At 52.1% G+C, this 111,802-nt stretch overlaps 3 protein-coding genes across 7 annotated transcripts; 2 read left to right on the top strand and 1 right to left on the bottom strand.

Moving 5' to 3' along the window:
• Window positions 1–386: 386 nt before the first annotated feature.
• On the bottom strand, window positions 387–27,547 carry FIGNL2 (fidgetin like 2). Of its 2 annotated transcripts, none has more exons than XM_081248602.1 (2): window positions 27,329–27,547; window positions 387–4,489 (listed from the first exon to the last, which is right to left on the bottom strand). In XM_081248602.1, exon 2 carries the CDS (start codon window positions 4,476–4,478, stop codon window positions 2,508–2,510), a length of 1,971 nt encoding a protein of 656 aa, XP_081104728.1. In that variant the 5' UTR covers window positions 4,479–4,489; window positions 27,329–27,547; the 3' UTR covers window positions 387–2,507. The 2 variants fall into 2 exon arrangements, with proteins under 2 accessions (XP_081104728.1, XP_081104729.1); XM_081248603.1 differs by having other exon boundaries at window positions 27,445–27,537.
• On the top strand, window positions 27,309–64,233 carry ANKRD33 (ankyrin repeat domain 33). 2 transcript variants are annotated; one of them, XM_081248621.1, is made up of 5 exons: window positions 27,309–27,352; window positions 61,336–61,587; window positions 61,833–61,962; window positions 62,145–62,285; window positions 63,414–64,233. In XM_081248621.1, the coding sequence occupies exons 2-5, from the start codon at window positions 61,381–61,383 to the stop codon at window positions 64,133–64,135; spliced, it is 1,200 nt and encodes a 399-aa protein (XP_081104747.1). In that variant the 5' UTR covers window positions 27,309–27,352; window positions 61,336–61,380; the 3' UTR covers window positions 64,136–64,233. The 2 variants fall into 2 exon arrangements, with proteins under 2 accessions (XP_081104747.1, XP_081104746.1); XM_081248620.1 differs by lacking the exon at window positions 27,309–27,352 and adding an exon at window positions 60,932–61,079.
• Window positions 64,234–77,265: 13,032 nt separating this feature from the next.
• On the top strand, window positions 77,266–91,452 carry ACVRL1 (activin A receptor like type 1). 3 transcript variants are annotated; one of them, XM_081248607.1, is made up of 11 exons: window positions 77,266–77,364; window positions 78,034–78,225; window positions 82,916–82,984; window positions 83,560–83,811; window positions 83,998–84,209; window positions 84,460–84,559; window positions 84,935–85,081; window positions 85,374–85,649; window positions 86,219–86,416; window positions 88,962–89,092; window positions 90,319–91,452. In XM_081248607.1, exons 3-11 carry the CDS (start codon window positions 82,921–82,923, stop codon window positions 90,451–90,453), a joined length of 1,515 nt encoding a protein of 504 aa, XP_081104733.1. In that variant the 5' UTR covers window positions 77,266–77,364; window positions 78,034–78,225; window positions 82,916–82,920; the 3' UTR covers window positions 90,454–91,452. The 3 variants fall into 3 exon arrangements, with proteins under 3 accessions (XP_081104733.1, XP_081104735.1, XP_081104734.1); XM_081248609.1 differs by lacking the exon at window positions 77,266–77,364 and having other exon boundaries at window positions 77,940–78,225; XM_081248608.1 differs by lacking the exons at window positions 77,266–77,364; window positions 78,034–78,225 and adding an exon at window positions 80,356–80,698.
• The last annotated feature ends 20,350 nt before the right edge of the window (window positions 91,453–111,802 follow it).

The following is a 111,802-nucleotide window of genomic DNA, read 5'->3' as shown; positions in this document are numbered from 1 at the left end:
AAATACGTCCATGTACAACACGCATCAAAATGAGGTAGAAATGGTTACAGCTGGAGGAGAGGACCCCAACCCCAATCTGGGCAGAGGAAGGAGAGGGCCAGCTTGCCCTCCCCCCATCCCTGCCCCTGGATTCTTTGGTATGCCTCCCCCAAACATTGCCAGAGTTGGACCTGCCCTTCCCCACCCACCGCAGTGCCCATGAGGTAGGTGCTATAGACTGGAGGCTGTCTCCTTGTGCAAAGCTCTCCGAGGCCAGGAGAGGAGGCAGTGGGGGCCCTGGGTCCTGGTCAGTGAGCTCTTCCCCCAACCCCCAGAGCTGCCTGCCTCTTGAAGGGAAGGCTGGGATCCCAACCCCACCTCCCCAATGCCCTCCACCCCTCCCCATACACATATACACACCTGAGAGGACCTGCTCACTCCCTGCTCCCCACAAGGGCCTTTCAGAGCCAAGACCCTGCACCCACTGCTTCTGAGGCACCAAAGCCCTGCAATCAGCCAGCTCCAAGGAGTGGAAGGCCAGGGACCAAGGGGGGAAAGGGGGGAAAACAGAGCAGCTTTCCTGTTAGCACTCCTAAGCCAGCACAGGCCCTTAGCACCTTGGCACCTGAAATGTCCCCCACGGACTTCCTTCCAGCTAGTAGTGGGAGGTGGTACAGAGACTGCAGGAGCTGTAAGGGTGGCAAGGAACAGGAAAGGCGGCTGGGGTGGGAGAAAGAAGAGCTGGGGTGACAGCTTGTCCCCCCCAGCTTTGGACCAAAGGTCAGAGTTGTGAAATGGGCTCCCTGAGGGGGAGGGGCAAACTGCCAAAGCCCCATCAAAGGACAGTTGGTGGGAAGAAGAAGAATACGGTTCTCACGTGGAAGGGCGCCCAAGCCTGGGCTTCTGGGGGGAAAGTCTGGGTGGGACTGAGAATAAACTCCCAATGTTTGTTCAGGGGAAGACAGCCTGCCCATCTCTTTCACCCTCTCATAGCCCCTGGAGCTCTAGACCTAGGACCCTACGAGAATGGGAGAGGTACAAGTCCCCACAGAATCTTCTCCTGTAACAGATGCTCATTCACCCCTCCTCAGGGCCTCCCAGCAAGCCCGGGAGGCGGAGTCTGTAGTCAGTTTTGTGCCCAACCACTTGTGGCCAGACTATCTTCCCTCCCAAGGAAATCTCCTTAGCCTAAGTTACAGGAGACCTCTGCCTAGACAAGGGCCAGGTGGGATGACCTCTCTGGGGACTTTCTGCCTGGGTCATCTTCCCATTTGGGCCCTCGCAGCCTACTTTCTGGGTCTGGGGCAGACAGCAGACAAGGGCATCCCAACTCTGGATAACCAACCCGCCACAGAAAACACCCCACTAAGCTGAGGGGTGGGCCCAGCAGGAAGGGAACAAGACCTACCTCCTCCCAAATTCCGCAACCCAATCCCCCTCACCCCCACCTACAACCTTGGGCCTGAGCAGGAAGCCCTAGCAATACATTCTGCTTCTGTCCCAAGAAGCACAGGGGTTTAAGTGTGGCCTCTGGGTCTTCCTCTCCCCTTCCCCACTCAGAAAGGTCTCACTTTCTGAGTCTTCTGGGAGAACTTGCTTCCCTGGGGGTGAAGGGGTGGGTGGGGACACACACAGGAGAGCAGCCAAAATCTAACATTCTTTCTGAGGTCAGTTTCTTCCTGAGTTGTCAAAAGAAAAAGAAAAACAGCAAATTCTACACATCTTACAAAAATAAGAGGCCTAAAATATTAAACAAGCTACATTTCTGGGATTTCCCCCCTCAAAAACAAACAACAAAAAACCCTTCTTTGGGTGTTTTTTTCTTTTTTTCTTTTTTTTTTTTTTTTTCTTGACTCCCACAGACCCAAGGTTTCAGCTGGGTGATGGATACGGGGTGGGAAGGGACTCCCTACCCCTCCTCTTCAGCCCCTAGACCTCCAGATCTCCTGAAAGGGACACTGCAGTCTTTGAATGTGAGGGACAGAAGGCAGGGAGAGGGACCAAGAGACGAGAGAGGCTGGAGAGCAAGGGATGGAGACAGAAGCACAGAGAGTGATAGATGGAGAGACAGGGGAGGGAGGAGCAAAAGAGAAACAGGGCCAGGGAGGCGGGGGGGGGGGGGGGTATGGTCAGTGACAAAGCGACGGGGAAAGAAAACTACGCGAACGTAGAGAAAGGGGGAAGTGAAGGAGGGGGAGGGAGCCATTCAGAAAGCAAGGAGACAAAAGGATTGTGGCGAGAAAGCAGGAGTTCCTTCGGCCCCGGGCCGGCCGTCCGCGGGGCGGAGATGGCGAGCTTCCCGTCCACAATAAATAGGAAAAACCTGAGTACACAGCGCATACGGCATCTATCTGCCTAGCAGAAGCATTTTCCTTCCCACGAAAAAAACATATCCACCGGCAGCCCCCTTCTCTCTCCCACCCCATATCCCTCACTCCGCACCCCGCAGCACGGTGGGGTTAAAGACGTCCCTCCCGAACGGAGGGGCGGGGAGGGGGCGGCGGCTCCCGCGGCCTCACGGAGCGCCTTCAGTGTCCGAAGCCGTACATTTTGTCCCACTCCACGAACGAGTCCAGCTCCTTGGGCGAGGCCCTAGGACCCACCTTGGCCAGCGCCGCCTCCAAGTCCTTGTAGGAAAGGGGGCGCTGCAGCCCCGGGAGGCCCGCCCCGGCCGCCACCTGCTGGCACAGCTGCCCCAACTCGCCCCCGGAGAAGCCCTGGGTGCCCTGCACCAGGGCCGCCAGCTCCCGCTCGCTCAGCGCGCAGCCCTGCTGGGCCAGCGCCCGCTGCAGGATCTGCCCGCGGGCCGGGCCGTCGGGAAGCGTCACGTAGAAGCGGAGAGCGAAGCGCCGGCGAGTCGCCTCGTCCAGGGCCGTGGGCCGCGAGGTGGTGCCCACGACCAGCACGCCGTCGGCTACCGCCCCGCAGCTGCCGTCCAGGCAGGCCAGGAGCGGCGCCTGCAGCGCGCCCGCGGCGGTCGCGCCGTCCTCCCGAGCCGACAGCAGCGCGTCCAGCTCGCTGATAAGGAGCACCGCGGGCGGGCGGCAGCGCGCAGCCGCGAAGGCGGCCTGGAGGAGGCGCGTGCCCTCCGCAGAGCCCGGCGCGGCCAGCGTGGCTCCGCGCAGGCGCAGCAACGTGGCGCCCAGCTGCGTGGCGAGGCAGCGGCCCAGCAGTGCTTTGCCGGCGCCCCGCGGCCCAAAGAGCAGCACGGTCCGCGGCGGGCGCGGGCTGCCGGGGTAGGCGGGCGGCCTCAGCAGGGGCCACACCAGCTCCTCCTCCAGCGCCGCCTTGAGCGCGCCCTGGCCCGCCACGTCCGCCCACTGCACCGGCGGCCCGCAGTCCACCATTTTGCTGGTCACCAGCTCCAGGGCCCCCGGGTCCACACCTTTGGGAGGCTCCCCCGACGGCACCGCGAAGCCCCCGCGGGGAACCGGCGCCGGGGATCGCTCCGGAAACTTCTCAAAGGGCTCGAGTTGCGGGCCGTAGACGGGGGAGCCCAGGACCTTGAGGGGGACGCCGCCACCGTACTTGCCTGATGCCTCCTCCGCCGCTCCCGGCGGCTTCGCCCGGAACCCGTTGCCCCGACACTCGCCGTTGTCCGCGGCGGGGTAGGAGGCGCCGTCGGCCGCCGGGGCCTTGGCGGGCTCGAAGGCGTACTTGCGGTAGCGGCCCTCGGCGCCTTCGTCGGCCGCCTTGCGCTTCAGCGACACCCCGGCCTCCGAGGCCCCCTGGAAGCCGTAGGAGGAGGGCTGTGGCCGGGAAGGGGCGGGCGTGGGCAAGGGCGTGGGCGCCGCCAAGCCCGAGGTTAGGTAGGGGGCCGGGGGCGGGGCGGGCGGCGGTGGGAGGGTCCCATAGCCCGGCTGCGCGGCGTAGCCCCCCGCTGGGTAGTTGTACAGAGGCCCAGAGGGGCCATAGCCCGGCGGGGGCGGGGGCTGCAGGAGCGCGGCCGGGGGCGGCGGGGGCAGCGCGGCGCCGGTCTGCGTACAGTAACCGGGCGCCAGGTATCCCCCGCCGTAGCCCGCCGCGTACTCGGGCGCCGCCGACGGGCCCCCGCACGCGTTGCCGGCGTAGAGGGGTTCAGGTAGGTTACCGGCTAAAACCGGGGAACCCCCGAGGCCCCCGGAGCCGCCCCCAGTGCCCGACTTGGTTCCCGGGAGGCCCTCGTGGAGCGAGGCCAAGGGGTAGGGGGTCTCCGGCCCCGGCCAGGACTCGGGGTCCCCCTTGGCGCCGTTGAGAAAGGCGGCGTCGCCGTAGCCGCCCAGGGTGGGGCGCTCGTAAGGCGAGTCCAGGACCCCCGAGTACTTCTCTGCGTAGCGCTTGAGGAGGTTGGAGGCAGTGAGGGCAGAGATGTCGTCGTGTGCCCAAGCATAGTGGCAGCGCTGGCGACCCCCGGGGGGCAACTCCAACTTGTGGGCCGGCGACGGGGTGGTGGAGGAGACGTCCAGGTGCTGCTCTGGCCACTGGTTGAGGGGCTGGGCGTGTTCTGGTGTCCAGTGCATCTTCGACAGAGCTTCAGGCAAGAGAGAGAAGAGTCTAGTGAGACCCTGCAGAGCCTCTGAGAACCCGTCAACTGCCAGCCACAGGCCGACCTTCTTAAACCTTAGCTTGGGACAGGCTGGTTTTCTGGCATCCACCCACACCGTTCCACCCTCCCCAGGCCGTCTTCTGGCACCAAAAATACCATATTTGACTTGCCCCTCACGTCCCACAATTAAGTTATCTGAAAATACTTTCCGCAGATCCAAGATGGATCTGAAAATGACATGTTTGGCCCTAACTTCACCTTCTAGGTAACGACTATTGTTTTGTCCTGGCCCCTCCAGCCCTGCCCTCTAGGACACATGGTCCTTACTTTTAGACCTGTTGTAGTGAAGGGTCAGGCAATGGGTAGTCCCCCTTCCCCCGCCCCCAGCCCTGGGCGTAGTCAAAGCCAGGTGGGGCTCATTCAGTAACAGATATTTGCGGCACACCCACCATGTGCTAGGCACTACAGAGGCGCTGGGGTTGTGTAAAGGCCCCCGGCCTAGCGGTGGCCCAGCAGTGTGACAGTCCTAAGTGCTCTGTTCACCTTAGCCTTCCCTGAGGCTCCAGGGCTCCCTTTGGGCCTGAAGTGAGGGATGCCAGTGTCAGTGGCAGCACCATATCATCCCTGGGAAACCCCAGAGGCTGACCCAGAAGCATTCACTTCCTTTCTACTTGGTTTCTTTTAGTCTCTACCTGATGAAGTTAAAGCACCTGGGTTCCAGACCCAATTCTCCCCATGACGACTGCGTGCAAAGAGCAGGTGCTGCCACCTGCCTCGTTCACAGAATGTTACACCACAGTACAAAAAGTTTGTTTAGAAAAGACATATATGTCTTCTAGAGAAGATGGGACAAAGTTAGTTCACAGCAGTGCGAAGTTAGTGCACATCATAGAAAGTGGGTCACACATTTGTCTCTGAGCTTCCCAGGAATCAAATAACTCATCTTGCAAAGTAAAAAAAAAAAAAACCATCATACTCAAAAGAAGCAAAAATGTTCCTGGCATAGAGATCATGGAACTTTTTTTCATGGACCTCAGTAAGCCGACCTGTGAGATATAATAAAAGTGGCCTCTTCAGTGGCCGTGCCGTAAACACGGCAGAAGTGTTAACACGGCTGTGTTGTACACTGTCCCTCAGCACCAGTCCAGGCGTGGGCCACACTGGTAAAAGGGATTCAAGGCCTGGGGAACAGCACTCTCCAGGCATATGGCTCCAATTGGTTGGCCTGATCTGAGGATAACATCTCAAAGACTAAATGGGCCCATGACATGCCAGAGAAGATTTTTGCTGATGATTATTTTTCAAACCTAAGCTTTTGATAAGACAAGTTAACCTTACAGGTTCAACATTCTTTCTTCAACAAAATTTTATCGAGGGACTTCCCTGGTGGCACAGTGGTTAAGAATCTGCCTGCCAACGCAGGGGACACGGGTTCGAGCCCTGGTCCAGGAAGATCCCACATGCCGCGGAGCAACTAAGCCTGTGCGCCACAACTACTGAGCCTGCGTGCCACAGCTACTGAAGCCCGCGCGCCCTAGAGGCCATGCTCCACAACAAGAGAAGCCACCGCAATGAGAAGCCCACGCACTGCAACAAAGTAGCCCCCACTCGCTGTAACTAGAGAAAGCCTGTGCACAGCAACAAAGACCCAATGCAGCTATTAATTAATTAATTAATTAATTAAAAAAATTCTATTGAGCACATATTAAGAGCTGCTCTGCGCATGGGGGCAGGTTGAAAGGTGAATATGATAGTTCAACCAGGTGGAGGAGACAGACAACATCATTTATGAGGCGGGAAAAAAGAGGTGTGTGCCCAGAGCTCTAGGGCTCGGGGGAATGTGCCATGCCTGGTTGAGAAGGCCTCACCAGGGAGGGGTATCTTTGCTGGACCTTGAAGGGTGAGAGACCAAAACTGACCAGACCGGCTAGAGGGTTCCAGCCCCTTCAAAGATGCAGAGCGCAGTGCGTTGAGAAAGCCAGGGCTGGAATAGTTCATATGCCCTCTTCCCTCCTTCAAGATGCCTTACTGCCACCTTCTGGAAAATCATCATAATAAATCTACAAATCTACCGCGTCTATGATGTGAACTGTGCCCCTTTAGAAGCAGGGCTCCTGTGCAGTGCACAACCTACATAACCATACGCCGTAAGCCTAGAGGGAGCACCAAGAACTGTTGGGTCCCTGGAGCCTTGCAAGTGGGTATATGGGGGGAGTGGTAGAAGAAGAGGCTGAAAGTAATCAGACCGCTTCTCAGGCTCTCCACAGTTGCCCTTACTTGCAGCAGCCTGACTGTATCACCTCTTATGGCTGTAACCTGATGTCAGTGGGTGAGGACAGTCTTTGAAAATAAAACTACTCTCATGCCCGCTGCCCTAGGGAAGGTATGAGCCACGGATACTGAATCTTTAAAGGAGGAGTTCTCAGGTTGGTTTCGCCTCCATCTGAGAGGTGATCCTGGCCACCAATGGCAAGAGAGCAGAGCAGAGGCAGCAGAACTGCGGGTGAGGTCTGCGGGGGGCAGGTACGCAGCTCCTACTGAGGGGTCTCCGAAGAACAGGGGCTTTCCCTATTGTCAAAGGGGTAATGTCCTGGGATATCAGAAATCCCCAGTGGTTCTGCTTGCAGGGTCGTATGTGGTAACGTCAGAGTCATACAAATGCAAAAATTGTGTTATGACGTAGCCCCCCAAACCTGTCTTTTTTTAATTCACTATTATCTGTGAATATAGATAAGGAGCTTTTGTTCCTTAATATAGGGAAAAGAGATTTGAACTTGATGAGAGCACTTTCCCTGAACTTATTAAACTGGGCATGCTGGGGGAAAAGGGTGGCCCCTCCCAGAAGGACATACATAGACACAGCGAGGAAGGCTCTGGGTGTGGACTTGTTCACACACATTTCCCGCGCCCACTGCCAGATCCGCTGCTCCTCCCTGTGGCTGCCCTGCAGCGTCCTCCCTGCCCCTCAGCCGGCTCCTGCCCTGGCCTGCAGCAGTCTTCACTCAGGCCCCCACTCTCCAGACCGAGCGCTCAGGCCCTGGCCCGCATTGAACCCCTCCACTTCAGCCATTGTGGACTCCAGGAACCCACTACCTCTGACCCTCCAAGCCTGTCCTCCCAGCTCCACACCCGTCTATCTCATCTGCTCCGGGCTTAGCCCCTTCCAGGCTCTCCTAGCCCCTGCCCAAAGGGGCCCTTGTCCACCACAGCTCATCCCACCCACTGTGAGATTGTCTCTACCCTCAATCCCCTCAGACACTGGCCTTCTGCTCCAGGCCGTTCTCTTCCATTTTCGCCAGGGGCACGTCTCCCTCACCTCTGGCCTTCTGTTTTCACCTTTATCTCCATCTGCATCCATTTTGCAGGCCAGGAGGCCTGAGGGTCCCTCCACCCCAACCCATGGCCCCATCCGGCCCAGGCTGGGACCTTGCCCCATGAATGAACTATTCTTCCCCACTACCATGGCCTGGCTTCATCCCCACAGCAAGCTTAATTCTTTCCCATCTTCAAAAAGACTTCCTTCACCCTAAGTCCCCCACTAACTACCAGCCCATCTCTCTTGCCCTTCTCCTTCATTCTTCCCTCAGGCATCACTCTCTGCCCGCAGTGACAGCAGGGTAGAGCATGCTGTGTCCCTGCCCTCACTCTCAGGCCGGTTACAGCCCTCTCCTCTCCCATGGGGAGGTGGGGCCTGCTAGCCAGGAGCTGGAGGGATCTCCCCTGGAGAGAGAGCCCACCTCCTTCCCAGGTTCATAGGGCACACTGCAGTCCCTACATCAGCCGAGCTACACATGATGGAAGGCCTGGGGGACTCGGGAAGGTATGGGTTTTGAATCAGAGAGGCCTGGGTTTGAATCCAGGCTCAAACACTTACGGCGTGAGCCTGAGCAGGCTGCCTAACCCCACTGAAGCTCAATTTCTCCATCTGTTAAAGGGCATAACATATGCCTTGCAGAATGGCCATGAGGATTTAAAAAGATAACATAAGTACACAGTCCAGCGTCGGATATAAAGTAGAATGATAAATCATACAATTAGAAACCTGAGCAGTGGCCCAACCTTGCTGAGTGAATCCGAACAAGTCACTTCCCCTTGGGGTTGGGGGAGTGTGAAGAATGTTCCAGCTCTGATATGACAGACTGGTCCTTATGCCATTTCCTCTCTGTCCCCACTGGGGGCAAAGGCAGCTCCTTCTCTGTGCTTTATGCACTGTCTTGTGTAGCCCTCACAACAGCCCAATGAGAAATACTGTTGTCATCATCCCCATTTGGCAGATGAAGAGACTGAGGTACAGAGAGATTAATACATCCCTACGGTCACACAGCTGTTACCCAGGGGAGCAGGATTCAGACCCCAGCAGTCTAACTACAGGGCCCAGGCCCTGACCTCTTGGCTGCACTATCTCCCTGGTCTAGCCCTTGGTACTCACAACGAGAGAAGAGCCTGAGGCCATGACACAGCCTCCACGAAGGCTTGTTTCCTTGGCCCTAAGGAAACGTGTTTCGGTGTTTACCTGGGAATGTGGCTGTGCTTCAAGTGCTGTATGCTGACCCTTCAAACCTGCAGTTGGAAGCACCTCCCCATGGGGGATGCCAAGTTAACTGTGTCCCACACGCAGAAGAATATGTGCCCTCTCACTGCAAAACAGCCCAAGTAGAGCTGTCCCTTTCACCCGCAACCTTGCCATCTGATAAGCACTCACACCCCTAGGCTGGGCAGACAGTTCCTTATTTGGGTGTGTGGCCTTCGCTGGGGGTGGCTGGGACTCTGAAGAAAACGCCACTCTTTGAAACTGCACCCTTTGGGGAGCAAAGGAGGTCAGGCTCCTGCAGCAGCTCATTCTCTGCAGACCCTTGGAGGCTGGAACTCCACTTGACCCCACACACAGAGTGCAGTCCTTCAAACTCATAGGTGGTCAATAAATAGTAACAGAAAGAATTGCTGGATGGAGGGGGAGGAAAGAATTCTATAAAACCCTCCCCTCATTTGTAGGAAGTCTTCCAGGATCAAAGAGGGAAGTGATTGGGCCTTTACAAATGGCCAAGGCACTCAATGCACTGATTTCAGTCCTCGTGGGCCTCTCCGATCCCCGTGGACCAGGCCCAGGACGCTCCGTGCATCAGGTCTGACACAGGCTGTGATAGTGTGATTTACGATAAGAAAGAGATATGGGTTGGCCCGAACGAACTTTTTGGCCAGCCCAATATTTAGGCTTCATCCACTGTTCCTGACTCGCAGCTCACCAGACCCTTGGAATTTCCTAAGCATAAGAGTGACGGGAGCATCTTTCATTATAATATTTGGTCTCTTGTCCGAGTTCCTGAAATAGCTTCAGAGCAATAAAGATGAAATTGGTGTCCTGTGATTCCTAACAAGTCCCTTTCAACCACACCTGAGTTTATGTTAATGAGGTGATTTTTGGAAAGCTCCTAGGAAACCTAAGGATGAAGGCTGGTCGCAAGGGGAAGCAGCCACGATTAGAGGGTTGGAACTCTCAGCGCCCCCCACCCCACCTTCCAGGGAAAGGAGAGGGGCTGGAGATTGAGCTCCATCGCCAGTGGCCAACGGCTTAATCGCTGTTGGCTGCGTAAGAGGCCTCCACAAAAACCCCAGAGGACGGGGTTGGGAGAGCTTCTGGGTTGGTGAACACGTGGAGGTGCTGGGAGGGTGGCTGCTGGGAAAGGGCAAGGAAGCTCTATGCATCTTCCTATATACCTGCCTCATGCATCTCTTCCATCCCGCTGTTCCTGACTTAAATCGTTTTATAATAAACCAGTAATCTAGTAAGTAAACTGGTTTCTTGAGCTCCGTGAGCAACTCTAGCAAATTAATCGAACTGGAGGAGGGGGTCGTGGGAACCTCTGATTTACACCCCACTGGTCAGAAGCACAGGTAACAGCCCAGACTCGTGACTGGCCTCTGAAGGGGGCAGTCTTGTAGGACTGGGCCCTTAACCCGTGGGAGCTGACGCTACCTCCAGTAGATTGTGTCAGAATTGAGTTAAATGTGTAGGACACCCAGCTGGTGTCCCAGAACTGGCTGGTGTGTGGAAAACCCACAGGTCTGGTGTTGGAAGTGAAGCAGTGTGAGAGAAAGGGGGACACGCAGGAGGAGTGTGTTTCTCCCTCACACAGGCCTCCACCCTCACTCTGGCATCAAGAGGCAGCAGACACCCCGAGCTGTCCCCGCGTGACCACGGGCAAGACACCTCACCTCCCCAAGCCTCACTTCCTTCAGCTGTCAAATGAGATGGTGTAGATGATGGACAGCAAACTTGCTCTCACTAGGAACCCTTTAAATGAGTTTTATACAGGCTGAGGTGGGAAGGGACCCCAACCACGCAGTGTCAACACCCCCCTCCGACTCCCTAAGGGGGCCCCTAACACGCCCTCCCCATCTCACAGAGGTTCTCTGGTTCAGAATTCCCTGACCCACAGGGCTGGGGGTGGGGCAGGAAGGAGGGGCAGCTGTGTGGTGGCTCCCGGCCTGGGTGGAGAAGGGCCGATGTCACCCTCCTGGGCCAGCTCCTCGGGCTCCATTATCTCAGCCTGGGACAAAGGGGCTGGAGTGGAGAATCCTATTGTTGGGCCTTGTATGGAAATCTCATTAATCTATTCACCACGGCTCCCACAGGCCTTTTGTCCCAGGCTTTTTGTCTCTCGCTCACAACTGATGCCCCGGGGGTCTCTGGCTGCCTGGCAGAGCTTGAAGGGGACAGTTCCCCCATCCACTGGGCCCTGTCCCCTCGTGCCAACCCCCAGTTACTCCAAGAGAGGAGGAGAGGGAGGGCACTTGGGAGCCTCTGGAGGACAGGACAGGTCACCTGCCTCAGGCCTTGCACCCACCATCTAGGAAGCTGTTCCCCCAGCACAGCTGGACCCCCAGCACCCCACCCTAGACACAGGGCCTAGCATGGGTAGGGCTCAATAAGTGTTTAGGGGATGAACCAGAAGAGGCCAGAGAGGCAGCTACAAAACTCTGCGCCACAAGGGCCGCAGCCCATTTCCTTCAGGTTCACTGTCTTGTTTCCGTCCAGCCAGCAAACACTTTCATATACCTTCAGAGTGCCAGCCACTGAGCAGCAGCTGTCACAGGGGCAAAACTGGATCAAACCCTTCCTTGCAACTCTACCGTCTCACAGGGAAGATGAGGTGAAAGTGGTTATGGCCATAGGAAAGAAGAGAAGAGAAAAGAAAGGAAAGGAAGAGGGATGGAGAGAAAGAGAAAGAGAAGGGAAGGAAGAGAAGGAAAGAGGAGGAAAGAATGAAAGAGCAGGAAAGAAAAGAAAAGAATTAATACTGGCAGGTGGGAGGCTTTGGAGCCTATTTTCGGTGGGGAATCAGAGCGGCACCTAAAATGGGTCTCTGCAGACGGAAAGCACTGGGGTGTGTTCGCAGCTGAGCTGAGCAGGGAGTGCTGGTACGTCCATGTCATCACTCACCACCCAACACCCCACCTAAGTAGACAGTATTTACAGATGATAAAACTGAGTCCCAGGGAGGAGGTCCTGCTTGCCCAAGGTCAGAAAGAGGGCCTCCTCCTTCTGGCCAGTGTTTTCGCACCTCCACAGGCTCTGGTAAGGCAAGGATACAAATGGGGGAGCAGACCCTGGAGGGGAGCAGGAGTCCACCCAGCAGATCTCAACACTCTCCTCCATGTCCCTAAACTTACTCCTTGGCTGGAAAAATGGTAGAGAACTGGAGCTGCGGAAGGGGGAAGGGAGAGCCATAGGGAGATGAGGAAGGGGTCACATGCCAGGAGGTGGGAATGGTCGGAGCCAAAAGAAACCTGGAAGACAGCCCTGCTCATTCCAGCCTACAGGGCTTTGCTCACCCAGGTCCACTCACTGGAAAGCTCTCCCTCTGCCAACTAGCTCTTTCCCATCTTTCAAGGCTCACGGCAGGTCCTTCCTCCTTCATGCATCCTCCCTGGCCACTCCAGCCCGAACTGACCCCTTGCCTTTTGGGGAGAGCTGGAGAAAGTCCCTCCTGGCAATAAGAACACAGGCTGTTCTTCCTCTTGCGCCTGGATCCCATCCCCTTTCAATGCCCGGGGACTGTGTTCCCTCAAGTCTCCCCTCTCCTGCAGGATCAGTTTCCCCCTCTACTGGGTCATCCTCATCAGCCCACAAACAGGCTGCTCCTTTTCCCATCTTGGGGTCGGAGGAGCTCAAGAGAATCTCTTGATCTCCTTCCAACTACATCCTATTGCACTCTGCTTGCTTTTTACCAAAATCAAAAACAAAACAAAAACAAGAAAGAGTTTAAAAGATGCCTGTACTACAAGTTCTGATTCCTCCCCTCCCATTCTCTCTTGAACGCCCTCCATCCAGGCTTTCACACCCAGCGTTCCAGCTGTCTGCGTGCGCGTTGTTAAGTCTGACAGTCAGTCAGATGGCCAGTCCTCAGCTCAGCGGCATTGGACTCAGCCGATCCCCCCTCCTTCCTGAAGCTTCTTCACTGGGTGCCCCGCCCCCTCTCCTTCTCCACCTCTTTCAGACCCTCCTTTCACCCCTCCCCTCTGAGCCTTGCTGAGCCCAGGGCTCAGTCCTTGGAGCCTTGTCTCCACATTCATTCCTTGGAGACCCCATCCAGGCTCACGGCCTTGACCATCAGCTGTACACTGAGGATTCTCCAGCCTAGTCCCCCCCCATGCACACCCCACTGGCATAGTCAACCTTCTTCCTGACCCCTCCCCGCTTAAATGTTTAATGGACACAATTGACATGTCCAAAAATCAAACTTCTGCCTTTCTCACCCACCCCCGACCTGCCCACCACCCACTACTCCCACCCTGGGTCTTCCCCACCTCAGGAAATGGCAGCCTCATCCCTTCTGGGTGCTCAGGCCAGAAACCTTGGGGTCACTTCTAACTTCTCTCTTTCACACCTCGGACCAGCAAATCAGACTGGCCCCGGCTTCCAAATCTATCCAAACTACCGCCACCTCTCACCACTCCGGCGACATCTCTTACCCAGAGGACGGCAGCAGCCTCCCATTCTCCCCTCCCCATGTCCACTCTTGTCCCCCACTCTCTAGTCACAACGCAGTAGCCACAGGACCTTTGAAAACATGTCTGAGCATGTCATTCTTCTGCCCAGAAGCTTCCAGAGGCTCCTATCTCACTGGGAATAAAAGCCAGAGTCCTCCTAGTAGCCGACCTCATCCCACCGATCTGCTTCCCCTCACCTCCAGGCCTCCCCTCCCGTCACACTGGCTTCCTCACTGCTCCCCGCACACTGGCTTTGCTCCCACCTCAGAGGCCCTGGCCTTGCTGCACTCTGTGCCTGAGACACTCTTTCCCCAGATCTCCGCATGGCTCACACCTTCACTCACTCCAGGCCTCTGCTCACCTGTCACCTCCTCAGACCCTGACCCCCCAACCTGATGTCCTCTGTAGCACTCCTCATAATCTGACCTACTTGTTGCTTTATCTTCTTGTACCCCCTGGAAAGTTCCATGAAAGCAGGTACTTGGTTTTGTTCACTGTCATATCCCAAGCACCTAGGACAGTACCTAGCGCACAGTAAGTTCTTAATAGACTCTGTAGAGTGGATGGATGGATGGATGGACGGATGGATGAGCAAAGAGGCTTGAAAGTGCTTCTGTGTCCAAATAAAGAAAAAAATCCAGGTGACTAAATTTGAGCCCACATGAGCTGTTGAGGGTGGCAAGAGGCAAAGCCAGGGAATTACTTCAGGAGTGGAGGCGGGGAGGGGGGGGGGAGAGATTGCCTGGAAGGGGAATCCGTGTCTGTGAACACCAGAGGAAATACCCAGCCCTGATCTGGCTGGAGCTGAAGGACACCCAGCCTCCCAGGGACCCCACCTGGCCTTCTTTTTTTTTTTTTTTTTGCGGTAGGCGGGCCTCTCACTGTTGTGGCGTCTCCCCTTGCAGAGCACAGGCTCCGGATGCGCAGGCTCAGCAGCCATGGCTCACGGGCCTAGCCGCTCTGCGGCATGTGGGATCTTCCCAGACCAGGGCACGAACCCGTGTCCCCTGCATCGGCAGGCGGACTCTCAACCACTGCGCCACCAGGGAAGCCCCTGGCCTTCTTTTTTTTTTTTTTCTTTTTCCCCCCAAAATCTTCCTCCTCCTCTCTTCCCCCAGCCAGGCCTCTGGGAGAGGACAAAAGGGGCAATGGAATTCCCATCAAAGGCCACCGGACACATGGTAAAGAGATCAGGGCCCTTGGGATCCTGCTTCCTCAAGGTAGTAAGGCCTCCCCGCCAGTCTGGCTCCTCTCTGGGATGGGGGTGGCAGGGGGCGTGGGGTATGCTCTGGCCCTGGACTCCTCATATGTCAAATGCCAAACAGCAGGAGGCTGGCCAAGCAGCCCCCGTCTGGGCTGTGTGTGTGCACACGCGCTGGGGGGAGGGGAGAGTGCAGAAATCCCTGCTTGTGTTGGCGGTCAGGGCCACAGACAAGCTGTGACCATCTGTTGTCGTCTTGAGAGGCCAGGCCAGGGGCCGAGCACCCTTGAGGATAAAACTTCCCTTTCTCCCAGCCTTCTAGTGTTTGCAGAGAACTTGAATAATTACCATTCAGTTTCATCCTCATGACTTCCCTGATAGATAAACATATTCTCCCCATTTTACAGAAGAGGAAATGGAGGCACAGAGAAGGGGGAGTGATCCTCCCAAGGTCACAACAGCTAGTAAGAGGGGAAGCTGATATTCTCAGCCCATGCTGCCAGCCCCTCCCTATCTCAGCCTTGACCAAGGTGCCTGGGTGCCAAACACAGGGCCCCCTCAGGGCTAGGCTCTCAGGCACAGCTCCAGCCCAAGCCTGCTCCCCATCCCCTCTTCCAGGAAGCCTTCTAGGACTGACACCCCCAAGGACGTTCTAGGATGCTTCAAAGTCTAGAGCTCTATACAGCCACACCTTTCCCACCCTGGGCTGTTGGTCTGTCCCTGGGTATTGGGTGGGCCCCCTCACTGGCCAGGACCTCTTAAGGGCCACTCGGTCACCCACCCGCACTGGGGCTGGGGGGCTCTGACAGACTGGGGAGGGGGCACCGCACGCTGCGAAGAACCCCGCCTAAGGTCACACAGGCAGGAAGGGATCTGCACCCAAGAGCCTGGCTTCCACCTCTGAACACAGCCTCTAATCCTGTGCTGCCCACATCGCAGCTGCTAGCCACAGGGAGCTATTTAAATTCATTAAAATGTACTAATTATTTAAAATTAAATCACTTATAATTACTTATTAATTATTTAAAAATAAAAAATGCATTATTAAAGTGAAATTCAATTAAAGGAATTTCCTTGACAGCACTAGCCACACTCCAAGCTCTCACTAGTCACATGCGGTAGTGGCACCTGCATGGTCGGCGCGGACACAGAGCATCCCCATCGCTGCAGAAAGTTCCATGGGACAGTGCTGCTCTCATCCCAGCCAGGACTTGCTTCTGCAGCCAGGGTGCTTCCCACTACAGCTGGAGCCTCCGCCGCTTTCTCTTGAACTTGAATGGAGTCTCACTTCTTAGGGTCTCCTGGTAAGACATCCCTAGGACTCGGATTCCGTTCCTCAGGACTCCAGCTTCCCCAGGAGCCAGGGAGGGAGGGCAGATGAGCCGAACCCACCACTCCCCGCCAGCCCAGCCTGTCCCGCCTGCCACCAGCAGAGGAGGGGCAGGCTGAAGAGGAGAGGACAGTAGGACAGGGCAGTTTGTCATCTGGCCCTTCAGGCTGTGCCTCCTTCCCTCCCCCATCAGCTGCTCAACACCCATCCCCCCCTCGCCTACCATCCTCATCCTCATCAAATCCCATGGACAGATGGGGGCCAGCAGGGAAAAACGTGATCACTGTGAAAGCACTCTCCAGTGCAACAGAGTCTGGGGGTCACAGCTGTGTCCCCTGAGGCCTGGCCAGTCCTTCATGCCCGCCCTTGTGTCAGCAGTGAGAGAAGGGGGGGGGGTACTTAGGAATCTTAGGGGGAGATTTAGGAATCTGTAGATGCTGGATTATTCTGGCAGACACAACCCCAGTTAAAAATGCAGTCAGTCATGTGGTCACTCATCCATCCATCCATTCAGCGCACGTTGAGTAAGTCCCACCACGTCAAGAGGTAATAAGAGGATGTAAAGATGGACAGGTGGGCTCCCTAACCAGCTTGACCAGGTAGGGACGTGGCTTACTCTGGACTTAATCCTCGTTGCAGGCTAGATGAAGATCCTTTGTCTCTGCCCAGTGGTCTGAGCAGGGTGGACAGCCACCCCCCCAAACAGGCGCACAGCGCGTGTGCGCGCTCGCGCGTGCGCACACACACACACACACACACACACACACACTCCCAGCTGCCGCCATGAACTCCCTCCCACGGTCTTTCTAGCCAATCACAGCACTGAAGGGTAAGTCCCACTGCCCAGCGGGCCCCCAGGGAGTGTATTAGCACATTTGAACCGCTCAACCTGCAATGACAAAGCCTGGGGCCTTGGGAGGAGACACAGCAGGAGGGGAGGGGGGGCCTGTGGGGAGTTGTCCTCCCTCCTCTCCCAGGGGAAAGCTCAGGACTAAATTAAGCATTCTGGGGCACAGAGGAATTTGGGGGCCCCAGCTCCAGCAGTGAATAAGCGATCCATAAAATCCCAATTTACACACTCACTGATCAAACGGCCCAGCTACTCCCCTAGGAACTTGGGCATGGCTCCTGGGCTTTCCCCTCTCTTGCAGAAGGTCCTGGGGTGCCAGACCCAGGACACAGGCAGCCAACGCTTTATCTGAAGACTCAGTCCCATCCCCAACCCCCATGAGGCACATCCATTCCCAGGGCTTGGGGACCTGCCTGCACCCACTGTGATCTGGCTGCCTTTGGTGGGGCTCATCAGGTCTGCCCTCTATGAATGACAGCTCTTTTTCTCTCCCGTGCTCCCCCGGGGCTGCCGGGGCTGACTTCAGCCTCATCAGAGCTGCTAATCACTTTTCCAGCTCTGAAGCCCTACTCTCCTGCCCACTCCCTTCTTTCCGACAGCCCCTCCATGTTTTCTCTTGACCCTCATCCTGGTGGCTGTAGCTGCTGGGAGATGCTCTAAGCCCTCTCCTTCCAGCCACACAATCTCACCCCTTCCGCAGGCTGGGAAGATATCCAGAAACACAGGGCAAGGAATACGGGTTTCCTATCCCCAACTCATCTATCTCCCTGGAGAGAGCAGGTAGAGAGAACTGGCCTAGTTATCACCCTTCCCCCTTCCCCCAAAGAAAACTCAATTTGTCTCCACCTACCTCGATTTTGTTTGCTTTATTTAGGCTGCCTGCAATTTCAGTAACAGAAAACCATTCTGGTTAACAGGCATCCCCTTTTAAACTACCTACAGCTCTGGGAGGTTCTGGGCTATCAGCCACTCGGCCCTCAATAAAGGTTAGCAAAGCTGATTGGCTTCTCTCCGTGCCTGCTTGAGAGTGGCCCTACTGAGCAAGTAGAATTTTCATCAAGGCCAAGTAAAGCGAGTCTTCGGGGCTGGTAACTGCGTTAAGGGCAGCACAGCCCACCCTACTACGCCCTCTTCTCACTACCTGAGCTGTGTTGGAGCAGGTGAGTGGGGGCTTTAACTGCTGGGCCCTGGGACAGGACAGAAAGGGAGGGAGGGAGGGCTCACCCTATGTCCATGCTTTCTGGAGGGCTTGGTGGGTCAGGCTGCTATCTCCCAGAGGCCATTGCCTCCTGGGCCCGGAGCTCGATCTCCATGACGTCACTGAGTCCCCCCAACAGACTGCTAGGAGGGGTTTATGGTGCGAACCCATTGGACAGCAGGACACTCTCCTTCCCTTCTTCCTTCTTTCCTCACTTTCACTGGCTGCTCCCAGGGACCCTCAAATGCAGCCTGGACTCACTGGTGACTTCAGTTAGGCAGGTGTCTGAAGACTGACATGGGGCTGGGGGTCTCTGAGCCCACCCTGGCAAGCCCAGGGGTCCATCTGGAGGTCACAGTCCCACCTCCTTCCTAGGGCTCAGATGATGCAGGGAGTGGGTCAGCCTCTGAGATGTGGGGCGAGTGTCTCTCAACCTCTCTGTTTCCTCCTGTGTGAAATGGGGGAACCAGCATGTCCCAGCATGCCCCCAGGCTGGCATGAGGGCAGTGAAGGAAGAGTGGCTGGAGGGAGCCAGGGGCTGGGGCAAGACACCAGGCCTGGCTCTGACTTGGCTCCCAAGAGGGCTGGCCAGGCACTTCAGCCTGAAAAAGGCGGGGTCGGGGAGACTCTCTGGCACCAAAAGGATCCAATGCGCTTGAGAGACCCCTAGGAGAGAAGGGCAGTTTCCAAGCTGGGCCCCAGAATGGAGGCATCACCCAGCAGTGTAAGGCCCCTGTCCTGCCCCTCTCGACTGCTGGGTGGGACTGTGGGGGGAACTGAGCCCCAGACCACGGCTTCCCTGGACGTCCCGCCTGACCCCTGGCCCTGCTGCCCTGTGTCCTAGAGCACCTCTCACCCACTCCTCCTCTGCCAATAGAAGGAGGAGCCCCAGGGCCCTGCCCCCTCTCTGCCCTCTATCCAACTTAGAAAATGCCCAGATAATGTCACATGCCCCTTCAGGCCCCTCTTGAGAACCCGCCGGGCCAGACCCAACTTCATCCCGAGCCACACTTTTCCTGTCCCTGGAAATCTTGGGGAGCGCTCGGCTTCTCAACACAGAGTGGGGACAGCAGCGGGCACTGGTGGAGGAGGCTGTGGTCACTGGGGTTACTGGCCAGCTCGGGCAGCCCTGCTCCCCGGGGCTGGGTGAGACCCTCCTAGAGCCTGTCTCCTCGTGGATCTGCATCTGGAGCCCTTCGTCCCTTGGGACTTGGCCCTGCATGGCTGTGGGAGGGGGGAGGAGGCCAGGGCTCTTGACCAGTGTTCAGTCGTAGGCCCCTTGTGCAATCTAGTAAACCTGTGGCCTGTTCTCAAAAGTATTTGTCAGTGTATAAGATAAAAATACACAAGAGAAAAAAAAGGTGTAACTATATATCGTGACAGATGTTAGCTAGACTTATTGTGGGTGACCATTTCATACTATATACAAAAATCAAATCATTATGTTGTACACCTGAAACTAATGTTATATGTCAATTATACCTCAATTAAGAAACAAATAATACATGGGACTACTTTGTCATTTATACCTTAATAAACCTGGGCAGGGGTTAGAATTTTTAAAATATTCAATACACGGGGCTACAAAGGGAATTAATGACATTGGAATACAACTCTATTCATGAGCTCCTCCGGGATCACGGATCACGGGTGTTTAGCCCAAGAGACAAAGGCCCCCTCTCAGACCCCACCCCCTTCCCCCCAGCCAAGCTTAGGATCCAAGGTTGACTTGAGTTAGTTTGGGTGGCATGTGACCTCCAAAAGGCTTAAGCTTTAAAGTCTGTGTGATCCTATGTTCCCGGGCCCCAAATATACCCCCCTCCCCGTGCATAGGGGTGTGTGAGAGACACCCCGCACAGGGCCAGAGCAGAGCAGAGGTAAGGGAGCAGGCCCAGGCAGCCGACCCAGGCTTCCCCAGTGGCTGCCTCTGCCCCCGCCTACTCCCTTCCCAGCCCTGGGGGAGCCGAGCTGAGTAACTCCAGCTATGCAGCCTGGCCGGTCTACCTGGGCGTCAGTGGGCAGGGCTGTCCTCGAGGGGGTGGCCCCCTACACCTGTGGGGCCACAGGAACAGAAAGAGAAATGGGGGGTGATGGTGCTAGGCAAAACCCAAACAACCACAGCAACTCCTGTCTGCTCCGGTCTGGGACCCAAGCACATGTGCCAAGCACTGCTGTAAGCACATGAGTTCATGTAATCCTCACAATAACCCCAGGAAGGAAGTATGACTGGTACTCCCATGCTACAGAGGAGGAAACTGAGGCATAGTTAACTTGTCGAAGTCACCAAGCTAGGACATGGTGCTGGGTGGCAGCTCTGTGCAGGCCCTCGGCTCCCCCCACCCCATCCTCGAATGAGGCGAATCTGCCATGAAAGATCTTTGGCTTAATGTTAGCTGTCTGAGAACATGTAGGTTGTCTCTGGAAGTGATAAGCTCCCCATCAGTAGAGGCATTCAACATGAGAGGCTGTCTACAGGGAGGGGCACTCTTGGGCAAGTTGATGGGCTCTTCCTCTCCTCTCTGCAATTTTTCTGGGTCATCCCCACTTACATGTCTAATAGGCACTGCAAACTCAACAAGTCTAAAAACTGAACTCCTGACCAACCCCACCCCAATGAGGCAGCTCCATCTTTCCCAATGAGGGGCTCAAACCCCAAAACTCTGACCCGAGAGGGCTACAGTATGGAAGATGGTGACAGGAGAATGGCCATCCCACACAGAACACAGGCCACCTGGAAAAGGAGCCCCTTCCTAGAGGGGTGAGCGTCTGGCCACCAAAGACCGCTGTCTCTCTGAGGAGCTGGGTGGGAGGGGCAATCCCCCCTGGTGGCCAAAGTCCCCCTGGAGCCCCTCTGCCCCAACAGAAACCTCCAGGTAGACCGGGTAGATGTGAAAGAACATGAGGCAGGGGGAGGTGTCCTTTTGCAGTATAACCCGAATCTCGCCAGTTTTCTTTTCCCACTGGCCTGGAAAGAAGAAAAAACATCCCAGACTCTCAAGCATCCAAGGGCCCAACAGGCCAGTCAGCAGCAGGTGACTAATTCCCAGTTTCCTAATTCCCACTGTCAAAAAGACGGAGCTGCCTCATCGGGGTGGGGTGGTCAGGAGTTCAGTTTTTAGACTTGTTGGGTTTGCAGCGCCTATTAGACATGTAAGTGGGGATGACCCAGAAAAATTGCAGAGAGGAGAGGAAGAGCCCGAATTAGGGCCTCTGTCAGCTATGAACAGCCTCCCTCGGGAAAAAGAAGTCTCCTCAGGACTCTGCCAAAGAAGCAAGGCCTTGCTGTGAAGGAAGTGGTCTTTTCCCAAGTCTCTCCTCTCCATCCCATCCTGGGTCCTGTCCACCGCTCCCCAGCTCAAGCGCCTTCAGAGGCTCCCTCCTACGCAGGGAAAACAAGGAGAGCGGTTCTGAAAGCTTAGCCTGTCCTTTTGCTTATTCGCTGGTCCTTGACTGTCTTGTAAGCTCCTGGAAAGTGGGACCACATCAGAAATAATGCTTGTTGGATGAAAGCCTGCCCAGATAAAGTATCTGGGCCTGGCTCAGGGCCCTGCTGAGTGTGAGGGGAGTGTAGCGGTGCTTCACGTGGGTGCCTGCAGCAAAGCAAACAGCGCCAGGGCTAAGGATGGGATCTGCTCCTTCCAGGCCACATGGGAAGCCGAGGGTGGTTTTGGAAGATCCGAGGCAGGAAAGCCCCACTCAGGGGCTGGTATGTAGGTGCCCGGGGTGTGTGTGGGGAGTCTCAGGGGCCCAGGAATCCCGGCCCTGGGCACCATCTGGAACCTGGCTGAGATACACCCAGGACCTGGCACAGTGCCAGGACCCAGCAGGTGCTCCACCCAGGTTTGTTAGAATAAAATGCAGCCTCTTTGCCACATCTTCCCATCCATCCCCGATTGATTAATTCCAGCACTGGGCAGGGGATCAGGTGGCTTGAATCTGCCAGGCAGTGAGGGGAGGCAGGGGGGAGGCAGCTTCCACCTCCCGGATTCCAGAGGTAGCCAAGCTGGCTCCCCTCTCACCTACCTCCTGAGCACCCCCTACTGCCCTGACTCTACTTTGAGAGAGCTTCAAAGATGGCCTGGGCAAGCCCTGCCCTGGGCCAGAACTTTCACACATGTGTCCCCTTTTTCTCCTTGCTCCTACGCTGGGAGTTGGTTCTCTGCAGTGGGTACTGAATCACCAAGTGGGTCACCAGAGGTAGGCATGTACTTCAGAGACAAAGGACACACTATGTGAAACCAACACCTCTATCACCTATGAACTCACTCACTAGTGTCCTTGCCCCCATTTTGCAGATGAAGACATAGAGACACAAACAGAGTATGTGACTTGTCCAGGGCAATTAGACCTGATTAGTGGCAGGGTCATTGCAGCCCAGGGCTTGGCCCCTCGGGTGGGGGGCATGATTGGTCATCATAAATTGGGATCGGGGCCTACGGAGGTTGGTCCGAGGCCACTGCCTAACGCTACCATTCACTGAGAACACCCCACCCCACCACCAGCCCCCAAGGTGAATTGCAAAGGCTGACTGTCCACGCCTCTGTACTAAAGGAAAAGAGAGCCAGGCACCTGGATGGCTCCCACTGCAATCCCTTCTCCTTGGCTGGCCCAAGCAGGAAAATGTCAACATCAACAGCGGTCACAGACGTCCCAACTCACAATGGTTTGACTTACAACTTTCTGACTTTACAATGGTGCGATACGCATTCAGTAGAAACCGTACTTTGAATTGTGAATGTTGATCTTTTCCCAGGCTAACGATCAATATGCAGTACGATCCTCTCTCGTGATGCTGGGCAGTGGCAGTGAGCTGCAGCTCCCAGTCGGCTAGCCATGCCATCACAAGGGTAAACAACTGATACAAAACAACCATTTTGCACCCATTAAACCATTCTGTTTTGCACTTTTGGTACAGTCTTCAATAACTTACATGAGATATTGAACACTTTATTATAAAATACGCTTTGTGTTTGATGATTTTGCCCAACTGTGAGCTAACGGAAGTTTTCCGGTCACCTGTAAGGTAGGCTGGGCTAAGCTATGATGATCATTAGGCTAGGTGTATTAAATGTGTTTTTGACTTACAATAATTTTAACTTACGATGGTTTTATCAGGACATAACCCCATCGTAAGTCAAGGAAGATCTGTATAGCCCTGAGCACTGTCCCCTGCATTTCTGACCAGGCCCTCCCAGGCCCACAGTCCTTCAAGACTGGGACTCAGGGCTTCTGGCTCCTGCCTCATTTAATCCTCACGGTAATGCTTATGAGGAGGGCACCATGATTAGTCCCATTTCTCAGATGAGATATAGAATATTTAATAAGCACTATGTAAGTAAATATTAGCTATAGTTCATCAAGTCGCTTAAGAGAGTGCTCAGAGAAGAGCTAGACTCTCTTGCCACTCACCCTTGTTCCTGGGGATGCGTGGGTCCTAAAACAAAACAACCCCTGGACCTCCTCTCTCCAGGTGACACAATCAGAGGTGACTAGCCCATACCCCGACCCAGGCAGTGTGAACCTTTCCCACTCAAAGGCTGGCCCAGCAGCTCCGTCCGATACCCCTGGTCTCTTGGCTCATCCTGTCCACCTTCCATGGACACAGCACCAAGTGGAGGGCAGGAGTGCTGGGCTGCAGGCCCCACTCTGCTCTCAGCACTTCAGGGGGGTCTGGATTGGGGTGAGGGTTTCTTGATGTAGGGTTCCCATGGGTGTCACGGGGTCCAAGAACCCTCTAAAGCAGAAGGCAAAGTCTACTATCGAGTGATGGACATGCATTTTTCTGGGGATGGCTTTTGAGGGGTCTGTAAATCAAAAAAAAAGTTATGGACCCAGGACTGGGTAATCTTGAAGACCCCTCCCATTCCTAGTATTCTTGGGCTACATGCATTTAAACATAAACTCCACTCCTCATCCTTCAAGGCCAACCTCAGCAGCCACTCTGGAAAACTCTAAGATTTCTTGCTTCTTTGACTGCAGCATAAGGCTTGGGACCCACATAGCCTTGTAGGGTCTCTCCTGCCTTGCTCTTCCTCACTAGCCTGCCAGCTCCAAAAAGGGAGCAGGGCCAGCCCAGGGCTGAGATGGCAGAAGGCACCAGTATACCCCACGGTCGGCCTAGTGGGGCTTACCCCAGCCCACAGCCTCTGTCCACGGGAAGGCAGAGGTTCTCGGTGTTGTGGACCACAGGTGTACCCGGCTTCAGGTCCACCTCTCTCCACGGCAGCCCTGGAACCTCACTGAGCCATGCTCCCACAAAGAACCTGGTTTTCATTAAATTGGGTAGAGGAGTCATTAGCCGCCAGCCAAGTCAAGAAGAAGCAAACTTCTGCTAGAAGGCATAGGGAGAGCAAGGGAGACCAGCCTGTCCCCTGCGATCCCTGGCTGACAGAGGTGGGGGGAGGGGGAGGCGGGAAGGCTGGGCTCCTAAGGGTCCAGCAACTGCAGCAGTAGGAGCTGGGGGTGGAGAGTGGGGGCAGTCTTGGCCCAGATAATAAGCAATTGTTAATGTGATCCATATGGATCCTGACTGGCCTCTCTGTTTAACAGGATGATAATGGCAGGGAAAGAATGCTGGTCTGTGGGGAAAGGAAGGGGCAAAGTCCTCCCCGGACTTGGGGATGGGGGAGGGTCAGCAAATGAGGAGGAGGAAGAGACCCACCCAGGGGTCTCCCCCCACCCAGGAGCACAGAGTTATTTGCCTGGAAGTGTTCAGATGCCATGCTTTGTAGGCTGCCCTTACAAAAGCCCTTTTATTCAGCCAACAAATATTTATGGAGCACCCACAAGGTGCCAGGTGTCCCCAGTGGGGACGGGGCGCGGGGAAGTATATGCTCCACCCCTGTCCTCCAGGAGGAAAAGCTTAGTGTGGACTCAGCCTCAGAGGCTGACAGGAGGCACAGGTGCAGGGTTAGGAGAGCATGTAAGGAGGAGCAAGTGACAAGAGCTGCGGGCTCTGGAGACGGTATATGGAGGAAGCGTGGCATCCGAGTCGGGCCTTGAAGAATGAGGAGGTTGTGGAGAGACAGGGACAATGGGAAAGCATTTGGCTGAGGGAACAGCCAGAGCAAAGGCAGAGAGGCGTGAAATTGCGTGGAGAGAGTCTGAGGTCTCAGCAATAAAGCTGCAGCCCAGGCAGGGGAGGGGAGGGGAGGGGATTCTTGCTCCATAAAAAGCTGTGGCCATGGATGACCAGAAGGAAGGCAGGAAAGGGCTCTGAGGACAACACACTCCGGTCTGGTCCCTCTCCTGCCCCGTTCCAGTCGGCGCAGTGGAATTGTCCACTCATGGGATCCTCAGCCCAGCCCAGCCCACCCTTACACCACAGCCCGAAAATCCCGCAGGCCCTCGGAAGTCAAACTCCTCCCTGTGTCTCTCAGCCCTCCTCTTCTTCTCCTGAGGAGACGGGGGTCCCCCTGAAAAGCGGGGGTTATTGGGCCTCCCCCGGAGCAACTCCGCTGCCCCACAGAGCTAATTCCCTTTGGCGCAAGAGGGCTTTCTCCCGAGAAGGTATTACAGGGAGGGCACGAGGGTCGCTCCTTACAGGGGTGGTTGCTGAGGACACCAGTGGAATCAAGTGGAAATAAATGGCGTTAAATACGGGAGAGGGGGATTTACGAGGCCTGTCACCCGGTGGAGCGAAGCTGGCCGGCAGGCCCCGCCCCTTTCTCGCCCACCCCAGTTAAGTCCCGTCCCGCCCCCTGCCCCGCCGCTCCGGCGGCCGCCGGGTACTGGCGTGCGGCTGGGTCCCCGCGGCGCTCAGCCACGAGCCGCGCAGCGCGTCCGTCCTCCGGGGTCACAGCGCAGCGGAGGACGGCGCTTGCTCCCGGCTAGGAGCTCCGGGATGCGGGCTCTGAGGAACCCCAGCCCGGCCGCTTCCAGGACGATGCACAGGGGTTCAGGTTGGACTCTGGAAGGGTCTGGGGCTCCCCTGTGCAGGGTCAGAGTTCTTTGGACCACTGCATCACCTGGCCCACTCCAGCGACTCCACAGGGAAGGCTCTGGGCCCCGAGAACCAAGAAGTTCTCCCGCCCCGCGGAAGCCCAGAGTGGGCTTCGAAACGGATCCCCATTCCTCGCTGCCTGGCCGAGGGCTGGAGTCCGCTCAGCCGCGGCAGCCCGCGCGGACGACAACACAAACATTCTTCCGTCCTCTATTCTCCTCCAAATTAGGTATCCATGGAGACAGGGCCTGGCAGCCTGACAGCCCCACGGCCTAATCCTGATTTAGTGACCGTCCCTTTAACAGCCCACCCACCCGTCCACCCACCGCTGCGCTCTGGGCTCCTGGCTGCCTCTGGACGCAGACTCCAGGCCACTTACACTCGCCCCCGCGCAGACCCCTTCCCAGGCCTCCTCCGCCCAGGGGCCGAGAAGGGGGCCTACATTTGCTGAGCACCTACTGTGTGCCCAACCCTAGCGGAGGACCCTCTATCGAGCGGGTTCCTTAGCAAGGGAATCTCTGTGTAGACAGACCAAGAGAGGGCTCTTGGAGTGGGGAAGTTTAAAGGGCTCTCGGAAGAGAGGGCCGGGAGCTCAGAGGGTCACCCTCGCAGCCTGTAGCGCACGGGTGAAGGTAAGTTGCTTCCTACAACACCCTGACTCTGAGATGGGGGCTATGCTCTCCCGGGCCAGAAGAGAAGAAAGGCAGGGGTTGGGCGTGAGGGACGCAGGACCCGCAGGGCCCGAAGTGGCCTCAGTCTCCTGTCACTGCCCCGTCACGATGCTGGGGAATCTCCAGGCCTGGAACCCAGTCCCCACCCCCCTCCCTCACACACAGGGGCCGCTGGACAAAGACCTGACGGAGTGGGAGGGGCCTCGGGCCAGCCCTCGGGCTCCGGACACTGGATCCTTCTGGGACCCGAACCCTCAAATTCTGGTTCCCCACCCCCAATCCCGCAGGCTCCCCCCAGAGCCTACTGCTCGCTACTGCTGCAGCCTCCGCACCAAAGGGGGCGGCGAAGAGGGTGCCCGTCGGCTGCGGAGAGGAGAGCCCCTTCCCTGCCCGCCTCCTCCCCCCCGGGAAGTGACCCTCGGCTCCCACGCACCCGCCGGGGTCTCTCGCTGGCCTTGCCCTTCGACCCCCGCCTCGTTGAACCCCGCGCCCCGCAGCCCCCGCCCTCTCCGGCCCTCGCACTGCCCCGCGCCCGCGGACAAAGCTCCGGACACCCCGACCGAACGAACGGTCACCACCCCCTGACCCCGGCCCGCCCGCGCGCTCCCGTGCCTGCCCCCGCCGGGCCCGCGGCCCCGTACCTCGGCATCCCGGCCGGGTCCTAGGTGAGTGTGCGCGGCCTGGGGGGGCGTCCGGCCCCGGGGCTGGGGCGCGGGCCGGGGGCGACAGGCCGGGGCTGGGGGTCAGCGGCGCTCACCATCCTGGAGCCGCTACTGCTGCGGCTGCTGCGGCCGCCGCGGGCGGGAGCGGGACTGGGCAGTGGGGGTGGCTGGACAAGGGGCCGCCCCGGCTCCCCCCGTAGGCAGGACCCCCACCCTCACCCCCGCCTCCCCTCGCCCGCCCCCAGCGCCCTCCCTCGCAGGCCTTTGCTCCCCTCCCCTTTCCCTGCTCCTCCCCTCCCCTCGTGCCCCTCCCTTCCCCCCAACTCCCGCCCCTTCCCCGGCCCTCTCCACCCCGGCTGCTTCCCCGCCCTCCCCTCCTCGCCCCCGCCCCGCCCCCACCTCCCCTGGGCTCGCCCGGCCCCTCCTCTCTACCCGCCCGGCCCGGCCCCGCCCCTCTCCTCCCCAGGCTCTAAAATAAATTAGCCACAGAGGGGGAAAAAGAGCAAATGACCCTTGGTGTGGAGTGTCATTGCGCCACTCTCAGGCCCGCTCCCGCCTCTCCCGGGCCGTTGGAGCGGGAAGTTGGGGTGGGGGTGGAGGCCGAGCAGGGTGAGGAGCAGTCCCCGAGGAGGGGGGGCCGGGACTGAGCAATAGGGCGGCCGAGCGTGTCCGCCGGGTGTGAGCGGCTTCCTGGGTCGAAGGGCAAAGGGGAAGACAGCCGGCCCGGCCCGCCCCGTCCGCTAGCCGCTTTCGACCCCCCACTCCCTGGACTGCCTCGGCCTCTCAGCCTAAGCCTGGTAGACTCACTCTTTCATTCTCCGCCGCCCCTCCGCCCCCAGGTGAACAGTTGGCTGCGCCTGCCCGGGATGCAGAGGGTGGGACACACACAGCCCAGCAAGTCCACCGCCCTGCACTAATGCCACTCCGAGTGGGGTGGGTTCGGGGGAGGACCGAGAGCCCTGGAGATGGGCAGTGGAGAATGCGATATGACGTCTAAACCGTGGGCTTCCCTGGAGGGCTTCCCCAAGAAGGCAGCATTCACACTGGGCCAACAGGATGAATCCCAGACCTGTGATCGGCTTGGAGGTGTCCAAAGGCATTCATTGATTGGTGCATTCATTCAGCAGATACATATCGAGCGTCTACTCTGTGCCTGGGCATTGGGCTAGGCGCTGGGGACACCCGAGAAAGTCCCAATGGCACATCCCTCTCCCGGTGGAGCTCCCGGTACAAGGGTAGACAGAGTTCTGTCAGACACACTGACGCAAGTCTTCAGCGGTGATCCAGGCGGGAAAGGAAATCTGCAGGGCGAGCAGCCCGCAGCAGAACCCACTTTGCCCCAGGAGGAGAGGGGTCTGAGCTTAGGTTGGAAGTTACAGATACATTTCCCAGAGGAGATGTTGAGCACCCAGAAGGTCCCAAGACCTTCTGTGTTCCCATGCAAGGGCAGTGTCTGAGGGTCCTCTCTTCTGAGGTGTGGCTTTTGTTTTTTGTTTTCTTTTGGGTGCTGCTCAGACTCTCTTGAGTACTAGTCAGACAAGGTTGCCCTTGTGCTCTCACCCCCAACTGCCCGGTAGTGCTCTCTTCTCAGTGTTTTGCAGAAACACTGCAAACTCTCCCCTTCCCTTCTCCTAGTGATGGTTCCTCTGGAGTCTCTGGGGTCTCACTGGCCCCCTCTGGAAGCTCTGGGTTCTGATCTCCCAGGGTACTCCTATAGGTGCCACTCAGGGAAAGGGGGAGGCTCCCATATTTTTCCCAACCCACATATGGAGACAAGACTAGCACCCAGGCAGGTTCTGGAATTCACCAAGGTCAGGATCTTCTCCAACCCCAGAACCCTCTCTTCCTCTCTATGCCACGGCCCTAGGACCACACCCTGGCATGGTAGGGCAACCCGTGGCTTCAAAATCAGAAAGGCAGGATAAAGGGAGCCACAGCTGCCACCCTAGGAGGGCTGAACCCCTAGCTGAAGGGACAATCCCGGGACAACAGAGGGGGAAGTAATTTGTTGAGTATTTCTTTACTGATGGGGTATCTGAGGACCAGAGAGAAGAGACGTGCTTGGGGTCACACAGCAAAGCTGGATCTAGAATCCACTGTACCCTTTCTACCCTATCTGTCAGGCTCCCCGAGGGTCAAGGGTAGGAGCTAAGGGAGAGGCCAGTGTCCGCATGAGCTGAGTGACGCCAACCAGCAGGACTAGTGCCTGGAGGCCAAGCCCAGCATTGCCAGGGCATTGTGGCTAGGTGTCACTGGGAGCCATGCTCCCCCAGGCTCCAGGGTGGGGTGGATGACAGGGGTGAGGGTGGAGAAAGGAGTTGATAAGGTGCTCCCCTGGAGTAGGGATCGGGTTCTCCTTCACCCACCAGGTCCCTCCACTATGAAAGACAAGATTAGACCTCAGGAAGGCCTTTCCAGTAAGATAGTAAGGCAGGTCAGCATGCTGAGAGGCCTTTGCTGGACTTCACGTGGGACGGTGCTGCATCTCGGAGGTGCTCAATTGTTTCTGATGGGCAAACAGGCATAGGTTGGCTTAAAGTGTTTAGTTAGCAAATGGGGGTGAGGTTGGTCTCTTCACCCCTCTGCCCACCAGGCTCAGGCAATGAAGTGTGGCTCCCCAACCCAAGCTCATTAAAGTCCTGTTAATACATCATCCAGCCTCCTGGGCTGACAAATACTCAGTCCTGGCAAATGGCCCTTCATCATGTCTGGGCGGGGCCTTGGGGGTCTGTTCTCTGAGGACTCCCTGCTGACTCCTCTCCTGGCTGTCCCCAGTCAACAGATCTGTGCCCTAAGAGCCCCCTGCTGAGGACAGGGTGCTGGCAGGTCTCGTGATCATCCCGGCCCAGGTCAAGTGCCTGGCAATGGATTGGATAATAATAGTGGTAGTGATGGCAGCAATGCTCTGCTCAGCTTCTGCTGAGGGCCCTCCATTCTTTCCCAGCCCTTTTGCTTGTATCACATCCAAGGTGGGGGCAGGTGCTGTGCTTGGGTGTGCTGCTGAGTGCCTGAGCATGGGGGGTGGGGAGGGGGGCATGGGTATGTGTGCAGGGGTGTGTGTGTGACCTTCCTGGTCCAGAGACTTGCAACAAGGCCTTTCCGAAAACATCAAGGAAAATAACCCAGCTGGCCCAGGGAGAATCAGCTTTGCGGGTTTTGAAGGGAGAGGGGAGAGTTAGGGAAGATGTGAAAGCCAGAGAGGGAGGGAGGGAGGAGCAGGTGGGGTGAGGAGGAAGGAAAGAAAAGGGCCTTGGGGAAGGATGGGGGTGGGGGGAGGAAGGGAGAAAGAAATGGAAGGGAGGAAGAGGAAAGGGTGGGGAGACCTCTCTTTGTAGTCCTCTGGATCAGCCACTCAGGAGTCATTAAGAAGCAGGAAAGGAAGGAAATGTGTCCAGGCTGGGCGACTGGGGTGCGTGCCCAGAGCACACCACACCCAGCTGGCTGACACACCTCCCACTCACCCTGGGCTCAGGCTGCTCCCCCTACAAGTGGAAGCCCTAACCCTTCTCTTTCTGGCTGTTTGGACTTGAAGACCCAGTTCCCAGTGCCTCCCCAACCCTGCTCATGCCCTTACTCTCTTACAGTTTGTGTGCTTATACCAGCTTTGCCTTCCCAGTGAGCTAAAGGATGTGTCTGGGTCCAATCCCCGCCCCACAGCCGGCCAGGGGCATGTAAGAGCCTCCGTGAGAATGAGAAAAAGCATCCCTCCCTCTGGGCAGACACAGCTCTGTGCCAGACCACCTAAGACTTGGGAGGAGGTGCTGGGGCTGGCTGTCAGTCCCCTCCTTTCCCCCAGGGGCTTGGGGACCCTGGGACCCACTTCCAAAATCCTCATACCTTCTCTGGCTCTGCCATTTGGTCTGTGAGCAGAAGCACACCCATCCTACCCCCGTCCTGCATCACAGCCTTTGGGCCAGCACCCCAAACTGAGCTGTCATCCCACCACACGCCTTTATAATACAGCACCACAGAACCTCTCACTAAGCACCCACACCATTTTCATACTGCAGAGTCTCTCTCCCTGGAGTATCATTTATCCTTCAGAACCCCAACTCAGATATGTCCTCTTCTGTAATGCTTCCCTAGCTATCCCCTACCCCCAGCAGAGCTGGTAGATCCTACCCCAGAGCTCTCCTAATCCTTTTTTCTAGGTTCCAGGGGTTGAGCCCAATACCCTGCTTCCTAGAAGAGCCCTTCCCATCCTACACCCTATCCAAAGGCGGAAGACTGCACTCGAGCCTGCCTGGCTTACTCTCTCACATGCCAGCTCCTCTGGAACCCCACTGAGCTTCTCCCGTCCCTAAAGCTTACAACCCAAGGAAGAACGAGGAACTGAAAATCCAAGTGGCTCAGAGATCTCCCCACCCCCACTGCCCTAACTGGGGCTGGGCCTGACAGGAGATTCCCAGCACATCTGGTTGTACTTAAATCATCCAGCGCCCAACTGCCCAGGCATGTTCCCTGCTTTTCTCCCCTCTGGCCTGGCCTCCTCCCCTTCTTAAACCAGCCTCCCAGGTCTCTCCTCCAGGAAGCCTTCCCTGATTGGCCCAGCCTCTGTAACCACAGCCCACTCTTGAACCTCCACCTCTCTGGGTCTGGGGTCTGGAAGGGTGTGCACTCAATATGTGGAGCCCCATCCTTTTCAAGCATTGGTCCTGGATAGAAACCCTTCCCCCAGGCAGGGAGAAGAGCTGACTAAGAGCTTCTCCTCTGTGCCCTTGGCCTCCAGGGTGGTTGCCTCCAGTTACCGGTGTGTAGTGGGTATTGGGAGCCTTTTTAAAGCTTTGGTTCAGATCCAGACAGAGAGCTGTTCCCACAACAACTCTCGCTGTCAGCTATTTTCCAAAAGACTTTGCAAGTATTAAAGGACAAAAGGGAAATAAATACAGACAATGCAGCAAATAGAAAAGGACACAGGCTACAAAGAACAGGTTTGGGAACTACCAAGACCTGCTTCACCAGGGCTCCAGGTTTGAATATTTGTTCATTCATTCATTCATTCATTCAATAGCATGTACTGATGCCTATGTATACTAGGTACTGGGAATAGAGACTTGAGTAAGACCCCAGTGCTCCATAGAGAAACTCACAGAGGAGGAGAGGGACAGGTGGATAATGTAAGATGCTGCAATGGACATGAGTGGGGAGGCAGTGGGGTGCAGTGGTTGAAGATGGGAGACCCTGGGTGCAATCAATCCAGCTACTTGCCTGCTGTCACTCCGGGCGGGCAGCGGAGGAGCACTTAGCTGCTGGAGCCTGGGTCCTCACCTGGAAAAGGTGAGTGATGTGTCCTGAGAGGGTTGTGGTGGAATTCAATAAGACTGTGTGTGTGGAAGCACTTTGTGAAATGCTAAGTGAGTCGTTGCTATTATTACCGGGCTCAGGCACGTTGCCTGTCTGATGGTCACCGCTCATTTTTCTGATGCCTGAACAGCTGTCCCTGCCTACCCTCTGAGAGTTGGAGAAACTTCTCCTGTGGGGGACACCCAGCCCAAGCAGCAGGCAGTTAGAGTCCACACACACGTAATACTTTTGTTACACAAGTAAAACACCTTTTTAAAGTAACTTTAAAAATTAGAAAATATAGAGAAGCACAAAGCAAAAAAAATTTTTTTAATCCAACACCCTTAATCCCACCACCCAGAGATAACCACCGGTGAGACTTTGGAGTAAGACAGGTATTTTTCTAGATGTTGAGATAGTGAGAGATTGCCACACTATCTTGTAATCTGCTTTTCTCAATAGGCAAGTATTTTGAGTATCTTTTCTTGTCTATAAATATACTTAAACCACATAATTTTTTTTATTAAAGTCTGGTTTATTTACGATATTCTTTGTACAGCAAAGTGATTCAGTTATGCGTATATATATATATTCCCTTTTTCTGATTCTCTTCCATTATAGTTTTTTAAAATATTTATTTATTTATTTATTTATTTTTGGCTGTGTTGGGTCTTCGTTGCTGTGCACCGGCTTTCTCTAGCTGCAGCAAGCGGGGGGCTTCCCTTCATTGCGGTGCGTGGGCTTCTCATTGCAGTGGCTTCTGTTGCGGAGCATGGGCTCTGGGCGAGCAAGTTTCAGTAGTTGTGGTGCATGGGCTCAGTAGTTGTGGCGCTCGAGTTTAGTTGCTCCATGGCGTGTGGGATCTTCCTGGACTAGGGATTGAACCCATGTCCCCTGCATTGGCAGGCGGATTCTTAACGACTGTGCCACCAGGGAAGCCCTATAGTTTATTACAAGATATTGAATATAGTTCCCTGTGTTATACAGTAAATCCTTGTTGTTTATCTATACCACACAACTTTTAATGACAGTTTAATGTTCCATCATATGGACATGCAAGAATAACAAATTTCCTTTGTTTTAGATTTTTTTTTTCCAGAAATAAAAGCTTGATGAACTGACTTGTAACACACACCTTTGTGCATATAAAAATACTAGTAATGAGAGGCTGGGAATGCATATTTTTAGCTTTGAGGAGCCACTACCCCAGGCCTCTGGGCGGTGCCCTCACATTTCCTCCAGGCAGCCCTCCCAGACTGGCGTTTCAGGGGCCAGTGCATCTCCCAAGGCCCACGCCTTTCCCAATAGCTTCCTCCTTAAGCGACCTGGCCTGGAAGCCCTGAAAAATGCTCGGAAGTCCTGGCTGGTGAAGGCCAGGAGGGGCCCTGGGTGGAGAGCACAAAGCACAAAGCTTGTCTGGGGCACGGAGAGAGGCCCCGCCCCCCTCGGGGCTGCTGGCCGAACATTCCTCCCGGGACAATGGCTGCCTCAGGGAATCCCGAGAATGAAGGAGGCCGGGTGGCTTCCCGAGGCCAGCCCCTGCCACCCCCGCACCAAGTTGAACCCGTTCCCAAATTGGAAAGAAGGGGCGCTTTGCACTGGGGACGGGGTGGGGAGGGGGCAGTGCTTCCTCGTGCCTACACCCCCCCTCCCCCGTTCCCTTCGTTCACCAACTGTTATGCGGGACGCCCCAGCCCGAGTCCCGCCCAGCCACCCCTTCCCTGTGGATCTTGGGCAAGTCCTGCTCTCTCTGTAAAATCCCTGCTTCCTCAACTGTAAAATCAGGGGCTTGGATTCAGCGACTGCTAAGTTCCCCACGCATCTAAAATGCCATAAGGTAGTGGCTAAGACAGGCACAGGCTCTGGAGCCAGACTGCCGGAATTCAACTCTTGGTTTGCCCTTTACCCTGTAAATTTAACATTCCCGCCTCAGCTTCCCCATCTGTAAAGTAGATTGATGATAGACGCCCAGCCCTCACGGGGCTTTCCTGAGGAAGGATGAGAAGATGCTCATGAAACAAATGGCTGAGTCATCAAAATCTATGAATAGTGATTCACACTTACCTCTAAAGCTAACTGGATCCCTAGCCCCAGTCCCCTCTCTTGCCTAGTTGAGATTTTGGCCCCTGAACATTTTCCCAACAACTGGCCACACCTCTGGGAGATGAGGGGCCATGGATGTCCCAGGAAAGCCTCTGTCCGGCATGTTTCCACTTGCCCTTGCCCTTGCCATAAAGCCATAAAGCTGTAAAACTGTAAAGGCTTTTGGGGGCAAATAAAATTTAAAATACAGGAAAACTCCTGTGTCAGGTCACATGTCTCCACTTTTGTTTGGGAACTGCAAGCATTTCCAATGCAGCCAGCAATTGCTACACACCATGGGTGACAGGATTCCAGGCCCTTAATAACGCATTGGAGGCTTAGGACTAACACACTTGAGCAGTGAGCAACATGGGTTTCCCATAAATATTTTTGAGCTGTTTGCCACAGACCCCTGCCCAACTTCCTCTACTCTCCCTCACACACTTGTTCTCTGCTTCTCCTTACTCACCTCCTCCTCAACCCTATCCAATACCCGTGAATTAAAATTCTCTGCTGTCATAAAAAGAAACAAAATTGAGTTATTTGTAGTGAGGTTGATGGACCTAGAGTCTGTCATACAGAGTGAAGTAAGTCAGGAAGAGAAAAACAAATACCGTATGCTAACACATATATATGGAATCTAAAAAAAAAAAAAAAAAGGTTAGGAAGAACCTAGGGACAGGGGACATAGAGAATGGACTTGAGGACACAGGGAGGGGGAAGGGTCAGCTGGGACAAAGTGAGAGAGTGGCATGGACATATATACACTACCAAATGTAAAATAGATAGCTAGTGGGAAGCAGCCACATAGCACAGGGAGATCAGCTCGGTGCTTTGTGACCACCTAGAGGGGTGGGATAGGGAGGGTGGGAGGGAGACACAAGAGGGAGGAGATATGGGGATATATGTTTACATATAGCTGATTCACTTTGTTATAAAGCAGAAACTAACACACCATTGTAAAACAATTATACTCCAAAAAAGATGTTAAAAAAAACACAAACAAACAAACAAAAATCCTCTGCTACAAGTACCAGAAAACTCGCCTCAAAACGGCTTGTACAATAAGGAGAACGTATGATCATATTTCATCCAATTTAGATGCCACTGATTTTTTAAAAAATAAATAAATTTATTTATTTATTTACTTTTGGCTGTGTTGGCTCTTTGCTGCTGTGCGCTGGCTTTCTCTGGTTGCGGTGAGCAGGGGCGACTCTTGCTGTGTGCGGGCTTCTCATTGTCGTGGCTTCTCTTGTTGTGGAGCACAGGCTCTAGGTGTGCAGGCTTCAATAGTTGTTGCACACGGGCTCAGTAGTTGTGGCTCGCAGGCTCTAGAGTGCAGGCTCAGTAGTTGTGGCGCACAGGCTTAGTTGCTCCGCAGCATGTGGGATCTTCCTGGCCCAGGGCTCAAACCCATGTCCCTTGCATTAGCAGGCAGATTCTTAACCACTGCACCACCAGGGAAGCCCTAGATGCCACTGATATTAAGAAGCACTGTTGGGCTTCCCTGGTGGCGCAGTGGTTAAGAATCCGCCTGCCAGTGCAGGGGATACAGGTTTGAGCCCTGGTCCGGGAAGATCCCACATGCCGCAGAGCAACGACGCCCGTGCATCACAACTACTGAGCCTGCGCCCTAGAGCCCGCGAGCCACAACTACTGAGCCCGCGTGCCACAGCTACTGAAGCCTGTGTGTCTAGAGCCCGTGCTCCACAACAAGAGAAGCCACCGCAATGAGAAGCCCGCACACCACAATGAAGCGTAGCCCCCGCTCACCACAACTAGAGAAAGCCTGTGCGCAGCAACGAGGACCCAATGCAGCCAAAAAAGTAAAATAAAATAAAGAAAGAAAATAAAGTTAAAAAAAAACAACAAAAAAAACGAAGCACTGTTACTTTATGTACTATTAGAAAGAAAAAGCACTGCCAATTAAACTGACATAATGATTTCTTATCACTTGGAATTTTTATGTTACGTTTATTAAAACGAGTCCTTTTGGACTTAGATGGAAATATACTTTTTAAAATATTTATTTATTTTATTATTTATTTACTTATTTACTTTGGCTGCGCCAGGTCTTATTTGCGGCATGCGGGATCTTTAGTTGTGGCATTCGGACTCCTTAGTTGCGGCATGCATGCGGGATCTAGTTCCCCAACCAGGGATCAAACCCGGACCCTCTGCATTGGGAGCATGGAGTTTTACGCACTGGACCACCAGGGAAGTCTGAAATATACATTAAAAAAAATAAATTTATTTATTTATTTTTGGTTGCATTGGGTCTTTGATGCTACACGTGGGCTTTCTTTAGTTGCAGCAAGTGGGGGCTTGCTCTTTGTTGCCTTGCGCGGGCTTCTCATTGCGGTGGCTTCTCTTGTTGCAGAGCATGGGCTGTAGACACGCAGTCTTCAGTAGTGGCGTGTGGGTTTAGTTGCTCCGCAGCACGTGGGATCTTCAGGGACCAGGGCTCAAACCCATGTCCCCTGCATTGGCAGGTGGATTCTTAACCACTGTGCCACCAGGGAAGCCCCTGAAATATACTTTTAAACATAAATTACTCTTGCACCTATATAGCAAGGAAAACATAGGTGAAATAAATTGCTTAAGAATTTCTTTAAGGTTATCATATTCAGAGTCTGATTCTTGGAATCAGTTTTCAGCTTTGAGCTGTCAATGTTTTTCCACATGGACTCATCATCGGGGCCAATTTAAGAATTGGTGAGACAGCATTTCTTAAAAGACTGCACTACTGAATTAATTATCTATTGCTCTGTAAAAAATTACCCCAAATCTTAGAAGCTTAAAGCAACAAACATTTATCATGTTATAGTTTCCATGGATCTGGAATCTGGGAGCGGTTTAGCTGGTGTTTCTGGGTCAGGGTCTCTCATGAGCTAGCACTCAAGCTGTGGGCAGCAGAATCCACTTCCCAGCTCAGGCATGTGGGTGTTGGCAGACCTCAGTTCTTAGGTGACTGTTGGCTGATACCTCAGTTCTCCACCACATGGGCCTCTCTATAGGCTGCCTGACTGTCTTCATGACATGGCAGCTGGCTTCCCCAATAAACAATCCAAGAGAGAGCACAGTCTTTCAAGACAGAAGCCACAGTCTTTTTATAACCTAATATTGGAAGTCACATAGTATCATGATTTCTTCTGTATGCTACTGGTCACAAAGACCAGCCCAGAACAATGTGGGAAGGGGCTACATAGGGTGTGACTAGCAGAAGGTGAGGACCATTGGGGACCATTTTGCTGGTTGCCAACCACATCCACTATTACCCTTGGGGTTTCCCTCTAAGCCACTGACATCCATTCTGGAAGTTTCGATGCTGGCAGATGATCTTGTCAGATAGTTGATAAAAATTTCTAGTTATCAGTCCGGACTCAGAGAATCCTTACATGGTTTGTGGAGTGAAGCATCATGGGGTTGCTGTTGTCCTGTCATGACACCAGGAAAGCCACCAAAATGTGTACATGTGCAACAAGGACAGCTAAGCACATCTGCTGTCTGGCTGACAGCAGGTTAAGGTGCTGTTGATGGTAAGATGTTTACTGATTTCAGAAATGTTATCATGTGACCAAATGTGCATTTCAGAATTCATCAAATACAATATCTTACATAAGAATGAGAAATGGTGGCTCCAGAGTTAACTCAGAGACTCAACACCTTCTTCAGGGACCCAGGTTCCTTCCACCTTCACATCTAACACCCTCAGCATATCTGCTGTGTCCCTGGATGGTTCCCCTCAAATCACAAAATGCCTGAATGCAATTCTAATCATCCCATGTGGGCCCAACTATTCCCCTCAAGTGCCTCCTTTTGAGAACAAAGAAACCTTTCCCAGAGACATCCAGAAGATTTTCCCTCTTGCCTCATTGACGGGAAATTGTTACTGCCTGTGTTTGTCAGTTGCATATGTTGGCAAAACTCAGAGTGATTTAAACTAGATTGAAGTTTATTCTTTCTCACATAAAAGAAGTCTGAAAATAGGTGGTGCTGGTGTGCCGGCTCCATAGTTTCAGTATCATTGGAGACCCACCACCTAGCTTACGTGATTTCACTCTCAAATTCACCTCATGTTCCAAAATAGCTGCTGGAATTCCAGCCATCAGATCCACGTTGTAGACCAGAAGTAGCAAAACAAAGGGCCAACGTTTGTTCCTCAGCAGAGTCAGCAACCTTCTCAGATGTTCCAGGAGCATTTCTGTTTACATCTTGTTGGTCAGAACTTGGTCACATGGCCATATCTAGCTGCAAGAAAATCTAGAAACATTTTTCAGCAGAGCACTTTGTCACCCTAAATAAAATGTGACTCTTTTTATTTTTTTTAATAGTTTTTTTTTTTTTAGATATTGGGGGTAAGAGTTTATTAATTAATTTATTTATTTTTGCTGTGTTGGGTCTTCGTTTCTTGTGCGAGGGCTTTCTCGAGTTGTGGCAAGTGGGGGCCACTCTTTATCGCGGTGCGTGGGCCTCTCATTATCGCAGCCTCTCTTGTTGCGGAGCACAGGCTCCAGACGCGCAGGCTCAGTAGTTGTGGCTCACAGGTCTAGTTGCTCCGCAGCATATGGGATCCTCCCAGACCAGGGCTCGAACCCGTGTCCCCTGCATTAGCAGGCAGATTCTCAACCACTGCACCACCAGGGAAGCTCGACTCTTTATTATTAAGGAAAAAGACAGGAGAATGGATGTTAGGTGCTGCAATCTGTCCACAGTCCTCATGCTTAAACCAAGCCCTGGTCAGGGGGCAGGATTACTAGAATTGATGTAGATGCATCAAGATTTACTCCCAGGTGGACACGGGTTACTTTCCTTGAGAGGTGGATCCCTGAACAAAACCCGAATTGTTTTGTTTTGTTTTCATTCATAGACATTTATTCCAGAAAAAGAAGACTTAACGGTCACACAAAAATATTTTTCTTTTTTACATGAATATTTTTTACATGAATATTTATGGCAGCTTTTTATTTGTAAAACCCCAAACTGGAAAAGACCCAGATGTTCCTCAAAGGTTAATGGTTAAACAGGCTGTAGTACATCCATTCCATGGAACAATACTCATCAATAAAAGCAAACAATTGATACATGCAACGTGGATGCATTTTTAAGAAAAATTCTATTGGAGTATAGTTGATTTACAATGTTGTGTTAGTTTCTGCTGTACAGCAAAGTGAATCAGTTATACATCTACATATATCCACTCTTTCTTAGATTATTTTCCCATATAGGCCATTACAGAGTACTGAGTAGAGTCCCGGTGCTATACAGTAGGTCCTTATTATCTATTTTTTATACAGTAGTGTGTATATGTCAATTTCAGTCTCCTAATTTATCCCTCCCCCCACTTACCCCCTGGTAACCATAAGTTTGTTTTCTACATCTGTAACTCTATTTCTATTTTGTAGATAAGTTCATTTGTACCCTTTTGTGAGATTCCACGTATAAGCGATATCATATAATATTTGTCTTTGTTTGACTTCACTCAGTATGACAATCTAATGTCGCTGCAAATGGAAAACCTGAATTGTTAACATTGAAGAAGCAGATAAAGCAGTCACTACTGGTTATTGACCAACAATCGTTGCCCCTCCCCACCTTTCTTGCTAACAGAACCTTGATTTTGTTCAGAGACCAGACTGCCAGTTCTTCAGGAGAGGCTGAGCCCCTCCCCCGTCCCAGGGGTGAATCTGGATTAGTCTGAGACACCTGTGGGAATTCCATACTCTCTACTAGTGTTTGGTTTAAGATTGGACGTGTAATATGATTTTGGCCTATGACACATGAGGGGATGTTCTTTGGGAGACTTCTGGAAAGACTTCTCAGAGGCCAAAGGAGAAACACCTTTTCTTAGCTTCTGAATGTTGTCTGCATGTGATACCTGGAACTGCGGAGCCATCTTGTGACTTTAGGAGAAGTTAGGGTACAAGGACAAAAACCAACATGATACAGATGGCAGAAAAAAGAGAATGCAATATGGTGGAATATTCATAGAATGGAATCCTACTCAGTAATCAAAATGAACTACCGATACATACAACTATTTGGATGAATCTCAAAAACACTGTCTGAAGCAAAAGGGTCAGGCACAAAAGAGTATATATAATATGATTCCATTCATAGAAAGGTCTAGAACATGCAAGACTGACCTATGGAGGTAGAAATCAGATCAGTGGTTACCAGTGGGGGTGAGGGAGGGACTGACCACATGTGGTCACAAGAGGACTTTCTGGCATGATGTCAATGTTCCCATATCTTGATTGGAATGGTGGCTACTAGGTATACATTTGTCCAAACTCATCACACTGTACTTTTAAAATCTGTGCATTCTACTGCATGTAAATTATATTTCAGTAAAGTTGACAAAAGAAATAAAGAAAAAAGAAACAAACAAGGAAGGGAGGAAGGAACACTGGGTCCTTCCTTGGTCCTTGACAACACTGTTGAGTCACTGAATTAACCAACACTCCCACCTATTATGTCTTGTTTTGCAACATGATAAGTAAACATCCTTGCTGTTTAGGGCATTTTTAAGTTGGGTCTTCTGTTAACTTGAAACCCAATTCCTCTTGTCAAAGTGGGGGGAGGCACCCAGAGATCAGGACACAGATCCAGCCTGGGAAACTGTGGGCTTCAAGGAACAGCTGAAAAGGGCAAGAGACTTGGGAGCTCCATCTGATCTGGTGGGGTCTGCTCCCCACCCCACCATCATAGTGAGCCCAGTACAACTGAGGGTTTCTTCCCGCCGTTTTCCTGACCTTCTCCACCCCATTTGTAACATAGTGACCTAGCAATCAAAGGACCTACTCTCAGACTTCTGGTGAGGATTAATTAAGAGAAAATGCAGGAAAGCTCTTAGGACAGTGCCTGGCACATAGTAAGGGCTCCATAAGGCTCTTGTGTTACCTCACCTGGCCCTCGTGAGGATTACCTGGGCCTGAACCAAGCGGGAGAGGTGGGAATAGAATTCAGAAATCTTTAGGAAGCAGATCCTGGAACTGTAAATGATTGATGACACCAAGGTCTCAGGCTTGGGTGACAATGTAAATGGGATTGTTTCTCAGGATTTTGGCAAAGATTACCTTCAGTATCTGTTTTTATCACTAGGTAGATGCTGGTAAAGGGAGATAAGAAACATGGGAGGAGGAGGAGATTTGGAAAGTAAAAAGAAGAGTATAAGTTGAATTTGAGATGACTGTGAGCAGTATGGAGGGGTGGACAAGAGCAAGGGCTCTGCCACCAAGTAGCTATGTGATCTTGGACAAGTTACCGCTTCTCTCAGTGTCCTCACCTGTAAAATGGGAATTCTAAGGATACTAGAATACTACCTCATTAGGTTGCTCTAAAGATTAGATGAAACTGTGTATTTAAAGTGCTCAGCATAGTGCCTAGCACATAGTAGGTGCTCATTAAATAGTGACACTAATTTTCGTCATCCCTTCACACCCTGCCTCATCTGCCTTGGCAGGCGGCCTCACACTGAGTTACTGCTGAAAGGGATGGAGAGTTTTGAGCTTACACTTCACCTTCTCCTGATTCAAACAGGGTGTTCCCTTGCAGAAGATTTCCTCTCCTTTTCTTTTTCTTTGACCCGTGCCTCCCTTCCTTCCAGGCTCTACTCTGCCCTCCCTCTTCCAGGAAGCCTTCCCTGACTAATGCCTCCCCCTTCCCTGCCAACCCCTCCACAAGCCTCCCTGTAGGGACTGGCTTCTCAGCCCAGAGTTTTATCCACTCCCTTCCATTGCCCCTCCCTCGGTAAAGACCACTCCAGCTCAGATAAGGCCTGGACCCATGGGGAAGGACGCTGGCTCTCCACCACATCTCCAGTGGTTGAAAGCTCAGACAGGGGTGGGGGGCTGGTAAGGAGGAGGCCACCTGCCAGAGTGGCAGCAGACAGGCCAGCTAAATCCTTGACCTATGATTTAAGGGGTCGGGCATAGTTCAATAGAGCACTCCAGGCTGAGTCCCAGCTCATTCACACAGGTCAGGGGGATGAGGAGTAGGGAGGGGAGGAGGGCCATCTCCTCCAAGGGCCCCTTGGATTCATTCCCAGGCCTCGGAGGCATAATCCAGCACCATGAAAACCCACAACCCTCATCCCCATCAGCGCAGAACCTCCATCTGAGAGGCGAAGTAGGGACTGGGAACCGGTAGGGGAGGTGGATCAGGGAGGTGGAAGCGCCATGGAACGCATGGAGTCCCAGAGCCTGGCACACAGTAAGGGCTCCTTAAGGCTCCTGTCTGTTTTAACCCAGAGTCCTTTGTTAGGTCCTGAGACCCAGCATCTTTGCCCAGAGTTCCCAGGTCCACCCTCCTCTCTGCTCCCCTCCTCCTCCTTTGGAATTTTCCCCCAGAACTGGGCCCTACCAAGATTTGGGGGCATGTCCTTTGAACAATGGGACTGTCCAATGGAATCCCACGTGCAAAACAGAGACATTTCCTTCGCCATAAATGCTAGTCAGGTCTCAGGATGAGGGCCAAACCTGGGTCCCGCTCTCAGCCCGTCGCCCCTACCCTTGGGTTTCCCCATCGCCCAGGTTTGCCCACGGGGAGAGCTATGCAAATGAGATGCAAAGCAAGCCAAGATAGCCGTAGGGATTGGCTGACGCCGGAGACTTTGTCCACCCAATCCCGGGCCTCCCGCCGCTTGGGCTCCAGCACTCCATCCCACCCCACCCCCACCCCCCGCCCCCGACAGGTCGGTCCCGCCCATAAATCAGCTCCGTCAGCGTTAATGGCTCCTGACTAATTGCCTGGACTCGGCTCCGGGCTCGGGTCGCCAGCATTAAAATTCAATCAGGCCCAGCGCTGAGCTATTAAATATTCATCGGGAGAGCTTCCCGAAACCAGGCTGGGGGATGGGGATGGATTGGGTTGGAGGGACCACCCGAATCTACCAGCTCCGGAGGAGGCTCCCTGTTCCTCCCCAGTACTCTCTCATATCCTACAACTGCTGCCTGATTTCCATCCTGTTGGACCTGATTTCTCTCTGGAAGTCCCTAAACCCTCTCTAGAGACTTCTGGGAGATTGAGCTGCCCTGCAGGAGTGTGGTGTTAAGTTATGCCAAGGGGCTACCCTATTCCTCTGCCCTGCATCCCCTCCATGCCTGGGCACCTCACCCCATGGACCTCTCACCCAGTCATTGCCTACTGTGGGTCATTATTAATGCTGGAACCTTAGGTCCCCTCAGGAGTAGAATAGCTCCAAGGCACAGATGACTTCATCCTTAGCAGAGACCAGGAGGGGCCCCTATGTGCCTGGTCCTGCTGCCTTTGCCAGGGGCTTTGCTGGCGCTACTCTGGCCATCTTCAGCAGGCTGGAGAGAGCTCCAGGCTGGGCAGCCTGGTCTGTGCCGGAACGGAGGAGGGGGCTCTGTGCAGTCCTCCTCTCTCCTCTGCCCTTCCCCCAGGAATGCAGCCTGTCCGAGTGCCTGGGCCCCTGGCCTGATGCTGAGCAGGCTGCCTGGAAGTTCTCAAGGAGGGTACCCAGGAGGAGGGGGCTGGGGCTGAGGGCCTGTAGGGGGTCATTGGGAGGGTCCTGGATTGAGCAGGAAGTGCATCCCTACTCACCCACCCACACATACAGACACAGTATAGTTGCAGGGTTATGAAGAGGGTTTAGCAGGTGTGATGACAGCCATGGCCCAAAGGCTGGAGTGAGCCACTCAAATAAGGACTGGGAATTTTCCTAGACCCTCCATGTTGTATTGAAATATCATGTGACACAGCTCCAGTCCCTGGGCCTGGAGGTGTTTGAGTTAGTGGGGAGAGAGAGCACCAGGAAATACGCTAGGAGAAACCTGTTCCCCTCCCCGGTTTTACAGAGAATCCTCAGCAGCAAACCACCTGTTCACAAGGCTCTTCTTCCCCTGCCCTTTGGACTGCTCCTTGATCCTGGCGCCTGAGGTCCTGCAGGAAATTAACCCTGTGGGGCATGGCAGAGGCTGTGACTGCCAGAGCCACAGAGCGCCTCATAGATGCTACAGGGGAGGGATGGAGGCCAAGGGCACCAGTTACTACAAGGCCAGAAGCAGCTCAGGGCACCAGGAGGTGTGTGAAGTTCAGGGCATGCTGTTTGGGGGGGACACTGGGAAGGACTTCTTTTTTTTTTTTTTTTTTTTTGCGGTATGCGGGCCTCTCACTGTTGTGGCCTCTCCTGTTGCGGAGCACAGGCTCCGGACGCGCAGGCTCAGTGGCCATGGCTCACGGGTCCAGCCACTCCGCGGCATGTGGGATCTTCCCGGACCGGGGCATGAACCCACATCCCCTGCATTGGCAGGCGGACTCTCAACCACTGCGCCACCAAGGAAGCCCTGGGAAGAACTTCTTGTTCTGCTACTCTGAGATCATCAACCCTTGGCCCAGCAGGAAGCCTAGGATTCTGGTCTGAGAACCCCTAGTCCCCCAGAACTTAGGTGTTCTCCTAGCAGGAAATGGGGGTGGGGGGAAGCTGAGAAGCACCTCCTCTTCAGGACCCAGGCAGGCCCCAGAGCTGGGGCAGAATATGTCTGGCAGCGATTACGAAGGGAGCTGGGGCTGGGAGGCCTCAGACTTCAGCAGGTCAGGAGTGACCCGAGCCAAGTGTCTGATTCCAAAGCCAGACGTCACAGGCAATCCAGGATTCCAGCTCACCCCACGTGTGGTTCCCATTAGGGCCGGCTGGGGTCTTCCTGAAGGCCAGGCGGATTCCTGAGCCCCTCCCCCAACACAGCCCCCTCCCTCTTGGGGCTGTTTGGAATATCTTACCCAGTTCTTCCAGGTGGCCTGCTAAAGTGCAACCTTGGGGATTTTCTGGGGCATCCCACTCCAAATAGGCCTCCCCACCCACTAGATGATGTTTTTGCAGTGTCAAAGGGGACAAAGGGATAGGCGACTTATAACACCCCAGGGAAGGCTAATCCCTGAAGACCCCTACACTGTGCCTGGGGCCTTCTCTCCTCTCCAGGTTAGCTGCTTTTGTTCAGGCCTCAGCCCCTCTGGTCCTGACACTTGCAACTGCCCTCACTGACCAGGCCTTTCCTCCATAATGCCCCTGAGTGGGCGTTCTAAAACCCAGGTCTGTTATTCAGATCATTTCTCTCTTACAAAACTTCCAACAGCCTTCTAGTATGTTTGCATCCTCAGATATATCTGTGCTATGTCTGTTTTAGACACACACACCATTTTAAAGATTTAAAAAATAGTTGTCAACATTTAAAAACCAGGAGGCAACACATAAAAATCTACACTTGTAATTTTTCTTGAAAGTAGCTGACAATACTAAGCTCACAGGCTGGCATGGCAACAACTGGCCAGAGCTGAGTAGCAACTGGTCTTCCAGAAGGGATCCCTGGGGCTGACGTGAGCACCGCAGTCCCCACCAGTCCCTATTGTCTCCCAGGTCTGAGGCCCAGATGAATGAATGGTCTTTTTAATCACTGGGCTGGCACTGACCTTTATATCTTACTTCCCGTCAGTTTCACTCCTTCCAGCACCTTATGTTCCTTTCTGTCCCTCCCTGTGCTGACACTTCAGTTTGCTACAACAAACCCAAGTCTAAGGTATGTGTCTCTTCAGCCTCCTTCACACACCTCTCTGCTCCTTATCCCAGTCAGCTCCTCCCCTCCAACACTCCTGCTCCAGACACATCACTACCTTCACAGTCCCAAGTCTTTGCACATGCTGTTCTTTTTTTTTAATTTCTAATTTTTTACATTTTTTGAAGTATAGTTGATTTACAATGTTGTGCCCATCTCTGCTGTACAGCAAAGTGACTCATATACACATACAGACATTCTTTTTTTTTTGGCCTACGGAATGTGGGATCTTAGTTCCCAGACTAGGGATGGAACCTGCGTCCCCTGCCGTGGAAGCTCAGAGTCTCAACCACCAGGGAAGTCCCTACATTCTTTTTTTTTGTGGGGGGGGTGCTGGGTCTTCGTTGCTGCACATGGGCTTTCTCTAGTTGCGGTGAGCAGGGGCTACTCTCCGTTGTGGTGCGCGGGCTTCTCATTGTTGCAGAGCACGGGCTCTAGGCGCGCGGGCTTCAGCAGTTGTGGCTCAGGGGCTCTAGAGTGCAGGCTCAGTAGTTGTCCTACGTGGGCTTAGCTGCCCCGAGGCATGTGGGGTCTTCCCGGACCAGGGATCAAACCCATGTCCCGTGCGTTGGCAGGCGGATTCTTAACCACTGGACCACTGGGGAAGTCCCCTACATTCTTTTTAAAAATTCTTTTCCATTTTGGTTTATCACAGAATATTGAATATACATGCTGTTCTTCCTGCCCCATGAACTTCTATTTCTCCTTCCAGCCCAAACCCAGAAGCCTCCTGACGCCTCTGGCAGGCAATACCTTCAGGTTGTCCAGTGGTCCCTAAGATTCCAGAACATCTCACACTGCATCCCCACCCTATAGTGACAGCCCCTCCAGGGCTGGGAGCAGGCCTGCTGAGCATCCCCAAGGCTCACCTGTGTTGAGGAATCAGGCCATCAGGTGGGTGATGGGGATGGTTGGGGGGAGGGGTTGTAGCTCCGCCCCTCTGGAACTGGCCTCAGTGGCAAACACAGGTTTGTTGGAGTTGGCAAGGTTGCAGGAGGGGAGGCAGCAGGCGTTCTGTGCTGCAAGGTCTGAGGATCTTGGCAGGAAGGACACCTGTGTCACCCAGGGACCTTGATATGAGAAGGTGGGTGAGGGCTTGATATATATGGGAACCTAATCTCACTCAGGATCACCTATGCTTCTGCTCCTGGGGGATTGTTTAGACCCCTGAGGGTGTGTGTGAAGATGTGTAAGCATTTGGGCAGTGGTTCCTTGTGCCAGGGCAGTGGGGTACTCTGCCCTGTGAGCACCCCCAATGCCCCCAGAGCTGCCATCAGTACAGGGATGGAGAGGACAACATCCTCACCGCTTGAAGCTGATGTTGCAGAGACCCCAGGAGATGGGCTTGAAACCAGTGAGGCTGCTCGCATCATCTGTTCCCTGGCCTCCTGTCCCTAGCCCACCCACCTCTTCCCCAGCGGAGTCTCTGCTTCCTCAGGGTCCCCAGCTGTCACAGCACCTTCCACAGGACCCAGTCAACCCCTGTCATCACTCCCCCTGCCCCGGGGGCTCCCCAAGACCAGGGGCGGGCCTGATGCTCCTGGTCTCCCCAAGACTAGCAACTAGCCCTCTGTGGAATCACCCAAGAAGTAGATACTGGGGTATCCCCGTTTTACAGAGGAGGAAACGGCTCTGAGCGGGGAAGGAACGTATTCAAGATGCCCCACCCTTGCGGAGTACCTGGAGGAGAATTTCAGCCCAGCCTGAGGGAGGCGTCTGAGAGCCAAGTTCTGTCTCCTCCACCCTGCCTCTTCCAGGGGGTTCCAGGCCCTCCCCTGGGTTCCTCACCCTCCCCTCCCACCCACACTAGTCACAGCCGTCCTGTTCGGAGATTGATGCGTTAATATCTCAAAGCAAGACTTGACCACGGACCAATGCGTGCGTCAGCGGGTTGAGGAGGGACAACCCCCAGGATGCTTCACAAGTCTCGACCCCACCAGGAGCAGAACCTGAACACTGGGATTCTGTGTCTTGTAAAGCTGTGTGACTCCAGCAGGGGAATCCCCGTCCGCAGCCAAAGAGAGGCGGGTCGGGGCGCTCTCGGTAGCCCCCAGCATTCGCCCCAAGGCGGGTTCGCGGGTCACCCCTGAGCTCCCGCCCTCCCCTCCCGCGCATAAGAGGGAGGCGTTCGGTACACCTCAGCCCCTCCCCCAGGCTTGGGGGAGGGGGAGGAGGAGGGAGCAGATGGCAGCAATTACCGCTCGGACCCTCCCCCGCCCTTAGCCTGAGGCCGGAAGATCGGCCTCGCAAGCTTTCGCGGGCGGGAGGGGCGGCGGCCTCTGCGGCCTGGAGCCGACTGGGCCGCGAGCGGGGTGAGGGGCGCAGGTCCGGGAGGGGACTTCCTTCCCCCGGGAGCGGGGCTGGGATATTCCCTTAGGAAAGGCCACGCCCTCCCTTCCCGCTCCCAGCCCGAGTCGGTTCAGGCCGGTTGTCCCTCCAAGCCCCGCGCCTGTAGGTCTCAGAGCTCCTAGGGTGTTCAGGTCCAGGCAGGGGTTCAGGCTGGGGAGAGGTAAGCTGTACGGTTGTGCAGGTTGTGATCTAAACAGGGGCCGGGAGTTTAGAATGGGGTCCGAAATCCAAGCTCGGGCCTTGGCAGGAGTTGACTCTGGAGGAAGGCAAGGGGCACCTTTTCTCACTGAGGGGTGGAAGGAGTAAGCCTGGGCTGCCCGTGCTTTAGGGCAGCGGACTGTGTGCGGGAGCGCAGATGGCTCGAGGTGGCCTGTGTGGGGCAGCGGCAGGGGCAGGGCCAGAGAGAACAAGAGGGCTCTGAAGACCCAGGACACAGCTCTACAAACTGTGCTTCCCTGGCCCTTTCTCTCTTCCCGAATTCCTCTCCCATCCTTCCCTTGTCCAGCGCATTAGCAAAATTCGGCCTTTCTGTCTCTAAGCTCTATTTTGGATCAGACTCCGCCCCCAACCTCTCCAGTGTGCAAGCCCCTATTACTCCTACTTCCTCGCACAGCTTCAGAGGCTTCTGTCTGCTCTCCTGGTTCCCCAACAGTCAACTCATACAGCTGCCAGGGGGGCGTTAAAAATACCAATCAGAACACAAATCAGAGCATGTCACTCCCTGCTAAACAACCTCCATGGCTTCCTCTGGAAGAGAGCCCCAACTTCTCACCCTGGCCCCTGCCTATGCCGATGTCTCCTCCAGCATTCCCCCCTCTGCCTAGGCACTGCTCACCCTGGCTACCTTTCTGTTCCTTGAACTAGACAAGCTTTTCCCCACCTCTGGCCTTGGCCTTGCAGGTCCCTTTGCCTGGAACGCTCTGCCCAGCTCCTTCACAGGTATGTCACCTCCCCATCAGCCCTGACCACAATACTGAAGCAGCCCCACACCCATCTGCCTGATGTACTGTGTCACTTAACCTCATCTGTGTCTTCCACAGGACTTACCACTTTCTGTAACTATCTTCTTCATTCACTTGGTTTGTGGTCTGTTTCACTTACTAGAATGTCAGCTTCATGAATTCAGGTGTCTTTCTCGTTCTCTGCTAGCATGATGCCCAGCACAAACCTAGAAGGTGCTCACTATTTCCATACATTTCAGGAATGAGGGAGTCCCTGGGAAATGAACTGGACACTAGTCCATCTGGTCACTCTAAGGAGGCTACTCCCTGGGGGGGCCAGCTGCAAACCGCTGTGTTCACCCAAATGCCTCATATACGTGGGCAGGCCTGTGGTTTCCAGTCACGGTAATCTTAGCAGCCAACACTTACCGAGCATTTACTATGTGCCAGGCATTAGGTGCTTTACATGGCTTAATTAATTTAATTTGTATGACAAAGTACATACTAACATCCTCAGTGTACAAGTAGAGACACACAGGACACACACGATGTGTGATCGTTCAGCAAACATACACACGCATCATCAGCATTGGATTCATTAATTTTCATCATACAATAGATGCGTGAGATGAGTAATATACGGTTGAAGCTGGGGCATTTAATAACTACCGCAGCAAGGTGGAACAGAACAGGAGAACAGAACACCAGGGAAGGGTCAGCATGGGGGCACAGGGCTAGCTTGGGCAAGTGAGTAGAAGAGGACGTTTAGGTCACAGCCTGTGCCCTTGCTCTGGGTCCCCACAGCATTCAGAGGTGCAGCTGTGATGCAGAGGCAAGGGCCTGGGTCCTGGTGTTCTGCCCTCCGCCAGAGGGCAACCACTTACCTTCTCAGGGCCATATTAACGAAGTGTGGGGGGAGGCATACACAATACCTAACTCCCAGAGCCCTGGGCAGGATTACATTAAAAAATGCCCTAGGGGCTTCCCTGGTGGCACAGTGGCTGAGGGTCCACCTGCCGATGCAGGGGACACGGTTCATGCCTCGGTCTGGGAAGATCCCACATGCCACGGAGCAGCTGGGCCCGTGAGCCATGGCCGCTGAGCCTGCGCATCCGGAGCCTGTGCTCCGCAACGGGAGAGGCCACAACAGTGAGAGGCCCACGTACCGCACACACAAAAAAAGCCCTAACCTATAAGGGAAAAGTATCTGGAAAGAAAAAGAAAAGATATATATGTATGTATAACTGAATCACTTTGCTGTATGCCTGAAACTAATACAACATTGTAAATCAACTATACTTCAATCCCCCCAAAAAAGAATTGCTTGTGGAAATACTTCATCAGCTGCAGAGGACTTGCTGAGGAAAGAGATCAGGGTACAGGTTGCCAGCCTGAAAAACTGGGGTTAGAGCTACACTTTTGGCCCCTCTAAGTCACAGCCCTCTGTTGTGTGCTCCTCCAGGGCGGGCCAGGGTCTGCCTCGGGTCCTCGGCCTGGCACAGTTAGTACTCAATGAGTGTTTGTTGAGTGAATACACATGTTTGTTGAGTGAATGCCTGGCTTGAGGGAATGACCAGGGGATGAGTAAGAGAGGGAAAAGAAATACCGTGATGTATTGACACCCAAACTCAAAGATAGAGTGAACGGAGCAGGGACTAGAGACACCCTCTGCCTCTGAGCCTGTTTCTTCATCTGTCAGAAGCAGTGGAAAGGCTTGGCCCACCATTCTCTCTGAGCTCCAGCGTGGATCAGATGAGATGCAGCAGGTCCATGGAGGCCCCCCTTTGCTATCTATGCTGAGCTGGTCTCCCCTCCCCCGACATCCCTGTCCCCCGGAATTTATAGATTCTTCATTGTCCTGCACAAAGGCCTTCTTGGGGAAGAGATGGGGTGGGGGAGGAGGCTGGGGAACTAAAAAGTCAGAGGCTGAGTAACAGCCGGCCACACCCGAGGCCCCATAAATCTGCCCCAGCTCCCTGTAAGATGGACTTCCTTTGCCTTCACCACGAGCAGCTGGCAGGGCTCTGGCTGCTGGGATCAGTTCATCCTCCCAGCAGCTCTGGAGCCTCACCAAGGTGGAGGTGTGAGGGGCGTGAAGACAAGACCCTGAGAGTGGTGGGGGACTCCTACTGTTTTATCCCTCTGACGTCAGAAAGTCCTTTCCCCCATTTTGTTCCACTCCCTTGCGCCCCTGTAATTCTAGTCCACTGCTGTTGGTTCTGAGCAGAAAAGTTAGCGTTCTGTGGGTATTCTGAGTCCAGACCCCAGAAAACAGCCTCTTCCCCAACTCCGGCCTCTCAGGGAGAGAGGGTCGGGGCTGAGAGTAGAATCGGCAGATGGTGCAAGTCTAACAGATGACATGGAAAACAGAATTACCCAGATGTTCTGGCCCTTCATCTTCCCCCCAGAAGGGATGGCCTTCAAACTGCACAGAGATAATGGTATCAATTGGGAGGGTTGAGGCGGAGAGGAAGGGAAGCCACAGGGTACAGGGGACCACAAACCAGCACGGAAAAGACCTGGCTTGGAAGCCCATCCCTGCCACTCACCAGCTGGGTGATCTCAAGCAGGTCCATTAACCTCTCAGAGTCTATGTTTCTTCATCTATAAAATGGGTCAATGAAAGAACCCTGCCTTACCTTCTCACTGGCTTTTATGAAGATGATGTGGATTTTCCTCTTTGTAAAATGGGCTTTACAACTTGTGAAGGTGTAAAAACGTAACAGGTTACTTATAAACTGTAAGTGTCAGCACCTTAGTTGTTTGTAAAATTATTTTAAAAACATCTTTTCTTACAACAAAATAAAATGGAGTAGAAAACATTAGAGCGTGCCACAACTACTGAAGCCCACGCACCTAAAGCCCGTGCTCTGCAGCAAGAGAAGCCACCACAATGAGAAGCCCTCGCACCGCAACAAAGAGTAGCCCCCACTCACGGCAACTAGAGAAAGCCTGTGCACAGCAATGAAGACCCAACACAGCCAAAAATAAATAAATTAATTAAAAAAAAGAAAACATCAGTGCATCATATAGAAAAAGAAAACATCACAGTGCATCATATAGTTTTATAAAATTTTGCTTTTAGTTATATGTATTTTCATGTATCCTGGGGCTGAAGGTAGATGTATTTACTGTGGGTGATGGTCAAAAAAGTTTGAAACAAACTTTTGGAGGAGACAAATGGAGGAGATTCTTTAGTGATATCTCCAGAAAGGAATAGTGGATGGATGGAAGTGAACAACAAGAAATGCACCAGGTGAAACATATATGTAATTGGTGGTGGACTGTGGAACCCCAGGCTGGGAAGATGAGCCCTGAGAAGCTCAGTATAACTGAGGTTGGTGGTGATGGGTGGAAGGGCTTACTTAGGACCTATCTGCTCTCTCGGTGCGTAAGGAGGCTCTCTTTGCTTTGTAAGATGTCTGGGGCCTGAATCCTGAGGATGCTGACCCTGAACACCTACTAAGCCATGGATGCTGCTCCTTCAGCATGGTCCTGAGCTGAGCCAGCAAGAATGGGCTGGTCAGTGAGAAACTTGAACTCCTGTGCCTGGACCCCTCCCCCAAAAAGTCCACTAAGAGTGCAACAGGTATGATGTAGTGGTGGGCAGGACCCCCCTGCCTGAACTTCACCCATGACCCTCATCCCCACCCCCACCCCCAGGGCCACAGTCTAGTGAGGGTGGACTGGTCAGAGGGGGCCCTAAATCAATCCCAGGCTTCCCTGGTTGGCATTGAGTTACGAGCTGTGGGTTTTGTGATGTAGATCATGGTTGGGGAGGAGGGGGCGTGACCTATGGCAGGTCACACAGGACCCCCAGAAGGGGCCAGAGCTGGGGTCAGAGGCCATCTCCTCCATTCTCCGCCCTACCCTGCTGGGTACCATTCCTAGTCCTTAAGCTGGGTTGGGCCATTTCCCTACTGACCTCTGGCCCCAGCTGTACCTGCTACCAGACCTGTAGGGTAGGAATAGGGGGGTTCATGCTGGAAAAAGATCCTGGAAGAAAGGAAGAGGATGAGATGAGAGGACACTTGGCTCCTGACAGGTGACTGGTCTGTGCTCCAAACTGGACCCAAGCGTTTTCTGAGCTCTTTATCTGCAGATTTGCCACTCTGCTCTCCCCCAAACTCCCCCTTTTTTTCTGATTGAATTCCACATGTCAAGACTCCTGCAAACCCCAGCCCAGAGGATTAGATGGCTGGAGATATGGCATGACAGTCAGAGAGCAAGATAGAGAATCAAGCTGGTGCTCCAAACAATGCATATTATCAGGGCTTAAGAGAGAGAGTTAGAGGGGTAAAAAGATGGAAAGATCCAAACAGTAAGATGAGAAAGATCAAAAACTGAAAAGATGGAGAAAAGGTGAAGCCAGACAGAAGGAAGACAGACAGAAGGCAGTGAAGAGCACTAAGCTGAAGAGAAACTGGAGTGGCAAGAAAAGGGCATTCTGGTAAACTCCTGTCAGACCCCAGCAGCTCAGAGATCAAAAGGAAGATAACCTGCACAATTCCTTCACTGTTAATCCTTAAGGCTGCCACACGGAGACTCCAGAAGGAAATGTACCTGACAGAAAGTTACCTGTATCCCCCATGATGTTATCCATTATTTGACACATTAACCAGCAACCTCCACTCCCCCACTGCCACAATCATCTCTATCAGCAAAGACATACACAGGAAGGGTCAAGACCCAGGCTGAGGAACTGAGCAGGGGTGGGGGAGGGACACAGAGGTCTCCCGAGGACCAAGGCCTGGACGGGGCACCTCCAAATGGGCATCGCTGCAGATGGAATGTCAAAGAAAACTCATGAAACTTCTGGGTACCCTGACAAGTTGACTAATGATGACCTACAGAAATAATTCTCCTGTCCTTTGTGGTTTGCGCCACAAATCTAACTCCACCACTCTCCCCCTGTGCACTAGTCCTGCCAAGACCCTGCACCTGCACCTGACCCCAGAACCCTCCGCTATAGCCGCTACTCTGTGGGGTGGGGATGCTCACCCAATCCCTGCACAGGGCTGCCACCTGCTGGCTGAGAGTGGCCTTGCAGAAACAGGACCCTTGCACAGGCTGGGGTGTGGTGTGTACTGAACTGGCAGATGCTTCTCAAGGCTTGCAGGAAGAGAATTTGAAAAGCAAAATGTGAAATCCCCTTTACCTAGCTAGATGCTCCGGGGGCCTCTCAGCACAAGTTAAAGGCTCCTATCCTTCTAGTACAGTCACTCCTCAATGGTGCTGAGGGGTTCTTCAGGTCAGAGGAGAGCCTCAGGAAATTCACATTTCCTGAGTGGCGGGCACTGTGTTAGATGCAGGAGACAGAGGGACCAAGGTGAGGGAAATAGCCAAGTATGAGATTAATGATAACTAGTGTGAAAAGCACCAGAGCCAAAATATATGCCTGACACAAAGTAGGTTTCAATTAATAGTTATTGAGTGAATGAATGAATTTCTGAGATAGCACTGAGCAATGATGAACTCTGTACAGCAGAGGTTGTGGAGGAAGAGGAGGAAATAGGGAAATCTTTCTGATTCTTTTCTTTCCCCCTTTTGTTATCAAGTAGTAATTATCCTGGTGGAAGATTCAAACATTAAAAAGCAGAATATGAAGGTCCCCTTTCATCTCATTCCTATCCCCCTCCTTAAGTGAATCACTGCCAACATTAAAAAAAATATTTACTTATTTATTTGGTTGCACCGGGTCTTAGTTGTGGCAGGTGGGCTGCTTAGTTGTGCCTCGCAGGCTCCTTAGTTGTCGCTCCAGGGCTCCTTAATTGTGGCATGCAAACTCTTAGTTGCAGCATGCATGTGGGATCTAGTTCCCTGACCAGGGATCAAACCAGGGCCCCCTGCATTGGGAGCACAGAGTCATAACCACTGTGTCACCAGGGAAGTCCCCACTGCCAACATTTTAATGAGCTTCATTCTTTTTTTTTTTTTCTTTTTTGCGGTACACAGCCCTCTCACCGTTGTGGCCTCTCCCATTGCGGAGCACAAGATCCGAAAGCGCAGGCTCAGCGGCCATGGCTCACGGGCCCAGCCGCTCCGCGGCATGTGGGATCTTCCCAGACCGGGGCACGAACCCATGTCCCCTGCATCGGCAGATGGACTCTCAACCACTGCGCCACCAGGGAAGCCCTGAGCTTCATTCTTTACAGTAGTCCTCAACTTTGGCTGCACACTAGAATCACATGAGATTTTTAAAATCCCCTTGCTCAAGTTGTGCCCCAGACCAATTTCCTCAGAATCTCTGGGGTGTGTTCCAGGCATCACTATTTTTTTAAAAATATTTATTTATTTATTTATTTAGGCTGTGCTTGGGTCTTAGTTGCAGCACTTGGATCTTTAGTTGTGGCATGCGAACTCTTAGTTGCGGCATGCCTGTAGGACCTGGTTCCCCGACCAGGGATCGAACTCAGTCCCCCTGTATTGGGAGCGTGGAGTCTTACCCACTGGACCACCAGGGAAGTCCCCAGGCATCACTATTTTTAAAAGTCCTCAAGTGATTACACTATGCAGCCAATGTTGAGAACTACTGTTTCAGGCCTTTCTATGCTTTTACATACATGTAAGCAGTCAACTATGCACGGGTGCACACACACATGTGATATATATATTACACTGAGTTTTTCTTCTCAATTAACAACGTTTCTCAGAGGTATTTTCAGAGCAATCCATATGGACCTATCCTTTTTCTTGGCCATGCTGCATGGTATGTGGGATCTTAGTTCCCCGACTAGGGATCGAACCCATGCCCCCTGCAGTGGAAGTGTGGAGCCCTAACCAGTGGACTGCCAGGGAATTCCCCTATCCTATTACTTTTTTTTTTTAATGAAGGCAAAATCTACACGTGCATATTTTTCCAAGCCCTTCCTCTACTGATGAACATTTAAGTGGTTTCTAAATTTTTTTACTAATACAAATAATGCTGCAAAGTTATACACAGTATATCTTTGTTCACATATGCAAGTGCTGTTTTGGGAAAGATTTCTAAAATCAGAATTTCTGGTTTAATGTGTATGTACATTTGTTATTTTGATAGACACTGTCAAAATGCTTTCCAAAAATACTTCACTAATTTACATTCTTCCAACAGTGTAAGCATTTATTACTAGTGTTTAATTTTTGCTAAGCTGATGGTCCAGAGTAATACTGATATTTCATTTTTTTTTAATTTATTTATTTATTTATTTATTTTTGGCTGCGTTGGGTCTTCGTTGCTGTGCGCGGGCTTTCTCTAGTTGTGGCGAGCGGGGGCTACTCTTCATTGCCGTGCGCGGGCTTCTCATTGCGGTGGCTTCTCTTGCTGCAGAGCATGGGTTCTAGGCATGCGAGCTTCAGTAGCTGTGGCACGTGGGCTCAGTAGTTGTGGCTCACGGGCTCTAGAGCACAGGCTCAGTAGTTGTGGCACACAGGCTTAGCTGCTCTGCGGCGTGTGGGATCTTCCCAGACCAGGGCTTGAACCTGTGTCCCCTGCATTGGGAGGCAGATTCTTGACCACTGCGCCACCAGGGAAGTCCTGCAATTTTATATGAAAGAATAAAAATCATTTTGAAAAAGAAAATGAAATATGGAGAACTCACCCTATCAGGTAGTCAGACATACTACAAAGCTGGAGTAATAAAATCAGTGTTGCATCAGCACTGGAACAGTCTAGTAAAATGATATAAGAACTCAAACACAACATAAAACATTAAAGAAAACTTGAAGTTTATATATGATAAAGATGATGCTACAAATCAGGGGAAAGAGAATTGTTTAATAGATGGGGTTATTTCGCTAGTTGGAGAAAAGGCTGGATCTTGTATTAGTCTGTTTGAACTGCCATTACAACATACCACAGACTGGGAAGCTTAAACCATAGAAATCTATTTTCTCACTGTTCTGGAGGCTGGAAGTCCAAGATCAAGATGCCAGCAGGGTTGGTTTCTGGTGAGAGCTCTCTCCTTGGCTTGTAGATGGCCTCTTCTCACTATATCCTCACATGGTCTTTCCACTGTGCTCACACAGGGGTGGGGGAAGGGAGGAGAGAAAAAGAGAAAGAGAGCGTGCTCTGGTGTCTCTCCCTTTTCTAAAAGGACAGCAGTCCTATTGGATTAGGGCCCCCTATGAACTCACTTAGTCTTAAGTACCTCCATAATATCCCTGTCTCCAAATACAGCCACATTGGGGGTTAAGCCTTCCACATGTGAATTTTAGGGGGCCATAATTCAGTTCATAACAACTCTCTTCCTCACACCATATATAAAAGTAAATTCCAGATGGATTAAAAACTAAATATTAAAAATAAAACTGCAAGATTAATAAGACAGATGAAGATCCTTGTGATCTTGGAGTGGGAAATCCTTCTTTTTTTTTTTTCGGTACGTGGGCCTCTCACTATTGTGGCCTCTCCCGTTGAGGAGCACAGGCTCCGGACGCGCAGGCTCAGCAGCCATGGCACACGGGCCCAGCCGCTCTGCGACATGTGGGATCTTCCCGGACCGGGGCACGAACCCGTGTCCCCTGCATCGGTAGGCGGACTCTCAACCACTGCGCCACCAGGGAAGCCCGGAAATTCTTCTTAAGCAAGACCCAAAAGCACAAAGTATAAGGAGATTTTTTTATGAATTTAACCGCATCAAAATTCAGAATTTCTTTCGATGAAGTTCACCACAGATAAAGGTAACAGAAAGGTTTATATTACAGTTGCCACATTTAAAACCCATCTGACAATGGGTTTATTATCTAGAATATTAAAAGGAATTTCCTGAAAACTCAATAAGAAAAAGACAGGAAATTCTTATAGAACATTGGACCCAGGCTATGAACAGGTGATTCACAGGAGGGGAAACAAGAATGACTATCAGGTATGTGGAGAGATGCTCACCTTGTTGATAACCAGAAAAATCCAATGTAAATTAGCAATATCCCTTTATAGTTCTGTACCATCAGATTGACAAATATTAGAAGGCCGAATAAGTACAAGGGTTTGTAATGATTTGGGAGACTTTTATGCACTGTTGGTGGGTGCACTGCAAAATAGGGAGCAATCTGACAGTACCTGGTCAATAAGTACGTATGTTCCCTGTGACCTAGCACTCTCAGAGATGCTCTTTTTCAGGTCTACAACTAGATATGTACAAGGATGCTCACTGCAGCATTACTTGCAGTGGCATGAAGTTGGAGGCAACATAGGTGTCCATCACTGGAAGAGTAGATAAGTAAAATGTGATGGATGCACACTATGGAATTCTATTCGGCAGGAATAAGAGGGAAGAAAGAAAGAGGTTAAAAGGTACACCTCACATATTTTATCAAGAGAGCAAAGATTTTTTTCAGGAGCCTCCCCCATCAGACTGCTGCTTGCATTTCATTGGCCAAAATTGTGTTACCTGGTCACACCAAACTATAATAAAAGGTGACTAGAGAGAAGGGAGGTTATGGATAGGGATTCTATCATCTAATCAGTGATTTCTGACACACAATCTGGTAGATTTCTTCTAACTGCTGCATAAAGTCCATAGTGTGCATTCACCACATTTTACTGTGATGGCTAGAGGTACAGCAGTCATCTTGTGACCATGAGGAAAAGTCAAGAGACTCCTAGAGAAGGCCCTGACAACATAAAGTTACTAAATCAACACCAACAGCTTCTTATGCCTGAACTTTTTATCCCGTATGTTTAAGCCACAGGTGTCAGTTAGGGTTCAATTGCAGACAACAGAAATAAATCTGGCTAGTTTAAATGGAGAAGCAGGCTCTAGGTCCTGGAACAACTCCCAGCTTTGAGAGGCATGTGACCTCTGCCTATGATGGGGAAAACAACAGTCACTACTACAGGAAGCTGATGAATCAGGAAGCTGCTCACCAGGACCCTCCTGCATCTGTCATGACCTGTGACAGCAAAACGGATGTCCCATGCTACTTAGTTCTATTCCAACTTTATGCCTCACACAAGAGTAGAACGTAAATCACAGATTCCTAGCTCACAAGAACCTGGGAGGTGTCATTTTAGCTTTCCAGCTTCTGTAGTTTTGGATGGATATTGAACTGCCAGAATGTGGCAGCCACCACACCACTGAGGTCAGCTTTCGGTTACTTACAACCAAAGGCACTCATGACTGGCACACTGCACAGAATGCAACAAGGCCGGATCCCAAAAACATAACGCTGAGTAAAAAGAACAAACATGATGAGCTCTGTAGCACAATCTAAGGTGTTACTTAAAACATACACAGGGCTTCCCTGGTGGTGCAGTGGTTGAGAGTCCACCTGCCGATGCAGGGGACGCAGATTCGTGCCCCGGTCCGGGAAGATCCCACATGCTGCAGAGCGGCTGGGCCCGTAAGCCATGGCCGCTGAGCCTGTGCGTCCGGAGCCTGTGCTCCGCAACGGGAGAGGCCACAACACTGAGAGGCCCATGTACTGCAAAAAAAAATAACAACAAAAAAACCCACAAATCAACATTTCCTTTTTCAATGAAATGTACATTTTCAAGGATATATGTGTCAATTGGTAAAGGAAAGGAGGAGAATGGGCTGTGGGGATCAGGGATGAAAGAGATAAACCAAATGAAGTAAAATAAAACAAGAGAGAGATCTTGTACAGTCTGATAGTGGGAGTGGTATAAGCAGAGCAGTGTGATTGGCTCCATTTTCTACACCTGAGGTCCAAAACCAATTCATTAAATTTGATATTTAATAGTAATTTAACTTAAAGAATAATTTAATAATAATTTATTAATTTAATAAATAATTGTAAATAAATGGTTTAATTTAAATGATTTATTTAAGTATTAACACAATTTAAATATTTCATATTTAATTTACCACACCAGATTAATCCATTAAACTTAATATATCATGATTTTTGTACCCCTAATTAAGCAATTCTTTATACTTTAATTTTCCCAGAACCTCAAAAAATAGATTCAGGTGACCCCTGGCACCCCACCTCCGTCCCAGCCCCTATTTAGTGAGATGTCTTCACCTGCACTCTCTCCCACACGCCCCACCCCCTCACCAAGCCCTGCTCCACCAAGGAGGAAGGGACTTCAGCTTTGGGTGCCGAGTTCGGAAACCTGGCAACGCTTCCATCGTCGAAGGGTCTGGTTCTAAGGCAGCTAGTCTCCCCAGAAGGCCGAAGGTAAGCGCATCGGCAGAGAGGCGGGTCTTACTCTCAGAGCCGCCTCCGCGGGGGAGGAGCCGTCCTGACTCGGGCCCCGCCCACTCCGGCCAGACTCTTGGGGCGGGTGTTGGTCGGCTTGGAGAGGAGAGCAGCGTCCCCGCCCGCCCCCTCATCCCTAACAAACCCGGCTTGATCCAGCTCAGCCCCGAGGTGTCTGAGGCAGCTTTTTCTGTTAAGTCGCGCCATCTGTTACCTGCGTTGCTTCTTGGGGCGGATAGTCCACCTTGAGACACTCCGGAGACCCGGTGTGTGTGCTCCCAGGAGTCTGGGGGGATGCTGTGGGCTCCAGGCTGGGCCTCAGCAATGACTGCCTCCTAGGGACCCTCCAAACCCCAGGTAAGGTCCCATGGGAGAGAGAAGACCGCCTCTCTTCCTTGATTCTCACTAGGATCTTCACTTGCAGTGAACGACTTTGGCCCTCTTAGGGTTCTTGCCCTTCGGCCTCCCTTCCAGGGGCTTGTCCTCTCTCCAAGGTGGATGGGACGGGAGATCCAACGGGAAAAAGCTCTCCCCAGGGCCAGTTGGGCGATTCGCAGCTGCTGGGACCCCTCCCGGAATCCAGGGACACTGTTCCCTTCATTCTGTGTTATAGATGCCAACTGCGTGAGGAGGGGAGACTCGCCTTCCTGCCCCCAGGATGGAAGAGGAGGAGCTGACACTGCAGAAGGGAGGGCTGGACGTCTCTGAGGCCCTGTCCTGCCCCGACAATGAGACCTTTACCCCAAGCTGCGTGCTGGGCGCCCTGTACTGGGCCTGTTTCCGCAATGACACTGCCCAGCTCCAAGCCATGCTGGATGATGGGGTCTCCCCAGAGGAGGCCACCCAGGTGGACAGCAATGGGAGGGTGAGCTACCCTGGGTGCTTCACAGGGCAGCAGGGGGCGCTCTGTGTCCTCACCACGCCACACTCATCCTTAGAGAGTCTCAGAATCAACACCCACAGCCTGGGTCCTCAGGAGGAAGGGGGTGGGTGAGAGTGGGTCTTCACAGGGGCTGGAACATCTCTGGTACAGTTGTGGGTTTAGAAGGCACAGGGCCCCCCAAGGAGCTCCTGGAGGAAAGCACTGGGGCTGAGCTGTCCCTCCCCCAGACAGGCCTCATGGTCGCATGCTACCACGGCTTCCAAAGTGTTGTGGCCCTGCTCAGCCGCTGTTCTTTCCTGGATGTGAATCAGCAGGACAAAGAAGGAGACACAGCCCTCATGCTGGCTGCCCAAGCAGGTGAGAGGCTGCTAACCCCACCCTTTACCAAACCCCATCACCCCCCCAGACCCAGCCACAGTCCCGCACTCTTTGCACCGACGTCCTCCCACCCCAGATGCTGCCTTGTTGGGTGGAGGGTGGGTTTGGGGCTTTGTCATCCCTTTCTTGGGTAGCTAAGCCCTGCCCTTGGTGCCCTGCAGGCCATGTACCTCTGGTGAGTCTCCTGATCAACTACTATGCTGGCCTTGACCTGGAGCGCCGGGACCAGCGGGGGCTAACTGCGCTGATGAAGGCCGCCATGCGGGACCGCTCCGAATGCGTGGCTGCCCTCCTCATGGCAGGTGCATGGGGCCTGAACCAGGATGTGTGGTCTCCAGTCCCTCCCCCACGCCTCCCCACCAGACACTAAATCAGCTGTCATAGTTGCAATGAGGAGAGAGGTGGAGATGGAAGATCAATCTAGGCTGACTTCCTGGAGGAGGGGGGTGTACTGGGGCTTCTCACAAGCAACAAAGTCCAGCTATTGATAGCTCTATTTGCATTGCAAATGGAGGTCCCAGAAAAGAAAGCTTGGGAGGATAACCTAGACCAGCTGGAGAACCTAATACAAAGAAGGCTGGTATCTGGAACCAGATTCCTAAGTTCTCATCCCAGCTCTGCCACCAGCTGAGTGACCGTGGGCAAACAGCTTCCCTCTCTGGGCCTCACCAGTGTAAGATGAGAGTGATGGCTTTCTCTGGGCTGATTTCCAGCTCTGATGAGCCAGGGTTCCAGGAATGCAGTGACGGGTAGTTGAGACGTGTGACCGTGTAGAGTTGTTCTGGGGTGAAGTCCACACTGTCTATGGAGTCTCGGACCCTCATTACTCCCTGAGGTGGGGCTGCCCTCTGTTGTTCACTCTGGGGGACCCCAGCCTCCAGCTTTTCCCTTTCCCATCCCATCACACTGGGTTTGGGGTGAGAAGGGAGGAAGCTCTACAGCCCCTCCTTTGTCTCAGAGTGACTGCCACTCCCCTCGCTCCCAGGATGAGGGGTGTGTGGTGGTGCAGAGAAGAACCAGTAGTGGGAACCCTCAGAATCCCCGCTCCACCTGCTCCAGAGGGTACAGCTCGCCCCCCACCCATCCTGGGCAAGCGTCACACCACCCCCTCTGGTCAGTGCCTTGGCTCAGGAGGTCTCTATTCTTTGCCAGGTTTGGAGATACCCCCCACCACCACCAAGTAGGTCTCTGTGAAGTCTTTTGCCCTCGCTGGACTCCAATTTCTCTATCAGTCCTACACCGGAAGTTGGGATCTGGGACTGGTACTGTCTCTGGGCTGCAGCCACAGCGGGGCCCCAGCTTCCAGCTGCAACAGGATGGGACTCTGTGGCTTTGCATGTAACCCCAATCAGTCCTGCTGCTAAAGAATCTGCTCTTCTGCAAGTCACCAATCCCTGTCCTAACCCATGTCACCCCGTAACTGTCTCCAGGTGCCGACCTAACTGCAGTGGATCCTGTCCGGGGCAAGACAGCCCTGGAGTGGGCATTTCTGACTGACAGCTTCGACACGGTGCAAAGGATCCAGCAGCTGCTGCGGCGGCCCCAGGTGGAGCAGCTCAGCCATCATTACCAGCCTGAGTGGCCAGCTTTGCCTGGGCTTGTGGCCCAGGCCCAGGCTCAGGCCGCCCCGTCTCTCCTAGAACGACTTCAGGCCACCTTGAGCTTCCCCTTTGCACAGTCTCCTCAGGAGGGGGGTGTCCTGGACCACCTTGTGACTGTCACGACCAGCCTGGCGAGTCCTTTCCTCACCACTGCCTGCCACACCCTGTGCCCTGACCACCCACCTGCACTGGGAACCCGAAGCAAGTCTGTGCCAGAGCTGCTAGGCACTGCCCCGCCCCCTCCCCCAGTACCCCAACTCCCCCAGGAAGTCCCTGGCCCCCGGGTCTTCATCCCCTACCAGAGCCCTCAGGGTGTATTGAGCATGTGCCATCAGTGGCTCCAGCCCAGAGGTAGTACCAGCCCCAGGCCCCAAGCCCCTAAGATCCTCCTCTCCAAGGCACCCTCATCTGGCATTCAGTGGAAGCCAGAGCCCAGGTCTGCAGGGAATCGAAGGCTGTCCCTTCCTGTCTGGAGATACCAGGAGCTCAGGATGGAGAGGAGGAGGCAGGAGGAGTCCAGGCTGGCGCAGAGCCAGGGGACAACGGGGTAGGCCGGGCTGGGAACAGGTAATCAGGCCCCTTCCTGAGGCTCCTTTGCCCTCTAGAGCCCCTTCTGCCTTCCCATCCACCTCTGTCTAAGTGACTGTACTCTCAGCCTGTGTACAAGGTTATCATACAGCATCGTTTGCAACAATTAAAGAGTGGAAACAACCTAGGTGTCCATCAAAAGGGGACTGGCTAAATTGATTCTGAGTGTAAATACTGCACACCCGTATGATGTATTCTATACAGTAGCAAAACAAGAGTAAGGAAGCTCTTTATGTTCTGATGTGAAACTATCTTCAAGATGTATTAAGTGAAAAAAACCCAAAAAACAAAAAAACAAGGGGTGGAACAGTGTGTATGGCATGCTACTATTTGTCAAAGTAAAATCTGCACCAAGATAAACTTGACTAATACAGATATGTAGTGAGTACCAAGATTTATTTAACTACTTAATGAGCAAACCAGCAGGATGGATCAAAGGAAGAAATGAAAAACTATTATTGACATTCAGGGGAAAAAAGAATGCTTGAATAAGATTGCAAAGTTAGATACAAACAAATCAATTCCTACCAAAGTTAGATACAAAAAAATAAAACCATAACTTTTTTTTTCCTACCAGACAAAAATAATTTGCTATTTATCAATCTTCTACAAGTTAACCTCTTAACTTTATAGTCTGCGCACTAATCAATAGTAAATCGTATAGCAAACTTAGTTACTTCCCCTGAATGACCCATAGGTGGGGTTATTAGCCAATGATCTAAAATATCTTTGAAAGGGCACTTAGTGATTTTTTTGGTGTGCCTTATTTACAAGTTTTGGGTATTTTTTTCTTAACATATTTGTTGCATAAATATATTTGCTTGCTTATTTGTGATACTGAAAGCAACCACTTGTAAGGTGCTTACTATATTCATTAATACATTTAACACTCCCAATAATCCTGAGGATTTTATCTTTGAGGACACAGGGTACAGAGAGGGTTAGGTATTGCCCAGGTTCACACAGCTAGAAACTGACAGAGATCAAGATTGAGAGCCAGCCATTCCAGTTGTAGGGGCCAGACTCTTTTTTTTTTTTTTTTCGGTATGTGGGCCTCGCGCTGTTGTGGCCTCTCCCGTTGCGGAGCACAGGCTCCGGACGCGCAGGCTCAACGGCCATGGCTCACGGGCCCAGCCGCTCCGCGGCATATGGGATCTTCCCGGACCGGGGCACGAACCCGTGTCCCCTGCATCAGCAGGCGGGCTCTCAACCACTGGCTACCAGGGAGGCCCGGGGCCAGACTCTGAACACCAAACCATGCTGCCTCACAGCACCTTTCTGGAAAGAGATAAGACAGTGTTTTAGGGAAGAAGACTAAGCAGCTGATCAAGGGTGGAAGGGAGACTTTTCACTAAGTATCTTTTTGAAACTTTAGGCCTTTTTAAAAAATAAACAATTTTTTCAGGGCCTCCCTGGTGGCGCAGTGGTTGAGAGTCCGCCTGCCGATGCAGGGGATACGGGTTCGTGCCCCGGTCTGGGAGGATCCCACCTGCCGCGGAGCGGCTGGGCCCGTGAGCCATGGCTGCTGAGCCTGCACGTCCGGAGCCTGTGCTCCGCAACGGGAGAGGCCACAACAGTGAGAGGCCCGCGTACCGCAAAAAAAAAAAAAGAAAAAAAACAATTTTTTCAAACAGTCGTAGATTTACAGAAAAGTTGTGAAGATCATGCAGAGAGTTTGCATGTACCCCATACCCAGTGTCCTCTTTTATTAATGTGAGTGTAGTACATTTGTTACAATTAATAAACAAATGTTAATACAGTACTATTAATAAAATCCATTCTTAATTCAGGTTTCCTTAGTTTTTTCCTAATATCCTTTTTCTGTCTAGAATTCCTTTCAGGACACCACATTACATTTAGTCATCATGTTTCCATAGATTCCTCTTGAATGTGACAGTTTTCTCAGATTTTCCTTGCTTCTGATGACCTTGACAGTTTTGAGGAGGATTGGTCAGATATTTTGTAGACTGTCCCTCAGTTGGGATTTGTCTGATGTTTTTCTGAAGAGATGAGGGTTATGGGTTTTCAGGAGGAAGATGTACCATTCTCCTCACATCATATTCAGGTTACCTCCTATGAACATGACTTGATCACCTGGCTGAGGTGGTGTTTGTCAGGTTTCTCCGCTGTTATGTTCCTCTTTTTACCCCCTTTCTATATTGTACTCTTCAAAAGTAAGTCATTATATGAAGCCCACACTTAAGGAGTGGGGAGTTATGCTCCATCTCCTTGGGGGTGGAGTATCTACATAAATTATTTGGGGGGCTTCCCTGGTGGCGCAGTGGTTGAGAGTCCACCTGCCGATGCAGGGGACACGGGTTCGCGCCCCGGTCTGGGAAGATCCCACATGCCACGGAGCGGCTGGGCCCTTGAGCCATGGCTGCTGAGCCTGCACGTCCGGAACCTGTGCTCCACAACGGGAGAGGCCCCGACAGTGAGAGACCCGCGTACTGCAGGAAAAAAAAAATTATTTGGAATTCTGTACAGAATGTTTCAACTTTTTAGTCAATTATTACCAAATTTTGAAAGACTTGAAAATAAATCTGCTCTTGTGTCTGCCAAAAGATGAATGCATAAAGAAGATGTGTTATATATTTATACATATACACACACACAATGGAATACTACTCAGCCATAAAAATAAAATTTTGCCATTTGCAACAACATGGACGGACTTGGAGGGCATTATGCTAAGTGAAATAAATCAGACAGAGAAAGACAAACACTGCATGATATCACTTACTTGTGGAATCTTAAAAAGTAAAACAAACTAGTGAATATAACAAAAAAGAAACAGACTCACAGATATAGAGAACAAACTAGTGGCTACCTGAGGGGAGAGGGAAGTGGGGAGGAGCAAGATAGGGTTAGGGGATTAAGAGCTACATACTACTATGTATAAAATAAATAAGCTACAAGGATGTATTGTACAACACAGGGAATAGAGCCAGTACTTTATAATAACTATAAATAGAATATAACCATGAAAATTGCGGATTACTATGTCCTACAACTGAAATTTATATAATATTGTAATCAACTATACCTCAGTTAAAAATAAATAAGTAGGGGCTTCCCTGGTGGCGCAATGGTTGAGAATCTGCCTGCTAATGCAGGGGACACGGGTTCGAGCCCTGGTATGGGAAGATCCCACATACCGTGGAATAACTAGGCCTGTGAGCCACAACTGCTGAGCCTGCGCGTCTGGAGCCTGTGCTCCGCAACAAGAGAGGCCGCAATAATGAGAGGTCCGCTCACCGCGATGAAAAGTGGCCCCCGCTTGCCACAACTAGAGAAAGCCCTTGCACAGAAACGAAGACCCAACACAGCCATAAATAAATAAATTAATTAATAAACTCCTACCCCCAACATCTAAAAAAAATAAAAATAAATAAATAAATAAAACACATCTGTTCTTTGAATAGAGGAAAAGACACACACACACACACACACACATACACACACACTGAGGTGACAATGATATTAGGGTTAGATAGTGTGTGATTTCCCCTAGAGGGTTCTGAAGGCAACTATGGTGAACCAGAATGGGTTCAAGGTTAACTTTGCCATTTCCTACCTGTGTGATCCTGAATAAGACATTTAAGTTTCTCTTTTCTCATCTGTTAATTGGGGGCAAACAGGGTTATTGAGATCCATTAACTAATATGGGTAAAAAGGCTCTGTAAACCGTAAAGTGTTGCCAAGAGTTGACGAGCTATGGAAGGGCCCTGGGGAACCGAGTTTGACCGAGTTGCTTCCGAACCGCTGGGATGGAGCTAGAGTTCTTTCCTCCCCACCCACTGCTGAAATCAAAGCACATGAAGCCAGCCCTGGCCCTGGGCATTGCAGCCAGGGAAAGAAACTACATCTACAGGCTTGGAACAGCATGGAAGTTACATGCTTCAGCTTGAGAGTTGGCCTGTGACCTTGGGCAAGTTATTGGACCTTTCTGAGTCTCAAGGCTCTTATATGTAGAGTGAAGGTTATAATGACTTGTCACCAAAGGGCTGTTGTGGGAATTAATTGAGCTAATGCAGCACTCCACACTGTGCCTGGCCTTAATGTCATCATTATCCTATGTAATCCTCACAACCTTCCTCGTTGACAGCTGAGGAAACTGAGGCTATGAAGGTGAAGGTACTTGCCCAAGGTCACCAGCTGGTAAGTGGCTAAGTGGTACTTGGAGTTCAAGTCTGTTGGACTCTGAAGCCCGTGTCTCTTCCGTTGCAGCACAGCCGGACTCCGCCCACAGCCTAGGCTCCCTGGTTCTCAGAGCCTCTCCCTCCCACTTCCAACCAGCTTGAGTTTTACAAGGGTGCAGGGGTGACCATGGCACCCTCAGGGCCAGAGAACTATCCCTCTGCGGCTCTCCCTCCAGGCTCGCTGGCTTGGGGTAGATCTGGGCTAGCAGGTGGTAAGGCCTTGTCCATGGGTCAGACAACAGTTTCCAGCAGAGGGAGCCTCTCCACCTTGAAGAAGACCCACCCCTCCGTCTCTGACCATCTCCAGGGCCACTAGAGTCCTAGGCCAAGCCATCTCTCTCTCCCTCTAACAGCTCCTGACAGCCTTTCAGGCCACCAGCAAGGAAAGAAGTCTAGTGGGCTGCCCTAAGTCCACGTCTCCACTAGCACCCCCAGACTGGCTCCTGCAGCTTCCAAACTGAGTCCCTGTCAGCAGAGGCCAAGGAACCCGGGACAAGGTCCCTGGTGGTGAAGAACACAGACCACGGGCTTCCCTGGTGGCACAGTGGTTGAGAGTCCGCCTGCCGATGCAGGGGACGCGGGTTCGTGCCCCGGTCTGGGAAGATCCCACATGCCGCGGAGCAGCTGGGCCCGTGAGCCATGGCCGCTGAGCCTGCGCGTCTGGAACCTGTGCTCTGCAACGGGAGAGTCCACAACAGTGAGAGGGCCACGTACCGCAAAAAAAAAAAAAAAAAAAAAGAAGAACACAGGCCACGTCAAAGCCGCTCTGCTACGGCCCACAGACGTGGGTTTGAATCCTGACCCTGCCTCTTATCTGTGTGACCAGGTCCCCTCCTGGCCTCAGTCTCCTCCTCTGTAACATCCAATGGTGATAATATTTAATCGCTACTTCCCAGAGTTGTTGTGCGGCCTAAACAGCGGGTGGCCTGCGAGGCATGGAGCACCGCCTGGCTCACGGTCAGCGCCCGGTAAACAGCAGCCTTTGTTACTGTGCTGGGCGGCAACGGGTAAGGAAACGGCCAAGGGGGCAGTTCCGTGGAGGAGGCCAGAGGACGTGTCCTTGGAACCCCATGGCCTCCCCTGTGATTCTAGGATATTATTCTGGTGGCCCCTGAAGTGAAAACACACACTTATCCCAGACAGCCTTCTCAGACCGGCTCCCACACAGCTCTGCAACCCAGCGCCCCCAAGCCCAGCCCACTCCCCATCACCATAGCGCTGATGGCCTGCCAACCTGGCAGACGGGGCTCCTACAGAGGGGACTGCAAGGTTGGCTGTCCTGACGCACACTGGGATGTCAGCCAGGCTGTGGGGACTCCTGGGGAACCCTTCCCTCACTCCTGCGAGGGCAGAAACCGTGTCTGTCTCCCTAACCCCTAGGTCTGTGCCCGACCCATACAGCCTCAATAAATGTGTATAGAAAAGAACTGAGTTCAGGTTCCACCAAGGTCTGGCATGCTTAGAGAGGCCATTATCATCTCCCTCTTCTTTTCAGGGGCTGCCCTGGTTCCAGGAGTGGCAGTGGCCCTGGCTATTCCAGGGCACAGCCTAGGAAACCCCTATTGGGTCAAGAGAAGGCAAGGGAGTACATATATGTGGGGAGGACAGAAAGACAAGTGGGGGCTCATTTGTTTGTGTCCCCTTTTCCCAAACTGGGGCATCTTGACAGGATTCCCTCCTCTCCGGCAGTCGTACTTTCCAAATGGTTGAAAACATCTGTGTACCTTCCATCACACCAGCCACCCGGCTTGCCGTCCCTCCTCCTCAGAGGGACCATGGCTTCTCATGGTTAAGGAAGGTAACTGCGTTTGAAGGGAGGACTTGAGGGCAAGGTTGGGGGTTGGATGGACTCTGCAACATCCCTCAGAGTCACACAGGCAATGTCACATGCGGACACAGGGTCAGCCAGGGGCCCTAGGGGCCTGCAGGCTCACAGGCACAGAAGTACACACAGGCCCACTGATCCACAAACTTCTAGTCCCATACAGAGAGGCCAGCCATACAAGCACGCATAAACACACCCCATCACACAGGTGCACAAACACATAGGTTCACTGACAAAGGAAAAAATAAAGACAGGGTCCCCCCACTCCCTGAGGTTCCTGGCCCCTCCCCTGCCCTTCCTATCCCCTGTGCCCCCAACACGTTGCAGTCCCCTGTCCAACCGGCTCCATACATAGCCTGTATGACGGTGGTCGAGGCTGCAGAGTCTGTCTAAACATTGGGAGCAGCAGTTAGGGGCTTGAGGGAGAGCCAAGCCTGACCCTCGAGTCCTCCCCACAGACCTAGGTACCATCCGTAACTATGAAACCCATGGTCCCTCTCAGGGAAAGGAGAGAGTTGGTGGGGACTTCCCTGGTGGTCCAGTGGTAAAGAATCCACCTTCCAATGCAGGGGACTCGGGTTCGATGTCTGGCCGGGGAACTAAGATCCTACATGCTGCAAGGCAATTAAGCCCATGTGCCACAACTATTGACCTCGCACACCTCAACTACAGAGCCCACATGCCCTGGAGCCTGCGTGCCACAACTAGAGAGAGAAAACCCACACGCCACAGCTAGAGAGAAGCCTGCAATCCACAAAGAAGAGCCCACGCGCCGCAGCAAAAAAGATCCCTCATGCCTCAGTGAGGATCCTGCATGCCTGAACAAGGATCCCGCATGCCACAGCCCCCAAAATAAATAAATAAATAAATAAAGATAGAAAGAAAGGAAAGAGAGAGGTGGGCAGCTAAAGCCTAAATCCTTCTTTGTGGTTGTTTCCTCCAGACCAGACTTGGCTACCCCCCATCCCCTACATCTTACATCTATGATTTGCCCTGGGGGACAAGGGGCAGAGGCCTGCAGATGAGGGAGGCTTGGAGACAAGAGCTCGCTGAGAGCCCTCAGTACCAGGCCCCCTGGCGCTGGGAAGGGCAGAGCCTAGGCACGGATGCTGGAGGGGTAGGAAAGGGGCAGGATTTGTGGCATTTCCCCTCCAGCTGGAAACAAAGGCACATTCCTGTGTCCAGATCCAGCAATCTGGTCCCACCCACCCGAGTGGCTGGAGCCGAAGGAAATCCCGCTGGCCTCTGGCCTCACCCGGCCACTCAGCCTCTCTTTCAAACAATGTCTGTCCCAGCTGGGGCCATTACCAGCTCTCAAATCCTGGGGACCCCATTCTTGTCCAAATAACAAGCCCTCTCCATTGGGGATGGTTCCTTTAACTCCTCAGACTCTCTCCTCAAGCAACAAGGGTCTTCGCAGTACCACCCAAGAGCCTGCCAGGCCCTGCTTGTGTTTGGAGTGGGCAAAAGTCTTGATGCCCCTGGGAACTCCTGTGACATCCAAAATGCTCAGCCAGACCCTCAGGACATCTTCAAGTCCTGAGATTCAGTGGAACATCCCCCGAAAACAAGATTATTCACCTCAGCTAGTGGACACATCTTCCTTTATTGAAGCAAAATTGCAACTCTAGGGAAGAGTGGAGGTACCACGCTTCTGACTTGGTGAAGAGTCAAGAGATACTGTGTGATACCAACAGAACAGGAACTAAAGGTATATTATTAAATTTACAAAAGAATAACATATGATCAATAATTAGAAGGGAGAGAACCTAAATGACCTAAATTCCAAAGCTTTTAAATCTAGAGATAGCAGAAAGACAAATACTGCATGGGATCCCTTACACGTGGAATCTAAAAACAAGACAAACTCATAGAAACTGAGAGTAGAAAAGTGCTTGCCAGAGGCTGACGGGTGAAGAAACAGGGAGAGGTTGGTAAAGGGTACAAACTTTCAGCTGTAAGGTGAATAAGGTCTGAGGATCTAACATATAACATGGTGACTATGAAACTCAGTCCCCCTAAAACCGAGTTCCCTTACAAGTCTATGATTAATCTCTTTATTTTTATTTATTTATTTTTTTGCGGTACGCGGGCCTCTCACTGTTGTGGCCTCTCCCATTGTGGAGCACAGGCTCCGGATGCGCAGGCTCAGTGGCCATGGCTCACGGGCCCAGCCGCTCCGTGGCATGTGGGATCTTCCCGGACCGGGGCACGAACCCATGTCCCCTGCATCGACAGGCGGACTCTCAACCACTGCACCACCAGGGAAGCCCTATGATTAATCTCTTTATCCAAAAAATTTATTCCCTTTCTGGTCCCCTCTGACCTCAATCCTGTGCTAACTGAACACTAATCAACCAGAGTCAAATGGCTAAAATTGCAGTTGTTGATAGCATTGTTCATGACTAAAATTGCTATTATAAATATCACCGTTAACGTACAAACTTTAGGTTGTTTCTCCAAGGCAAGATCAGCTAACAGACCCCTAATCCATGGACCAACTAGCCAGAGAATCATAAACCAGAAACATCCTGATTCTCGAAACTACGATTAAGAAATGTCACAGAAATGTCAGAAGACGATGATTAATCCCAGCCTCTTTGTTCTTCCCCTTAAAAAAATCCCTAACTCAAAGACCATGTGGGAGTGGATCTGAGGCTTGTCTCCTTCTCCTTTACTTGCTGCCCTGAAGTAAATCCTTATTTTGCTGCAAACTCCTGCTGGCAGAGTTGGACTTTCCCCGTGATGGGCCCACAAGCCCTTTGCTCAGTGACAACTATAGCTGATAACACTTTATTGTATAATTGAAATTAGCTGAGAGAGTAGCACTTAAATTTTACTCACCAGAAAACTTCTCATCAAAAAAAAAAGATAAATATGTGAGGTGATGGATGTGTTAATTAACTAGATGGGAAGAATCCTTTCACAATGGATACGTATATCAAATCATCACGATGTACATTTTAAATATCTTTTGGTAAAATCTTGCATCTGTTTAAAAACTGAAGTTTAGTTGATTTACAATGTTTATACTTTAAATACCTTACAATTGTGCTTGTCAGTTATACCTCAATAAAACTGAAAAAAATCTAGAGATAGAAGTGTAAACATATTATTTAGAGTTATAGAAGTAAATGTCAGAGAAATAAATAGCTTTGGGAAGGGGATGGCCCCAGCAAGAGGGTCTGGGGATGGACACAGTCACTGATCATTATAAACTCTTCTGCAGAAGTGTTTTTTTTTTTTTTTTTTTTTTGGGTGGTACGCGGGCCTCTCACTGTTGTGGCCTCTCCCGTTGCGGAGCACAGGCTCCGGACACGCAGGCTCAGCGGCCATGGCTCACGGGCCCAGCTGCTCCGTGGCATGTGGGATCTTCCCGGACTGGGGCACAAACCCGCGTCCCCTGCATCGGCAGGTGGACTCTCAACCACTGCGCCACCAGGGGAGCCCCAGAATTTTTAAAGTGTATTTACTCTGTGCTTATTTGGGATTTTCTGAGTTATTTTCAGAATGGCTGCCTCATGCCTCCAAGTCCTCTGCAGTGGCTCTGCATTCATCTATACAACAGCCCCTCAGAGAGCTATTCATAGAAGAGGCAGTATTTAGTGCTCCTCTCTGAACAGGTAAGGAAACTGAGGCCCCTGTCACACAGGCGAGCCTCCGCCCTCCTGGAGACTCTCAGTTCATGCCCTTCTCCTGCCTTACAGCTCAGTCTCCTTCTCTCAAAACCAGATGGCTTTGAGAGTTTCACAGCTAGAGGAGAATGTTCACAGGTATTTTGCTTTTATTTGGAGAATGTGGTAGAGATGGAATCCGCAGCCCCTTTTTACAGGTATGGAAGGTGAGCCTGGGTGTTCTCCTCCAGCGCTGGGGCCGGTTTGGAGGAGGAGAGTCAGGGCCTCGAGGAGGCCCGTGGGGAGGGGCAATCCACAGGTTGCTGGACTGCTGAGGAGGAGATGGGACTGGGGCAGTTTCTCAACAGAGCCCAGGCCCCCGAGGCATTGTGCGGGCACCGTCTCATCTCAGTCTCCTGCCCTGAAGTGCCATCCCTTTCTTAAGAGCTTCCCTCCTGAGATGAGTCATCCTCAGGCTGGGCAAGGAGTGGACAAACCCATCTAGGGGACATCCTGGAAGAGCTGAAGAGGAAGAGGAAGGTGACTCAGTGGCTCAAAATGTGGCCTCTGTCTGCCAGCCTCTTCCTGAGGTGCTGGACAGAGCTCTGGCTGCCCTACCCTCCCCAAACATTAGCAGTGGCCAAACTGTCTTTTCACCTGAGCTGTGGTATCAGGGCCCAGGACCAGGTGGTTTCCTGAATCTTACAGCCAAAGGAGATAACACAAGGCTGGGAAGAGCCTTTGGGAGGATCCGGTCTAAGCCAGGCCAGAACCAAGGCCCCACGCCCCCTGGTTTACTGCTCTTCTCAGGACTCCATGGTAATGGAGTAATGGTGTAAGGGTGCCTCTGGCCTGAGCGGAGGAGACCTAGGGAGGGCACGTCCTCTCCCTGCAGCACTCAGAGCTGACACTCTCTCCTCTGTGTTGAACAAATGGATAAATGGAATTCATAGGAATCTGCCCCACTTCTCTCCTTAAGGAGACCCACAGTTCTTCCTCCTTATGTATCCTGTTCTACTGTTTTCATTTGAAAAACTCCCTAGGTTGTCTGATCTAAATCTCCCACTCTGCAACTTAAATGGAGCAAAGCCCACCTCACCCTCTGCTAACCGCCCCACCCTCCTTGCTCTGCTTTTTTAAAAAAATATTTATTTATTTTCTTTATTTATTTGGGCTTTTTTGTTTGTTTTTTATTTTTGGCTGCAATGGGTCTTATTGCGGCGTGCCAGCTTCTCTCTAGTTGTGGCCTGCGGGTTTTCTCTCTCTAGTTGTGGCATGCAGGTTCCAGGGCGCGTGGGCTCTGTAGTTTGTGGCATGCGGACTCTCTTGTTGAGGTGCGCGAGCTCAGTAGTTGTGGTGCAAGGGCTTAGTTGCCCTGTGGCATGTGGGATCTTAGTTCCCAGACCAGGGATCAAACCCACATCCCCTGCCTTGGAAGGCTGATTCCTTACCACTGGACCACCAGAGAAGTCCCACTCCTTGCTCTTCCTTCCTACTCATGCCGGTGCAGAACTGGCTACATAATTTGTGGGGCCCAGTGCAAAATGCTGGGCCCTTTTTTCAAACATGATTAAGAATTCCAAGATGGTGCCAGCAGAGCATTAAACCAAGCGTGGTGTCTGTACAGGCTGGACACCCACGAAGTTGGCCCTGCCCTAGTATCAAGAGCAATGCTTGAACTCAATATTCATAGCTTGTCCTGAAAGGTCAAGTTGTCCAATCCCCTGCCTTCATGTCACCTGCCTTCCATAGGTGAGGATCTCCTTGAAGTTTCACCCCACATACCTTTCCTAGGATCTCCAGGCCTCTGCTTCACACACTGCTGGGAAATTCTTCTAAATGTCTAAATCTAACTAAGTCTTAGCCCTTTACGCCTGTTTCCTCTTATTCTGTCCTCCCTGAATATGGGGAACAGCTGGTCCTTTTGAGTAATTAATTTTTGTAGACTTGGACGCAGTCTGTAATTCCTTTTCCCTTTCCTCATTGGGCTGAGTCTCCAGTGCTTTCTCCAACTCTGCGTCCCTCCTCTGATGCCTTCCCCCGGTTCTCTGTGTTTTGTGGAAAGCATGGGGTCCACAAGAAGCCCCAAAGAGCACCCGTCAGGGTCCAGAGGGCTCCATGCTCTGGAGAGGTGGGGAGACTCCAGCACTGAGGAACAGCCACCCCGCATCGGGCCCCGTCTTCCTCCTCCAAACCCTGCTCTCCTTTTATCTGTTTCGTGAACCCTTCCCAGATAAAGTCCCCCATCCACACCGACTCTCCCCAGCGATGCTCAGTTCTTGTCCATCTCGATGTTTCTGTTCTCAGTGTGTGTTTCAGACTGAATGCTTCTCTTGGGGAAGCCCCCCCCCCCCGCCCTTCCACCTCTCAGGACACAGATCCGTGGGCTGGGACTGGGAAGGGTTTATCAGAAACCACAGCAAGGCATGGGGGAGAGTGGTTATGAAAGATGGACACCAGCCACACTCCCAGTTCTCCAGCTAATAGTGTGCTAAAGCGGCCACTATAATCTGAAAGAGCAGATACTGTAATCCCATAGTACTTCCTATTGGCTGCAGGACACAGTTCTGCCCTGACACTGAAATTTGGGTGTGCCTTGGTTCTGGAATTCACAAGGCTCCCAAGTTGTGAAGCAGCTGTGGGTGGGGGCTGGGAAGGGTTTCAGCAGAGGAAGTGAGGTCAGTCAACAATTGATGCTTGTCTGAGCCTTTAGTCATTGTCTCCCCCAGCCTCTATTCCTGTCGAAGAGGGTGGGGGGGGGCGCTGGGAGGGATGTCCTGGCCCATCTTACAGAATCCCCATATTAGAGCAAGACACCTTGGAAGTCTGCTTCTGCTTCTAACACCAACATCTTTCCACCTGGCTCTGAGGCCATCACCTCCCCAACCTTTTCATTTATTAATTTAATTAAACACTTTCATGGAGGTCCTGTGCCAGGCTCAGCCAGATAGCATCTTTGCTATGAACTGAGATAAGCATCATGTCCCTTCATTCTCTGGACAACCCTATGAGGCTGGCACTGTTTATTAGGCCCATTTAGCAGATGGGGGACTGAGGCATGGAGAGGTGTCACTTGTCTAGGGTTATACAACTAGTCTGGATTCTGACTTCAGAGTCTTTGTGGATAACCTGGAGGCTAGGGATAAAGTGGAGTCCTGCCTTCAGGGTGCTCACAGTGGTTGGAGCAAAGCAAGACAACATTGTCACTGTTCTGAGCCCAGGCAAGGGCATGAGGAGGAAGGGTTTGTTTATCTCTCCAGGAGAAGCCATTCTGCTCCCCTCCCCAAAGCATCTTGTCCACCTTGTCCCAGCAGTGTCCTGAGGGAGGCTCCCCTTCCCCAACTCTAAAGCTCCATTTGGTGGGGTGAGGGGCCGGCCTCCAAGGGGGCAGTCCAAGGCAGTTCCCAGCCTCTACCTCCATTCTGGCCGCCCATGGTGCAGAGAGGCATCCCTGTCACTGAGCTGTGCTACGGCCGGAGGGGCTCAGACCGTCACCACTGACTCAGAGCTGCCCCATCTGGGCCTGTTTACCCTGCGCTGAGCGCTGAGCCGTGAGAGGCTGCGGAAGGGGGTGAAGGGGCCGAGGGAGGAGGCTGAAGGATTTGGACAGACTGGGGAGTCCCCGAGGGAGGGGGGGGAGGGCGGAGCCAAAATATTTCGGACCCTGCCAGCCCCAAAGTCTGCCCTTGCTTCTGAGCCTCCTAGGCGGAGGACCTGGAGTTTTGGGTGGGAAGACAGGTAACTTCTCTCCATTCTGCCCTCCCCGCATGTCGTTCCCTCGGTGCCCCCCTACCCGTCCAGGATTCCAGGCCGCCCCTCAGCGGCTCTGAGCGGGGAGGGGCACCTCCACCTCCACCCCTCCCCCGGCCGGCCCTCCTACGGTGCCTAGCGTCCCAGCACTGGCCCCCACGGCTCTGGGCCTGAACCCCACGAGACCCCCGCGGCCCAAGGCCAAGGCCCGCCCCCTCGGGGAGGCGGATGTGGGAGGCTGGGGGCGGGAGCCGGCCTTGATCCCGGGCGGGGGCAGCCGAGGGGGATGCCGCCCTCGGGATCCGCAGCCGCGCAGGGGAGGGTCCGGCCCTGAGCCCTGGCGAGGGTCGAGCGGGCGGCCGTCGGCTAGCTGGGCAATAGGAAACGGTTTATTAGAAGGGAGTGGTGGAGCCGGGCCAGGCAGGAAGACGCTGGAATAAGAAACATTTTTGCTCCGGCCCCTTTCCCAGTCCCGGGAGGCCGCCGCGCCAGCCGCGCCGAGCCAGCCCCTCCCCGGCCCCAGCCCTGCCCGGGGCCGCGCCCGGACCCCAGACCCTGGCCCGCTGTCCAGCGCCCGTCGTGTGACCGCGGCCGCCGCCGGGGAGGGGAGGAGGCCGCCTGCTGCACGCTCGCGCCGCGCTGCCCGCAGGGCAGGCCCAGAGGTGAGTCGAGGTCCGCGGGCCGGGCCGTTGCGGGGGGGCGGCTGACCCCAACCCCAGTGGGCCCTTCCCCATGGCATATCCCAGAGAGACCCTCAGAGAGGTCGCCGTAGGGTCAGTCCCAGCTTCTCGTAGTGCAAGCCGCCCCTCGCCCCCCGCCAACATCTGCCCATCACCCCACCTAAGACTGGAGGGGGCTGGACCGAACCCGCACTGGGAATCAGAAAACTTTGCTCCTGGGGCCCGTCACTTAGCTTCTCTCTTCTCTCATCCTCATCCATAAAATGGGCAGAAGGATCCCTCCCCTCCTTCACTTACAGAGAAGGGGGTCACATGTCCTTCCAGGAACCTGGATTGACCTGGGGGTGGGTGTCTACTTCCAGCACTGTTGAGCCTCCCCTTAAAGCCCATCTTTCCCAGACCAGTCCTGGCCGCTCTTGCCAAAGGAATCTGACACTATAACTCCCTCCTCCAAACCTCAGTTCCAACCCTGTGTGGTCAGATAATCCCCAAAGCATGGACTTCCTTCAGGATCCAGGTCAGAGGGGATCCCAGTCTCCCTCCAGCCTGAGACCCCACGTTTTCAGTTTGCCCTGGAGGTCAGTCTGGAGACCGGGCTGTTATGACCATCTCAAGGCTGGCCACCCACCCCCTCTTTTCTTCTCTAAGGACAGGGGCAGAGTGGACAATAGCTCTCACCCTCTCTATATGGGCAGCTTCTGGCTGAGTCAGGGTCTGTCTGACATCTCTTACCCCTTACTGTTTGTTTGTCCTGGTACCTGTCCTCTCATCTTACCAGGTGGTTAAAAATAGCTACCATTTATTGAGTACTACTATGTAGACACTTAGATACATTTTTGTCATGTAATCCTGGCCACAACCTAGCAGAAGAGGTGTTATTATGTCCATCCTACAGAAGAGGAAAGAGATTCAGATTTGAATCACTTGTCCAAAGCTCCATGGATGGTTGGGTTTTTAGTAACATTTGTTAAGTGCTTACTGTGTACCACTTAGTACTCTGTTAAATAATTTTACTACTTTATACCTATTAAATGAGCACTATTATTATCCCCCATTTTTCATAGGGGAGCCGAAGCCTCAGAAAGTTCAAGTAACTTGCCCCAAATCTCATAGCCCTAAGTGGTAGAAGCGGGATTTGAATCCAGGTCTACGTGATCCAGAGACCACAACCTGACCTCTGTGCTATACTGTGCTGTGTTTGCATTCTGTCTGAGACCCTAAAATCCAGACTTGATGCTACATCCCAGTGCTGTGAAGTGATGCAGATAAAAGTGCTTTGTGACAGTAAGGGGCAACCCAGTCTGGTCCTCTGCTGATGCGCAGAGCAAGGCGCTTCCAGCCCCATGACAGTCACTGCTGTGCTGAGCCACTGCTGCTGATGGGAGCCGGTTATATCAATCCTTCAGGTGTGCTGGGGAGAAAGGGATTGACATCCATCTTCTGAGCACACCTATACTCTGCTTCTCCCCAACTAGGGCTAAGCCTACAGCAAACAGATGATTTCTAAACAAACCCTCATTTGGGCAGCAGGTGATGACAACTGCAGTCTGTTAATGCAATCCCCGCTTGCTCTTTTTCCTCTTTTTTTTTTTTTGCATTACACGGGCCTCTCACTGTTGTGGCCCCTCCCGTTGTGGAGCACGGGCTCCGGACGCGCAGGCTCAGCGGCCATGGCTCACGGGCCCAGCCGCTCCACGGCATGTGGGATCTTCCCGGACCGGGGCACGAACCCGTGTCCCCCGCATCGGCAGGCGGACTCGCAACCACTGCGCCACCAGGGAAGCCCGCTCTTTTTCCTCTTTTGAGGGACCTACCTAACACCAAACAACTGCAGAAATAAAATGACCAAGTGAGGATTTATTACCAGCAATTTAAGTTGATCAAGCCATACCTGGTGATTCTGGGCAAGAAACCTGACATCCCCGAGCTTCTGTTTCCCTATTGGATTGTCGTGAGGACTAGATGAGATCAGCCATCAAAGTTCGGTACTTAGCACATAAGTATTACTCAGAGGAGGTTAACTCTTATTACTAAGAATTTCACAGTGGTAAGTTAATATTTGAAATTAGTTTAGCATTTGTGATTTCTGGCTTAAAACTGTGATGCTTCAGTCAGCAGGAGATCTTTAAAGAAGTTTTGTTAGACATGAAAGGAGTCCACCAGTCCCCAGGAGTCTGTTTGTGCTAGAGTCAAGTCTCAGGGCGAATCAGGCAGGGTCAGCTCGGAGTTGGGACTGATCTGGACTCAGCACCCTCTTGTACTTAATCTTACGCCAGGCCCGGTTAAAACTTGGACAGTCGCAGTTTGCCTCCACTACATTCCCAGGATTAGACCAGAGGCGGATTCTGCAAATGCTGCCAAGCCCTCCCTGCACTGTTCCTGGGCCCCAGAGGCTGGACATGTCCTGAACAAAGCCCGCGCCCTGCCCTCCCTCTGCAGTGTCTCTGAGTCCCTGGTTTCAGTGTTTAGCCTTGTCTGTCCCTTCTCCGGTAGAAGTGGGGAGAGGTCCCAGGGTAGGAATTAGAGTGCCTGCCCCCTGCAGTCCACTCCCACTCACCCAGCGGGGTCCTGCCCAGTGAAATGAAAGCACGGGGACCAGTCAGCGTTGTGTAGGACCCAGTTCTCAAAGTGTGGTACCCACACAAACTGATCAGAATTACCTGGGGAAATTTTTTAAAATGCATGTTTCTTACTGGTCCCAATGGACTAAATCAGAATCTGGAGTGGGGGTGAGACCAAAGGATGTGCATTTCTAATGAAGCACTTCAGGTGATTCTGCTGCGTAATTGTGTAGGTGAGAGGGTGCACTGGAGCACAGAGAAGTGAAAGCATGGGTAGAGGATTCTAGAAGGCTGCCGGCTATTATCCTATTGTCACCCCCTTTTGCTTCTTGCTGCATACTCTCTCCCTAGCTGCTTTCTGGGCAAAGACTGCCAAGGATGGATTCTCGCCCTTACCCCAGTGGGCAAATTCAGCTTGTCTGGGGCTCCCTCTCCAGCCACCAGTCCCACTGTAGCATGCTTGCCAGAATCCCCACTGCCTTCTGGGAGGGGCAAGAGGCAGGAGGTCAGGCAGAGGCTGGGGACACAGCTGCAGCAGCCCAGGGCTCCATTTCCTCCCCCAGCCCTGGGCCTCTGGGGCAGAGGAAGCCCAGGCAGGAAGGCCAGAGCTGCCACCAGCCAGAGAGGCCCACGAAGCGCCCCCCTCGCCCCCCCCGAGTCATCCTGCCCTCAGAGCCTCAGCATCATGGATCTTCATTTGGCACCATTCTTAGACTAGGGGCCTTCTGCAGCCTATATGGCCATATGCCCAGCCCTACCAGCCTTCCCATGTCATGCCAGAAGACACTCCCCCTCCCTCGTGGCAGCTGCCCCTACCTGGGGCTCCAGTGCCCAGGCACACACCTGCATACTCTCCACCATTCAGAAAGTCCTTCTTGCTGTCTGACCTCAGTCCTTCTTGCTGCAGCCTCAGCCCTAACCTTCTCATTCTCAACCTTTGAGAAATGAAGAAGGGGGTGGCTTCTGAAGCACTAGATGGTTTGGGAGCTGAGATGGGGACTGTTATAGATCAGAATTACTCCCCTAATGCTCTCCACCAAACTTCTGGAAAAGTTCACCCAGCCACAGAAGGTCAAACATTCAACATCTAAGTATGTTTCACTTCCCTTCCACGTCACTGGCCCTACCCCCACTCTTTCCCAGGACGGCAAGGAGAGAGAAGGGGGCCGGGGAGTGGCTCAGTGAGGGCGACTTATACTCTGATGAGGGTGCAGAGAGGTTCCTTCACACCTGGCACAGCCCAGCACTGTCCAAGCTTTGTATGGTTGTTACAACCCTGAGGGCTCAGACATGGGCTGCCACCCTGGACTGGGATATGGAGTAGAAAAACACTGGACTGGGAGTCTGGACACCTGGGTTGTACTCCTGGTATTGCTACTGAATCCTGCCTGACCTTGCACAAGCCTCCTCTCCTGACTGAGCCTTAATCCCCATCTTCTCTACAATAAGAGCTGGGCTTTGTGATTCACAAGGTTTCCTCCTAGGACTCCATCATGGGGGCGCCCCAGCCCCGGGTGGCCCCTGCAGACCCTGTAGCCACTCCAGCCTCTGCCCTGACAATATGTCCTGCTCCCTGCTGTGCGTGTTCTATCCAGACCCCAATCTAAACAATCTAGATTCCTGTTCCCAGCTTGGCGGGACCCTGAATGGCAGGAAGTGAAGACAGGAGCCTGTTTATGTTTGAGGCAGGCAGGCCGGCGGGGCGGGGGCACTGGGAAGGGGTGGGCACGGGGGCAGCGGACAGAAGGGTGGTGGTACTGCTGAAGAGATGCCCCTTCTGCCCTAGTCCCGTGGTCTCCTTCTGCCCTCTGCACCCTCCAGTCTGAACTCAGCAGCAGGAGAGCTGGGAGTCCCCCAGGCTCTCAGTCACTTAAACATGGCTCCCCACCCTTTACCCCTAACAGGATGGTTTCCATGGGGAAGTGAACCAGGACTTCCCCTGCAGGCCCCTCCCCAAAGCCAGACACAGGGAGGAGGGAGGAGGCCTCCCTGCCCCCCCCAAAAAAAACTCCCAGTGATTTCCTCCGGGTGGGAGGGACCCACGGTCAGTGGCTGAAAACACTGAAGGGATCACATTTCATAGATGTTATTGCACCCCTTCTCCTCTCCAGGGACCATGACCTTGGACCCTCCCAGGAGAACCCTTCTGATGCTACTGACGGCCTTGGGCCTGACCCAGGGTGAGTACTGGGGAGAAAGTAGGGAACAGGGGCCTGGGTGGAGAAAGGGCTACCTGGGCTCAGCTCTTGTCGGGCTGAATTTGAGGAGCTGGGGAGGAGGGGGACTTAGGAGCTTGGCTGGAGGGCGGGAGACGGGCTCAGTGGGACTAAGCTCCCGGCTACCCCAACCCTCCTGTGCTGTCCTCCTGATCCAAACCCGCAGACTGCTGCTCTGTCAGACTCCAGGATGGGACCTCTATCTGGGGGTGCGGGCAGTGGGGATGTTGGCAGGGAGGGCCTGGGAGAGCCCTCAGAGTTGGGGCTGGGGGCTGGGCTGGGCCTGGAACTGCGAGGGGAGGTCTTAGGATCAGGGAAGGGACAGAAGCCTGGTTCTCCTGGTGGCAGCTGCCCCGGGCAGGGATAAGTCACTGGAGGGAAGGATAATCTGAGGATGGAACTGAAGGACCAAGGCCTCAAAGATTTGAGAGCTCAGAAGCTGCGGGGTGGGGGGAGTGGGGGCAGGGGGCAGACCTGGGTATTAGGCTCATCCTGGGGAGCTGGGCCCAGAGCCGCTGAGCTTCCAGTGTGTCTCCCAGGCGACCCCGTGAAGCCCTCTCGGGGCCCGCTGGTGACCTGCACGTGTGAGAACCCACACTGCAAGGGGCCTACCTGCCAGGGGGCCTGGTGCACAGTAGTGCTGGTGCGGGAGGAGGGCACACACCCCCAGGAACATCGGGGCTGCGGGAACCTGAACCAGGAGCTCTGCAAGGGGCGGCCCACCGAGTTCTTCAACCACTACTGCTGCTACAGCCCCTTCTGCAACCACAACGTGACCCTGGTGCTGGAGGGTACGTCCAGCTGCTCCAGCAACCCCTGCCCGTCTTCTCAGACTCTGCCCTCCCCGTCCTGCTTGCCTCTCGTGCTCTGGCCTGGAGGGCGGCGGAGGCGGGACCCTGGGATCTGACTGGCAGAGTGGCAAGGTGGGGGGCGTCTGGCCTGGTGGAAGCTGGGCCTTAGTGTCCCTTCTGTGCCAGCCACCCAGACTCCGCCAGAGCAGCCGCAAGAAGATGGCCAGCTGCCTCTGATCCTGGGCCCCGTGCTGGCCTTGCTGGTCCTAGTGGCTCTGGGTGCCCTGGGCCTGTGGCATGTCCGGCGGAGGCAGGAGAAGCAGCGGGGCCTGAACAGCGAGCTGGGCGAGTCCAGCCTCATCCTGAAGGCATCCGAGCAGGGGGACAGCATGCTGGGGGTATGGGACTGGGAGAACCTGGGACACAGGGTGGTGAGGGTAGACAGGAGACAGAACCAGAGGGGACCCAGAGTGGCAGGTAGCCGAGAAGGGCACAATGGCAGGCACTCAGAGATTTGATTGGGCGCTGGACAGGAGGGGTTGGTGAATGAGAAGCCTGAAGAGACACAGCAGTGGGGCCCAGGTCGAGGAGGGAGAAATGGGTTGGGTGGGTCGTGGCTGCCTCTCAGTGGCCTCTCGGTACTCCCAGGACCTCCTGGACAGTGACTGCACCACCGGCAGTGGCTCAGGACTCCCCTTCCTGGTGCAGAGGACAGTGGCGCGGCAGGTCGCTCTGGTGGAGTGTGTGGGTGAGCAGTGGGTGAGCCTGGGGGATGGGGACCAAGAGCTCCTGTGAGCTTGGAGGGGTGAGGGAGCTCTTGGCCTCCGGCATCACAGGTGGGGCCAGGCCTGGCTCCGAATGGGAATTCTGCTGGCCAGGGAGGGGGTTGGGGATGGATCAGTGCCAGACCCTTCTGCAGGAGCTGGGCTGGAGCAAGAGGCAAATGGGTGTGGCCTGCCGGCTGCCTTTGAGTCTGGATTAAGTTAAAACATAATCATCAGAGGTTCTGCAGATGAAGTCAGTGCAGCATAATGATGGGGGACCCTTCTGGGGATTACTGTGCCCAAGGGCTCTGTGTGTCCGGTATGTGACCCCCCTCCTTCCTCTCCGGCCGTCGGATCAGGAAAGGGCCGCTATGGCGAGGTATGGCGGGGCCTGTGGCACGGTGAGAGTGTGGCCGTCAAGATCTTCTCCTCGAGGGATGAACAATCCTGGTTCCGGGAGACAGAGATCTACAACACAGTGCTTCTCAGACACGACAACATCCTAGGCAAGCGGGAGGGTGCTGTGCCAGGCCCCCGGCTCTCAGCCCCCCGCACTCAGGGCTGGACCACCACCTCGCCTCTGGACACTGACCTAACCCTGAAGGACTCCCAGCCGGCCCTCAGCTTCCTCAGCCCTCTGATTCCAGTTTCCTCTCTGACCTAAGCCAGACGAGCCTCCACCCCAGCCCCAGCTTGGCCCTGACCTAGTCCATCCTCCGTCCCCAGCCCTGACCCGTGACCCATCGAGCCTCCTTCATCCCTAGACCCTTGGTGAGCCACCTGACCCTCCGCCCACAGGCTTTATCGCCTCGGACATGACTTCCCGCAACTCAAGCACGCAGCTGTGGCTTATCACGCACTACCACGAGCATGGCTCGCTCTACGACTTTCTGCAGAGGCAGACGCTGGAGCCCCAGCTGGCCCTGAGGCTAGCCGTGTCCGCGGCCTGCGGCCTGGCGCACCTGCATGTGGAGATCTTCGGCACACAGGGAAAGCCGGCCATCGCCCACCGCGACCTCAAGAGCCGCAACGTGCTGGTCAAGAGCAACCTGCAGTGCTGCATCGCAGACCTGGGTGAGCGGGGAGGGGCGGGCCCTCCGCGGGGGGCGGGGCCCGTGAGCTCTCTCTTTCCACGCGGTACTGCCTTTGCTGGTGATGACGCTGACTGGTGCTTTAAAACTTACAGACGTGTTTGGTCTCATCTCACCTCTACAAGAGCCCCACAAGTTGCCTTAACGTTCTTTTCAAGCCCACACCAGCTGAGCTCCAGGAGTTAGGAGAAAGGGGCAGGGAGCCAGCAACCTGGGTTCTCATCCTGGCTTCGCTGACTACATCACTCCCCGTCACCAGGCCTTGGGGTTCAGCTCTGGGAAATGGACATCACGATGCCTGCCTCCCCTACTCACATCTCGCTGGGTTCTTGCCCCTAGAGAGCACCACACAAGCACAGTGTAACTGGGACAGTTACTCTCCCCATGGCTGCTGTCTCCCAGCCCACCTCAGGGCGGGTTTCCATTTGCCGGCCCCTCTTATGTCCTACCGTCTCTCTCCATCCCACCTCACCCCTGGGCCCCAGCCTCCCGGGGGCCACCCCGTCTGTGGGCTGGGATGAGCGGCAGGAGTGACAGGCCCGGTACCCACAGGCCTGGCTGTAATGCACTCCCAGGGTAGTGACTACCTGGACATCGGCAACAACCCGCGAGTGGGCACCAAGCGGTACATGGCCCCCGAGGTGCTGGAAGAGCAGATCCGAACCGACTGCTTCGAGTCCTACAAGTGGACGGACATCTGGGCCTTTGGCCTGGTGCTGTGGGAAATCGCCCGGCGGACCATTGTCAATGGTGAGGATACCCCCTGCACGGGATAGGGAAAGGGGAATAGGGTGGGTGGATAGACAGGCAGGAGATGGGACTTCCTGCCATGGCTGGCGCCCGTGGCCTGAGGGGCTTGTGGTCAGACCTCCCATATTCCCTTTACTGCCACTCACCAGCTGGTCCAGCTGAGTGACCTTTTAAGGTTCATCTGGGTCTGATTCTGGCTGTAAAATCTTGGGTGAGTGACAATAACAAAAATGTTAAGAGCAGCTAACATTTATTGAGTTTAAATATGTGCCAGATGCCACGCTGTACACATGTATTATCTTATTGAATCGTTCTTTGTTGGCAGGGAGGTGGTATTGCTTAGTGGTTAAGAGCGTGGGTTGGGAATCAGACTGCCTAAGTTCAGTTCCTAATTTTGCCATGTGCAAGGTACTTAACCTCTCTGTGCCTCAGTTTCCTCATTTGTAAGATGAGAATAAAATAATTTCTAGTTGTTGAGATAATCCAAATAGGGTATTCAGGGCAGTATCTGGAGCTGTTCTGTAGCTCAGTAAATATTAGTGGCAATTATTGTTGTAATGGCGCATGCTTGACACAGTATCATCCCCATTTTACAGACGAAGGGATTGAGGCACAGAATTACAGCTGGCTAGAGGCAGCACTGGGGTCTGAAACCAGGCAATCTGACTCTGGGGGCTCAGTGCTCTTTATTACCGTGCTTTTTATACCTCTCTGGTCCTTGGTTTCCTTGACCACAAAAATGCGGGATATAACAGTGCTTGCAGTGCCTGCTTATTACTGCTTTATTATTATTATTAGCCAAGCTGTGCAGCATGCGGGATCTTAATTCCCTGACCAGGGATCGAACCCGTGTCCCCTGCATTGGGAGTGTAGAGTCTTAACCACTGGACTGCCAGGGAATTCCCTGCTGCCTCTTTATTACCATGGGTGCCACAGGGGACTCAGATGTGGAGGGGCTGAGAGCAGGCGGAGGGACCTCGTTCCTGATGGCCCCATATAGGGGGCCGCCCTGTGGCTGGTGCCCTCCCAGCCCTGGGGTGGATGGGTGTTGGGTGATGGTCTGGACCAGGTGGGGAGGTGATCAGTCTTTGTGGAGGCTGTCCATGGGGAGAGGCTGCTGGGAGTCCTGACAGGTTGGGGACCACCCTCTGGATGGGCTCAGGTCCCTGCCCCTTCAGACATGAGCTCTAGAGGCTGGGGCTGGGGAAGGGGGCACCTGGAAGGAGCCGAAGCCCCTTGGACCAGGCTTCAGGCAGGAAAGGAAGGCTGGACCAGCCTGGGCTGAGGGGGAGGATGACTGCCGACTCCTGGAGCAGAGGGAAGCTCTGTCAGCCCCACAGAGATTCGTGGCTCATTATAAACACTGTAATCTGGTGTCAGCCCCGGCGCTGATTAAAGGCCCATTAGACACGCTCAGGCCTCTGTGCAGCACTGATTAGGGCTCGAGCAGCACAGGGGCTGGCCTGGAAGCCCGCCACAGGGAGCACAGCTGGCGTGGGCTCTACCGAGGTTGCGGCTGTGCTGTGTGGCCGAGGCTCCCAGCCTGGGGCTGGAAGCAGGGTGTGGCCTGGGGCACTTTTCTGGGGTCTGGCCTCTCCTGCCCCAGCGCCTGCAGCTCCACAGGCATCAACTTCAGAAAGCTCCTGCTAAGGACCACGCACTTCAGATGACGAGGGGAGGGTGTGCTGCTGGCTGAAGGGGTCAGCAGAGGCCTGTGCCGTCCCTGAGAATGGATGGATGTGATCTGGACCTGGGTAAAAATCTCTTTCTCTTAGGAGATGTGTTTTCTCCCCCTTTCCCTCATTCCACATCCTCATCCAGCAGTCAGCCAGCCTCCCTTCGTGTAAGTGTAGCTTGGAGGTCAAGAGCATGGGCTTTGGTTAGACTTTCTGGGCTTAAATCCTAACTCTGTCACTTACTACCTGTGTGATTTTAGACAAGTTTCTTAACTTCTCTGGCCTGAATTCCATTGCTTATAAAGTGGAGCTAATAGTATCGCTTACCTCATAGAGTTGTTGTGAGGATTTAATGCCATGCAGTTAGGACAGTGCCTGGCACATAGTAAGTGCTCAGTGAACATTAGGTGTTTGGGGGCATCTGTGATAGTTGAGGCCTGGGAGCAGTACCCAGGCCCTGGGTGGGAGGCAGATGTGGAAAGACTGGAACAAGATCTGGCCTAGGAATACAATGAGTTTAAGTCTTGACTCTGCCATTACTAGCTGTGTAACCTTGGGCTCAACTTCTCTGAGCATCAGTTTCTTCATCTGTAAAATGGGTCTTTGGGTTGCTGTGAAGACTAACAAGATAATGCATGTAAAGTGTTTATAGCACAATGCATGGCATATACGGTAAATGTAAAATAAACGGCAGTAATTATTATTATTTATAAATATATTTATTATATTATGGTGTCTCTCTCAGGGGTAGCATGGCGAGGCAACTGGTTTCCTGGACCCTGGGACAGAGGGTGGGCAAGGCTCTCCTCTGGGTGGTATTGGGCCTCCTTGAGGTCCCAATTGACTGTCCCATTGCCCTCCATCCCTAGGCATCGTGGAGGACTACAGGCCACCCTTCTATGATGTGGTGCCTAATGATCCCAGCTTTGAGGACATGAAGAAGGTGGTGTGTGTTGACCAGCAGACCCCCACTATCCCCAACCGGCTGGCTGCAGACCCGGTAAGGCCTCTCTGGTGGGGCTGGGATGGCGTGGGGTGGTGGCTCACAGGTGGGATTCCTGAGCCCAGGAACTTGTGTCTGGCCTCTGCTTCACCTGGATAGATTCTGGGGGACAGATTCCAGGGTACTTCTCTGGGTACTCCCTCCCACGCCCCTGCCTGTGGACCTCCGGGACCCTCTGGTTATTCTGGTAACCAGAACCCTTCACCTCGCCTGAAAAGTCAGAGGCTCTCTGCTGCATTTCCTGCCATGAAGTTTTTGTTGTTCTTGCTCATTTTTGTTCTTTCTCAAAACACTCCATATACTTATACAGGACACATGCATATGTGTATATAGATACACAGGGGCATGCACGCGCTTCTACACAAACACACACTCACAGGTACACACACATGCACCCATTCACAGGTACACACACACATGCACATATATGCCAGACTGTTGACCCCATGAAGAGGAAAAGCATGTCTCCTTTGCTGACCCTTATCTCCCTGTTAACCTGTCACAGTGCCTGGCACACAGTAGGTACTCAATAAATGTTTATGGGAAGAATGAATACATGTACACATGTATATACATGTATGTATACATAGACACGTGTATACTTCTGCACAACATACAGAGCCACAAAAAGTCACTCATATGCACTCCTGTGCGCACACACATACACTCTGTCTCGGGAACCGGCTTGAGCTCTGAGGTGGAGTGAGGCTGGCTCACTCTGGGACTGCTGAGCTTCCTGGGATAGGTTCCTCCCTAGACACATGCATTTTGAGGATGCAGCCAGGGTTGGTGGAGGTGCTGGGAGCCACTGCCCTCTACACTGGGGTCCCGCTGCAGATGGGCATGTGGGAGCCCCGAGGCCTGCAGATCTCCCCTTTCCTGGATCTTGGTGGAGGTGAGGGTGGGGTGTACTCACCAAAGGGTGTCCCCGAAGATCTGAGTTACATCTCTCTTTCCGTCCTGCCTGCCTCTCTCCATCCCCTTCTCACTCCACCCCCTTCCTCTTCCATTTTTATCTTTCTTTTTCATCCTCACCTGGTTCCCGCCATTCCCCCTCTTACCACTTCTGTCCCTCCTCTCCCCCTCCTTTTCGACACTCTCGTTTCCGTCTTCTCATCCTTTGTGTCTCCCCACTACTGGGCATCCTCCTCGCCTCTTCCTTTCCACCTTCCCTGACCCGTGTCTCTGCTTTCTCTCCTCTGCTTCGCTCTCCCTCCCCCCAGGTCCTCTCAGGTCTGGCTCAGATGATGCGGGAGTGCTGGTACCCAAACCCCTCTGCCCGCCTCACTGCACTGCGGATCAAGAAGACACTACAGAAGCTCAGCAACGGTCTCCAGAGGCCCAAAGTGATTCACTAGCCACAGGCCTGAAGCCTGACTCCCCTCTGCCTGCAGTGTGTGTGTGGTGGTGGGCAGTGGATGGTGGCCTGTCTGGGTAGAGGTTCTGTGAGTGTGTGTGCTGGGGAGGGGAGTGCCCCTCCGTGGGCAGCTGTGCCTGCCCAACTCGGCCCCCAGCCCATCCAGCCAAAAATACAGCTGGGCTGAAACCTGATCCCCGCGCCCGCTGGGGCGAGCTGTCTGGCCTGCTCAAGGCAGCAGGCTCCCTGACGCCGGGCTCCCTCCCCACTCCCACGCCCTGGGTGCACCCCCTACCACCCCCAGGACCCGATGCAAAAGAGGCCTCAGAGCCAGGGTGGCCAAGCCAGGGAATCCCAGTCCTGGGCCCAGAGTCTGGGCCTGCACTTTACCCCCTGCCGTCAGTCAACCCCACTGCCCCACCAGAGCTGCCAGGGTGGCACAGGGCCCCGTCCAGCCTTCAGTAGACACCCTGCCCTGCTAGGCTTTAGCCTCTGTCCCAAGCACCAGACACCCAGGCCCATTGGTTTTTCTCCGTGGGTTTGTATCTCAGCTTCAGGCCACCTTGGGCCTCTATCTCCTAGACAAGACCCCCGCTAGCTGAATGCTGGCTGCCCAGGAGAGCGGGGGGCCTGATCCTGGGCCCCTCCTCCACTCCCCTCCTAGCTGACTTACTGTGGCATTAAACTCAAGGAGTCTTGCTGCGGGCGTGGCAGAGTCATAGGCCAGTGGAGAGATGGCAGGTCAGATGGGCAAGGCCCAGGACTTTCAGAATAAACTGAGAGGATATCGGAGCCAAGCATGGCCGCCGGGGAAGGGCTCAGCTGGGAGTCAGGAGACCCAGGGTCTGGTCCGGGTTCTTGCTCTACAGGACAAGAAGGAGGCCTTCGCTGGCCCAGGGCCTTTGTTTCTTTACCTACATATTGAAAGATTTGTAGATGAAGATTTGGTCCTGATGTCTTTTGAGATGTTTTTCAGCTCTAAAGTTCTTTGAAATGTTTAGCCTGTGTCAGAACTCAGTTCATCAGTCCCTTGTACTCCTTGTGCCCCGGCTGCTGGCAATTTGCCTCAAGATGGAGATTTGAAAATAACTTTAGCTGAGGCCAGGGGTGTCTGAAATGCCTCCTAGTTTAATTCTGCAAGCTCCAGTTCCTGCCTTAACCCATGTCTGTGGCCATCCTTGGGCTCACACAGCCCTGGGCCTTCTGGCAGGCAAGCCAGCCCCTCACCTGCTCTGTAGCTTCGCCTTCTCTGCCCAGGGCTGAGAGCGGCCAGGGGCCAGCTTCCTGCAGGGCCTCAAGGCTCAGAAGAAATCTGGCTCCAGCCAGCAAGCCTGCAGCACCCAGGTTCCTGCTCCCCACTGGGCCCTGGCCCGGGCCCACACCCTTGTCCGGGCCCCAGAGAGTGTGTGTCTAGGAAGAACATGGTGGCTGTAGAGAAGCACATGGGAAGTTCGGCGTTTGGAAATATCAAGGGTGTATGTCCATGCACTGAGGAGGTTACCCTGAATCCTAGGCGGGTGGCTGGGCTGGAGGGTGATGGGGCTGGAGGTGGGGCCTGAGTGTTGGTGAGAAGCAGGGCTCAGGCTAGGGACATGACAGCCCCAAACTTGGGAAGACCTGGCCTCGCAGCCCTCAGCCTGGGACAGGGTGGAGAAGGACCCTCAGTTGTCCACAGGAGATTAAGGAAACACAGCCTCCTTCCCCTCCCGCTGGAAACGCCCCAGCACAACCTCCCTGGCCGGCTTCTCGGCTTCTCAAGTGTTTCTTCCTTCCACCGTCAGAGAGGCACCTTCCCAGGCTGCCTCCCAGCATTGTGCAAGGCCCGGAGGAGAACCAGGAAGTGAAACTGGATGAAACAGAAAGCTACATGGACCTGCCTGTTTCCCACATCGTCATGGGGCACTCTGCTTCCCGGTAGTGTCACGTCTTCTGGTCACTGGAACCCACCTAGCCCAGGAGTCAGGACACTCCTCAAGGGTTTTATCTCCACTGGATTTGGGGGTCAAAAGTCTCCTGAGACTCCACAGCCAGAAACTGAAGGCAGCAGCTCCCCAAAGGCTGGAAAATCCCTAAGAGGAGAAGGTCTGAGGCAAGAGGCGGAGTGATGGGGGAGGGTTGAGGGAAGGGGCCAGAGTTGGGAGGACAGCTGTGGCCAGGGAGAGAAGGAGGCATTGGTGAGAGCGGTCTGCATAATGCTTCTGAGTGCAGGATGGTGTTCCAATGCCAAAGTTACAGTCGCTTAACCTGGAGATACTGTTTGTGGGAGCATTTAGCTCGTGCTTAGCACATAGTAGGTCCTCAATAAAGCACGGTTGTAGGTCCGGAGCTCCTGCTGAGTCTTCGCAGGCCGGTGCCTCTGCAGTGGCCCATCGCGGAGGGAATCAGAGGGGACGGGGAAGGAGAGGGTCCCAGGGTATCCTACCCGGGCTTTGCCCTTGAGAGACAAGTCACAGTTGGCGCAGGCCCCTGCTTGGACCCAAATCTCAGTTTCCACCGCCGGCTGGGAGTAGCCTGCTCGCGGCGCCTCCGCATCGCCCTCTGCTGGCCGAAGGGCTACCAGCGGCCGCCTCCCGCCCCGCCCCCACGCGGGGATCGCCTGCCTTTACCCGCCCAGGAGCTCCCCACCCGGCGCCAGCGTGGGTGAGCTTCCCCATGCTTCTGTTCTGTAGGGACTGTCCCCCGAAAACCACATCTAGAAAGGAGCTGCGTCCTCACTCAGAGGCAGCTTGGACCCGCCCGCCTTAATTCCCTGTTCTCAATCCCCTCCTCAAACGGGGCCCCCGCCTTGCCTGGAGTCAGTCTTCATCCCCAGAATGAGAAGGTGACCGCCATCCTCGGGAACCCACCTTGGCGTCCTGGGCGGGCTCAGACAGCACCTTTCCCTGTCCCCCCCGCCCCAGGAAATTGGGGGCGGGGACATACCATGGGGGAGGCAGGTACTGAAAGAAGCCAAGAGGTGACTTTTCCATTTGACCGCCCAGCCTAGAAAATCTGTGCCTTTGCAGTAGAGCCCCCCTTAGGGAGCCACAGAAAGGGGTACCCTTGGTAAAAGGGTATCCCAATTCGTTTTACCACGAGGACCTGCCCTCCTCCCAGCAGCCTCCAAGGCGGCCTCAGGCCTGGAGCCGGCTAGGACTCTGGATGCCTATGTCCATGGACCTCCACAAGAGACAGTACCCTCCTTCCCAAAGGACCTCTTACACCAGCTTTGGGGAAATTAGAGTGTTCCTGGCATCCTGCAAAGGCAGCTTGTCCCTTCCTCCTGTGCCTGCCAGTCCCTGGTCCTTAAACCCCCACCCTGATGTCCACATTATGGTTGGCGTGTGGGCAGAAGGTCCGTAGGAATATTACGGAAGAGAAATCACAAGACAGGCTGGGATCTGGGAAAGGAGAATTGGCTCGTTGCCCTCCAGGGTTAGAAGAGTCGGTGGGAGGTCGCGGCATCTAAGCCCCTGACTCCACGTAGAGCCTCGGGGAACCTGCCTGCCTTTGAAAGAAGAAAACCCATCAACTTCTTCGCAGCTTTGTTTTGCTTTCCTGGGGGACCCCAGGCTCCAATTTCCTTACCTATATAAAGAGGGAGAGGATCATTTGTGTGGTAAGGATTCTCTCTGAGGGGTGATGAGTGTCTGTGTAACATGCCCAAGTGAGAGTGAAGCTGGTTCCTGGAGCATGAGCTTTGATGCTGAGGACCACGCCCTCCCCTGCCAAGCCCTCGTGGTACCCAGTTCTCCCTATTCTCCCGGTCACCATTCTCCCTCAGTCCTGCCCCACATCTACCCTCAGAGGGTGGCTCTTCTCCCTCCAGAGCCTCACATCCAGATTAACAGACCAAGAAGTGGCAAATCCCCATGCCTAAAAGATCCAGCCCTAGGGATGGAGCGGAGGGGTGCATGTCCTGAGTCCAGTCTCCCAGGGCGGGGACCGATGCTGACTGTGCAGTCATCACTCCGGGTGGGCGACTCTTGGAACGAGCTGCTTCTACCAGGGCCACGTTCAGATTGCTAGAAATAGAGACAGAAGGCTTCTTGTCTTTGCATATGATCTGCATAATGTCATAGACACACAGTCTATTTTCAGGCAGCTTTCAGGTTAAAGTGTTGTCACTGCTGCCCTGCGGGTGTCACGTCTGGATGAGTCTCTTCTCTGTTCTTTCTCACCCACCCACTCTTACTGACCTAGATCCCCAACTGCAGGAGCAAGTGGTGAGGTGGGGGGCAGAGCAGGCTTGTCCAGGAAGCCAGAGGGGCAGGGCAAGAGGCACACTGGCATTTCCTTTACTACCACCAGCACCACCAAAAGCAGAGCGGGGCTGCTCAGGGGCAACTGATAGGCAGAGACAAGGAACGGGAAGCAAGTTCGCCCATATTCTGTTCTACAGAAAACTTTCCCGCCTCTTCTACCAGAACAGCCAGTTCCCATATGGTTGATTCAGTCTTCTGCCAGTTTGAAGGAAGACATCTAGATAAACCTGTTCTTCTCGGCCACCATAAAGCTGGCTTGGCCCAGCCATCCCTCTTGGACGTTTACTTTCAGCACTAAGACTTGCTCTTAGCCTCCTGTGAAATCTGACCCTCAGTCTGTCCCTCTCCCGGGAGCCCCATCTGGGAGACCGGTTTCCTAGTCTGATGATCAATGTTTTTAAACACCTGGCACATAGTAGGAGGTCAATCAATGCTAGAGTCCCCTCCTCTCCTTCAGAAGTCTGTGCCAAGCACCTAATTGTCCCAGGCCTGGATGCCCAGCATAGGCACCATGCTCTGAGGGCTCAAGGCAAACATGCTAGAAGGGCCAGTTAGGGTGACTTACTAAGACGTCTGTTGACCTTGGCAGGTCACTTGGCCTCTCAGCTAGAAAAGAGGGGGGCTGGTGGGTTTTAGGGGCAAGGACAATTCTCATGTCACAGCTTGAGCCATTTGGTGACCTGTCCTTTGTCACAGAAGGCTAGGGCTGGAGCCCCGGCAAGGGGATCATCAGGGCCTGTCTGCTGTAGTGTCTTACTGTGGAGACCTAAGGATTCACCAGATGCCAAGGTGAAGGGCCTGGGAGACTTGCTGGGTCCTGGGAATCATGAGGCCACTCAGTCAGGCTGGATAGCAGCACCATACCACCCAGAGCTCCTGGCCCCTGGCGTCCAGTCCCCCTGGACCTGCCTCATCCCCTTAGGCAGGCGTTTCCTGTTGATAAGAAGCTCAGTCAACAAACACTGATAAAGAGATGAAAAAAGGAAATTGACAGGGCTTGGGTATAATGGGCATTTTGTCTGCCTTTTCTACCCTTCTTCCTTCTCCCTGCACTCCTCCCCCACTGCTTCCCAGAACTGAGGCAAAAACATAGCCCCCACCTCCACTATGGGCCCTATTTTGCAGTTTCCAGGAATTTAGCCTTACAAAGCCCTTAGAAGCAAGGCCTGGTTTGACCTGGGGGCAGGAGGTGGGTAGGAGTTCAGAGGCAGGAAACTCTGGGTGCTGCGAGGCCCCCAAGTCCAAGGAAAAGGGCAGTGGCAGCAGGAAGGAAGGACTGTCAGGCACAGGTTGCATCTACGACCTTCCCTCTTCCCTTCTCTTCCCTCCCTGTCAGAGGCCTGGATCCAAGTCGTGGTTAGGTGACTGAATAGTCTATAATTAGTGGATTTTCCATCATTTTAGTCTCGGGCTCATTACTGGAAAATCTCATTAATTTTGACTCTACTAATTTGGAGTCTATGATCCTTTGGGACAAGAAGCTGGACTGATGTTTAGGGAAAGAAAACAAACAAGTTTGCAAAGCGTGTCCAACTGCCCTTCTTGGGTTTGGTTTTGTAAGCTCAGCTCAACAAAGGCCCTTTTCTCAAGCACTCGGCCTGCAGTTAAGATAACCTGCCACCAGGTGGGTGATGAGGCTTTGTCCTCACTAGTGCAAATAGTCATGGATCATGGACAGGGTTTTTTTTTTTTTTTTTTAGTTAATTAATTAATTTATTTTGGCTGCATTGGGTCTTCGTTGCTGTGCAGGCACTTTAGTTGCGGCGAGCCGGGGCTACTCTTCATTGCGGTGTGCAGGCTTCTCATTGCAGTGGCTTCTCTTGTTGCGGAGCACGAGCTCTAGGTACCCGGGCTTCAGTAGCTGTGGCACACGGGCGCAGTAGTTGTGGCTCACGGGCTTAGTTGCTCCTCAGCATGTGGGATCGATCTTCCCGGACCAGGGCTCAAACCCGTGTCCCCTGCGTTGGCAGGCGGATTCTTAACCACTGCATCACCAGGGAAGTTCAGACAGGGTTGTTTTAAAGATTTATACCAGGTACTTCTTTTCCCCTCTTCCCTGGAGAGATCATTCCTTAATAAAACAGTTAGGCAAACATAAAGGAGCAGAACAGATGGTTCTAAATGGCCAGGGTTTAAAAGAAAACCAACAGCCATCTACAACTTGAGGTCTTTCTCCTGAATTCGGAACTGTTTCCAGTCCTGGTTACCACCTGACCAGGGCCTTCTCTTGGCTTCAGGCCCTCAAAGCTGTCAGTGTACTTCTGACCCTTGAGGGGAGAAGCAGAGGGTTTTATCCTAGTCAAGACTTGGATTTTTTTTTTTTTTTAGTAATTCAATAGATGTATTCTAAATTTTATATGGAAGAATATAAATTCATGAAGAGCTAAGTCAATATTCCCTTATTTTAGGTTAATTTCTTGCATAGGTCATATAGTCGCATGATTCAAAAACAGAAGTGTCAAAAGGCAGACAGTGAAATCTCTCCCTCCCATCCTTGTCTCCCATCTGCCAAGGTTCCCTGACCCCCACATAAATTACTGGTCTTAGTTTCTTATGCTTCTGTCTCTTCAAAGTTTCTTTGTATGGATATAAGTGAATTTGAATATGCATCCTTGTCCCTCCCCATCTTTATACAAAAGTAACATATACACTATTCAACACCTTACTTTTTTCAGTTAATAATATGTCTTGGAGATCTTTCCGTATCAGCAGATAGAGAGGTTTAAGATTCTTTCTTCATTTTTCTCCCTCTTCCTCTTCCTCTTCTTCTCTTTCTTTTTCTTCTTCTAATTCTTATTTTAAACAACATCATGGTATTCTGCTGTTTGAATGTACTATAATTAAACCAGTCCCCCATTTTGGAAGTTTTGATTGTTTCCAATTTTTGGCTATAGCAAATAATGCTGCATTGACTAAATATGTATGTATATCATTTTGCTTCATTCAAGTATATCCATAGGATAAATTCTAAAAAGTGGAAATCCTAGGTCAAAGGATATGTGAATTTGGCTAAGCCAATTTCAAAAAAGTGTGAAAAGGGGAGACTTGCCATAGCAGATAATAAGACATAAGACAAGCCATAGTAATAGAAATAGAATAGTACTAGACAAGTGGACACATAGACAAATGGACAAGTAGAACATATTAAGGGCTCAGAAACAGATCCATATAGACCTGAGAACTGATATGTGATAAAGGTGTCATCAAAAATTAGTGAAGGTGATGGCTAAAGGGTATAGTGGGTTTTCTCCAGGGGGAGTGATGAAAATATTCTAAATTAATTGTGATAATTGTTGTACAAGTCTGTGAATATGCTAAAAGCCACTTTAAATGGGTGAATTGTATGGTATATGAATTATATCTCAATAAAACTGTTTAAATATTAGTGAAGAAAGGCTAGGTTGTTCAGATAGTGTTGGTTTCCTCAAACCATTTTTGAGGAAAAATGGTTAGGTCTCTACATTACCTCATATACGAAGATGGACTCCAAATGGATTAAGGACCAAAATGTGAAAGACAAAACTGTAAGGGTAATAAGAGAAAATGTAGGGCTTCCCTGGTGGCTCAGTGGTTAAGAATCCACCTGCCAAACCAGGGGACACAGGTTCAAGCCCTGGCCCGGGAAGATCCCACATGCAGCGGAGCAACTAAGCCCATGCGCCACAAGTACTGAAGCCTGTGCACCTATAGCCCATGCTCTGCAACTGCGACAAGAGAGGACACTGCAGTGAGAAGCCCACGCACCACAACGAAGAGTAGCCCCCGCTCACTGCAACTAGAGAAAGACCGTGTGCAGCAACAAAGACCCAGTGCAGCCAAAAATAAATAAATAAATAAATTTAAGAAAGAAAGAAAATGTAAGAGAACATCCTTGTGACCTAGGTATGAGGAAGGATTTAAGCAAGACTCTTAAAACACAAACTACAAAACGAAGAACTACATGGATATGATGATATCAGTATACTCTTCAAAGATACACCATAAATTTAACATTAATGACTTAATAAAATTAATAGATAAATGGTAGACCAAAAGAGGTATTTACAATCCCTAAAAGACTGTTAAGCATTAATATCTATAAGATATGAGAATACTATCTACAATATATGAGAAACTCCTTCAAATCAACAAGACTCCATAAAAAAATGGGCAAAATACATGAAGAGTTCATTCACAAAAAAGGAAACCCAGGGCTTCCCTGGTGGCACAGTGGTTGAGAGTCTGCCTGCCAATGCAGGGGACATGGGTTCTTGCCCCGGTCCGGGAAGATTCCACATGCCTCAGAGCGGCTGGGCCCGTGAACCATGGAGAGGCCACAACAGTGAGAGGCCTGCGTACCGCAAAAAAAAAAAAAAAAAAAAAAAAGGAAACCCAAATGACTAACAAGTATATGCATTTTTTTTTGCGGTACGCGGGCCTCTCACTGTTGTGGCCTCTCCCGTTGCGGGACACAGGCTCCGGAAGCGCAGGTTCAGCGGCCATGGCTTACGGGCCCAGCCGCTCCACGGCATGTGGGATCTTCCCGGACCGGGGCACGAACCTGCATCCCCTGCATCGGCAGGCGGACTCTCAAGCACTGCACCACCAGGGAAGCCCAACTAACAAGTATAAAAAGGAATGCTAAAACTCACTAAGGGTCAGAGAAATGCATATTCAAATGACATAAAACTAATATCTATCAAAATGGCAAAATTAGAAAAGTGAGTAGTGCCAAGGATTAGCAAGGAGGTGGGGAAATAGGAACTCTTGTTCAGTTCTTGTAAAGTATAAACTGGTGTAGCCTTTGTAGCATTGCTTAGTGAGAATGGGTGTGCCTATGCCATTTGACCTCATGATACCATTTCTGGGTCACATCTCAGAGAAATTCTCATACAAGTCCCCAGGGGGACATGCATGAGGACGTTCAACACAGTGGTGCTTGTGGTAGCAGGGAGCTGGAGCCAAACTTGGTGTCCATCACTGGGGGAACAGATAAGTAAAATGTTGTGGATGAATATTTCAGAGCATTATGTCATCCATCAGAAGCAAGGAACCAGATATACATACAGCAACATGGATAAATCTTTAAAATATAGAACTGATTGGCAGAAAGAGAAGGCGGGCTATAGCACAGTGCCTTTTACATAAATTTGGAATGCATAATAGAACTATCCTATGATGCAGCAATCCTACTTCTGGGTATATATCCAAAGGAATTGAAATCAGGATCCTAAAAAGACCTCTGCACTTCTGTGTTCATTGCAGCATTACTCACAATAGCCAAGACATGAAACAAAATAATGTCCATCGACAGGCAGATAGACAAAGAAAATGATGTAGTATATACAAACAAAGGAATATTATCCAGCCATTAATTAATTTTAATATGACTATTTAAAAAGGAGGAAATCTTGGGACTTCCCTGGTGGTCCAGTGGTTAAGACTCCACGCTTCCGGTGCAGGGGGCGCTGGTTCGATTCCTGGTCAGGGAACTAAGATCCCGCATGCTGCACAGCAAAAATAAATAAATAAACAAACAAACAAACAAACAAACATTTAAAAATAAAAAGAAGGAAATCCTGCTGTGTGCGACAACGTAGATGAACATGGAGAACTTTATGCTAAGTGAAATAAGCCAGACACAGAAGGACAAATACTACAGGATACCACTTAGATGAGGAATCTAAAATAGTCAGACTCATAGAAGAAAAAAGTAGGATGGTGGTTCCCAGGGCTGGGGTGAGGTGGAAATGGGGTGGAAGTAGTCAAAGGGTACAAAGTTTAATTTATGCAAGAGGAACAAGGCCTAGAGATCTACTGTATAGCAAAGAGCCTCTAGTTAATAACACCGTCTTGTATACTTAAAAATATGCTAAGGGGGGGCTTCCCTGGTGGCGCATGGTTGAGAGTCCGCCTGCTGATGCAGTGGACACGGGTTCATGCCCCGGTCCAGGAAGATCCCACATGCCGCGGAGCGGCTGGGCCTGTGAGCCATGGCCGCTGAGCCTGCGCATCCGGAGCCTGTGCTCCGCAACGGGAGAGGCCACAACAGTGAGAGGTCCGCGTACCACACACACACACACACACAAAAAATGCTAAGGGGGAGACCTTATGTCAAGTGTTCTTAACACACACACACACACACACACACACACTAAGAATAGAATTCATACATATTCAAAACAACACTACATTCTTAACAAGGATACCCCTGTACTTAGGGACACAAGCTGGCTAGAATGCTTGTGCAGTGAGGGGAGCAAGGTGGACGGAGATTGAAAAGGGGATTGGAGAAAGAGGTGGAGAATACAATCTGAGAGAGGCCTTGCTGCCTTCCACAGGCCAGTGATGATAACAAGCTACCGCGTGATTAACCTGAGGCCCATAAGTACAGGGGGAAAAGAACAAAACCACAGAGTCTGAATCCTGACTCAGCCGCTCAGAAGCTTGTGATTCTGGGCATGAAACAGCACAGAATACTCAGCTTCGTCATCTTGAAATGGGAATAATGTGAGGAATCATGATCATGTTGGACAAGGGCCTGGCCAGAACTGTTGTTCAATAAATAATAATAATAATACCAATGAGAGTGCACTCTTTTCACCAGTAGTGCTCATGGCTTGAGTTTTGCAGAGCTACAAGCTGGTTCTGTGTCAATTCCTCTTGCTGAGAATTCCCTGGTGGTCCAGTAGTTAGGACTCGGCACTTCAACTGCAGGGGGCATGGGTTCGACCCCTGGTGATCCCTGGTCAGGGAACTAAGGTCACGCATGCCGAGCGGTGCCACCAAAAAAAAAAAAAAAAACCAACAAACAAATAAAAAACTCTTGCCTTGTCCCTCTCTCAAATCAGGGGAAAGAAAAGCAATCCCTCTCCCTAGCCCCTGGCTCTCTAATCTCCCCGGCCTCCTCATCTGGGCGGCAGCTAAAAAAGAGAGATTTGCAGGGCAAGGTGAAAGTTTATGATTGCAGATATATGTGTATATGCACCTATACGTATAGGTACATGTGTATGAATATATATATATGTGTGTATTTATTTCCATTAGAAGAAGACTCCTCATCCTGTACTTACTGGCTGCTCCTTTTGGATCAATACTTTGGTTAGATCTTTTGTGAAATGAAATTTATATTCACGCCCACCGTTTCCTTAGTAACAATCTCCGGCAATCAGATCTGCTCTCTGGTGGAAATGGCCTTTGGAAAGTGCCATGCGGTGCACAGTTGCACAATCTTACCTTTGCCAGAAACTGTTTTCTGATGTAGCCAGTATCTTTTCCAGAAAAAAAAAAATTAACTACATTTAAGCAGACTTAACAAGGTCTTAAAATAGATATAAAGTGGTTTCACCCCACAAGGGAAATTCTTAAAATACTAAAGTACTGTTTTTAAGCATAGTCAAGTACTTCAGAAAAACTAATTTACATTCCAAACAATTTCTATGCTAATTACAAATGATTCTTTCCCAACCACTAGGTAATATTTTGTGTTACTGTATGTACCTGAAATGAATAAAATTATTATTATTTTTTAACCAATATTCACTCATTCAAACTAGCCTTTCCACAATTCTACTGGATCTGCACTTTCACTGTATTTCAATAAAAATTTGAATTTTTTTTCAAATTTGATCCCATATTATTGAGGTAAAAGCACAAAAACGGATTTATCACAGTTGTGTAAATGAGAGGCTTGCGACTCTCAGATCTGCGCTGATTTTGCCTTTTCCTGCATAGAAAATGGTAAGCCCCAGGATGTCTCGCAACTGCAGACACCAAACCCATGAACTCACTGCACCCGTACCTCTCCCTCCTCAGGTCCCCCTCTCAGGTCCTCACTCTTAATGGCCCTTCACTTTTCAAAACATATCCTCGACTTGCCCTTATCTATGAAGTCTTTCCCACCAGGGTGTAAACTTGCCGCAAACCAAATACTCTCAGCCCCACCCCCCTTCCAACCCCCCCCAATCCCTTTCCCCTTGCCTTCATGGTCATATTTATTGGTGAAGTCTCTGCTTCGGCACCTCCCACTCACTCCTCAGTCCACCACCTTCTGGCTCTGCCATGGAAACTGATCTCCTGGAGGTTACCCCTGGCCTCCTTGTTGCGAAATCCGGTGCACCCTTATCAGTCCTTCCTTTTTTAACTCGACCTCTCGGTAACATTTGACCGCTGACCACTCCCGCCTCTTGGCTTTCCTGCCATACGCTGCCGGTCTCTCTCCAGCTTCTCTGGCGGCTCCTTTTAAGATGTCTTTGAAGGCCTCTCTTTACCTCTCCTGTAAATGCTGGTGTTCCTGGCGTTCAGTCCGAGGTCCTCTTTGCCATCTGCACAAGCCTACTGCGTAAGCTCATCACACCTTGGCTTTAAGGCTCATTGATGATGACTTTCAAATCTGTGTCTCCAGCCCCCACCTCCACCCTGAGCTCTAGACCTCAAGACCCAGCTGTTTCCGAACAGCTCCTTGGATGTCTCCCAGACATCTCAAATGCATTATGTCCAAAACAGAACTCGTCATCTGTCACCTTAAACCTGCTCTGCCCCGATGTTCAGAGAACGGTATTACTATCCAAGAAAACACAGGAGATCCGTTCATGACCACCTTCTCCCAAACACCAACCCCCGCCCCCATCAATTAAACACAAATTCGTGTCCATTCTACCTTCCAGTTATCTTTCCAACTCCATCCACCTCTTTCTGTCCCCATCCTGGTCTCAGCTACCAGCATCCCTCCTCTAGGTTAGTGGAATGTCCCCCTGCTCTCCTGCATCCATCTAGCCCTTCCAACTCATCCTTTACACTGAAGGCTGGAGAAGTTCCTCTAAAAATACAAATGGACACTCCATAATGCTCTCCTTGGAATGTCACTGCCCTCAGGTTAAAGTCTAAACTCCTTATTAACAGGCCCCTATTGCTCGATCTGACCTAGCCCGCAGCTCTGGCCACATCTTTTTCCACAGCCCTCCTCCATCTTCATGTTCCAGCCACACTAGACTTCTTCCTTTTAGCTCCTTCGACCCACCATTCCCTTTGTCTCTGGGCCTTTGCATATGCTCTCCCCGCTGTCTAGGACATTCTTGGTCTGACTACTTGCATTCATCAGTAAATACGTATAGTGGTGTGATGAAGTGGACTTTGGAGAGAGGCAGACCTGGGTTTGAATTCCAGCTCTGTTGTTTTCAAGCTCTGCATATGATGTTGAGCCTGTAGACTAACCTCTCTGAGCCTCTGTGTCCTCATCTGTAGAAAGAGGAATAGTAAGTAATACCTGCTTTGTGTAGCATATATAGATTTTTCTTTCCAACTACCTGACCCACCTCCACCTCTCCACGCTCACACACTTTTTCTGGGAATTGCCCCTTCTTCCCTATTTCTATAGGAACAGTGGTGGTCCCTGATAGCCGTGTTTGTACAACATGACCAAACCCACTCTCCACAGATATTTGGGCCAGAGGTTGACACTTGACCCAAGATGGACCATCAGTCCCTACCTCCTGAATGAGGAGTTGTGACCCAGAGAGCATCACACCAGAATCTTTCCTGTGCAGCTGTGCTGAGCATAGACCTGAGGACTGTCAGGGGCCATATGTTCCTTGTGGATGGGATGCAGAGAATGCTGGTCTGCATCAGAGAAGAGGGAGGCAGAGGCACAGATGAAGCAGAGGCCCAGGGAGGAAGGGTGTAGAAACGGAGAAAGAGTCTTGTCCATTTGATATCCTGCTTCCAGGCACTGCCTAAGACCAGCTGCACTGCGTCTGGGAGAAATTAAAGAAGAAAAAAATTTGTTTTTTCTTAAGTAGCTAGACTGGATTTCTATTACTTAGAATCAACACAGTCTTAAGTAATCTACTGTCTTACAGAGTTATTGTGAAAGTTAGAAATGAGGTATGTATACATACAGTAGGTAATCAAGAAATAATTACAATAATGTTATTATTTTTACATTCAAAGGATGAATGACTGAGGAAGGGATGTCAGAACTCTCTGCACCCATTTCTCTAGAATAGTTTCAGAAATAAGGTTCAGGGCACTGTATCATCCCATGAGTATTTTTTTTTATTGAAAAGGCTAGGTATCATATTTTGGTAAATTTGAAAGAAAGGAAAAAAATTATGCATAATCTCGCCCTACCAAATTGAAGCAAATATTTGCATACATACTTTACATACTTATGATCATGGGGCACAGTCTATTTTGTGTCCAGTATTTTTCACTTATATCATAAACATTTTAATATTTCTATACAGAATTCATCATGTTAATGATTTCATAATATTTAATAACAGTGTATTATGTAAGTTATTAAGTCATTCCATGTATATATATACATATACATATCTTTTCTGTTTTTTTCTATTGTAAATCATGCTGCATTGTGTATCTTTGTGGATAAGTCTATTTTAAATCAGTTTACTTTTTTTAGTTGAAGTATAGTTGATTTACAATGTTATATTAATTTCCAGTGTACAACATAGTGATTTGATATTTTTATAGATTACACTCCAATTAAAGTTATTAAAAAATATTGCTTATATTCCCTGTACTTTACAGTACATCTTTGTGTCTTACTTACATTATACCTACATTGATTGTTTTAGTTACAAAAGTAAAATTAATATATAGTCATCTTTGAAAATGTTGATACTATAGTCAAGAGGAAAATATTTGTAATTTCACTGCCTAGAGATAACTCTTGCAAACATTTTGCTAAATATCCTTCCAGCTCTTTTTTATGATAATTAAAACATAAATATTAGAATATACTATATTTTAGTACATATTTTATAACCTGCTTTTCCCCTTTTAACGGTATGTCATAAACATCTTGTTGCATCATTAAAGTTTCTATAACCATGTGTATAGATGTACCTGACAAGAACGATTCTCTCTTTTTGAATATTCATTTGTTACCAATATTTTACTATTTCAGCTGAAGCTGTGATGACATTCCCGATTTTCAAATCTTTATGCAAGTGTCCGATTACAATATTTCTTTAGGATGAATTCCTACAGCTGGAATGTAGGGTCAAGAAGTATAGGGATATGCTTGGGATAATTCCTAGGAGTGGAGTTCTGAAGTCCAAGTTTAGAAATTCTTCAGGACTCAAAAAACAAAAAAAGGCTGCCTTAATTTCTGAGTGGAATTCTAGTGGGGGAGGAGAGGAGAATGGTTTTTGTCCTCTCAGAATCACCTCCCAGAGGAGAGGCAGGTGGTGCACACTGGATTATGGGGACTGGCCCTTGGCCCTCCTCCCTTCCTTCCCTGCACCCTCCAGGGCAAACTCCCCTCCAGTCCCAGGCATTTCGGGGCAATGGCAAAGATCAAAAGACTTGGGTTCCAGGGACTGGTTTCACATTTTACTGGCTAAATGACTCAGGCAAGTCACTTAGGTGTTCTGAGGCCTCAGTTTCTCCACCTGTAAAGTGAGGCTAATTATACCCACTCTGGAGTCCTATAGTTTGTCTTGAAGGTGAAGTAGTAATATATCAATTACAAATCCCTATTCTAAGCTGTGTATTTGTTCAGCCCCAGAAAGAAACAATGGTATTTAGTATCAGGATCCACTTCTGACAGTAGGATGGAGACATGATGGTGGAGAGTGTTGGATCATGGGATTTCACCCACCTGACCAGCGCTGGGGCAGGGCAGGAGTAAGCGCCCATAAACCCATCCCTCTGGCACTGTCGGGATCTATCCTGGGGGCTAGAATGGTGGCCAGCCTACTGTTGTAGTGGCTGCAACAGCAGCCGTGGGATTCTTCAGCTTTCGTCCACAACCTTTTTTCCTCCCCCAAACCCAGGCGGCCCCTGAAGGTTCCCATGACAACAGCACGCCTGGGAAGGACCAGCTTGAGGAAAAACCAGATTTTGCTGTAAGAAAAAGTGGTCAGAAGCCAAAGGCAAGACGAGCTGGGACAGGGGCTCTGTGACGGGGCTGGGTCCTGAGACAAAGACCACAGCGGTGTGAGCTCAGGCTCAGTGCTAGGCCATCTATAGAACAATATCTGACATTTTTGGAACACTTCCTGTGGCCGGACACTATTAAATGTGCTGCTGTATATGTATTGACTCGTCTGATCCTCAGGACAAACCTATGGGGCAGGACCATTCTTTTTTTTTTTTTTTTTTTGTGGTACGCGGGTCTCTCACTGTTGTGGCCTCTCCCATTGTGGAGCACAGGCTCCGGACGTGCAGGCTCAGTGGCCATGGCTCACGGGCCCAGCCGCTCCGTGGCATGTGGGATCTTCCCAGACCGGGGCAAGAACCCGTGTCCCCTGCATCGGCAGGCAGACTCTCAACCACTGCACCACCAGGGAAGCCCAGAACCATTCTTTTACCTATTTTACAGGTGAGGAGACCAGCATGGTAAGGTTAAAAACTGGCAGTCCGGCTTCAGTGCCTGCGTCATGGATCTGTTGGAAGTCATAACTCTCCTGTCTACAGCCTTTGGTAAGTGATAAAGGACAGCTTCATTCTATCTTCACAAAATTTTTGCAAGATAAAAGTCATTATTCTCATATTACAGATGAGGAAACCAAAGTTCAGAGAGGTTAAGTGATGGGCCCCAAATCACACAGCTAGTAAGTAACAGAGCTGGGATATGAACTCCGATCTGTCTGAGCCCAGAGCCCATGGCCCTTCTCACTAAGGAAATCCATCTGGTCCTTCACATCTTCACCTGGGTACATTTGCCCATAAGCCTGAAGAGGCAGGTCATGGTTGCTTAGTATAGCTTTAGAGGTGTGGGGGGGTATGTGTTTCTGTGCCTTTAGCACTGTGCCAACACACACACACACATACACACACTCACACGCATGCACACAGGCCCTGGCAGGCTGATGAAGCTGTCCTACTCCCAGCCCACTCACAACAGGCTTCCCAGGAGTAAACTTGCCCACACCTGCTTGCCTCAGCTGGGAAAGGCTGCTAGAAGGCACGTCTCCACACCCCAGCTCATGCTGAGTAACCAGGCTGGGGCTTCCCAATGGAGGGAGAAACTTCCGGAAGTCTGTGAGGCCACTGGGACTTTTGGGGATTTTTGCCTAAAGAGAGTGGGGAGCCTGAACTTCAGAGCTGCGCTGCTTAGGGAAGGGGAGGTTCTGTCGGAAGGACATTGTCCCTATTATTCTTCCAGTGTCCCTTTTTTACTTAACATACTTAATTACTTGTCCCCTGATTTGATTAGTTTCTGGGTGGTGACTTTTATTTTTAAAAGTCCTACAACCCCTGCGGTAAGTGCAGTGGCCTTCTGTGGCCTTCTGTCTCAGCTCTGCCAGACCATTCCATATTTTCACCTAGGAGCTTACCTTTAAGGTCTTGAAGTAAAACCACGATATTTGCAAGGGCGGCAACAGAACCTCAAGTTCTGCCAAGTTCCTCTCAGATGGTGGGCTAGATAAGGGGCAGAGACCTGAAGCCTGTCTTTTTTTTTTTTTTATTAAAAAAAAATTTTCATTGAAGTATAGTTGATTTACAATGTTTCAGGTATACAGCAAAGTGACTCAATTATATATATTCTTTTTCAGATTCTTTTCCATTACAAGTTATTACAAGATCTTGAATATAGTTCCCTGCACTATACAGTGTTTGTGTATATATCATACAAACAAACTGTACCATAAGTTTGGTTTCTACATCTGTGAGTCTATTTCTTTTTTTTTTTTTTTTTTTTTGTGGTACGCGGGCCTCTCACTGTTGTGGCCTCTCCTGTTGCGGAGCACAGGCTCCGGATGCGCAGGATCAGTGGCCATGGCTCACGGGCCCAGCTGCTTCGCGGCATGTGGGATCTTCCCGGACTGGGGCACGAACCCGTGTCCCCTGCATCGGCAGGCAGACTCTCAACCACTGCGCCACCAGGGAAGCCCGAGTCTATTTCTTAATCATAGATGATTTCATTTCTTAGTTTATTTTCTAGGATCTGCATTCTAAAACCTCAGGCTTATAAGTGATTTTAAAGAACACTTGGTAGGAAACCATAAACAAGACGAAAAGACAACCCTCAGGATGGGAGAAAATATTTGCAAACGAAGCAACTGACAAAGAATTAATCTCCAAAATATACAAGCAGCTCATGAAGCTCAATATCAAAAAAACAAAAAACCCAATCCAAAAATGGGCAGAAGACCTAAATAGACATTTCTCCAAAGAAGATATACAGGTTGCCAACAAACACATGAAAGGATGCTCAACATCACTAATCATTAGAGAAATGCAAATCAAAACCACAATGAGGTATCACCTCACATAAGTCAGAATGGCCATCATCAAAAATCTACAAATAATTAATGCTGGAGAGGGTGTGGAGAAAAGGGAACCCTCTTGCACTGTTGGTGGGAACGTAAATTGATACAGCCACTATGGAGAACAGTATGGAGATTCCTTAAAAAACTAAAAATAGAACTACCATATGACTCAGCAATCCCACTACTGGGCATATACCCTGAGAAAACCATAATTCAAAAAGAGACATGTACCACAATGTTCATTGCAGAACTATTTACAATAGCCATGTGGACATAGAAGCAAACTAAGTGTCCATCAACAGCTGAATGGATAAAGAAGATGTGGCACATATATACAATGGAATATTACTCAGCCATAAAAAGAAACGAAATTGAGTTATTTGTAGTGAGGTGGATGGACCTAGAGTCTGTCATACAGAGTGAAGTAAGTCAGAAAGAGAAAAATGAATACTGTATTCTAACGCATATATATGGAATCTAAAATTAAAAACTGGTTCTGATGAACCTAGGGGCAGGACAGGAATAAAGACGCAGAGGTAGAGAATGGACTTGAGGACAGGGGGAGGGGGAAGGGTAAGCTGGAACGAACTGAGAGAGTGGCATGGACATATATACACTACCAAATGTAAAATAGATAGCTAGTGGGAAGCAGCTGCATAACACAGGGAGATCAGTCTTGGTGACCACCTAGAAGGGTGGGATGGGAGGGTGGGAGGGAGGCGCAAGAGAGAGGGGATATGAGGGTATATGTATACATATAACTGATTCACTTTGTTATACAGCAGAAACTAACACACCATTGTAAAGCAATTATACCCCAATAAAGTTGTTAAAATAGAAAACACTTGGTAAAGCCAACTAGGTAAATTTTGGCTGGAGCTGAATGAACAAGGGAGAGGGTTGTAGGTGATGGGGTCTAAGTGCCAAAGAAGGGGATATATCATGCAAGCCTGGAAGTCATGTATTGTTGCTATGCAACAAATTACTCCACACTTTAGCAGCTTTCAACAATAATAAGCACTTATTATCTCACATAACAATTTCTGTGGTTCTAGAATTTGGGAGTGGCTTACTGGTGGTTCTGGCCCAGGGTTTTTCATGAGGTTGCAGTTATCACATTGACTGGGGCTTCAGTCATCAGAAGGTTTGACTGGGGCTGGAAGACCTGCTGAAGCCTGCCTTGCAGCAGGAAGCTTCTACACGCTTTTCCACTGGGAGCAGAATTAAGGCTCTCTCCCCAACTCCATTAGCTTGACTATCTGCCTCCATTCAGTTCCCCTCTGAAGCTCCCACAGCACGTCCTGGGAGACAACTTAGAAACCATCCTCAGAGGCCTGGACACCTCAGCTTTCTCCAGCAGCTGGCAGACCCTGCCATGCCTGTGCCTCAACCCCATTTCTGTTCCCTGCCAAACTGCCGGGATCAGAGCAGAACGGTCCAATCCGAGGATGGCAGCACAGGACAGCCGGCTCTCAGCTTCTCACTTGTGGAGAAACTAGCCACGAAGCCTTTCTTTAGAGGACCGAGACATCCATCCACAGGATACCATGGACTCCGCAGTGGAGTGGGCAGGGGGAGAGAGGCTGCAGACTCCGGGAGAAAGAGAGCCAGAGAGTGAGGAAGTGGAGGCTGGTAGAAGAGAGAGCAGAGGCAAGAGGGACCATGGCCAAAATATGTCAATATCATGTTTGTTTTTCCCTCTTGTGGGATGGCAGGGAGGGCACCCCTGCTGCCCTGGGGACAGAGCACCTGTGCATGCTCCCCCGCCCCCAGCCCTCCAGCCTGGCCCAGGCTCGCGGCGGGTATTTAGTAAGTGCCCACCAGAGCTGCTGTTTATGTTGATGAGATGACGGCACAGCACTCAGTCTGCAAAGTCCAGACTTCTGTTTCTCCCACCCCCTGGGAATTTCATAAATAAATCCCTGGAACGGTTCCAAGAAGAATTTCAAGACTTCTCTGTGCGCGCGTGCGTTTCCAGAAACACAAACAATTTTACATGCTGCCTGGTGTGCAAACTCCAAAACAACTCCTGGGGAGGGATGAGGGCTGGACATGGCAAAGAGATGGTAAAGGGCCAGGTCAGCCCGGGCCGGGCAACCAGCAGTTCACAGCGGAGTCTGCAGCTGGCTCTACTAACCGGGTTCGCAGAGGCCCAGCCGCCTGGGCTCAGGTTGCTTGGCCGCCCCTCCCCCGCCCTCTGGCTTTGGCAGTATTCTCTACCAGGTTTTTGTAAAGTGCTGGGGTCTTAAAATAGCATGAAGGCACACACACACTCAGACTATGGTGTCAATTCCCGTACCACAGAATGATCGAAAAGTGAGTGGAGCAGGAACTCCAGGGCATCTTCCTGAGCGGAGAGCAGTGTGAGTGTGAGCTCAGGCCCCAGATGGGTGGGCACATGGCATAAGGAAGGGGATGAAGGAACTGGGAGGAGAAGACAAGATAGAACCCGTGTCTGAGTGTGTGTGTGACAATGTGACAGCGTTCATAGTCACATCTGGTGTATGTGTGTGTGTGTGTGTGTGTGTGTGTGTGTCTGGGATCATGAAACTGGAGGCTGTGTTGGTGTGACCAGTTTGGCAAGGGGAATATAGACTTCCCTCCTGGCCTCTGAACTCCTATAGGGCAAAAAACTAAGAACTTCCTCTGAATCATTCCCAGGGCCTAGCCCAGTGCCTGGCACAAAGGCACTCGAAACATGTTCCAGGATGAATAAATGATGCCTGGATCCATGGATTTGCTAGAACATAAAATGATAACAATAAAGATAGTACAGCTTCTGGGCTTCCCTGGTGGCACAGTGGTTGAGAGTCCGCCTGCCGATGCAGGGGACACGGGTTCGTGCCTCGGTCCGGGAAGATCCCACATGCCACAGAGTGGCTGGGAC

The sequence above is a fragment of the Mesoplodon bidens genome (assembly GCF_964165515.1).
Source record: "Mesoplodon bidens genome assembly, chromosome: 11".
Taxonomy (NCBI): domain Eukaryota; kingdom Metazoa; phylum Chordata; class Mammalia; order Artiodactyla; family Ziphiidae; genus Mesoplodon; species Mesoplodon bidens.
Note: the sequence above shows the minus strand (reverse complement) of the source record. Positions and strands in the feature narration are given on the sequence as shown.

Bases quoted from the DNA above. Each gene is read 5' to 3' on its own strand.
- FIGNL2 (XM_081248602.1), bottom strand. From the start codon at position 4,478: ATGCACTGGACACCAGAACACGCCCAGCCCCTCAACCAGTGGCCAGAG.
- ANKRD33 (XM_081248621.1), top strand. From the start codon at position 61,381: ATGGAAGAGGAGGAGCTGACACTGCAGAAGGGAGGGCTGGACGTCTCT. The intron at 61,588-61,832 runs GTGAGCTACCCT...TCCCTCCCCCAG, and splicing joins AGGTGGACAGCAATGGGAGG to ACAGGCCTCATGGTCGCATG. The intron at 62,286-63,413 runs GTGCATGGGGCC...AACTGTCTCCAG, and splicing joins GGCTGCCCTCCTCATGGCAG to GTGCCGACCTAACTGCAGTG.
- ACVRL1 (XM_081248607.1), top strand. From the start codon at position 82,921: ATGACCTTGGACCCTCCCAGGAGAACCCTTCTGATGCTACTGACGGCC. The intron at 82,985-83,559 runs GTGAGTACTGGG...TGTGTCTCCCAG, and splicing joins GGCCTTGGGCCTGACCCAGG to GCGACCCCGTGAAGCCCTCT. The intron at 85,082-85,373 runs GCAAGCGGGAGG...CTCCGCCCACAG, and splicing joins CAGACACGACAACATCCTAG to GCTTTATCGCCTCGGACATG.